General features: G+C 42.3%; 5 protein-coding genes, 1 long non-coding RNA gene, 1 other non-coding gene and 1 pseudogene across 15 annotated transcripts in view; 6 read left to right on the top strand and 2 right to left on the bottom strand.

Moving 5' to 3' along the window:
• Nucleotides 1–1,828: 1,828 nt before the first annotated feature.
• akr1a1b (aldo-keto reductase family 1, member A1b (aldehyde reductase)) lies at nt 1,829–13,086 on the top strand. Of its 2 annotated transcripts, none has more exons than XM_029750566.1 (9): nt 1,829–2,030; nt 3,078–3,179; nt 3,341–3,460; nt 8,890–9,041; nt 9,302–9,497; nt 11,383–11,582; nt 12,130–12,202; nt 12,376–12,462; nt 12,746–13,086. In XM_029750566.1, exons 2-9 carry the CDS (start codon nt 3,084–3,086, stop codon nt 12,809–12,811), a joined length of 990 nt encoding a protein of 329 aa, XP_029606426.1. In that variant the 5' UTR covers nt 1,829–2,030; nt 3,078–3,083; the 3' UTR covers nt 12,812–13,086. The 2 variants fall into 2 exon arrangements, with proteins under 2 accessions (XP_029606426.1, XP_029606427.1); XM_029750567.1 differs by lacking the exon at nt 1,829–2,030 and adding an exon at nt 2,102–2,498.
• A 6,725-nt stretch (nt 13,087–19,811) lies between these two features.
• Nucleotides 19,812–30,899, top strand: LOC115192261 (nuclear autoantigenic sperm protein). 6 transcript variants are annotated; one of them, XM_029750560.1, is made up of 15 exons: nt 19,812–19,999; nt 21,444–21,488; nt 21,656–21,769; nt 25,174–25,254; nt 25,642–25,760; nt 26,117–26,464; nt 26,814–26,866; nt 26,976–27,043; nt 27,146–27,219; nt 27,437–27,625; nt 28,071–28,240; nt 29,485–29,583; nt 29,714–29,791; nt 30,246–30,371; nt 30,712–30,899. In XM_029750560.1, exons 1-15 carry the CDS (start codon nt 19,941–19,943, stop codon nt 30,748–30,750), a joined length of 1,662 nt encoding a protein of 553 aa, XP_029606420.1. In that variant the 5' UTR covers nt 19,812–19,940; the 3' UTR covers nt 30,751–30,899. The 6 variants fall into 6 exon arrangements, with proteins under 6 accessions (XP_029606420.1, XP_029606419.1, XP_029606423.1 ...); XM_029750559.1 differs by having other exon boundaries at nt 26,811–26,866; XM_029750562.1 differs by lacking the exon at nt 19,812–19,999 and adding an exon at nt 20,054–20,247 and having other exon boundaries at nt 26,811–26,866.
• LOC115193119 (small nucleolar RNA SNORA16B/SNORA16A family) lies at nt 27,836–27,971 on the top strand. Its single transcript, XR_003878082.1, has one exon. It is a non-coding gene; the product is annotated as a small nucleolar RNA SNORA16B/SNORA16A family (small nucleolar RNA).
• Nucleotides 30,900–34,918: 4,019 nt separating the features above from the next.
• On the bottom strand, nt 34,919–45,719 carry ccdc17 (coiled-coil domain containing 17). Its single transcript, XM_029749336.1, has 13 exons — nt 45,352–45,719; nt 45,151–45,285; nt 44,819–45,023; nt 43,783–43,927; nt 42,032–42,139; nt 41,617–41,753; nt 41,264–41,386; nt 40,859–41,067; nt 40,687–40,763; nt 40,206–40,421; nt 37,296–37,518; nt 36,937–37,047; nt 34,919–35,226 (listed from the first exon to the last, which is right to left on the bottom strand). Exons 1-13 carry the CDS (start codon nt 45,538–45,540, stop codon nt 35,080–35,082), a joined length of 2,025 nt encoding a protein of 674 aa, XP_029605196.1. The 5' UTR covers nt 45,541–45,719; the 3' UTR covers nt 34,919–35,079.
• An 11,521-nt stretch (nt 45,720–57,240) lies between these two features.
• LOC115192260 (fibronectin type III domain-containing protein 7-like) lies at nt 57,241–80,384 on the bottom strand. 2 transcript variants are annotated; one of them, XM_029750558.1, is made up of 16 exons: nt 80,334–80,384; nt 79,902–79,986; nt 79,752–79,813; nt 76,214–76,229; nt 75,723–75,980; nt 75,116–75,376; nt 74,166–74,423; nt 72,182–72,436; nt 71,603–71,857; nt 71,016–71,273; nt 70,574–70,831; nt 70,131–70,385; nt 69,545–69,805; nt 69,181–69,210; nt 68,981–69,018; nt 57,241–57,965 (listed from the first exon to the last, which is right to left on the bottom strand). In XM_029750558.1, exons 3-15 carry the CDS (start codon nt 79,788–79,790, stop codon nt 68,987–68,989), a joined length of 2,436 nt encoding a protein of 811 aa, XP_029606418.1. In that variant the 5' UTR covers nt 79,791–79,813; nt 79,902–79,986; nt 80,334–80,384; the 3' UTR covers nt 57,241–57,965; nt 68,981–68,986. The 2 variants fall into 2 exon arrangements, with proteins under 2 accessions (XP_029606418.1, XP_029606417.1); XM_029750557.1 differs by lacking the exons at nt 79,752–79,813; nt 79,902–79,986; nt 80,334–80,384 and adding an exon at nt 76,589–76,898.
• A 1,603-nt stretch (nt 80,385–81,987) lies between these two features.
• Nucleotides 81,988–91,908, top strand: LOC115193015 (syntaxin-binding protein 3-like; annotated as a pseudogene).
• Nucleotides 91,909–93,520: 1,612 nt separating this feature from the next.
• LOC115192258 (G-protein-signaling modulator 2) lies at nt 93,521–124,667 on the top strand. 2 transcript variants are annotated; one of them, XM_029750556.1, is made up of 14 exons: nt 93,521–93,730; nt 114,580–114,801; nt 115,648–115,783; nt 118,726–118,865; nt 119,061–119,184; nt 119,365–119,480; nt 119,720–119,875; nt 120,197–120,305; nt 120,616–120,787; nt 121,191–121,267; nt 122,408–122,605; nt 122,867–123,029; nt 123,323–123,555; nt 123,778–124,667. In XM_029750556.1, the coding sequence occupies exons 1-14, from the start codon at nt 93,702–93,704 to the stop codon at nt 123,955–123,957; spliced, it is 2,055 nt and encodes a 684-aa protein (XP_029606416.1). In that variant the 5' UTR covers nt 93,521–93,701; the 3' UTR covers nt 123,958–124,667. The 2 variants fall into 2 exon arrangements, with proteins under 2 accessions (XP_029606416.1, XP_029606415.1); XM_029750555.1 differs by lacking the exon at nt 93,521–93,730 and adding an exon at nt 95,426–95,540.
• An 18,039-nt stretch (nt 124,668–142,706) lies between these two features.
• Nucleotides 142,707–144,179, top strand: part of LOC115192257 (uncharacterized) — a 14,645-nt gene continuing 13,172 nt past the window's right edge. The window contains exon 1 of the long non-coding RNA XR_003877907.1: nt 142,707–142,794. This is a non-coding gene — a long non-coding RNA (uncharacterized LOC115192257). The remainder of the gene's footprint in view (nt 142,795–144,179) is intronic.

The following is a 144,179-nucleotide window of genomic DNA, read 5'->3' as shown; positions in this document are numbered from 1 at the left end:
CTCTCCCCTCTCTGGGCCCCAAGTGTGTGAGCCCCAGCTAAGGTAGACATGCAACTGAAAAGACACCAAAGTCCAATGGACACTTTCTAATGACAAGTACCTCAAATAAGCATATTATACTAATAAAACATCTTAATTATCTATGTTACCCAACTAATTCTGATTCGTCCACGACAAGACACACACACACACACACACACACACCTCTCCTCCATTACTCTCTGTACCTCAGATCTCCAGTGCCATGCCCTCTCTCTCTTTATGGCCATGTCTGATGTTCCCCTACTACATATAGTAGAACCAAGTAGAACCCTATTGGGTTCCATGTATAACCTTTTCCCCAAAGGGTTATACCTGGAACCAAAACGGGTTATCCTATGTGGAAAGCAGTAGGACACTTTTGGGACCTTTTTCTCTAAGAGTGTATGTGAGTCCAATAAGAACGTAATGAATGACTGTAACTGTCTTGAACAACAATGGGTCCTGGAGAAGACTAGCCTACCTTCATCAGGGCAGAAGGCACCTCAACTTTGTTTTCATTTGGTAACATTGCATAATTAAAAAAGGATTATAAACCAACTTTGGGAAAAGTTCTAATGAACATTCATTCTGTAAAAGTACATCTGATGTCAAATAGGGACTATTAACTAGAGAGCCCTTTAGCTAGCTAGGTTGCACATAAAAACAATGTATCAAATATCAATCAATTATGGTATCAAATGCTTTAAAAATGTACTTGAATTTAGCTTACCTGAGACAAATCACCAGGCGTTCAACTGGGCTGATGGACTCCCGGGCGAACCTGGCTCCAACCATCTGGAGCAGGTGATCGAACTGGCTTCGGTCCAGACGAAAGTAACGTCGGAATTCCTCTACAAACAGTCGAAGCTCTTGAATGAGACGGTGGAACTCCCCTGCCTGCTTTCGGGACTTTAATCATCTCTGGATCTACACAGACCTGCGGGGCTGTTCCCGGCCCAACAACGCGATCAAGACCACCTTCCTCAACGTTGGTCTCATTGTTGAAAGAGCTATCTTGAATATTTATTATTGCATTTAGCTCCAAAACTGCATTTTGGAGGGAAATTATATTATAGGCTCTCATAATTCATTTGTGGATGTCATCGAATAAATAATATACTTGGCAAATGAATGAATAAAAAATGTGAAGAAATTCTACAGTCAAACTGTTTTTATTATGTTATCCCACATTTGTTTACTGGATATGTGTGCAACAAAAATTCAACATTCACATTTTGCTGCTTTCTGTCAAGTAAGTATACACATACAATTTGATGCATACGTTCGATAAACCCAAGGTATGCACCACACAGAACGCACTGCAACTGCCTCTGCAACGCAATGTTACAAGGCAAACGTAGCGTTCCATTGGAAATGAATGTACTTCTGGTGTATTAAAACGCAATAACGCAGTCGGTGTGTTCGAATACGAAAAGTCAAATCTGACGTTAATTTGACAAAAGTTGGATCCCGTCTAACCATGGCCACTTCCTGTTCCTTGCACAGTGGAGACAAATTAGCCCTGTCTGTGGACTGTACGATCGTTCTTTATGCCGCATTCAAATCAACTGGGAACTCGAAAAAACTGAGAAAAAAACGAACTCCACTGGTAAAATCGTTTTAATGGTCATACAACTCGGAATTCCAAGTCGGGAACTTTGGCCTCTTTCGAGAGCTCCAACTTTCCGACCTGAAGGTCACTGACGTCATGATTTGACCTAGTTTTTTTCCGAGTTCAAATCAGTGATCTTCAGGTTGTAAAATCGGAGCTCTGGAAAGAGGGTTAGGGTTAGGGTTAATCAATTTTCCCAGTCGGAGCTCGCTTTTTGCCAATTCCCAGTTATTTTGAACGCGCATTATAACTGCACCAGGATAAAAATGCGATCAAACCCCGGAAACGGAAATCTTAGAAAAATGAGTTCGGATTTTTGAAACAGCTAATCATTTTATATTTGTGACCGGGCCGTTGAAGAATATATAGGTTGTTTTGCAGATTGGTATCTGTAACAGTAAGTGGGAACTGTATGAATACAGCTGCTTGTCGTTTTGTTATGGCAGTTTATTGTTTTGATTTCAATTACTGTAGGTGGAACTGGGCAAAAAATCTGCTAATAAAATATCCTTGGAATAGATTCTGTTCTCAATCGTGTAAAATGTAATGTAAAACAGGTGAGATGATTAGAGATACATTACGTTAAACGTAATGGCGAAGGGAATGTCATTTAAATTCACTGACATCGAAAACATCATCATGTACTGACATTTGGGTTACTTATTCCAGTATGCATGATTATTGCACGATACAGTGTCATTGCGTGTCCGTTTGTTGGAGGATTGCCTAATAACTGGCAGACAGCAACAGTTAAACAGTTGTCCACCCTACCCCGTTAATTGCAAGTTGATTGCAGACAGGCTTTGTTTGACTGTAGCCGACTTCCGATTGCACACCTTGATTTTTAAGTCACCATTTCTACTGGGTAAGTGGAGCTATTATTGGACTAATTTCACTGTGACTTTTAGTTCCATCTATTAGAAACTGGTCTTATTTCTAGTATGGAGTATTAGCTAAGAAAAGGTGCAATAGGCTAGCCTATTGTAGCCAGTGATTCTAGCTGACTAAACTCAACTGAATGGCGAAGGAAGTAGTTCTAGACCAGTGACAGAGGGTGCAGGTGTGGACTCAAATCTCGTGCATCTGTGGAAACAGCAGCGCGCTGACAGTTACTCTCTTGTGGACAGATCTATGTTAACATAACTGGTACCATAGAACTGTAATTAAGCAGCTGGCCAATTACGCAAGCCTTTAGTTCTGGTTAATCGAAATTAGCTGACAGTCAGAAGTCCTATGAACCAGAGGCAGGAGGATCAGGCCAGGGGGAGTGCTGGGCAGGATATTTGGTTCCTTTCATTGTCACCTTTTCTTTACCACCAGCAGGTGAATGTACTGGTTAGGTTTTCAACATGATCATGGAGAGGACACAATAATAGCTACTTAACACTATTGAGATGCTCAATGTGAATGTCCCAACGGCTGTGGCATCTGCCTTGTCTTTCAGGTACACATGGCAGTGGCAGGTAAAAATGACTTTGCTGTTCTCAACACCGGGCGGAAAATGCCTCTCCTCGGGCTAGGAACATGGAAGAGCGAACCTGGCAAGGTAGGTGCCTCACACGTGATTGATTAACCATTCATCTTTTGAATCAAATATTTATCCCGACTAATTTAGGTTTGTATCAAAATGGAGTGTAGTATCAATATGGGCTTGCTGTTGGGGTCTTTGTAACAATGGCTGCCTTCTTGGGTTGTGCTGTATTCCAGGTGAAACAGGCAGTGGTGTGGGCTTTGCAGGCTGGATACCGTCACATCGACTGTGCTGCCATCTATGGCAACGAGGTGGAGATTGGCGAGGCTCTGCAGGAGACGCTTGGCCCTGACAAAGTAAGCCAACACCAAGGAACATGGTAGCTCTGGTCCAGGGCGTTACATGCGGCTTGAGTCGTCTTCTTATTCAGTGGTCGTTGAAGAAGGCTCAAGCAAACACTTAACACCCTGGCCCAGAGCTACAAGTATAGTATCTAAGGCTTATCAATGTGGATACCATAGACATCAGCGGGAGATACTGAGAAGGACAGAGATGTGCTAGTCCAGCGGTAGCTGCTGATTGGCTGAATACCCGGGGTGTGAGGTGGTTGGAGTTGTCAACAAAGCAGCACGACAGAATAATGATGCCAAGTTTTCGAACTACTGGTAGTTTGAGAAGATGTATAAATCGATCTGTGCATTTGAACAACAGCATAAATGCACATATTTCACTTTTGCATGTCAAACTGAATGACAACTGCAGCATTTGCTGCCACTGTTTTGAACAGATTAGATTATACTATTTAGAATTAACAGTATTCAGACCCCTTGAATTTTTCCACATTTTGTTACGTTAGTCTTATTCTAAAATGTATTCGTTTTTTTCTCCCAGGATGCACCTGAGCTCAATTGAGTCTCATAAGCAAAGGGTCTGAATACTTATGTAAATAAGGTATATGATTATTTTTTTATACATTTGCACAAATTTATAAACTGTTTTTGCTTGTCATTATGGGGTATTGTGTGTATATTGCTGAGATTTTTACTTAAATTGTATTAGTCACATGCGCCGAATACAACAGGTGTAGACTTTACAGTGAAATGCTTACTTACGAGCCCCTAACCAACAATGCAGTTTCAAAAAGTACAGATAAGAATAAGAGAAGTTACAAGTAATTAAAGAGCAGCAGTGAAATAACAATAGCGAGACTTATATACAGGGGGGTACCGGTTATTTCAGTTAGTATGTACAGTGAGGGGAAAAAGTGTTTTAACCCCTGCTGATTTTGTATGTTTGCCCACTGACAAAGAAATAAGTGTATAATTTCAATGGTAGGTTTATTTGAACAGTTGGAGACAGAATAACAAAAAAACGCATGTCAAAAATGTTATAGAATGATTTGCATTTTAATGAGGGAAATAAGTATTTGACCCCTCTGCAAAACATGACTTACTACTTGGTGGCGAAACCCTTGTTGGCAATCACAGAGGTCAGACGTTTCTTGTAGTTGGCCACCAGGTTTGCACACATCTCAGGAGGGATTTGGTCCCACTCCTCTTTGCAGATCTTCTCCAAGTCATTAAGGTTTCGAGACTGACATTTGGCAACTCGAACCTTCAGCTCCCTCCACAGATTTTCTATGGGATTAAGGTCTGGAGACTGGCTAGGCCACTCCAGGACCTTAATGTGCTTCTTCTTGTGCCACTCCTTTGTTGCCTTGGCCGTGTGTTTTGAGCCATTGTCATGCTGGAATACCCATCCACGACCTGTTTTCAATGCCCTGGCTGAGGGAAGGATGTTCTCAACCAAGATTTGACGGTACATGGCCCCGTCCATCGTCCCTTTGATGCGGTGAAGTTGTCTTGTCCCCTTAGCAGAAACACCCCAAAGCATAATGTTTCCACCTCCATGTTTGACGGTGGGGATGGTGTTCTTGGGGTCATAGGCAGCATTCCTCCTCCTCCAAACACGGCAAGTTGAGTTGATGGCAAAGAGCTCCATTTTGATCTCATCTGACCACAACACTTTCACCAGTTGTCCTCTGAATCATTCAGATGTTCATTGGCAAACTTCAGGTGGGCATGTATATGTATTCTTGAGCAGGGGGACCTTGCGGGCGCTGCAGGATTTCAGTCCTTCACGGCGTAGTATGTTACCAATTGTTTTCTTGGTGACTATGGTCCCAGCTGCCTTGAGATCATTGACAAGATCCTCCCGTGTAGTTCTGGGCTGATTCCTCACCGTTCTCATGATCATTGCAACCCCACAAGGTGAGATCTTGCATGGAGCCCCAGGCCGAGGGATATTGACAGTTCTTTTGTGTTTCTTCCATTTGCGAATAATCGCACCAAATGTTGTCACCTTCTCACCAAGCTGCTTGGTGATGGTCTTGTAGCCCATTCCAGCCTTGTGTAGGTCTACAATCTTGTCCCTGACATCCTTGGAGAGCTCTTTGGTCTTGGCCATGGTGGAGAGTTTGGAATCTGATTGATTGCTTCTGTGGACAGGGGTCTTTTTTACAGGTAACAAGTTGCAGTTAGGAGCACTCCCTTTAAGAGTGTGCTCCTAATCTCAGCTCGTTATCTGTATAAAAGACACATGGGAGCCAGAAATCTTTCTGATTGAGAGGGGGTCAAATACTTATTTCCCTCATTAAAATGCAAATTTATAACATTTCTGACATGCGTTTTTCTGGATATTTTTGTTGTTATTCTGTCTCTCACTGTTCAAATAAACCTACCATTAAAATTATAGACTGATCCTTTCTTTATCAGTGGTAAACGTACAAAATCAGCAGGGGATCAAATACTTTCTTCCCCCACTGTGTATGTATATATCTGTCAGCGCGCTGCTGCATACACACACGTGTGTACCGAAGTATGTGGATGCCCCTTCAATGTGTTTGCAGTTGCTGACGGGTGTATAAAATTGAGTTCAGTGACTTTTTTAATGTGGCACTGTCACAGGATGCCACCTTTCCAACAAGTCATTTCATCAGAGTGCCCTGCTAGAGCTGCCCCGGGCAACTGTAAGTGCTGTTATTGTGAAGTGGAAACGTCTAGGAGCAACAACGGCTCAGCCACAAAGTGGTAGGCCACACACAAGCTCACAGAACGGGATCGCTGACATCAGCAAACCCATCACCCACAGGACTCCTTACACGCCGTCTGCCTGGTTAAGTTGAAACTGGGATTCATCCGTGAAGATGCGTGCCAGTGGCCATCGAAGGTGAGCATTTGCCCATGGAAGTTGATTACGACACCAAACTGCAGTCAGTTCAAGACCCTGGGGAGGACGATGAGCACGCAGATGAGCTTCCCTGAAATGGTTTCTGACAGTTTGTGCAGAAATTCTTCATTTGTGCAAATCCACAGTTTAATCAGTTGTCCGGGTGGCTGATCTTAGACGATCCCGCAGGTGAAGAAGCCGGATGTGGAGATCTTGGGCTGGCGTGCTGACACGTGGTCTGCAGTTGAGGCCGGTTGGACGTACTGCCAAATTCTCTAAAACGCATTGAAGGTGGCTTATGGTAGAGAAATGAACATTTTAAATTGTCTGGCAAGTGCTCTGGTGGACATTCCTGCCACCAGCATGACAATTTCACGCTCCCTGAACTTGAGACATGTGGCACTATTGTGTGACAAAACGGCACATTTTAGTGGCCTTTTATTGTCCCCAGCATAAGGTGCACTTGTCTAATGATCATGCTGTTTTATCAGCTTCTTGATATACCACAGATTTTTTTTTTGTGCGTATGGAAAATGTCTGATCTTTTATTTCAGCTCATGAAACATGGGACCAACACTTTTTACATGTTATATACATGTATGTACAGTTGAAGTCGAAGTTTACATACACCTTAGCCAAATACATTCAAACTCAGTTTTTCACAATTCCTGACATTTAATCCTAGTAAAAATTCCCTGTCTTAGATCAGTTAGGATCACCACTTTTATTTTAAGAATGTGAAATGTCAAAATAATAATAGAACGATTTATTTCAGCTTTTATTTCTTTCATCGCATTCCCAGTGGGTCAGAAGTTTACATGCACTCAATTAGTATTTGGTAGCATTGCCTTTAAATTGTTTAACTTGGGTCAAACGTTTTGGGTAGCCTTCCACAAGCTTCCCACAATAAGTTGGGTGAATTTTGGCCCATTCCTCCTGACAGAGCTGGTGTAACTGAGTCAGGTTTGTAGGCCTCCTTGTCTAACAGTATAGCTTCCATCCCTCTCCTCACCCCTACCTGGGCTCGAACCAGGGACCCTCTGCACTCATCGACAACAGCCATCCTCGAAGCATCGTTACACTCCACAAAAGCCGCGGCCCTTGCAGAGCAAGGGGAACAACTTCAAGGTCTCGGAGCAAGTGACGTCACCGAATGAAACGCTATTAGCGCGCACCCTGCTAACCACCTAGCCATTTCACATCGGTTACACTTGCTCGCACGTGCTTTTGTTCTGCCCACAAATTTTCTATAGGATTGAGGTCAGGGCTTTGTGGTGGCCACTCCAATGCATTGACTTTGTCCTGAAGCCATGTTGCCACAACTTTGGAAGTATGCTTGGGGTCATTGTCCATTTGGAAGACCCATTTGCGACCAAGCTTTAACTTCCTGACTGATGTCTTGAGATGTTGCATCAATATATCCACAATTTTCCATCCTCATGATGCCATGCCTTGAAGTGCACCAGTCCCTCCTGCAGCAAAGCACCCCCACAACATGCTGCCACCCCCGTGCTTCACGGTTGGGATGGTGTTCTTTGACTTGCAAGCCTTGCCCTTTTTCCTCCAAACATAACGATGATCATTATGGCCAAACAGTTCTATTTTTGTTTCATCAGACCACAGGAGATTTCTCCAAAAAGTACGATCTTTGTCCCCATGTGCAGTTGCAAACCGTAGTCTGGCTTTTAAGGCGGTTTTATAGCAGTGGCTTTTTCCTTGCTGAGTGGCCTTTCAGATTATGTAGATATAGGACTCGTTTTACTGTGGATATAGGTACTTTTGTACCTGTTTCCTCCAGCATCTTTACAGGGTCCTTTGCTGTTCTGGGATTGATTTGCGCTTTTTGCACCAAAGTATGTTCATCTCTAGGAGACAGAACGCGTCTCCTTCCTGAGTGGTATGACGCCTGCGTGGTCCTATGGTGTTTATACTTGCATGCTATTGTTTGTACAGATGGAAGCAATTTCCAAACGCCTGTTCAAGGATGAACCAGACTTGTGGAGGTCTACAATTATTTTTCTGAGGTATTGGCTGATTGCTTTTGATTTTCCCATGATGTCAAGCAAAGAGGCACTGAGTTGGAAGGTAGGCCTTGAAATACATCCAGAGGTACACCTCCAATTGACTCAAATTATGTCAATTAGCATATCAGAATTTTCTAAAGCCATGACATCATTTTCTGAAATGTTCCAAGCTGTTTAAAGGCACAGTCAACTTAGTGTATGTAAACTTCTGACCCACTGGTATTGCGATACAATGAATTATAAGTGAAATAATCTGTCTGTAAACAATTGTTGGAAAAAGTACTTGTGTCATGCTCAAAGTAGATGTCCTAACCGACTTGCCAAAACTACAGTTTGTTAACGAGACATTTTTGGAGTGTTTGAAAAAGATGTTTTAATGACTCCAACGTAAGTGTATGTACATTTGACTTCAACAGTATGTATATTTATTTTTTGGGACTTGTCACACAAGTTATCCTTTGTGCCACTAGCCCGATGATGGGGTCAAGTAAAGGGGTATGTGTTTCTCTGTTTACACCTGTCTCTGTATACAGGCCCTGAGGCGAGAGGATGTGTTTATCACCTCTAAGCTGTGGAACACACAGCATCACCCAGAGGATGTTGAGCCCGCTCTGCTTAAGACGCTGAAAGAGCTGAGGCTGGAGTACCTGGATCTCTACCTCATCCACTGGCCCTACGCTTTCCAGTGAGTAGCATCCATCATGGGTTCTGGAGAGGCACTAGCCTCACTGAACATGATACAGCAAAACATTTATAGGATTGCCAGACACTAGCAGAATATCCTTTTTTTTAAATTAATTTCAAGCTGGGTATTAAACTTGCTTTAATAATTTTTACAATGATCAATTCACATTACAGGGGTTGTGTAACTACACAAACTGTATGGGCATCCTATACTGTTCAGTGGTAACATTGTGCCCGTACTTCCCCTTACCTTTCCCACAGACAAGGTGACGCTCCTTTCCCTAAGTCAGAGGACGGCACCCTGCTGTATGACGACATCGACTACAAGCTGACTTGGGCTGCCATGGAGAAGCTGGTGGGGAAGGGCATGATCAGGGCTATCGGCCTGTCCAACTTCAACAGCAGACAGATAGACGACGTGCTGTCTGTAGCCAACATCAAACCCACTGTGCTTCAGGTAAGGAGAAGATGTGTTGACTGTGCGTACATTATACCTAGCTACCAGGATTTCCGTTATGAAAATGCATTTTAATTTACCGGACAGTTGAGAAATGTACCAGACCCTGATTAGGGTTTCCACCCACGATGCTCAGAATGATAGAAATCACATTTTATATTATGGTAATTCATCTTAACAGAACATGCAAGTCGAGGATGCAATGAGGTGTGTCCTTACTGCACATTTTGAAGATAGTATAACTGTCCATATTTACTTTTCCTCAGCCAACAAGATGAGTAACAAACAGAAAAATCAGTAGCCTACTGTATGCATAGGCGGCGCACGACTTTCAAGTTTGGGGAAGCAATTTTTCGTCCATGTTAACTGGAGGAGGAAATGATTGTCCAAAAACTTAAGTGGCACTGACCCAACAATGATAAAGTGAGTATGCGCAGTGCACACTCACCGGGGATATAGCCAATGCTCTCAGTTGGCGTCAAGATGGGCTATAGGCCTACTGTTGTTCGCTCAATTAAGTTGAGGATTTTTATTACTAAAAGACATGTCTTTTCATTGTCTCCTCTTTACAGCAATAGCCATTTACTTTCCAAACTGTCTGGCTACCGGACAATGAAATAGAAATTTTTTAAAAAAGAACATGAGAGAAATAGGCTACTGGTTTCAATGGCTTATGGAAGTCTATATAAAATAATTGCCTCCACGGATATGGTAAGATTTTGCCTAGGCTACTTTGAAGCAAGGTAAAACATGCCTCATATTTTGTAAAACGTTCAGGTTTCAAACAATTTAAGTAGCTATGTTTTAAAAATGCATACTACCACCAGCTCATCCAAAGAGGTGTGATGCGCTGTTGAAGCCTGCCTTCCGTTGACTATGCATTTGAGTGGCGAATGGGAAGAATGCCTCAATTACCGGTTGAGAAATACAAATATTAGCTATTTTTAATCGTGCCCCAAAAACTATTTTTAACACACAATTGCAATTAGAATTGTTGCGCTTAAAACAATGTCTGACAGATGTTCTGCTTGAAGGCTCTGTATCTGTATGCTGTGCATGAGATAAATAAGATGCATAATGAATAAACTTCCCACAGAATTATGCAAATTAACCCATAGACTGATAAGCATGACCGGTCAAATGTGTTCCAATCAATGAAAGGCTAAAAAGCATTAAACGGCTACAAGCCGGCTGTTACCAGCTAACGGAAACCCTGCTAGCTACCTACCTGAAGATCAGTTGAGAAACTATTTTTATATTTAACTAGGCAAGTCGGTTCAGAATTTCAATTAAGAACAAATTCTTATTTACAATGACGGCCTAACCTGGCTAAACCCTCCCCTAACCCGGACGACGCTGGGCCAATTGTGGCCGACCTTTGGGACTCCCAATCACGGCCGGTTGTGATACAGCCCGGGATCGAACCAGGGTCTGTAGTGACACCTCTAGCACCGCGATGCAGTGCCTTAGACTGCTGTGCCACTCGGGAGCAAAGAGTCAAACCTAGAATGTTCTGATCTGTAGTCAGGCGCGTTATCCATTGCGCCACTAGCCCGGTGAAAGGGGTGGTGTTTGTCACTACCACAACCAGTCTTCTCAGTCCATCGCTCCTCCAATATCCTTGCATACAACCCTCCCCCTACTGTCTCTTCATGTCCCTGTCAGAAATACAGCAAGTGTTTGTTGAGTTAAATATTAGAACATGATTTGAGTTTTGCTAGATAGGGAGGTCTTTATGTGGCATGTGCTGTGTGTACATTATTCCTCCTTACCTAAAGATCAGTTGGTAAAAAGTTTAAGAGCTAGACAGCAGTCAAACCTAGAATATTCTGATCCGTAGTCATCCATTGCTAGCCCGCTGACAGTTGTGGTTTCTGTTATTCAGGTGGAAAGCCATCCGTATCTGGCTCAGGTGGAGTTGCTGCAACACTGCCGGGACAGGGGCCTGGTGATGACAGCGTACAGCCCACTGGGGTCACCGGATCGGGCATGGAAGCATCCTGACGAGCCCGTCCTCCTGGATGAACCAGCCATCGGCACCCTGGCCAAGAAGTACAACAAGTCCCCAGCACAAATTATCATTAGGTGAGTAATGTTCTAGCCTAGTACTCTTTACTCAATGATAACCCAGCATCCCCATGTCATATCAAATTCCAGAAATAAAGACACCAGTAACACATTGATTATGTTTGGAATATAAACTGATATTATGCCATGAGCCTATCAGCAGGATAGTGATGCCATGTTTTCCACAACTTAAAGGTGATGAACCCATCCTCTTGCGTCTGTACAGTGAAACGGGTGTAAAATAAATGCGCAACAAACAAACACACACCTTGCCTTGACCCAATCTGCGGGCTAGTGGCACAATGGATAACAATGTGTCTGATTACGGATCAGAAGTTTCTAGATTCGACTCCTGTTTAAATCGTAACTTTTTTTTTCAATATCCCAATTTCTCTTTAGGTAGGCAGGATAAATGTATCAGTACGATATATCAAGACCTCCTGATTTTTAGCACAATAATTCATAAAATAAATTAATAAAACACATGGTCTAGTGATCAGATCTTGCTTTTCATGTAACCTATTTGGTCTCAAACCAAACCATGTACATCTTGTCTCTTTGCTAGATGGCAGACGCAGCGAGGAGTGGTGACAATCCCTAAAAGTGTGACCGAGGCTCGGATCAAAGAGAATATCCAGGTGGGTTATTCTGTTTGACGATCTATAATTGTAAATTGCTGCACAATTCAGTCTACTACAGCAAGAAACCAAAGCTCTATTACTATTTCTACCCATAAACTGTTTTCATAAGTCCCATGTAATTATTTGACTACTGAGTGGACTCGTAATCTAAAATGCGTGTGTATCCTCAGGTGTTTGACTTTACCCTTGCAGCAGAAGAGATGAAGTGTATAACAGCATTGAACAAAGGATGGCGCTATATTGTACCAACCATCACAGTGAGTGACTTTAGAGCTCCCTCTACTGGTATATGTGTACAATGGCTGTGAGACCAGAGAATGTGATAGCCAGCTCACAATGGTTAAATGTTTCATAGAGGGCTAATACTATATGTAATCAGTTGGTTGAATTAAGCAACCAAAATAGTGTCTCTGTTGATATTCTACCATAGCAGTTGTCAGTGGGCTAGTGGGGCAATGGATTACGCGTCTGACTGCCGATCAGAAGATTCTATGTCCGACTCCTGGCTAGCTCGTGACTTTTTTCCAATTGTTGTTGCAGGTTGATGGGAAGCCCGTCCCCAGGGATGCAGGACATCCACACTACCCCTTCATTGACCCCTACTGAGTAAATCCCGAACTGCTGCCCACTTGTGCCTTTGGGAACCCCCTCCCCTTCCTCAACCCCATCCTAGGCTGTGTCCCAATTAAATGGCTTTCTTTTGTCATAATCCTCCTGAGTGACAACTCTTTTGAAGTGGTTTTTTTTTTTTTTTTTTAGGGGAAAGGTTGGTAGAAAGTCCAGCTCCTGTCAGATCAGTTGTCATGGTGGTGGAGAAAGAGTGTATTAGGACATAGCATCTGTGTTCTTCATAATAAAAATGTTTTGTTACTGCCCTTGAATTATTTGCTTTGACTGATTGGTAATTAAAATTTATCCCATCTTTCACCAAGCCCAGTACCTACATCCCACCAACTCAACATATGTAAATGACAATGTATATGTAGAGACTAGTATACAGCTGCAGCAATTTTATCCTCTTGGCCCAGACAGAAGATATCCCAGCTAGACAGACAGATATTCTGTTGGGGACTTCCTGTTGCACACCACAAACCCGGTCACCTGGATGGAAAGAAGGATTCTGATTAAGTTTTGGTTTATTTTATAAATCGTGCTAGGTGGGGAGCTTTTTATATAAATGTTGCACGTTCAAAAGTACATTTTTGATTTGTATTTGTAAATCGAGGGCCTTCAGTAAAATTAATGCCATAAAGATTTGCATAGGAGAGATGGGTGCGAACATGACATGGCAAACCTGCAACTCCATATTTGGAAGCGCTTAGCGCTCACCTAACTTCTGGCAGGAATTTGACAAGAAAAAGACAACGCCTAGACGAAGTTCTCACACAGAAAAAAAATATCACGGTAGAAAGCGATTTGTAGTTTAAAAAATGGTTCTCACGCGTAGTCGTATTTATAAAAAAAAAAAAAGTTGCTCACTTTGATGCTGTTGACCCGGATCACTGGTTGCTGCGGAAAGAAGGGGGTGAGTGTAACCGGTGTGAAATAGCTAGCTAGTTAGCGGTGCGGAGATGCCCCTGACCGTAGCGTGCAATTGTACTTGGCTGTGCGCGCCAATACCGTTTCAATCGGTGACGTCACTCGCTCTAAGACCTTGGAAGTAGGCGTTTCCCTACTATTAAATAATGATATAGTTAAGTTTGAGGTTAAAGATCTGCTTTCACACTTTTGGGAAAGGGCTTGTGAAGAAAAATCTTATTGCAAGAACTGGGAGTTCTTTAAATTTGAGGTGTCCAAATACCTTAGAAAATATGGTAGTAATCTTGCTAAGACCTGAAGAGCTGAGGAGGAAAAGGTGATCATAACTTCCCTTTCTCAGAGGTCCCCAGCCGGCCTCTCGGAGAAGATGGAACTAATTGAGTTATAAAATAAACTGGATAATAAATATAGATTAAAAGCAGAAGGAGCCTTTATTAGATCTAGGAAAAAATGGATTGAGGGAGAACAGAATTCATCCTATTTCTTTAGACTTCAGAAATTTCACTCTAAAAATAACACTATCCATAAGTTAAACATTGATGGTGTTATTACAGATGACCAAAAATGTATTGTTAAATACTGTAGCAATTTTTACAGAAAATTGTATAGCTCTACATACTGTCAGGAATCCACAGATATGTTTTTTGACTCACTGAATAATGTTCACCCTATCAGTGATATAGAATCTAAACAGTGTGATGAACCCATCAAAGTTGAAGAGATTATAGTCTATCAAACGTCGAAAGAACAATAAATCACCAGGTGTTGATGGAATTACATCAGAATTTTACAAATTATTTTCTGAACAAGTTGCTCCCTTCCTATTTGAAGTCTTTTTAGAGAGTATTAAAAACAATCTTCTCCCTCCTACAATGAGTCGGGTTAATAACACTGATACCTAAGCCTAAAAAAGAAGTGCTGCTCATCGATAACTGGCGTACAATGTGTCTTCTTAATGACTATAAGATATTAGCCTTACTACTTGCAAAAAGAATTTAAGTCCTGGATGCAATCATTGATGAAACAGTCTGGCTTTATGAGGAACAGACATATACTGCTAAAAAAAACAACACATCCTAGATCTGAATGAAAGAAATAATCTTATTAAATACTTTTTTCTTTACATAGTTGAATGTGCTTACAACAAAATCACACAAAAATAAATGGAAATCCAATTTATCAACCCATGGAGGTCTGGATTTGGAGTCACACTCAAAATTAAAGTGGAAAACCACACTACAGGCTGATCCAACTTTGATGTAATGTCCTTAAAACAAGTCAAAATGAGGCTCAGTAGTGTGTGTGGCTTCCACGTGCCTGTATGACCTCCCTACAACACCTGGGCATGCTCCTGATGAGGTGGCGGATGGTCTCCTGAGGGATCTCCTCCCAGACCTGGACTAAAGCATCCGCCAACTCCTGGACAGTCTGTGGTTCAACGTGGTGTTGTTGGATGGAGCGAGACATGATGTCCCAGATGTGCTCAATTGGATTCAGGTCTGGGGAACGGGCGGGCCAGTCCATAGCATCAATGCCTTCCTCTTGCAGGAACTGCTGACACACTCCAGCCACATGAGGTCTAGCATTGTCTTGCATTAGGAGGAACCCAGGGCCAACCGCACCAGCATATGGTCTCACAAGGGGTCTGAGGATCTCATCTCGGTACCTAATGGCAGTCAGGCTACCTCTGGCGAGCACATGGAGGGCTGTGCGGCCCCCCAAAGAAATGCCACCCCACACCATGACTGACCCACCGCCAAACCGGTCATGCTGGAGGATGTTGCTGCCTGCAACATCCTCCACGTCTCCTGATGTACTGGCCTGTCTCCTGGTAGCGCCTCCATGCTCTGGACACTACGCTGACAGACACAGCAAACCTTCTTGCCACAGCTCGCATTGATGTACCATCCTGGATGAGCTGCACTACCTGAGCCACTTGTGTGGGTTGTAGACTCCGTCTCATGCTACCACTAGAGTGAAAGCACCGCCAGCATTCAAAAGTGACCAAAACATCAGCCAGGAAGCATAGGAACTGAGAAGTGGTTTGTGGTCCCCACCTGCAGAACCACTCCTTTATTGGGGGTGTCTTGCTAATTGCCTATAATTTCCACCTGTTGTCTATTCCATTTGCACAACAGCATGTGAAATCTATTGTCAATCAGTGTTGCTTCCTAAGTGGACAGTTTGATTTTACAGAAGTGTGATTGACTTGGAGTTACATTGCGTTGTTTAAGTGTTCCCTTTATTTTTTTGAGCAGTGTATTTCTAACGATGTCAGACTAGTATTAGACATACTTGACTACTCAGACCTAATAACTGAGGATAGCTTCATATTATTTTTAGATTTTTATAAAGCATTTGACACAATAGAGCATCAGTTCCTCTTCCACTCCCTTGAGAGACTTGGCTTTGGGGATTTCTTCTGTAACGCTATTAAGACTCTCTATGCAAATTGAACAGCTCTATCAAATTGAAATATGGCACCTCACCTAGATTTGAGTTAAAGAGAGGAATTAGGCAAGGTTGTCTTATCTCTCCATACCTGTTTTTATTAATCACCCAACTTCTTACAAATTCTTTAAATAATAGTCCTGTACAAGGTATTTCCATAGCTGGTAAAGAAATTATTATAAACCAGCTGGCTGATGATACTACACTTTTTCTGAAAGATGCTAACCAAATTCCCATATCGATCAATTTCAGAATCCATTTCCAAAGCGTCTGGTCTATATCTTAACATTAATAAATGTGAACTCACGGCTGTCAAAGATTGTGTGACTCCTTCATATTATGGTGTTCCAGTAAAAGAAGAACTTACATATTTAGACATAACTATTACAAAGGATCAGAAGTCTAGAGGCTTACTAAATTTTAACCCTCTTATTAAAAAACGCCAGAAGAAGCTAAATCAATGGCTACAGAGGGACTTATCTTTAAAACGAAGAGTCCTAATAACCAAGGCCGAAGGTATCTCTAGACTAACATATGGCGCTCTATCTTTATATCTTGACAGTAAAATAAGCAAGGTGATAGACCAGATGCTTTTCAACTTTCTTTGGAGAAACCGTACCCATTACATTAGGAAAACTGTTGTAATGAACACTTATGAGAATGGTGGTCTGAATTTTCTGGACTTTACTACCTTAAAAATTACTTTTAAGATCAATTGGATAAAACAATTCCTAAGAAGACCCACTTCTATGTGGAATTCTATTCCTCATCATGTCTTCTCTACTTTTGGTGGCCTTAACTTCATGTTGGATTGCAATTATAATATTGACAAAGTTCCGGTGAAACTTTCTGCGTTTCATCGGCAGGTTTTCTTGTCATGGTCCTTAATTTATAAGCATAATTTTTCTCCACACAGATATTATATATAGAATAATCGGGATATATTGTATAAAAATTCCTCTTTGTTTTTAGAATATTGGTTCCGAAATAATATCCTATTGGTGAGCCAACTGGTAAATGCAGCGGTTTTTTAACTCAGTTATAAGGAATTCTTATCACTTTACAAGGTCCCTGTAACACCTAAAGATTTTGCAATTGTTTTAGATGCCATTCCCTCAGGTGTTGCTTTATTATTCAGGAATGTGTCAAGACCTGACCCTCAGAGCTTACCTTCCATAGACCCTGTTGACTCATCAGTAGGAAAGATTTGTTTCTCTTTTGGTCCATTCAACAACAGAGCGATACGAACCTTGTTTCAGCAGGATGTTGAATCTATCCTTATGTCATGCCTTATTGGAATGGGTTTATTGATAATATCTGTTGGAAAAAAGTTTGGATGTTGCCACACACATACCTACTTGTTAACCAAATTAAGGAAGTTTCCTTTAAAATTATTCATAAATATTATCCTGCCAATTACTATATGAAGAAGTTGAAGGAAAACATCAACTCAAATTGCTCCTTTTGTAATGACCACCCAGAAACAGTGTTGCATCTTAGATATATAATTGAACACATTTATGAAGATCTTACACTATTGTGGAGAGATGTACTGTTTGGATTCTTGACCTACGATAGAAATACAATGAAACATTTTGATGTAATTAATTTCATTTTTCTTTTGGCCAAATTTCATATTCACAAATGTAAATTTACAAACAAAAAAAGCACATTTTCTTACCTTACAAAAATAAATTGAACTATATTTTAAGACAATGAAATACTCTACTAACAAAAAAAGCTGTTAAAATTATAAGTGTATGTATGTCCCTTGTTATGGATAGGGGGCAGTATTTTCACGGCCGGATAAAAAAACGTACCCAATTTAATCTGGTTATTACTCCTGCCCAGAAACTAGAATATGCATATAATTAGTAGCTTTGGATAGAAAACACTCCAAAGTTTCTAAAACTGTTTGAATGGTGTCTGTGAGTATAACAGAACTCAGATGGCAGGCCAAACCCTGAGAAGATTCTGTACAGGAAGTACCCTGTCTGACCATTTCTTGGCCTTCTTTGTCATCTCTATCCAAAACAAAGGATCTCTGCTGTAACGTGACACTTCCTAAGGCTCCCATAGGCTCTCAGAAGACGCCATAACGTTGAATGATGACTTTGCAGCCCATGACTGAAAAACAGTAGCGCATTTGGTAAGTGGTCGATCTGAGAACAATGAGATGGGCGCGCGCATGCACATGAAGAGTCCATTTTAGATTATCAGTCTTTGAACGAAAACAACGACTCCCGGTCTGAATATTATTGCTATTTTACGAGAAAAATCGCATAAAATTGATTTTAAACAGCGTTTGACATGCTTCGAAGTACAGTAATGGAATATTTTGAAATGTTTTGTCACGATACGCGTCCGCGCGTTACCCTTCGGATAGTGTCTTGAACACACGAACAAAACGCCGCTATTTGGATATAACTATGGATTATTTGGAACCAAACCAACATTTGTTATTGAAGTAGAAGTCCTGGGAGTGCATTCTGAAGAAGAACAGCAAAGGTAATCCAATTTTTCTTATAGTAAATCTGAGTTTGGTGAGTACCAAACTTGGTAGCTAGCCCGTGATGGCGAGCTATGTACTCAGAATATTGCAAAATGTGCTTTCACCGAAAAGCTATTTTAAAATCGGACACCGCGATTGCATAAAGGAATTCTGTATCTATAATTCTTAAAATAATTGTTATGTTTTTTGTGAACGTTTATCGTGAGTAATTTAGTAAATTCACCAGAAGTGTTCGGTGGGAATGCTAGTTCTGAACGTCACATGCTAATGTAAAAAGCTGGTTTTTGATATAAATATGAACTTGATTGAACAAAACATGCATGTATTGTATAACATAATGTCCTAGGAGTGTCATCTGATGAAGATCATCAAAGGTTAGTGCTGCATTTAGCTGTGGTTTTGTTTTTTGTGACATTATATGCTAGCTTGAAAAATGGGTGTCTGATTATTTCTGGCTGGGTACTCTCCTGACTTAATCTAATGTTTTGCTTTCGTTGTAAAGCCTTTTTGAAATCGGACAGTGTGGTTAAAGGAGAGTCTTGTCTTTAAAATACTGTAAAATAGTCATATGTTTGAAAAATTTAAGTTTTCGGATTTTCGAGGAGTTTGTATTTCGCGCCACGCCCAATCATTGGATATTGGAGCGGTGTTCCGCTAGCTGAACGTCTAGATGTAAGAGGTTTTAAGGTCCTTGTGTAATTGTACCCCCTAGCCCAATTGTCCATTGTATATTATTCATATATACTTGTGTTCCCACATGTACTTCCTGTATTGATTTGTGGTTAAAAAAAATAGTTTTTAATAATAATTTAAAAAAAATTATATTTTAAAAAATGACCCTTTGAACGGCATTCTTTCACATCATTTAAGAACGTTACATTCGCAGGTAGGTTAGAGCGTTGGGCCAGTAAACCGAAAGGTTGCTAGATCGAATGCCCGAGTTTACAAGGTAAAAATCTGTCGTTATGCCCCTGAACAAGGCAGTTAACCCATTGTTCATAGGAAGTCATTGTAAATAAGAATTTGTTCTTAACTAACTTGCCTGGTTAAATAAAAAAATGTTGCTTTCCCTTTAATATTTTCTCCCGCGTTTAATCAAGTTGAAAGTTCAGCGGAAGTGTGCACAGTGTCAGCAAACGCGCCAACAAAGAATAGTGTCAGTGAAATAAAGAACCTGACATTTTCCTGGGAAATCTGTTAATTTAGCTAGCTACACAGTTTACACTACGTTGTATGCTGAGTCAGTCACGTAACATGACGGAGGAAACAGCAGTTGGTTCAAGCTCAGGAAGGTGAGACATTTTGTAGGACATTTGTTTCTGTGCGTTCGCCTAGGTCTCGCCTATCCCTCTTGTGTGTTAGCTAGAAGCTAGCTCACTTGTTTTGATAACTACTTACATTATCTAGCCAATCACCAGTGTCTAAGTCGTTATGTACTAGCTAGTTAGCCGAAACTTGTTCATGTCCCCATTCTATAAACAATGCAATAACAAACTAACAATTAAGTTCCGCTCCAACACCCAACCAGCTACTCATTAAGGTGAGTTCGTAAATTCGCTCTAGCTATACTCCAATTTTGGAACAGTCTCGTCAGTGCCAGACAGAGCGCAGAATAACTGATGAATTTACGAACGCTCAACACCGGTTGAATATAGCCGGTGTCAGTAAACGTCGTCAAAGCGTAATTAAATTGCTGCCAGAAACACAGTTAGTCGCCAACACTCAGGATAACATGGAACCAGCTCTGCTAGGGTGAGTAAGATGGTCAGTGAGCCAACGTTAGCTTGACTGCGGTTGAGCTCAGAACGCTCGGATCAACCCCTACTCCTCGGCTAGAGCGTCCAGTGTGCGCTCCAATAGCGAAACGCGGTGAATTTTACAAGCGGACAATCTGACAATGCTTTGAATTTACGAACGCCCACAGCGCACTCCAGATTGAATTAACGAACACACCCTTAGTTAGCCCAATTGATGCTATTCGTGGGTGGTTAACCTTAGTTAACTGCGTTACACTATCCTCTAGCTAACGGTAACTATTATTAGCTAGCTACCTCGAATTGGACGTGACGATCTGTTGCACTTGCTAGCTAATGTTAATTTTCTTCGCCAAGTTAGCTAGTTAGAGCTAACTAGTTAGGCCGAAATTGTTAGCTAATTGGCTGCGTTGCTAATTGGCTAGTGAACTAGCTAGCAAAGCATGAAGCAATTCGCCTACTGCCTGGTACTCAAGAAATGTACGTGCTTGCTGGCGTGACATAGCTATGATGCTAACGAGGAACATTTTCCAAAGCTTTCTATAGCTGAACAAGGAACGCCACTTTTTTTTTTTTTTTTTAGCGATCCAGCTCACCAGTTCAATTCAACGTTATTGTCTCAAGTCAAGATATGCCAGTGTCAACGTGCAAAACGTGTTTTTTTTCTTCTACGAACACTAACGTTACCTGGATGGCTCCTATCTCCTAGAAGCAACACTTCCGTTCGAAACAGGGTAGAATAATAGTCACTGGCATACTGAGATTACCGGGGGCGGGGTGTCTGTTGACTGTAAAATAATACGGTTACGTTGCTCGAAGGACATTTTAACCCCTCCTGCACCAGGAAATGTTTAACCCTAGCCTCATGACCTCTGCTGAACTATTTAGCGTTCACACTAATGTACATTTACCTAAACTTACTTGACTAGACAATATTTTGTAGTCTTGAGTCCATATTTGACTGCACTTGTCACTGTTTCAGCATGGATGAAAAGCCTGGGTCATCAAGTGCTATGGCAGCAGACAGGTGAGGGACTGCACTTTTTGATTTTGTTGGTTTGAATTTTTACAGATTTTATGACTGGGTTTCTCTTGTACCTTTTTTAGTCACAACTCCACAGTGATGTATCATGCAGTAGGTTTGTTTGAGTGAAGTACAAAATATGTATTGTAGCTGTCATGTCTGTACCACAGCTCTGTCAATGTGATGGCGGAAGCAAAGAAACTGATCGGCGCTGGGAACAGGCACATGGTGATGGGAGATGTCGTTTCTGCAGTCCATGTGTTCCAGGAGGCTTGTGGCATGTTGTGAGTACTCAGAACAAATGGCTTGGATCCAGGGCAGTCACCCGAGTTTCATAACATTCGTAGCCCAGTCCTGAAGACCAGGGGTGGAGGGGTTTGTGGGTCTGAGGAAAAAATGGCCTTTGCAGGAAATTATCTTAGAAATCTGTCATTTTATATGACTGCAGACATTACAATATATATTTTTTTTATACCATGCAAATTATCAAAATGACAAGCTCTTCCTGACATTTGCATACTGAGATTAATAAAACAAATGACCCATGCCTTAAATGTAGCCAATAGCATGGGCCAATGAAAAGAGTGGATACACTGATGTTAGGCCTAAAGTATGAGGAGGAAATTATAGTCCCCCAACTTTCCAGTGGCACTCACCTGTTCAAACAGATTTTTCCTGCAATTGTATTTTGAAATATTGCCAAACAGCTTCTAGCCACTGCCTGCTGTTCATTGAGTTGTGGCTGTCAATCAGCTGTTTTATATTTCCCACGCAGGCTGCCTAATTGCGGGATTCCTGACTGTAGACTAGGCCTATGTGCTCATAATGTGACAAAACACAATCTACAGCATTTTTTTTTTAAATAAGCTATTGATCCTTAGTGTCTCTTATGCTGGTGTAGTATTTTCAATGATTTAATTAATAGACAGGAGTAGCCTAATTATATAATTTTGCAAATGTATTTCAATTTATCTCTAGCACTTCCAGCACCCCTTTCTGCAACACTGTTTTTTTCCCATGTTTTGAATTAAGGCCAAATAAGTTATTAATTAACACTTATTAATTCAATCGATTGTGGTCAGTAACCCCATATGAGGTTATGTAGGTAGGCCTACTGTTAAAATAATCAACAAGTAGCCTAGCCCACAATTATGAGAATTAATTCAGTAAGTCAATGAAGCCAATAGTGGTTTCAGTTATATTGTTACTGAAACGATGTAGGCATTTTTGAACAATGCAAACATATCAAATAACTTGAATAGCTAATGGTAAGTGCAAATGTGTATTTGCATCAGTAGGCTAACTGACTGAAATGCATCAGAAAAGTATCAAAGTTCAGGGAAGCTCATCAGGTAGGCTATAGACCTAGTGTGTGTGGAGAAGATATGCATTGCTTTCAATTGCTAGAATCAAATCAAATGTATTTATATAGCCTTTCTTACATCAGCTGATATATCAAAGTGCTGTACAGAAACCCAGCCTAAAACCCCAAACAGCAAGCAAGGCAGGTGTAGAAGCACGGTGGCTAGGAAAAACTCCCTAGAAAGGCCAAAACCTAGGAAGAAACCTAGAGAAACCAGGCTATGAGGGGTGGCCAGTCCTCTTCTGACTGTGCCGGGTGGAGATTATAACAGAACATGGCCAAGATGTTCATAAATGACCAGCATGGTCAAATAATAATCACAGTAGTTGTCGAGGGTGCAACAGGTCAGCACCTCAGGAGTAAATGTCAGTTGGCTTTTCGTTGCCGATCATTGAGAGTATCGCTACCGCTCCTGCTGTCTCTAGAGAGTTAAAAACAGCAGGTCTGGGACAGGTAGCACGTCCGGTGAACAGGTCAGGGTTCCATAACCGCAGGCAGAACAGTTGAAACTGGAGCAGCAGCACGGCCAGGTGGACTGGGGACAGCAAGGCGTCATCATGCCAGGTAGTCCTGAGGCATAGTCCTAGGGCTCAGGTCCTCCGAGAGAGCGAAAGAAAGATAGAATTAGAGAGAGCATACTTAAATTCACACAGTACACCGGATAAGACCGGAGAAATACTCCAGATATAAGACTGACTGTAGCCCCCCGACAAAAACTACTGCAGCATAAATAATGGAGGCTGACACAGGAGGGGTATAATGAATCATCAGAATAATGATCATGAGCACTCACCTCAATTTAACGTTTTCCAGCCTAATTATAACCAAATATTGAAAGAGATTCAGTGGGGTAAAAGATCTGACATTGACGCTGGTCTCAAAGCAGCACAATGACGCTGTCCCAATCAAAGCAGTGCTGGAATTATTAGTTGACCACACATGGCAGTTGCGTTACATTTATTATAACCAGGGGTATTCTTTTAATAGGTAGCCTACCAGAGCATTATTATTAAGCCATCATTCTGAATGAAAGTTGGTACCAACTTCTATAAAATCATTTTAGAATATAGACTACATACAATGCATCATCCAAATTGCATGATTGCCTACACATACTGTGACTAATCCTAAAACACCAAATCAGGCCTTCACTGTCAGTTGATAACTCTTCATGTTGTACAGATGAAATGTCCATGCTGCATGCATGCCAACTATTTGATCACAATCAGTTTCATGGTGTTATCATTTTTCAGAGTAAATAACTCACGGACACCAGAGAAACTTAACCAAGTTTAATTCTTCCCAAAGGGCCGTTACAGCTGTAATTCAGACAAAGACATGTTCTCACCATCACAAGTGTATATATAATATACCCCACTTTGGACACTCCTCCTCTCCAGTCCTTACATCTTATGAATCAACAGGAAGAGGGTAACAGGATAATAAACCATTATTTCTCCTTTCAGGAGATCTGACCTGGCCTCAACCCCTCCTTTGCCTAATCCACAGATGTCCAGCCGCTTCCCCTATAGCAATCCTGTGACCTCCTCCTGTCCACCCAACACATTCCAAAGCCATCTGTCTTTCTACAGAGACCCATTACCTTCTGACATAAAACCCAGTCTCTTTCACTCCTCATACACTATGCGTCTGATCTGTCATGTCTTTGATATCTCAATGTTCAAAGTTTACCCCGACTCCAACAAGGGGAATATGTGTTTCGATCTTCTTGAATGACGTAAGGGTGGCTAACCAGCTGAACTAATCCACTTTTTAGAGCAGATGGAGTTAATCACAGACACATCATGATGGGGGGGATGCAACATTTCGGCACAATCATCCTAAATTGTCATAATAAATTACATGGTGTTTTTGGTATAACAGTAGCCTGACACGATCACGCTATTGTATTCGGTTTGTTACGTAGGATACTAATTCATCATGAAGTGATCTTGCGAGACACGGCTCCATTCTGAGATGTGGCGGAGCATTGCTCCGCTGTGCACCGGCAGCACTACACCCCTGATTATAACGGTTGGATGACTTCGGGAGTTTCACGTAACCAGAGCTCTATGAACTAAGTGGCACATTCAGTTGACTACAATTTCTTTACACCATTGCAGGAGCGCTAAAGATTTGGGCCTGACCCAAAATTATTCGGGGCTAAAGCCCTCGAAAGCCAGGTCATGGTGACGTCCATGCTTGGATTGACTGTGGATTTGTAATGTTATGAGGGTCAAGTATTGATTTCGGATGTTACAAGGAGCATTTATTCTTTACCTGACCTCAACCAGTCCTGCTAATCTGACATCTCTTGTCCTTCAGGGCTGCGCGGTATGGGGACACTGCAGATGAGTGTGGAGAGGCCTTCTTCCTGTGTGGGAAGTCTCTACTGGAGCTTGCCAGGTAAGTGGAAGTATGATACTGTTACTGTATGGGTCTTTCTGTACCTGTGTTTAGTGTTTACATTCTGTACCTGTGTTTAGTTTGCAGTTACATTTTAGAATAATTGCTTTTATAATGGTATGGTCATTTAGCAGACTTTTATCCAAAGTGACTGGAAGAACTGTTGCGACTGAGTCACTTGTGTATTCAGTATACAAGGGGTTTGGCTGGTGTAGGCCGTCATTGTAAATAAGAATTTGTTCTTAACTGACTTGCCTAGGTAAATAAAGGTTATTTAAAAACATAATTATTGTGGCCCATGTGGGATTCAAACTCACAAGCCTGCTGTTGCCAGCACCAAGCTCTGAGTTATGAATATTTGATTTAAATGGCTGTGGGATGTTTCAGGGTGGAGAACACTGTCCTTGGTAATGCTCTTGAGGGAGTCCCCGAGGAGTCCTCTGAGGAGGAAGGAGAGGGAGAGAAGCCGGACACCTCAAAGTTTGAGAGTGCTGACAACTTGGAAGGTGAGTAGTAACCCGTCTTAACCGGACCATCACTGTTTATGGCTGCATGTCACTTAACTACTAGCTAGCTAGGACAATGGACTTGTGCTGGAGCAAAAACTAACAATTGTTTATTTTTTTATTGGCATTAGTAGTAGGTGTCTTCAACATGATATCAAGAAATGACATGCCCCCTGTCAATGGGCTTATCTGACAGGGGAAGAGGGAATGACACATTCATCCCAGTCAGCACTGTTCAGTGAGGAAAAAGGCTGGTTCATGCTATGGTCACAGATTGAGAATTTATTTTGACATGCACTTTTTTTGGGGAGAACGATATAACTTAAGTTTTCATGCCCCATGTATCTCTGGTGTAGACAAATCAAGGGACGAGCTTCGATTGCAGGTTTATGATGCGATGGCAGAGAAAAAAACAACTAATGGGGAGGACGGCAAAGCTGAGCCAAAGGAGGAAGGGAAGGGTGACTCTGAGGCAGTGGCAGAGGGGAAGAAAGAAACCATGGAAACGGAAGCAAAGGAAGAGGACGCTGCCAAGTCTCCTGCCAAGAACGGGCGTGATGAGAAGTCTAAGCCTCCTGTGGATGGGGTGGAGGAGACTCTTTTTGCTCCTGAAGATGAAGCTAGAAAAGAAGAGGAAGCTGTGAAGGAGATTGGTGTGAAGGCTTCTGAAGAGCAGAATGTGGAGGAGAAGATGGAGGAAGAGGGTGAAGTTAAACTTATGTCCTGTGTAGGAATCATCTGTTTGGGTGCACCAAGTGGATTGGGACTAAAGGACCATAAGAATGGCTCTTACACAAATGGTTGAACCTGCAGTGGGGCTGTAAAGGGATTGTAACTGAAATCTCACTTCTCTTGCTAATGGAAGTTTAAGCTGCACTGTTGGGAAGGGCCGCTGTCACATTATTACTGGAATCACAAGCTCTTCCTCTTCCACTTGTCTTTCCTAGTGAACTATCAAACTCTGGTTTCGTACAGTTGGTCATTGGTTTTCCTGAAGTGTAGAACTGCTGCAGCTGAGGCTTACTGTATTCTCTTGGCCTCCACTCTTAGATGATGATGATGACGACGACGACGATGATGACGGGGAAGGCACTGCTGAAGACAAAGTAAGTTGTCCTTTAAACAATGCCCCTTTGTCACAATGTACTTATTTGGTATGAAAATATTACACAAACGTCTATCTTTTCTTTTCTTTTTCCCCCCCATCTCTTGTAGGAGGAGGAAGTGGGTAACCTGCAGCTGGCTTGGGAAATGCTGGAGGTCGCCAAGGTCATCTACAAAAGGTAAACGCTCCCTGTAGAAAGCTACCATCAAACTTTGTTTTGTGTATACATTATACCAATGGACTACCTTTCACCTGTTTCCCTCTCTCCTTATACAAACAGAAAGGAGAACAAGGAGGACCAGTTGATGGCTGCTCAGGCCTATCTGAAGCTGGGAGAAGTTGGCGCAGAATCTGGTATGATCTCCATGTGCTGTTTCTTGCACTTATTTATTTATTTTGCTCAATGCAAAATGTTTTGCTACGGCTTGCCCTACTGAACATGCACGTAGTTATGTTGACTTTATACTCCATCCCATTTCTGATCACCTTGCCCTTCCCCCTCCGGTGTTAGACCCTTGCACCACACACTACAGATGTTTGTTTCATATTCACGTGGCCTTCCCTCTTCTAGGTAACTACCCTGCAGCTGTGGAGGACTTCCAGGACTGCCTGTCCCTGCAGCTGAAGCACTTGCCCCCCCACAGCCGCCTGGTGGCCGAGACCCACTACCAGCTGGGCATGACCTACTGCATCACAGGCCAATACAGCGAGGCCATCCAGCACTACAGCAGCTCTGTCAAAGTCATCGAGAGCCGCCTGGGTAAGGTGGATAAATATAATAATACATGCCACATGTCTATGCATTTTAGTATTTGAACCTCCAACCTAGCCGTTGCTAGCGCCATGTTACCAATTTGGCCATACAGGATGGATAGCGGGGTCTAGGGGACTCCCCTCTGACCTTCTCCAATGGGTTTTAAGGAGGAGAGAGAGGACGTGACAAGTATGCAATTGAGGTTCTAAGGAACTGACCGGCCCTCATCGACGCCGATTTGGCATACTCGCTCAGCGTAGTCGGTCAACAAAGGAGCCAAAAGCATGTTTTACCGACAGCTGCTGTTCAGATCTCTTGTAGCTTTTCAGCAACAATTTGGGAAATAACTTTTTGCACTTAAATTCGAAGCTACCTGCACATTCACTACTGCACTAGGTATGACTTGTCAACCTCTGACCTATCACTTACAGACCTTGTTTCTGGTTTCTAGCCATGCTCCAGGAGGTGATCGACAAGGCGGAAGGTGAAGACAGAGCCAAAGAGAAGACCGAGCTGGAGGAGCTGAAGCAGCTGCTGCCTGACGTCGCTGAGAAGGTAGAGGATGCCAAGGAGAGCCAGAGTATGGCAGGATCAGCCTCTGTGGCCATACAGCAGACCTTGGTGAGTCCATGTGGGATACTGGCTCGTCTCAGGGTGGTGTTCATTAGTCACCAAACAGACTGAAACTGGGAGGAACTTGTCCATTAAATGTTCCTTTTAACCCTCCTGTTGTTCGTTTCATGTTAATTAATTCTGTGTTCCCGGTCCAAATGACCACCGAATTATAGCTGATTTTAAATCCATAATAATACATGTTATCACCTAATGTTGTTAGATCTTTTTATCAACTTAAGTTCTTGTGAACATTGAGTTTTGAACTTCTATTTGCTATTTATAGCCTGTAGGCCTCATTGACCTGAGCTCATACAACTTGTTTTTGAGTAAAAAAAAGCATGCTGTATGGATTATTTTCACTGTAACAAATACTCAGATGAACCTTTGCTATTTATCACAGGCTACTTTGTGTCAAAGTTTGACAAGGACTCTCTCCTCACCAGTGTCATGATCAAGAGCCTCACATACAGTATATTGTTTGGTCATTGTGCTGCCACAGAATGAATTGTGAGCAAGGCCTCAAAAAAGCTTTATATACCAGAGCTGCGAGAAAAGTTCTATATATTGTTTCAATGTTGCGATTGTTTGTGTGATTGCCAACAGTTGTGGTTCCTGTGTGGGAAAGATTCTATTGGGGACAGGTTCCCATGGGGGTTGCCATAGAAGCCAAGAAGGGGAGTGCGGTGTGTGTGTGTGTGTGTGTGTGTGCTCAAACACACATGCATGTAGGAGTCTGGAAGAGGAAGTGTCCATCTGATGAATGGGAATGTGCCTGAACTCAATGTTATACTGTAATTGTAGTCTCACCCATTCATTTCTAATGACCAGTCACTACAGACCGGGAACACCACAGGTGTACAAAAGTTAAATAAAACACCCAAAATGTAATGAAAATCATCAAACTGTATTTTGTGTGTTCCGATGCCCCTGTGTGGACAAAGTCATTGAACCTTATGACAATCGGATTAAATGAACTACATTTTTCAGAGAACTTGTAAATCGGTCCAATTTGACCGGAACGCAGCAGGAGGCTTAATTTACTGTTGTAAAGTGTTTTGATACGTGTTCTAATGAATGACTTAGTATAGCAGGTCTACTAAATGTTTATCACCAAGCAAGGAACAAGTTCAGTCCACTTCTCAATTTCTAATGAGAAGAAAAGTTGACATGAAGATTTAGCCAGCTTGTTTATGCCATTGATCTGTGGATGTACAGTCTTTCTTCTACTGATCATGTCTGATCTCTTCCAGGCTGGAGCTTCTACTTTGCCAGCATTCCCATCCTCTTCCTCATCAGCGTTTGCAGAAAACGGTGGCTCTTCCTGTTCATCAGCATTCGGAACCAGTCAGGTAACTACAGTCTGTACATCTTCCTTTCACCTGGAATGAAACCTTGTGCTAATTCAAACAAATGACTTGGATGTCATTAACTTCAGTAAGCAGCGGCTCTCATGACCAATTCCCTTGTTCTGTGTTTTAGATCCCTGTCAGATCGGCAGCCGATGGCGCATCCTCCTCCAAATCTGCATCAGACATTTCCCACCTGGTCAGGAAAAAGGTGAGATCCCTCCCCACCACCGCTGCGTGCTACTATACCCAATCCCAGCCTGGGGCAACAGGTGGCGAGTCTGCTCATACCCTGGTCTATACATCATGCTGTACATTACTGTGCTCTGCTTGTACTAGACCCCTCCTTTGTCAAATCGGTCCATGCTCCCCATTCCTAGTATGCTCATGTTGCATGAATTTCTTGCTTGCTCTTAGTTGCGAGGGTCACTCCTCTTTTTAATGGTGTTTGACTACTTTGCTTTCCATTCCAAGCTCCCCTTTTGTGGTTGCGCATTATGCATGTTTAGTAGGTGTTTTGATAGAGCTTGAATTCTGATGGCTGTGTGTGTATAGTTGTGATTGTGTAGCAGTGGCTTTTGTGATTTGTGTGGTAATAGAGTAGATTGCAGTAGAGGTGAGGGAGGTCATGTTGAGAAGTGACTTTGGTTTGTATTCCTGAACAGAGGAAAACTGAGGAGAGCCCCGTAAAGGACACTGATGCTAAAAAGACCAAGCAGGAAACTACAGTTAATGGCAGCGGCGATTCCGGCTCTGGCAGCAATGGAGTCCAGGAGAAAGGGGCACAGGAGGCGAGTTGATAGGTTTATAACTCATTCTCAGAAGGGTTAGGTGCAGCAGAGGAAGTTGGTATTGGTGGCATCATGTGAAAGGGACCCCCCCCACACCTTTGCTAGTGTCCTTTTTTAAACATTTGAACAGACTGGAGTGCTATGACATATTTGACCAGGACTCATACAGGGGGGGCGTAAGTCCTCAAACTGATTCATCTCTACAGTGTTAATTGACCCCTGATAAGAATGGCAGGTTTGTATCTGTGGATTAAAGCAGAGTCCAGGCATTTAACATTCTGATCTACTTCTGCTGTCAGATTGGATGACTTTTTATTCCCTCCCCCTGTTATTTGTATAGCCCGGCAAGCTGTCCGCCTCTGTGGAATCCTCGGTGTGATGTAAGCTTCCTCTTCCTGATCTTCCAGCCAGCAGAGCAGCCCCTTATGCCCATTTACACTTGTTTCTGTAAATATGAAAAATTTTCACATTTGTTTGTCTAGTTTTTGTATACTTGTTGTAATAAAAGTTCATTAGAGTATTTGCAAATGTGAATCACTTGTCTTTGGAATTAATACCACTTTTATTTCGCTTATAGTATAATTTGAACCCGTTTAGGTACAAAGTGGTTACTCATTTGTCTGGGTAGTTTTAAAGTGACAAAGGTGCCATTGCCTACTTATTTGGGGTGTAGATGGACCCATCAGTTAAAGTCTGTTTCTCCCAGGGTCTGATACACTACCTATAGGGGGGCGAGAGTCATGCTCTTGCTGATGTTAATTTAAAAAAAAGCACAAGACAAACTCGTGCACTGCTCTTGCCAGTATCACTTTAGCTTACGTATTGGCCTTTGTCAGAGCTTTTGTGATTTTATTTATTTTAGCTCAACTTGCATCCATTTAGTTTTTATTCAGAACTTGCTGTAAATGAAGCACTCCTGTATGTACTGTGAGGAGACCGGTTGAAAGACTGCATTGAGGTGGTGGTGTGTATTAGCCGAGCCGATAGCTGGGCTGTCACGAGCTAGCTTGGGGCTGTAGCAGTCCAGATAGTCAACGGGTAACAAGAATTGGTCTGCGTTCCAGTAAGGTAGATAAGAAAAGGTTAACCAATGATTCATATTAACTAGAGGTTGACCGACCTATTTTTATTTAAAAAAAAAAAAAAAAAGTTTTAAACGGAATGGCCAATTTCAAGTTTTCATAACAATCAATAATCGGCATTTTTGGACTCCGATTATGGCCGATTGCACTCCACGAAGAGACAGCGTTGCAGGCTGACTACGTGTTATGCGAGTGCAGCAAGGAGCCAAGGTAAGGTGCTAGCTAGCATTAAAGTTATCTGATCGTTTTTTATAAATGTTAACATAATCACTAGTTAACTACACATGGTTGATGATACAGTGCCTTGCGAAAGTATTCGGCCCCCTTGAACTTTTTGACCTTTTGCCACATTTCAGGCTTCAAACATAAAGATATAAAACTGTAATTTATTGTGAAGAATCAACAACAAGTGGGACACAATCATGAAGTGGAACGAAATTTATTGGATATTTCAAACTTTTTTAACAAATTAAAAACTGAAAAATTGGGCGTGCAAAATTATTCAGCCCCCTTAATTAATACTTTGTAGCGCCACCTTTTGCTGTGATTACAGCTGTAAGTCGCTTGGGGTATGTCTCTATCAGTTTTGCACATCGAGAGACTGAAATGTTTGCGCATTCCTCCTTGCAAAACAGCTCGAGCTCAGTGAGGTTGGATGGAGAGCGTTTGTTTTCTCAGGAGTTTTTCCTAGGGAGTTTTTCCCAGCCACCGTGCTTCTTTCACATGCATTGCTTGCTGTTTGGGGTTTTAGGCTGGGTTTCTGTACAGCACTTTGAGATTTCAGCTGATGTACGAAGGGCTATATAAATAAATTTGATTTGATTTGATTTTGATTTGTGAACACCAGTTTTCAGTTCTTTCCACAGATTCTCGATTGGATTCAGGTCTGGACTTTGACTTGGCCATTCTAACACCTGGATATGTTTATTTTTGAACCATTCCATTGTAGATTTTGCTTTACGTTTTGGATCATTGTCTTGTTGGAAGACAAATCTCCATCCCAGTCTCAGGTCTTTTGCAGACTCCATCAGGTTTTCTTCCAGAATGGTCCTGTATTTGGCTCCATCCATCTTCCCATCAATTTTAACCATCTTCCCTGCCCCTGCTGAAGAAAAGCAGGCCTAAACCATGATGCTGCCACCACCATGTTTGACAGTGGGGATGGTGTGTTCAGGGTGATGAGCTGTGTTGCTTTTACGCCAAACATAACGTTTTGCATTGTTGCCAAAAAGTTCGATTTTGGTTTCATCTGACCAGAGCACCTTCTTCCACATGTTTGGTGTGTCTCCCAGGTGGCTAGTGGCAAACTTTAAACGACACTTTTTATGGATATCTTTAAGAAATGGCTTTCTTCTTGCCACTCTTCCATAAAGGCCAGATTTGTGCAGTATACGACTGATTGTTGTCCTATGGACAGAGTCTCCCACCTCAGCTGTAGATCTCTGCAGTTCCTCCAGAGTGATCATGGGCCTCTTGGCTGCATCTCTGATCAGTCTTCTCCTTGTATGAGCTGAAAGTTTAGAGGGACGGCCGGGTCTTCGTAGATTTGCAGTGGTCTGATACTCCTTCCATTTCAATATTATCGCTTGCACAGTGCTCCTTGGGATGTTTAAAGCTTGGGAAATATTTTTGTATCCAAATCCGGCTTTAAACTTCTCCACAACAGTATCTCGGACCTGCCTGGTGTGTTCCTTGTTCTTCATGATGCTCTCTGCGCTTTAATTGGACCTCTGAGACTATCACAGAGCAGGTGCATTTATACGGAGACTTGATTACACACAGGTGGATTCTATTTATCATCATTAGTCATTTAGGTCAACATTGGATCATTCAGAGATCCTCACTGAACTTCTGGAGAGAGTTTGCTGCACTGAAACTTAAGGGGCTGAATAATTTTGCACGGCCAATTTTTCAGTTTTTTATTTGTTAAAAAAGTTTGAAATATCCAATAAATGTCGTTCCACTTCATAATTGTGTCCCACTTGTTGTTGATTCTTCACAAAAAAATACAGTTTTATATCTTTATGTTTGAAGCCTGAAATGTGGCAAAAGGTCGAAAAGTTCAAGGGGGCCGAATACTTTCGCAAGGCACTGTATTACTAGTTTATCTAGCTTGTCCTGCGTTGCATATAATCGATGCGGTGCATGTTAATTTCTCATTGAGTCACAGCCTACTTCGCCAAACAGGTGATTTAACAAGCGCATTTGTGAAAAAAGCACTGTCGTTGCACCAATGTGTACCTAACCATAAACATCAATGCCTTTCTTAAAATCAATACACAAGTATATATTTTTAAACCTGCATATTTAGTTAATATTGCCTGTTAACATGAATTTCTTTTAACTAGGGAAATTGTCACTTTCTTGCGTTCTGTGCAAGCAGAGTCAGGGTATATGCAGCAGTTTGGGCCGCCTGGCTCGTTGCGAACTGTGAAGACTTTCTTCCCAACAAAGACTGTAATAAATTTGCCAGAATTTTACATAATTATGACACACCATTGAAGGTTGTGCAATGTAACAGCAATATTTAGACTTATGGATGCCACCCGTTAGATAAAATACGGAATGGTTCTGTATTTCACTGAAAGAATAAACATTTTGTATCACTGTTCAAATAAACCTACTATTAAAATGATAGACTGATAATTTCTTTGTAAGTGGGCAAATGTAGAAAATCAGCAGGGGATCAAATACTTTTTTCCCCCACTATCAAGTTTTGAGGGAGCGTGCAATTGGCATGCTGACTGCAGGAATGTCCACCAGTAATGTCATTGTATGCTGCAGCATTAACATTTATTTCCCTTCACTGGAACTAAGGGGCCTTGCCTGAACCATGAAAAACAGCCCCAGACCATATTTCCTTCTCCACCAAACTTTTGTCTGTCAGACTGCCAGATGGTGATTCATCACTCCAGAGACCAATGGCGGCGAGCTTTACACCACTCCAGCCAAAGCTTGGCTTTGTACATGTTGATCTTAGGTGTGTGTGTGGCTGCTCGGCCATGGAAACCCATTTAATGAAGCTCCAGACGAACAGTTCTTGTGCTGACATTGCTCCCAGAGGCACTTTGGAACTCAGTAGTGAGTATTAAAACCGAGGACAGACGATTTTTACGCGCTTCACCACTTGGCGGTCTTGTTCTGAGCTTGTGTGGCCTACCACTTCACAGCCTAGACGTTTCCACTTCACAATAACAGCACTTACAATTGACCGGGGCAGAAATTTGACAAACTGACTTGGCAAGGTGGCATCCTATGCCGGTGCCATGTTGAAAGTCATTGAGCTCTTCAGTAAGGCCATTCTAAAGCAAATGTTTCTGTGGGGATTGCATGGCTGTGTGCTTGATTTTATGCACCTGTCAGCAACGGGTGTGGCTGAAATTGCCAAATTCGCATACACTACGCAAAAGTATGTTAACTGTCTTTGTCATAATACCATCATTGAAAACAATGAAAAAAGAGTCATGGGTTTTTGTGTCTTTATTTGCACATTGTAAATGAACAACACATCCAGACAACTTACAACAATCAATGGAAAAGGTCAAATGAAGTAACATACATGTACACCTCTCTCCTAAATAATCACATTGATTATTTTACTGATTTCCATGCACTAAAATCATCAATCATCTCTGATTGGGTTCCTCCATGGGGGGAGGGTCTTTGTGATCAGTGTAGGGAAGGAGAGAGAGAAAGTGATTGGCTGCGGAGGGCTGTAATGTTGACATGGAAAGGGGTCTTTTTCCTTGAAGAGTTGCAGAGATATTGGACACCTGTAATGACAGAGTACATAAAATAACCACTATCAATATAATAAACTCTGAAGCTTTATGATGGTCTGAACACACCAGGTCAGGATCTACAGCATTTTTTTAAGGCATACAGTGCCTTCGGAAAGTATTTAGACCCCTTGACTTGTTCTACATTTTGTTACGTTACAGCCTTATTCTAGAATGTATTACACAAAAAAGAATCCTCAGCAATCTACGCACAATACCCCAAAATGACAAAGCAAAAACAGGTTTTTAGAAATGTTTGCAAATAAAAACCTTATTCACATAAGTGTTTAGACCCTTTGCTACGAGACCCAAAATTGAGATCAGGTGCATTCTGTTTCCATTGATCATCCTTGAGATGTTTCTACATCTTGATTGGAGTCCACCTGTGGTGAATTCAATTTATTGGACATGATTTGGAAAGGCACACACCTGTCTATATAAGGTCACACAGTTGACAGTGCATGACAGAGCAAAAACCAAGCCATGAGGTCGAAGGAATTGTCTGTAGAGCTCCGAGACAGGATTGTGTCGAGGCACCGATCTGGGGAAGGGTACCAACAAATGTCTGCAGCATTGAAGGTCCCCAAGAACACAGAGGCCTCCATCATTTTTAAATGGAAGAAGTTTGGAACCACCAAGACTCTTCCAAGAGCTGTCCACCCGGCCAAACTGAGCAATCGGGGGAGAAGGGCCTTGGTCGGGGTGGTGACCAAGAACCCGATGGTCACTCTGACAGAGCTCTAGAGTTCCTCTGTGGAGATGGGAGAACCTTCCAGAAGGACAATCATCTCTGCAGCACTTCACCAATCAGGCCTGTATGGTATAGTGGCCAGACGGAAGCCACTCCTCAGTAAAAGGCACATGACAGCCCGCTTGGCACCTAAAGGACTCTCAGACCATTAGAAACAAGATTCTCTGGTGTGATGAAACCAAGATGGAACTCTTTGGCCTAAATGCTGAGTGTCACTTCTGGAGGATCACTTCTGGAGGAAACCTGGCATCATCCCTACGGTGAAGCGTGGTGGCAGCAGGGACTGGAAGACTAGTCAGGATCGAGGCAAAGATGAACAGTGCAAAGTACAGAGAGATCCTTGATGAAAACCTGCTCCGGACCTCACACTGGGGCGACCCTAAACACACAGCCAAGACAACGCAGGAGTGGCTTCAGGACAAGTCTCTGAATGTCCTTGAGTGGCCCAGCCAAAGCCTGGACTTGAACCCGATCTAACATCTCTGGAGAGACCAGAAAATAGCTGTGCAGCAATGCTCCCCATCCAATCTGACAGAGCTTGAGAGGATCTGCAGAGAAGAATGGGAGAAACTCACCAAATACAGGTGTGCCAAGCTTGTCGCCTGATACCCACGAAGACTCTAGGCTGTAATCGCTGCCAAAGGTGCTTCAACAAAGTACTGAGTAAAGGGTCTGAATACTTATGTAAATGTGAAATTTCCATTTTTTATTTTTACAAACCTGTTTTTGCTTTGTCATTATGGGGTATTGTGTGCAGATTGAGATGGGGAAAAAATATTTTTCATACATTTTACAATATGGCTGTAACCTAACAAAGTGGAAAAAGTCAAGGGGTCTGAATACTTTCCGAAGGCACTGTAAGTTACCACACAACTGGCAAACAGAGTCATATTGAAACAGTACAATGATGTGGTCAGAGAAGGGTGATTTTTGGAGAACATAATGAAATGTACCATGGAGGGGTACTTATAGTGGCTGGTGTTGCTTGGGTCAATCTTAGTGAGGGATTGCACGTCCCAGTCCCGAGCGTTGACCACCCGTAAACACAGCTCCATGTTGCCCACCTAGAGAACACAGACACACGACTTAGACGTCTGACCCCTTAGTGTGTGTTTCATCATGTGTCATCTCACGTGGCTTTCACACCTCATGACTTCCTAACACAACAGTATTTTATTTGTTGGAAAAAATGGTATATGTATGTCATCCTCAACTGATATTGTCATTTTTAAGACATCATTATGTATAATGGATATGCAATCCAGCTTCATTCTAACCACTAGCAGTCAGCCAGACGGGTGTCTACCCTCACCTGGGGGACTGAGTTGAGCTGGACTGGACTGAGGGATGGTCGGACGGGGAGGGCACGTACTGGCACTCTCCAGTATCCGCTCTGGACCTGGTTGTGCTGGTCGAAGAGCTCCAGCCGTGCCCAGCCCCGGGACACCAGCCTCTGGACCTCCTGACCGTAGGTGTCCAGAGCTCCGGCAGCTTGAAGCTCAACCACCAGAGACAGGGAGGGAGACGGCTGCATCCTGAAGGTAGAGTGTTTCGTCTTTTATTATTATATACACTACCGTTCAAAAGTTTGGGGTCACTTAGAAATGTCCTTGTTTTGAAAGAAAAGCACTTTTTTTTCTCTCCATTTAAAATAACATCAAATTGATCAGAAATACAGTGTAGACATTGTTAATGTTGTAAATGACTATTGTAGCTGGAAACTGATGATTTCTTTATGGAATATCTACATAGGTGTACAGAGGCCCATTATCAGCAACAATCTCTCCTGTGTTCCAATGGCACGTTGTGTTAGTTAATCCAAGTTTATCATTTTAAAAGGCTAATTGATCATTAGAAAACCCTTTTGCAATTATGTTAGCACAGCTGAAAACTGTTTTTCTGCTTAAAGAAGAAATAAAACTGGCCTTTAGACTAGTTGAGCATCTGAAGCATCAGCATTTGTGGGTTCGATTACAGGCTCAAAATGGCCAGAAACATAGACCTGTCTTCTGAAACTCGTCAGTCTATTCTTGTTCTGAGAAATGAAGGCTATTCCATGTGAGAAATTGCCAAGAAACTGAAGATCTCGTACAATGCTGTGTACTACTCCCTTCACAGAACAGCGCAAACTGGCTCTAACCAGAATAGAAAGAGTGGGAGGCCCCGGTGCACAACTGAGCAAGAGGACATGTACATTAGTGTCTAGTTTGAGAAAAAACGACACCTCACAAGTTCTCAACTGGCAGCTTCGTTAAATAGTACCCGCAAAACACCAGTCTCAACGTCAACAGTGAGGAGGAGACTCCGGGATGCTGGCCTTCTAGACAGAGTTCCTCTATCCAGTGTCTGTGTTCTTTTGCCCATCTTAATCTTGTATTTTTATTGACCAGTCTGAGATGTGGCTTTTTCTTTGCAACTCTGCCTTGAAGGCCAGCATCCCAGAGTTGCCTCTTCACTGTTGATGTTGAGACTGGTGTTTTGCAGGTACTATTTAATGAAGCTGCCAGTTGAGGACTTGAGGCATCTGTTTCTCAAACTAGACATATGAATATGTAGACATTCCATAAAAAAAATCTGCTGTTTCCAGCTAAAATAGTCATTTACAACATTAACAATGTCTACACTGTTTCTGATCAATTTGATGTTATTTTAATGGACTATTTTTTATTTTTGCTTTTCTTTCAAAAACGAGGACATTTCTAAATGACCCCAAACTTTTGAACGGTAGTGTGTGTACATATAGTGGCAAGAAAAAGTATGTGAACCCTTTGGAATTACCTGGACTTCTGCATAAATTGGTCATCAAATTGTATCTGATCTTCATCTGAGTCACAACAATAGACAAACACAGTCTGCTTAAACTAATAACACACAAACAATTATAAGTTTTCATGTCTTTATTGAACACAGTGGAAACATTCATTCAGTAACTGGTTTACCCTCCTTTGGCAGCAATAACCTTAACCAAACATTTTCTGTAGGTCAGGAGGAGGAATTTTGGACCATTCCTCTTTACAAAACTGTTTCAGTTCAGCAATATTCTTGGGATATCTGGTGGGAACTGCTCTCTTGAGGTCACTGATGAACATCAAGGCTTTTAGAGATACTTTTGTAATCCTTTCCAGCTTTATGCAAGTCCACAATTCTTAATCTTGGGTCTTCGATCTCTAAAGTTCGAGGCGGGCAATGCTTCTTGTGAATAGCAAACTCAAATTTTGTGACTGTCTTTTATAGGGCAGGGCAGCTCTAACCAACATCTCCAATCTCGTCCCAATGATTGTACTCCAGGTTAGCTGACTCCTGACTCCAATTAGCTTTTGGAGAAGTCATTAGCCTAAGGGTTCACATGCTTTTTCCAACCTACACTGTGAGTGTTTAAATTATGTATTCAATATAGACAAGAAAAATACAGTAATTTGTGTGTTATTAGTTTAAGCAGACTGTGTTTGTCCGTTGTTGTGACTTAGATGAAGATCGGATCTAATTTTAGGACCAATTTTCTTGCCACTGTATATATATGTGTGTATATATATATTTATATACATTTATTTTACCCCTTTTTCTTCCCAATTTCATGATATCTAATCGGTAGTTAGTCTTCTCCCATCGCTGCAACTCCCGTACGGACTCGGGAAGGTGAAGGTCGAGAGCCATGCGTACTCTGAAACACGGCCCTGCCAAGCCGCACTGCTTCTTGACACACTGCTCGCTTAACCCAGAAGCCAGCCACACCAATATGTTGGAGGAAACGCCGTCCAGCTGGTGTCCAAAGTCAGCATGCATGTGCCTGGCCTGCCACAAGGAGTCACTAGAGCGCGATGGGACATGGCCATCCTGGCAGACCAAACCCTTCCCTAACCCGGACGACGCTAGGCCATTTGTGGGCCACCTCATGGGTCTCCCGGTTGCGGCTGGCCTCTAGCACTGCGATGCACTGCCTTAGACCTCTGCGCCACTCGGGAGGCAGAGTTTTGTCTTAGACAAATGTAAAAGAGTGCATTTTCATTCCACCCCAAGTTGTAGTGAACATGCAACCTTCTGAACAACACCACACACAACTCAAAGGAAACCTTAGCTAACAGAGCACGAGACAAGTCTGTCACTCAGTGAGCAACAATTGCCTTTTGATCTCAGGGAAGGTGGGCTGTCACCGATAGACTCCAGCCAACATGCTATGGACGAGTTTCACAGGTACTTTTTCTTATCCGGGTGCATTGCTTACCTGGGCATAGGCTGTTTGACTGCCAGGAGGGCATAGTTCCCAGGGGGCACAGTTTGGCTGTAGGGCTGACCCCCTCCAGGCTGGCACTGTGTAGGGGGCAATGGGGTAGGCCGCCCCACCTCCTGGCCTCCAGAGTAGAGACCAGCCACCGGACGCAGAACCCCCAGCATGGCATCTACCCCAAGCATCAAGTCATAAAAGACAGCAAAACCAGCCCTGCAAATCAAAAAGGATTTAGAGTAGTTTAGAGGTATTTCATACCTGCACATCTAGCCTTCCCTGTAGCTCAGTTGGTAGAGCATGGTGTTCTTATCGCTCTGGATAAGAGCGTCTGCTAAATGACTAAAATGTAAATGTAAATGTACATCTGAGTTAGTTACATAAATGTGTCTCTAATAATGTATGTGAAGGTCATGTTTAATTTTAATCATATAGAAAACTGAAATAGCCAACATAGATGTGCTAGTCATAATGGACTCACGCAGGGTCATAGGGCGCAGGCCCAAGGGAGTCGAGTACATGCCTTTCCTTGAGCGAGGAATGGGGCCTGGGCTGGGTCTGCAACAAGAACATATGGGGGATATACTATATGGGCCTAATGTCGTCAGAGAAAACCAGATATATAGACAGCAATATTAACATCATAGCTTTACCAGGGCTGGAGGGGAATATATCTGGGCAAGGGGATGCATGGCTGGTGGGGCAGGGAACAGAGGTGGAGGGGGTGGGGGCAGCCTCCTGTCCCTAGGGCCCTCTCTGGCTCGCTCTACTTCCCTGTGAAGGCTCTCGAGCTCAGCCTGAATGCTGGCCATGTAGTGGGTGTGCTCTCTCTGGATCTGATGGAGCTCAGACCCCACTGCAACTGGATCAGAGGAATATAGAATCCCATCGAATTAGAATGATTCTAGAAGCATTGGAATGGATTCTAATTCTACACATCCCATAGTAGTCACTGTGAATGTGGTTACTCCTGACTGCCATTGTTTATCAGCAATGTTGCTTGTCTATATAATTATGTGCATGTTAATCACAGAGATGAGATGGAGATGACAACCCACCGTCTTCCCGACGGTGTTTGTCTCTGGCCAACTGGATTCTGAAGATCTCTTCCTCCAGTCTCTGGTTCTCTTGCTCCACAGCCAGGACCTCTGAGTTCCCAGCCTGCTGAGGAGGCTTCATCCCTGGGCAGAGAGAGTGGGAGAGAAGGGGTGGTTAGAGAGGCATCAAAGTTAAGTACTTTTTTCTTTAAAAAACAAACAGTATACAGTTCCTTGTCTCTTAAAGACAACAGAAAGACAAATAGGTGCAAGCACAGACATAAACATGCACAATAGAAACAAATCACTCAAGGTGGCACCAAATGTGACATCCTCCATACCCCAATGAAGGACCATGCAGGATTGACACTCACTCTTCCTCCTGCCATTGTTGTCAGCCCCAGATTGGGCCTGTTGCTCCAGAGTGTGGGCCTCTGCCTGCATGTCATGCATCTGGGCCAGGACAGCCGGATCAGAACCACCTGACTGCATGTAGTCCAGCCTCAGAGCTCTGTCACACCAACAGACACAGTCAAACACAGACATAGATACAGATATGTTGCAGGATAGTAATAACGTACATTGCTACTACTAACACTACTAACACTACAGCAACTATTTAACCAGGTAAGTCATTGAGAACACATTTTCTATTTGAATAATGACCTGACAGCTACTTACTTGCTCTATGATTACAGCTTCTAATATCACCAACAATGGTGCTAATAATAATGTGTACTTTTTGTTCTATGAGGTGTAGCTACACTAAGACATACAAATATTACTTACCTTATTTGGGTGGAGAGGGGTCCATCCACAGAGGATATTAGGTCAAAGTTGACATTATGTCCCTTCCTGTGGTCAGGTTTGGGTGAGTCAAACGTGACCTCTTTGACCCTATGAAAAGCACAGAAGAACATCTTTGTTTGTATGTTCCTTTTTTTATTCTAGTTTATAACCATGTCTATTTATAACTTGTTATAACTCATCACTTACAGTTGAAGTCGGAAGTTTACATACCCGTTTTTCAGCCACTCCACAAATTTCTTGTTAACAAACTCATCTACTTTGTGCATGACACAAGTACTTTTTCCAACAATTATTTACAGACAGATTATTTCACTTATAATTCACTGTATCACAATTCCGGTGGGTCAGAAGTTTACTGTGCCTTTAAACAGCTTGGAAAGTTCCAGAAAATGATGTCATGGCTTTAGAATCTTCTGATAGTGTACCTGTGGATGTATTTCAAGGCCTACCTTCAAACTCAGTGCCCTTTGCTTGACATCATGGGAAAATGAAAAGAAATCAGCCAAGAATTTTTTTTGTAGACCTCCACATGTCTGGTTCATCCTTGGGAGCAATTTCCAAACGCCTGAGGTAGCATGTTCATCTGTACAAACAATAGTACGCAAGTATAAACACCATGGGACCACGCAGCCGTCGTACCACTCGGGAAGGAGACACGTTCTGTCTCCTAGAGATGAACGTACTTTGGTGCGAAAAGTACAAATCAATCCCAGAACAACAGCAAAGGACCTTGTGAAGATGCTGAAGGAAACAGGTACAAAAGTATCTATATCCACAGTAAAACGAGTTCTATATCGACATAACATGAAAGGCCGCTCAGCAAGGAAGAAGCCACTGCTCCAAAGCCACCATAAAAAAGCCAGACTACGGTTTGCAACTGCACATGGGGACAAAGATCGTACTTTTTGGAGAAATGTCCTGTGGTCTGATGAAACAAAAATAGAACTGTTTGGCCATAATGACCATCATTATGTTTGGAGGAAAAAGGGGGAAGCTTGCAAGCTGAAGAACACCATCCCAACCGTGAAGCACGGGGGTGGCAGCATCATGTTGTGGGGGTGCTTTACTGCAGGAGGGACTGGTGCACTTCACAAAATAGATGGCATCATGAGCATGGAAAATTATAAGCATTTGAAGCAACATCTCAAGACATCAGTCAGGAAGTTAAAGCTTGGTCGCAAATGGGTCTTCCAAATGGACAATGACCCCAAGGATACTTCCAAAGTTATGGCAAAACGACTAAAGGACAACAAAGTCAAGGTATTGGAGTGGCCATCATAAAGCCCTGACCTCAATCCTATAGACAATTTGTGGGCAGAACTAAAAAAGCGTTTGCGAGCAAGGAGGCCAAAATTCACCCAATTTATTGTGGGAAGATTGTGGAAGGCTACCCAAAACGTTTGACCCAAGTTAAAGAATTTAAAGGCAATGCTACCAAATACTAATTGTGTGTATGTAAACTTATGACCCACTGGGAATGTGATGAAAGAAATAAAAGCTGAAATAAATCATTCTCTCTACTATTATTCTGACATTTCAAATTCTTAAAATAAAGTGGTGATCCTAACTGACCTAAGACAAGTCATTTTTACTAGGATTAAAAGTCAGGAATTGTGAAACACTTTAGCCAAATACATTTTAACTCAGTTTATGTAAACTTCTGACTTCAACTGTACAGTATGTACTGTGAGTGTGTGAGATGGTCATTTGCTGCCGTCTAGTGGACTCACCCAGGCTGCAGGGTAGTGATGTGGTCTTTGAGCTGCTGTAGAGCTTCTTCGTTTCTCTCCTCCCGATCCCTCAGCTCCAGCAGCAAAGTCTCCAGGTGGGCCGTGCTGCCCTGCCCTGCCAGGGCCCCAAGCTGCCATGCAATGTCTGACATACACATACTAAATGTAATCCATTACAGTTACTAGTTACCTGTCCAAATTTCTAATCAGTAACTTAATTTTGGGATTACCCAAACTCAGTTACTTCATCTGAAAACTTTGTTACTTTTGGATTACTTTCCCCTTAAGAAAAACACAAAAATTAACAATCAAGCACATTTGGTGTGTGTCATGATAGTGGTCTCTGACTTGTGGTCAGACTCTCTCAGGTGGAATTAACTTAACTTGAATGTCATTGAGAAAACAGAAAGGTATCATGTATTTTTTTGTTGTTGCAAATATCCTTTCTGAATAAAAAAGTGATACAAGAAGTAATCTCTTTTTTATTAATTTTTTTTACCCCTTTTGTCTCCCCAATTTCGATCTTGTCTCATCGCTGCAACTCCCCAACGGGCTCGAGAGGCAAAGGTCGTGTCATGCGTCCTCCGAAACATGACCGGCCAAACCGTGCTTCTTAACACCCGCCCGCTTAACCCGGAAGCCAGCTGCACCAATGTGTGGAACACCGTTCACCTGACCACCGCGGTCAGCCTGCAGGCGCCCGGCCCAGCACAAGGAGTCGCTAGAGCGCGATGAGCCAAGTAAAGCCCCCCGGCCAAACCCTCCCTTAACCCGGACAATTGTGCGCCGCCCTATGGGACTCCCAATCACAGCCAGTTGGATCGTACCTAGGTCTGTAGTGACGCCTCTAGCACTGCGATGCAGTGCCTTAGACTGGCTACGCCACTCGGGAGGCAGTAATCTAGTTTTTCTATTGTATCTGTAATCAGATTACATGTACTTGATTACATTAGCCAATTTAACCTTTCTAAATGAAAAACTGTAAGATTCATTCCTCCATATCTCTTTGTGTTGGAGGATCTCTATGGCCCCTTACCCTCTCTCTGTTGCTCCAGGAGGTGGTTGTGGGTCTGTATCTCTGCCAACTGCTGGTTGTGCTGCTCTGCCATCTCTTTCAGCCTCTCCCTGTGGGCACACTTTCTCCCCAACACCTGGACCTGGTCCTCCAGACCCTCGGTCTCAGTAGGCCATTTCGGCAGGTTGGGCATACTCCCCTCAATCGACATCCTCAGCTTGTGAAACTATAATTTCAAGCATGACATTTGTCTGTGTCTGTTAATTTATATTACGTCATCTTAAAGGGACTACAAAGGTGGCTGTAGGTTATATTGCATGTCTAGATGGTTCAGATTAAGTGTTGGTAGGCACCTCATTAGTAAGGTTCCTCAAGGCTAGGCTCTCTGACACACTGCCCCGTAGGTTATCTTCTTTCCCAGCTCTCCGTTCTGTGTCATTGGTCCTCCCCTGCATATTCCGCAGGTGCATACCCCGCTGCTCTCTCAGCTACCAGGAACAATCAATGTTAGACAGACACACTACAAGAGCCACTATAACAGCTAACACACTTACCCTTATAAGATCAGGGGTGCGTGCCGGCTTTGGATAGAGTCCCTTTCGCTCAGGCTGCTCTTGTCTCAGCACCATAGGGTCTCCAATGCTGCTCCCGATACAGAATAATGCTTTATGTTTCTCCAGAAGTCCAAGGGTGCGGAATGCCATACTACACTCCCGACAACGGAACTCTCCCAATGACTCCATCACTGCGTCCGTTTTAGTCAAGTTCGCAGGGTAACAACAAAAGGCAAACACCACATGTCCCAAGAGTGAAAAATTAAATGTACTCCTAAATGAGCTAAACGATAATCATTAGACTATTTACCCCCCCCAAGTAAACATAGGTATGCGGTTACTTTTCTCATGTGCGTGACAGGACTGGATATGCTTCTGGTGATTTCCCTGTTTGTTGGTTACTGTCACCATGTCGACGACTGTGTTGTGAGGGAGTGGAGGACGGAGGGCCACAACATGGAATTCTCAAATCGGCTCTATAATCTTTGACTACGCAAATTGCTTTTACAGGTGTCACTGGATAAGTCTAGTACTAAACATATCACTTCTGTATGATTGATTATTTTATACAGAGAAGCAGACAACTGTTTGGCAATCTGATGCAAAATATTTATTGCAATTTTCTTTTTCCAAGATGCAGTAGTTTCTTTCTCGTACAGTACATGACGCCAAATCTGTAAATAATGTTATCAAAATAATCTGAAATCTTTCAAAACTCACATTTTATATTTTTTACAATCCACCTTGAATAAAGGCTGCAAGAACAATATCCAAACAAAATAAATTCATGTTTTACAAAACGGTACCAAATTCGAAAATAAAACAAAAAACAAAGCCTTATGTTTGTGGTCTAAACATTCTACCAGCCAGGAAAAGTGTTTCAATTTCAAAATCTTGTACTGTAAATGCATACATTTTACAACAGCAGTACCTCATTTAAGAAAGCAAACAAGTTGTATCTTAATACAAGCAGTAAGAGGATTTGGGGGACTAAGTTTACAGTATATCAACCAAAGAACTTTAATTTTGCATGTCTGAAAATTAAAAAGACAACGGCTATGATGAGAACCAACATTAAGTGTGACTTAATCATGGAACTGACATTACTTCTGAACTTTGTTTTATTGTTTATGCCGTAACTGGCTACATTCAAATCAGTATGGTATTAAAATAAAATGTTGGTCCATTACTGGAAATTACAGTTTTTCTACCACTTACGAGAAATATAATGATTCAATTGACATTTTAGCTCCTGGGAAAAGACAAAAACGTATCGAAAGAAAGAAAAGAAAAAGCAGAAAGAAAGAAAAGCCCTCAGGAAGGTGTCACCTCTGAACCCTCTGCCACACCAGTGTCTGTATGACCAGTCTCTTGTGAATGAGCAAGAAGAGTGCAGTTGAGCAAGGCACCGTGTCGTGAGGAAGGGTGTAAAGCCACGTTAGGTGTCTGCGTCGTCATCTGATGTCTGGCTGCTACTGATGCTCTCGGTCTCTGTGACCTCTTCTAATTCAGGCTCTAAAGGGTTTCTCAAGGACAACAGCAGGGGCAGGCCCTTGAGAAGAGGCTTTAGGTGAACACCATTCTGGCCAAACCTGTTCCTCTTCAACTAGAAAACACAGACAGTTTTGCACAGGGTGAATGTTGATTGCATTCGTTTTGGAACAGGGCTGCCTCCTGGGCCCAGTGATGTAAAGTACTTAAGTAAAAATACTTTGAAGTACTACTTAAGTAGTTTTCTGGTGTATCTGTAATTTGTATTTGACAACTTTTTACTCCATACATTTTCCCTGACACCAAAAATTCTGGTTACATTTCAAATGCTTAGCAGGACAGGAAAGTGGTCAAATTCACACACTTATCAAGAGAAAATCCCTGGTCATCCATTCTGCCAATGATCTGGCCTGGCTATCCGTAAATTAAAAACAAGAAAATTGTGGCGTCTGGTTTGCTTAATATAAGGAATGTCAAATCAAAATCTAATTTTATTAGTCACATGCGCCGAATACAACAGGTGTAGACTTTACAGTGAAATGCTTACTTACGAGCCCCTAACCAACAATGGAGTTTAAAAAAAATGAGTGAGAATAAGAAATAAAAGTAACAAGTAATTCAAGAGCAGCAGTAAAATAACAATAGCGGGATTATGCACAGGTGGTTACAGACTCAATGATGCGGGTGCACTGGTTAGTTGAGGTAATATGTACATGTAGGTAGAGTTATTAAAGTGACTGTGACTATGCATAGATAACAGAGAGTTGCAGCGGTGCAAAAGAGGAAGGGGGCAATGCAAATAGTCTGGGTAGCCATTTGATTAGATGTTTAGGAGTCTTATGGCTTGGTGGTAGAAGCTGTTAAGAAGCCTCTTGGACCTAGACTTGGCCCTCCGGTACCGCTTGCCGTGTGGTAGCAGAGAGAACAGTCTATGACTGGGGTGGCTAGGGTCTTTGACAATTTTTAGGGCCTTTTTCTGACACCGCCTGGTGTAGAGGTCCTGGATGGCAGGAAGCTTGACCCCAGTGAAGTACTGGGCAGTACACACTACCCTCTGTAGTGTCTTGCGGTCGGCGGCCAAGCAGTTGCCATACCAGGCAGTGATGCAACCAGTCAGGGTGCTCTCGATGGTGCAGCTGTAGAACCTTTTGAGGATCTGAGGAACCAAGCCAAATCTTTTCAGTCTCCTGAGGGGGAATAGATTTTGTCGTGCCCTCTTCACGACTGTCTTGGTATGCTTGGACCATATTAGTTTGTTGGTGATGTGGACACCAAGGAACTTGAAGCTCTCAATCTGCTCCACTGCAACTGTGTCGATGAGAATGGGGGCGTGCTCGGTCCTCTTTTTCCTGAAGTCCACAATCATCTCTTTGGTCTTGATCACGTTGGGGGAGAGGTTGTTGTCCTGGCACCACACAGCCAGGTCTCTGACCTCCTCCCTATAGGCTGTCTTGTCATTGTCGGTGATCAGGCCTACCTGTTGTGTCATCGGCAAACTTGATGGTGTTCGAGTCATGCTTTTTTTGTACCATCTTCTTTGAAATGCAAGAGAAAGGCCATAATGTATTATTCCAGCCCAGGTCCATTTTAGATTTTGGCCACTAGATTGAAGTAGTGTATGTGCAAAGTCTTAGACTGATCCAATGAACCATTGCATTTCTGTTCAAAATGTTGTGTCAAGACTGCCCAAATGTGCCTAATTTGTTTATTAATAACTTTTCATGTTGAAAACTGCACTCGCCTCAAACAATAGTATGGTATTCTTTCACTGTAGCAGTTACTGTAAATTGGACAGTGCAGTTAGATTAACAAGAATTTAAGCTTTCTGTCAATATCATATGTCCTGGGAAATTTTCTTGTTACTTACAACCTCAGGCTAATCGCATTAGCCTATGTTAGCTCAACCGTCCTGCAGGGGACCCACCAATCCTGAAGAAGTTGCACATGGAGTAATGAGTAGGATTCTGTTTTCACATGCAAAAGTGATTGCTTTTGATAAACACTTAATCTGCCTTCCCAATGAAAACTAGTTTGGAAATTCAAAACCATTTTATGGAAAAGAGATATGTTTCTGGATGATGCACCATGCTGCCTTGTTGACAACATGACTGAGTGGCTCAGATTACTGTTTGATTTAAGAATGGCGACCCTCCCTCACTGCTTTTACATGTTCATGTCACGGGCCATAGACCCCCGTGGATTAGCATAACCAAATCCACCCATTCATTGACAGTGGCTTGCGAAAGTATTTACCCCCCCCCTTGGCATTTTTCCTATTTTGTTGCCTTACAAACTGTAATTAAAATGTCATTTTGGGGGGTTTGTATCATTTGATTTAAACAACATGCCTACCACTTTGAAGATGCAAAATCATCTTTATTGTGAAACAAACAACATAAGACAAAAAAATGGAAAACTTGAGTGTGCATAACTATTCACCACCCCAAAGTCAATACTTTGTAGAGCCACCTTTTGCAGCAATTACAGCTGCAAGTCTCTTGGAGTATGTCTCTATAAGCATGGCACATCTAGCTACTGGGATTTTTGCCCATTCTTTAAGGCAAAACTGCTCCAGCTCCTTCAAGTTGGATGGGTTCCGCTGGTGTACAGCAATCTTTAAGTCATACCACAGATTCTCAATTGGATTGAGGTCTGGGCTTTGACTAGGCCATTCCAAGACATTTAAATGTTTCCCTTTAAACCACTTGAGTGTTGCATTAGCAGTATGTTTAGGGTCATTGTCCTGCTGGAAGGTGAACCTCCATCCCAGTCTCAAATCTCTGGAAGACTGAAACAGGTTTCCCACAAGAATTTCCCTGTATTTAGCTCCATCCATCATTCCTTCAATTCTGACCAGTTTCCTAGTCCCTGCCGATGGAAAAACATCCCCCAGCATGATGCTGCCACCACCATGCTTCACTGTGGGGATGGTGTTCTCAGGGTGATGAGGTGTTGGGTTTGCGCCAGACATAGTGTTTTCCTTGATGGCCAAAAAGCTCAATTTTAGTCTCATCTTCTTCCACATGTTTGGAGCGTCTCCCACATGCCTTTTGGCAAACACCAAACGTGTAAGGAATTTTAAATGATTTATACTTTTACTTTTACCTTGGATAATTAAGTATATTTTAGAAATTACATTTACTTTTCATACTTAACTTCTATGGGCTAGGTGGGACGTTAGCGTCCCACTCTATTCAACAGCCAGTGGAATCGCGTGGCGCGAAATACCTCATAAATGCAATCATTTCAATATTTCAAACATACGACTATTTTACACCATTTGAAAGATAAGGCGCTCGTTAATCTAACCTCATTGTCCGATTTCAAAAAGGCTTTACAGCGAAAGCAAAACATTACATTATGTTAGGAGAGTATATAGACACAAATAATTACACAGCCATTTTTCAAGCAAGCATATATGTCACAAAAACCCAAAACACAACTAAATGCAGCACTAACCTTTGATGAGCTTCATCAGATGACACTCCTAGGACATTATGTTATACAATACATGCATGTTTTGTTCAATCAAGTTCATATTTATATCAAAAAACAGCTTTTTACATTGGCGTGTGATGTTCAGAAATTGTATTCCCACCGAAAACTTCCGGTGAATTTACTAAATTACTCATGATAAACGTTGACAAAATACATAATTATTTTAAGAATTATAGATACAGAACTCCTTTATGCAATCGCTATGTCAGATTTTAAAATAGCTTTTCCGCGAAAGCACATTTTGCAATATTCTGAGTACATAGCTCAGCCATCACGGCTAGCTAATTTGACACCTGCCAAGTTCGGGGCAACCTAAACTCAGAATTACTATTAGAAAAATAGGATTACCTTTGCTGTTCTTCGTCAGAATGCACTCCCAGGACTTCTACTTCCACCACAAATGTTGTTTTTGTTCCAAATAATCCATAGTTATGTGCAAATACCCCCGTTTTGTTCGTGTGTTCAGGTCGCTATCCAAAGGGTAACGTGCGAGCGCATTTCGAGACAAACATTTTCAATACGTTCCTTTACCGTACTTAGAAGCATGTCAATCGCTGTTTAAAATCAATTTTTATGGTATTTTTCTCGTAAAATAGCAATAATTTCCAACTAGACAATGCTGTATTCATTCAAAAAGGAAGAGAAAAAATGGCGAGGTCTCGTGAATGCGCATCTCCAATCTCTTAGCCACCAGGCAGTCCACTGACAAACTGTGCTCCTGTACTCTGCCCGGAGACAGGAGACGCGTCAATCCGCTTTCTGAACGCTTTAGAGAGCCAATGGAAGCCTTAGAAAGTGCTACATAACCCCACGGGCACTGTAGTTTCGATAGAGAAGCAAAGGGAGAACTACAAAATCGCAGACAGGCCACTTCCTGCTTGGAATTTTCTCAGGTTTTTGCCTGCCATATGAGTTCTGTTATACTCACAGACACCATTCAAACAGTTTTAGAAACGTCAGAGTGTTTTCTATCCAAATCTACTAATAATATGCATATTCTCATTTCTGGGAAAGAGTAGTAACCAGTTTGATGTTGTTATTTTCTCCCCTGTCCAGACGCTGTCCTGTCCTATGTCCGTTGCTCATTAAATGTTCTCCCTGTACCTGCTTCTCGTCTACCAGCATCGATCCTTACAGAATGCTGACACCACTAAATACGTTTTTGTTTTGGTTGGTGACGTCGGGTCAAGGTGCCGTTGACGAGGGAACCGGGGGTGCCCCAGCTAGCTCGTTGGGCTTCCACGCCTTAGCTGGCTCTAGAAGTCTTCTTGCCTCGGTGGGCTCGGCAGGCGCCCACCCCACCTCATGCTTCAGCTGGCCTATTAGGCTCTCACGCCTCAGCTGGTTCGTTGGGTTCCCACGCCTCAGCGGGATCGTCAGGCTTTCACGCGTCAGCCGAATTGTCAGGTCCCCATGCCTGAGCCGGCTTGCCAGGCTCCCATGCCTCTGCCGGTTCGATGAGCTTCTACGCCCCAGCCGGCTTGTCCAGCCTCGGCCGGGCCCGTCAGGCTCGCTCAGTTGGGATGCCGGGTGGCGCCCCTAGGGGGGGAGGGGTACTGTCACGCCTGCTCCCGCTCTCCCTCTCTGGCACTCGAGGGCGCCAGGCTGTCCTTCATTACGCACACCTGTCACCATCATTACGCACAGCAGCGTTCATTGGACTCACCTGGACTCCTTCCCTTTGTTGATTGCCCGTCTATAACTGTCTGCTCCCCCGTTTGTTCCCATTTGTTCTTAGCATTGATGTCGTTATTTTTCCCCCTGTCCAGACGCTGTCGTGTCCTGTTCCATGTCCGTTGCTCATTAAATGTTCTCCCCATACCTGCTTCTCATCTACCAGCGTCAATCCTTACATGTGTAGCCTACCTGGAGTTGGCAAACAGATTTAATAAATAGCCTATAACTCACTTTGTTGTTGTAGCATTGTGTTATTATGCAATTATTAATGGCCATGTTTAGTTAATTCAATTGGGAGTTATCAATTGTGATCAAGGTCACAGGTCTATCGCAAATGTATCATTCTCCACATTTAATGTCAGTTTCATTGACTTTTCTCTTAAATTAGATGTTGGCATGTTGCCTTATCAGGGGTTATAGGCTACTTGTATGTAGCTCAGCAAACCATAGCAAATATGAACCCAGATTTTAGTCAGTAGCCTATGCCTATTGAAATAAGTCAATCTCGCAAATAGGCCATTTATAACGGTTTTTAGTCTTAACATTTGGTACATAATAACAGCACAATTGCCAGAAAATATCCTAACATTCGTATTTTCAAGTTCGTCCAAGTGTTTCTTGCACAGAGATTGAGATCCTCTGTCCAACTTTCATCACTCAAACTCTCCTGTTGGATTTATCTATAATTATGCACATGCGCAAACAGAATTTATTTACAATTATAAACTGGGTGGTTTGAGCCCTGAATGCTGATTGTTTGAAAGCCATGGTATATCAGACATACACCAAGGGAATGATAAAAACATACATACTTTTTACTGTATAAGTATATTTCCTAGTTTTGATGTCTACAATGTAGATAATAGTACAAATAAAGAGAAACCCTGGAATGAGTAGGTGTCCAAACTTTTGACTGGTACTGTACATTTTAATATTGTTATTTTGCTGTATTATTAATTTTGTATTGTAGATATGTTATGGTAGAGTACTGTGTAATAATGTGTTTTGTTATGTATTGTTTTATTGTATGTCATTGTGATTGGACCCCAGGAAGAGTAGCTGCTACCTTTGCAGCAGCTAGTAGACACTTTTCCAGTACATGACACACTGACGTCATGTATAGATAGGCGCGACTCGTGGCGGCAGTAAGAAAGCTACTGTATCGCCATATGCGCCCATTCAACATATCCTAGATTGATGTTTTTATTACTTCTAAACAAATAACTTTTTGGGGTTTTCATACGCTTACAATGATGTTTTAATTCTTGCTTGAACAGTCACTAAGATTAAATTTGGTTGTGATCTTTGCAAAATAACTCTTGATACAGCTGTTGTTAGCTAGAATGCTAACAATCATTGATATAGGCTGTAGCAAAAGCTAGCCAAAGAGCCATTTTACTGGATGAAGTTGAAGTGTTTTTTAAGTATAATGCAGTTGATTTGCGATGATCACAAAAACATTATATAAAGCAAGACATTCATACCAGCCTTAAAATCCAATTATAATCCAAAACGTTATGCGGAGATACTGAAATTCCCACGGAAGAACGTTGTTTGTTAACTTTCTCTGAACTATTGGAGAACATTATCCAAGGTCAAACCAGTCGGAGAACGTTCCTAGAACATTACCAAAAAAATGTGTGAAACGTAACCATGTTTTAACTTGTAGGAAATGTTCTGTTAAAGTTAAAATAACGTTTTTTTGTGCTGAGAATGTTCCAAAGCCAAGCAGCTATCCTGCACCATTCTCAGAATGTTGTTGGAAGGTTGTATACAAAATAACCATAAGACAACCACGCTCTTACCAAGCTCTAAGAAACATATAGCTGGGATGCCAATTCTATTCATCTTTTGCTACAACACCTTGCTTGTTTCAGCAAGGGGCAACAAAGTTTCATCACATTGTTAATTAACTAAATAAAATAAGTGTACTTTGTTTTTGTTATTTGTAAACTCAGGTTCCCCTTATCTAATATTAGGTTTTGCTTGAAGATCTGATAACATTCAGTATCAAAAAATATGCAAAAATAGAGAAAATCAGAAATGGGGCAAATACTTTTTCACTTCACTGTAAAAGCACACATTCATTTAGGTTACAGACCATGTCACTAGGCCTAGGACCCCTAGACAAAGCGAGTGCAACAATATCTGTAGGCTATTTATGAGGTTCATAACAGGAACCACCCATGCCAATCAAAACTTACTCCTTGAAAAGATAATAGGCAGCACATGTTCCTCCTGGAATGGAAGACAAAAGGACTATTCCTCTGTGACCAGCGTACTTCAATGTAGAATACAACTTTATTGTCCAATGTGAATTGGAAATGTATACTATTCCCCAGGCACCACACATGCACACACGAGAGGCTCTTGGGCTGTTAAAATGTCCTGGAGGGCCGACACACTTCGGGTTTTCATCCTGTCCTTCTAATAAGGGACTAATTCAGACCTGGGACACCAGGTGAGTGTAATTAACTACGAGGTAGAAACAAAAAACTGTGTTTTCGGCCCTCCAGGACTGTAATTTAACGGCCCTGGAGGCAGCCAAAAAATCAGCGGCAGAGCAGCAGTTTAAGGGTTAAGTGTCTTGTCAAGGGCTTAACGGCAGCAGGTGGCACCTGAGATTCTGATGTCAGAAACCCACTGGTTGCCAGCTCACTCCCACCAAATTTCCTCGTCAGCCCTGGGATTTGAACCGACAACCCTCCGCTTACTGGCCCTAGAGATGATGAATACATTACATTATTCATTTGTTAAAAAGGTTTTATCACTTCAGAAAACACTTTCTTTTTTTAGGAGTTATTGCATTAATGTTTGTACGAAATGCTAATTTGCATTTGACTATGTAATGAAATAGATTTCAAGCTGTATGAAGAACAACACAGCAAGAGCATATTGGAATTGGTTGCAGTTAGGTTGTGGTTTTGAGAGCTTCAAGGTTGAGTACCCATAGGACCTTCAGAAATGTGTCCATTTATTGAAGGAAGTGTGAGAGGAAGTCCAGCCACGGTTAATTGGGAGTTTAAGGGAAATGAGTGGTGATTGGATTGTCTGCAAGTCCATCAAGGAGTGTGGTGCTGGAAGTGAAGCATGATGGGGGTTGGGTTTGGAAAGTACTTTTCTATAACAGCCTGACCTCTTTTTATCAATCTCCAATTATATTACAAATATCCAAACAACAAATAATTAATGTAAGGAATGTGTTTTATTGAAAGGAATATGCAACAGTTTTATACAACCCAAAAAATACATACTCCAAACAGTTTTATTCTTATGGTTCATCCTGGGAATAAATGACAGAACTCAGAAAGGGCTTACAATAAGACAGGTGGAAGATGCAATAGTGTACAACCACCACACAACATTGAGGCAATGTTATGGCAACATTGTGTCGTGGTTGTGTGTTTGTTGGGTTGCTCCTCTTGTCTAATTTGCACAATTCAACACCCATAACATACACCCAGGAGGCAGAATACTTGGGAGTAATCTTTTACTGCAGTGGGCTAAATCAGGGTCACAGAGCGTTCCTTGGTAGTCTTAAACAAATCTACTTTGAAACGAAAGTATACACCTCACATGGTTATGCGATAAAAAAAATAATAAAAAGAGTTGGAACGCATTCAATATTGAGTTTGCATCCCAATATTATATTTTATATACAGTACATTCGGAAAGTATTCAGACCGCTTCACTTTTTCCACATTTTCTTACGTTACAGCCTTATTCTAAAATTGATTAAATCATTTTCCCCCTCATCAATCTATACACAATACCCTATAATAAAAGCAAAAACAGAAAATGTATACAAAAATTTTAACTGAAATATCACATTTACATGAGTATTCAGACCCTTTATTCAGTACTTTTTTGAAGCACCTTTGGCAGAGATTACAGCCTAGAGTCTTCATGGGTATGATGCTACAAGCTTGGCACACCTGTATTTGGGGAGTTTCTCCCATTCTTCTTTGCAGATCCTCTCAAGCTCTGTCAGGTTGGATGGGGAGCGTCGCTGCACAGCTATTTTCAGGTCTCTCCAGAGATGTTAGATCGGGTTCAAGTCCGAGCTACGGCTGAGCCACTCAAGGACATTCAGAGACTTGTCCCGAAGCCACTCCTGCGTTGTCTTGGCCGTGTGCTTAGGGTCGTTGTCCTGTTGGATGGTGAACCGTAGCCCCAGTCTGAGGTCCTGAGCACTCTGGAGCAGGTTTTCATCAAGGATCTCTCTGTACTTTGCTCCGTTCATATTTCCCTCAATCCTGACTAGTCTCCCAGACCCTGCCGCTGAAAAACATCCCCACAGCATGCTGCTGCCACCACCATGCTTCGCCGTAGGGATGGTGCCAGGTTTCCTCCAGATGTGACGCTTGGCATTCAGGCCAAAGCGTTCAATCTCATGGTCTGAGAGTCCTTTAGGTGCCTTTTGGCAAACTCCAAGCAGGCTGTCATGTGCCTTTTACTGAGGGGTGGCTTCCATCTGGCCACTCTTCCATAAAGGGTTGATTGGTGGAGTGCTGCAGAGATGGTTGTCTTCTGGAAGGTTCTCCCATCTCCACAGAGGAACTCTGGAGCTAAATCAGTGACCATCGGGTTCTTGGCCACCTCCCTGACCAAGGCCCTTCTCCCCCGATTGATCAGTTTTGCTGGGCGGCCAGCTCTAGGAAGAGTGGTTCCAAACTTCTTCCATTTAAGAATTATGGGAACACTGTGTTCTTGGGGACATTCAATGCTGCAGAAATGTTTTGGTACTCTTCCCCAGATCTGTGCCTCTACACAAATCTGTCTCAAAGCTCTACGGACAATTTCTTCGAACTCATGGCTTGGTTTTTGCTCTGACATGCACTGTCAACTGTGTGACCTTATATAGATAGGTGTGTGCCTTTCCAAATCATGTCCAATCAATTTAATTTACCACAGATGGACTCCAATCAAGTTGTAGAAACATCTCAAGGCTGATCAATGGAAGGAGGATGTACCTGAGTTCAATTTCGAGTCTCATAGCAAAGGGTCTGAATACTTTTTTATTTTTAATACATTTGCAAACATTTCTAAAAACCTGTTTTAGCTTTGTCATTATGGAGTATTGTGTGTAGATTGATGAGGGACATTTTATTTAATCCACTTTAGAAAAAGACTGTAATGTAACAAAATGTGGAAAAAGTCAAGGGGTCTGAATACTTCTCGAATGCACTGTACATCAGGGAAGACTAAACTATAACAAAACTGTTTGACATAGAAACACTGGATTTTAGGCTTCAATTTTTTAAATAAAAAATATTAATAACATTCTACCCATGAGGCCATTAGAGGACGATTTGGTCATTTGACTGCAGGAAAGGCTACTCTACTTCAATTATTAAATGTTGTTCATCTTTGTTTTTTACATTTCCAATTAATGATCGATAGTTGCCATTTGAGTTTCAGTTTTAATAACAAACATTTCAATTACTGTGCATGATGTACAATTCGTTTAACTTCTGTACAATCAATACATTAATTTAAATGTGGAACATTTCACCTCCTTAATTCTGAATACACATCTACTTTAATACATTTAATCCACATTTAGTCTGGTAACTACTTATCTTTTAAGTAGCAGTAATAGTAGGTACTTTTTTATTGCATTTTGCGCACATATATCCAAATAAAACCATTTAATTTGTCATTCTTATTAAAAACAATGATGAAAACACTTAATAAAAAAAGTGTTAGATAAAAATAAAAATAAAGCTACTTATTCAGGATGAATTTGTTGTTAAATTCAGTATATTTGTTCAGATCAGTAACTGTAGATGTTTTGCACATCCAAAAACAGGTCTTAAACGAAGCTATAATTTAGGCTGGGATATTTTGTAGAGAGGTTCACTTCCTCTTGGGGATTGGTAGACATGTTGGGGGAATGAGGATGAGAAGCTTGTCTCTGCTCCTCCTGATATCTACGGGACTGGGAACTGTGAAAGCAGAGAAGAATAACATTTTAAACAATCAAATGAATTATGCATGTTAAAAGGGCGACTGCACTTCCTGATTTGGCCCGGTTTTGAAGATTGCTCATTAAGTAATGATGGCGGCCATGACTGAAGCCAAACGAGAGTTTGGTGATGTGGTTTGATGTGGGTGTGTTATGTTTGGATATTGTACCCTGGCAGGTTCTGTTTGTCCCTCCTGAGTCACGATAGCAACAGCATAGCCACTTCCTTAAAATAGTCAGAATTAATTTAAGATCAATCAAAAAATCTGTAACTAATTTAGACGTTTTAGAGGTCTTAGTAGTGCAATGTAACATTGAGCTAAGGTCTTTGGTGCAGTATTTCTGAAGTTAAAACATGTGCATGAAAAACTGGTCAGTGCACTGCTTAGCATTCTATCGAGTCGGGAAAGTCTGGCTGCGTGCTCAGGACTGATTTATGAGAACAATAACATGTCTACAACTGCATCATCGGCAAGCTGTAAAACTATCATAAATTAAGCACAAGCTACACACTGTTTATCAGTGCCTAAAATCACTTAATAGCTAGCTAAGTTCCAACTGTTTGTCAATGAAGCTAGCAAGTAGTAGCGAGCAGGGACATTGAGCAGCCAGGCCACAATCAACTTATTAAGTCACTGGCGAGTAGTGACTGTGCTTCAGTTTTTTTTGTTTTTTTATAACGTTCACACTATCTATTATAGGTCTGCTGACTTTTGAAGATAGGAAATTTCACTCCAAGCTATCTTGAATGTCAATGCTCATCCCCTAGCCGGGGGGGTGAGGGTCAGCACCCCTACCCTCAGCACCCCTACTTCCCGCGGTTATGAATGCAACTGGTCGATTGATGTGAATATAATGTAGCCTATGGATCTGGGCTAATGCAAGTGGTGGGTTAAATCACTAGTAAGCCTAGTAGGCTATAGCCTGTTATCACATACTGTCATAAGCAGGGATGTAGTGCTGCCATAGCGGGAGGAAGAGGCGTCACTTTTTTCAGTTTGAGAATACACGGAGCTGCATGGTAAAATAATTTATGGAAAATTCATTCTGATAAATTCTAAATAAATTATATTTAGGCCTAATTTCCACTAAAATGCCATGAAAATGATAGAACAATAAACTAAATAAATATGTAGGCTATAGCAGCCTATTCGTAGCTAGCCTAAATGGCAGTCTGGTCTCATAGACTGGACGTAAACATACATCCGGGAGACTCAAATTAGTTTGATATGTTGCGTTTGCTATGGTTACATAAGACAGATGGTTACTTAAGGCAAAAACAAAAGTAGGGTGGTTGCTCGGGGTGGTTGTATAAAATGAACGTCTAGCAATCAAAAGTTTACAAGATATAAATCTTATCATGGACAACTTTAGTATTTTAGCTAATTCACTTTTCAACTACTTATTACTTTTTATCTACTTTGCATGTTAGATAACCCTTTCCGTAACCTTAACCCTTTTAGCTAACCCTTCCCCTAACCCCAACCTTAATCCTTTAACATAACTCCTACATTTTATCTCTCTTTTGTATCTTCTGAGATTCCCATAGTTTGGAAAGATGCTGCGGTCATACCCCTCTTCAAAGGGGGAGACACTCTAGACCCAAACTGCTACAGACCTATATCTATCCTACCCTGCCTTTCTAAGGTCTTCGAAAGTCAAGTTAACAAACAGATTACCAACCATTTCGAATCCCACCGTACCTTCTTTGCTATGCAATCTGGTTTCAGAGCTGGTCATGGGTGCAGCTCAGCCATACTCAAGGTCCTAAACGACATCATAACCGCCATCGATAAGAGACATTACTGTGCAGCCGAATTCATCGACCTGGCCAAGGCTTTCGACTCTGTCAATCACCACATTCTTATCGGCAGACTCAATAGCCTTGGTTTCTCAAATGATTGCCTCCCCTGGTTCACCAACTACTTCTCTGGTAGAGTTCAGTGTGTCAAATCGGATGGCCTGTTGTCCGGACCTCTGGCAGTCTCTATGGGGGTGCCACAGGGTTCAATTCTCGGGCCGACTCTCTTCTATGTATACATGCTGCTGGTGATTCTCTGATCCACCTCTATGCAGACGACACCATTCTGTATACCTCTGGCCCTTCTTTGGACACTGTGTTAACTAACCTCCAGACAAGCTTCAATGCCATACAACTCTCCTTCCGTGGCCTCCAACTGCTCTTAAATGCAAGTAAAACTAAATGCATGCTCTTCAATCGCTCGCTGTCCGCACCTGCCCGCCCGTCCAGCATCACTCACTACTCTGGACAGTTCTGACTTAGATTATGTGGACAACTACAAATACCTAGGTGTCTGGTTAGACTGTAAACTCTCATTCCAGACTCACATTAAGCATCTCCAATCCAAAATTAAATCTAGAATTGGCTTCCTATTTCGCAACAAAGCATCTTTCACTCATGCTGCCAAACATACCCTCGTAAAACTGACCATCCTACCGATCCTCGACTTCGGCGATGTCATTTACAAAATAGCCTCCAACACTCTACTCAGCAAACTGGATGCAGTCTATCACAGTGCCATCCGTTTTGTCACCAAAGCCCCATATACTACCCACCACTGCGACCTGTACGCTCTCGTTGGCTGGCCCTCGCTTCATACTCGTCGCCAAACCCACTTGCTCCAGGTCATCTACAAGTCTCTGCTAGGTAAAGCCCCGCCTTATCTCAGCTCACTGGTCACCATAGCAGCACCCACCCGTAGCACGCGCTCCAGCAGGTATATCTCACTGGTCACCCCCAAAGCCAATTCTTCCTTTGGCCGCCTTTCATTCCAGTTCTCTGCTGCCAATGACTGGAACGAACTGCAAAAATCACTGAAGCTGGAGACTCATATCTCCCTCACTAGCTTTAAGCACCAGCTGTCAGAGCAGCTCACAGATCACTGCACCTGTACATAGCCCGTTAGTAAATAGCCCATCCAATTACCTCATCCCCATACTTTATTTATTTATTTATTTTGCTCCTTTGCAAACCAGTATCTCTACTTGCACATTCATCTTCTGCACAGCTACCATTCCAGTGTTTAATCGCTATATTGTAATTACTTCGCCACCATGGCCTATTTATTGCCTTACCTCTCTTATCCTACCTCATTTGCACATGCTGTATATAGACTTTTCTACTGTATTATTGACTGTATGTTTGTTTATTCCATGTGTAACTCTGTGTTGTTGTATATGTCGAACTGCTATGCTTTATCTTGGCCAGGTTGCAGTTGCAACTGAGAACTTGTTCTCAACTAGCCTACCTGGTTAAATAAAGGTGAATATTTGTATTTTTTTTAACTAACCACTAGCCTAGCTAAGTTAGCCAGCTAGCTCACTTTAGCCACCTAGCTAGAATTCATAACATATCGTACGTTTTTGAAAATTAATGATCGTCTCGAAATTATGTACAGAATAATACGAAATGCTCTGAGACCAGGTTGTAAATGGTGGTTTCTTCCCTGTATTCTTTCTCTATGGCGGTGGCATGAACGATGAACTGTAGGCGTGTGTGCAAAGACCCATCGATCGGAGGCTTGACCACTGAGTGGACCAAATCCGACGTAACAAGAACAACCACAGGCAGAAAACTCCACCAGGGGTTGCTAAAACGGCTGTCCTCGAAAGAGTCTTCTACAACGCACTTGAACTCGCCCTACTGTCCGAGTACTGTCCTTATTATCACACCAACGAGATCTAGGATCCAATTCACCGCGTGTCTGCCATGAAGTTATTAAAACTCAATGGACCCCCTTGCGCAGTGGAACCCAGAACTATACGTGACCACTGCTGCCTTTCAGCACCACAATTCGAAGAGCGCTCAAATCGCTTAAAATAACCCTCATCAAGAAGTTGCCTACGCCTACTAGTCTTACTCATCACTTATTATTACTACTACAAATAAAAAAATGAACACTTCTCACAATGGTGCTCGCTGCTCATTTAGTAAAGTTAAATCAAAGCTGAATCATATTCTCGCAAGATTACATAATGATTAATTAGTATTTTACATAACAGATCTGAATATAGTAACAACTTTCACTGGGGACGGGGACATGCCCCCCCCCACACATTCTGAAATTGCATTTTTGTCCCCCCCAGTTTTATCATTGGAATGTGTTATAAAACGAGGCAATGGTGTGGTTTACGAAAACACCTCAGTCATTTCTTATCTGAAGCTGAAATTCTATATTTTTTTCTCATGCAGCCAAAACTTTAACGCGCCGCAGGCTTTGATTGAAACAAAATAGGCCTACAAGAAATGGTAATAGTTTGTTAACGCCACATGCTTTAATTTGCTCACGAAACAGTTATTCAAGAAGATCTAAATGCATACTCCCATTAACCTGATTGAGATCAAATGATTGGCATTCAGTTTGTCTATTTCACCAGTAAAACGTGAAGAATTATCATTCATGATTTACAGTGATAATGCCCTATTTTGAAATTAGGTATGCCTAACTTGGTGTGAAGGTATTAAAAATATTTGAAAAAATGTAAACAAGATGTGTGGGCGTATAGGCAGATGTTGCAATTGGAGGATGCATTTTATTCACCTATTCTATAATTATATTCAATCTGTCTGTACAAACTTTGAGAAATGATGCTGTGCCTATCCAATGGGCCGTGGCTGCACTCCCCTTTAATCATGAGGGGCGTTTCTTTACAAAAGCGCATCCAATTGCCTTGGTCCCGGTCCCTTACTAAACCAGTCATAAACTTCATTCTACGGCGGTGGCAGAAAGATTATGGAGCTCCCTGTTGTATGCCACAGTTACAATGCTCATGATGTAGAATTACAGGTGAATATGAAGGGGCGTGGGCACCCAATCAGATTTTGCTCTACTTGTCTGTGGACATTATTGGTCTTTTTACCTAAGCACAGTACTTGACTTGGGCAGGAGCTCCTGCACTTAAATATAAACGGTACTGGCACCAAAAAATTGTACCAGCAACTATTTCAGTCCAAGTCAAGCACTGTGCACATTGAGATCGCAGAAAGAAAAAAAACGAACAAAATGGAATTCTAATAATTGAACCAATGTCAGTCAATTAGTGGTTCAAAAAAAAAAAAAAACCAACATTTTGGTTAATTGCTCAGCACTACCAAAAGCGGAAGTCAAGTCACAGGCTCTCTTTCCACTTCCTCTGAAAGCCGGAACATCTGGTTTTTGGGGACTCAGCAGAGGCTAGATGGAGTGCAAGCAGCACAGCTGCTTCTCTTGTGTTAGTGGACACTGGGCAAGTGGACATGATCGTAATCCATACCCAACCCTCCAGTAAGTGCTGACGAACTCACAAAACTCAGTTTTGGACAAGACTGACTTTATGACCCAAATTATCCTATTAACACTTTGTAGTACATTTTGACACTAGAATTCATGTTTCTGACTCATAACCATTTAAAATAAGAGAAGTTGGTTGTAAGAGGCATTGTGAACCTAACAACATTATGTTCACGTGATCTGTGGATCCAGTTCTGCTGTTCTGCCTGCCGCTGTGGACCCCTGACCTGTTTCACCGGGCATGCTACCCACTAGGCACACACTAGTTGAATCAACGTTGTTTCAATGTCATTTCAATGAAATTACGTTGAACCAACGTGGAATAGACGTTGAATTGATGTCTGTGCCCAGTGGATATCCCTGGGACCTGCTGTTTCAACCTTTTCTCTCTTTCTTGCTCTCTCTCGCTCTCACGTGTATAGAAGAGGATGTTGGAGCATTTGTCAAATTATTTGATATCAGTGATTTTGCCATGAAGGCCCTCCAGTACCCCTCCCTATCAATCACTGATTGCAAATCTTCATAGTTTGTCACCAGATATGATTAGCGGGGTGTCTGAGGACTCCAAATCACCCCCCTTTATTGGAGACAACTACTATAGAATTAACAATACAGTGGCAAATAGCTGTATATTGCTATAATGAAAATGTTTTGGGAACAGTTGACAAAAGGTTTTCCTCCAAAAAACTATCAAATTACATAAATCTTCATAGTATGACACCAGATCCTGTTAACAGAGTGTCTGGGGATTCTAAATCACCCCCTTTATTGTCAACAAATGTATATAATTAATAATACATTAGAAAATGGCTGTATAGTGCTATAACTTATTTAATTTAAATGGTACAGAAGCAAACATGTAGATCAATCAATCAATCAATCAAATGTATTTTATAAAGCTCTTTACAGTGCTTTACAGATACTCAGCCAAAAACCCCAAAGAGCAAGCAATGCAGAAGCACAGTGGCTAAGAAAAACTCCCCAGAAGGCAGGAACCTAAGAACAAACCTAGAGAGGAACCAGGCTTGGAGGGGTGGCAAAGTCCTCTTCTGGCTTTGCCGGGTGAAGATTTCATGAGTACATGTGGCCATTAAGGCAAGATCGTCAGTCAAGGTGTTCAGAGATTACCAGTAAGGTCAAGTAATAACCAAGGCCAAGTAATAACCATAAAAACGTTGTAGTGCTGATCATTGTTTCTGAATATACTGAAATTGTCTTTAAGGCCTTCGACTGGGGCCTCCCACTCCTCTTTCTATTCTGGTTAGAGGCAGTTTTTCGCAGTTCTATGAAGGGAGTAGTACACAGTGTTGTATGAGATCTTCAGTTTCATGGCAATTTCTTGCATGGAATATCCTTCATTTCTCAGAACAAGAATAGACTGACGAGTTTCAGAAGAAAGGGCTTTGTTTCTGGCCATTTTGAGCCTGTAATCGAACCCACAAATGCTGATGCTCCAGATACTCAACTAAAGAAGGCCAGTTTTATTGCTTCTATAATCAGCACTGCCGTTTTCAGCTGTGCTAACATAATTGCAAAAGGGTTTTCTAATGATCAATTAGCCTTTTAAAATGATAAACTTGGATTAGCTAACATAACGTGCCATTGGAACACAGCAGTGATGGTTGCTGATAATGGGCCTCTGTTACACCCATGTAGATATTCCATTAAAAATCATCCGTTTCCAGCTACAGTAGTCATTTACAACATTAACAATGTATACACTGTATCTCTGATCAATTTGATGTTATTTTAATGGACAAAACATTTGCTTTTCTTTCAAAAACAAGGACATTTCTAAGTGACCCCAAAACTTTTGAACGGTAGTGTATGTGCCGTCTTTCCAATTGATGTAAACTTTTCAAACAAATATTCATTTGAAAGAATCTAAAGACTTTCACAGTGTAGGTCTGTCGTTTTAACAATGTAATAACAATTTCTAATGTTATAAGTGTCTATAACATTCAGTAACAGTAATAATAAGTTTATAGCAGCGTAACAGAACTGATTTACCAATGCACAGATGCGTTTCAAGAGCATAAACTATTTTGTTTCTGAATCCTCAGACCTCTGACTGGGAGCAGCATGGGGGACAGTGCCATCTAGCAGAATAGAAATTAAACTATTACTCAGATATTATTTAATCAAGATTATTGAACTTCCAATCATTAATTCCTTTTCAACTAATTCATATTTAGCATTGTTTTTTTTAATACACATTTTGTTGTCCCTTGATTTACATAATGCTATTTACGTTTTTTGAACATGTACTGATTGCATATTTTATTTCATTTACCCACCTTGGCAGAGCGCCTATTTACAAATAACCGCTAGAACTCAACAATAAGCCTCAATGGCTCTAAAATAGCATGAAAAGTAGAGGGTAGGATTAGAGAAACAGAACGCATCTCAAAGCAGCAATCAGCAGTAGAAACAACAGCAAAGCGGCTTCCCTGCCCCTGGTTCAGTAAAAAACTGAGGTACGGGGCTGGAGAAATTGTATCACTCAAATTCATAGACAGAGCTATGGACGCAAGGATTGACCATCAATGATATCAATGTTATAGTTTTAACCATGTTTTGAGGCTATATTTTATTTGTTTACATTTTCTTTGTTTACTAACATTGGAGTAAAAAAAGCTTATATGTTGGGTTCTGATGGGGAAAGACATTTGAACTAAACTTATGAGGCATCAATGGGTACATACAATTAATTTATATGTCCAAAAATGGATGTAGCAGCTGCTGATTAGCCCTTTAACTTCTCTAGGGTAGGGGGCAGTATTTTGACGTCCGGATGAAAGGCGTTCCCAAATGAAACTGCCTGCTACTCAGGCTCAGAAGGTAGGATATGCATATTATTAGTAGATTTGGATAGAAAACACTCTGAAGTTTCTAAAACTGTTTGAATGATGTCTGTGAGTATAACAGAACTCATATGGCAGCCAAAACCCTGAGAAAAATCCAAACAGGAAGTTGAAAATCTGAGGCTTGTAGTTTTTTCAATTGATTCCCTATTCAAACTACAGTGACGTAGGGTTCATTTTGCACTTCCTAAGGCTTCCACTAGATGTCCACAGTCTTTAGAATGTTGTTTCATACTTCTACTGTGAATATGGAGCGAACGAGAGGGCCTGGAGTCAGATGAATGAGGAAATGACATGAGCTCAGAGGCGCACACTCACGTGAGTGTGAGCTGTGTTCCTTTTCTTTTCTGAAGACATTGGAATTGTCCGGTTGGAATATTACTGAAGACTTATGTTAAAAACATCCTAAAGATTGATGCTATACATCGTTTGACATATTTCTATGAATATAACTAGAACTTTTTTGACTTTTCGTCGTGACATTTGCTCACGCTTCCTGCATTTGGAGTAGTGGACTGAACGCGCGAACAAAAGGAGGTATTTGGACATAAATGATGGACTTTATCGAACAAAACAAACATTTATTGTGGACCTGGGATTCCTGGGAGTGCATTCTGATGAAGATCATCAAAGGTAAGTGAATATTTATAATATTATTTCTGAGTTTTATTGACTCCACAAAATGGCGGGTTTGGTTTCGTGTCTGAACGCTGTACTCAGATTATTGCAAAGTGTGCTTTTGCTGTAAAGTTTTTTTGAAATCTGACACAGCGGTTGCATTAAGGAGAAGTGTATCTATAAATCTTTGAATTACAGTTTAATATTTTATCAACGTTTATGATGAGTATTTCTGTAAATTGATGTGCTCATTCACAGGAAGTTTTGGCAGGCAAAACATTTCTGAACATTACACGCCAATGTAAAATGGGCTTTTTGGATATAAATATGAACTTTAACGAGCAAAACATACATGTATTGTGTAACATGAAGTCCTATGAGTGCCATCTGATGAAGATCATCAAAGGTTAGTGATTAATTTTAGCTGTATTTCTGGTTTTTGTGACGCCTCTCCTTGCTTGAAAAATGGCTGTGTGGTTTTTCTTGTCATGGTGATGTCCTAACATAATCTAATGCTATGCTTTCACCGTAAAGCCTTTTTGAAATCGGACAATGTGGTTGGATTAACGAGAAGATTATCTTTAAAATGGTGTAAAATACTTGTATGTGTGAGAAATTTGAATTATGAGATTTTTGTTGTTTTGAATTTGGCGCCCTGCTATTTCACTGGCTGTTGAATAGTGTGTCCCGCAGGTTGGACAGTCACGTCCCACATACCCAAGAGAGGTTAAAACAGGCAAAATATACGATATGTGAACTTGTGTTCAAGTAGAGGGGGGAATTTTATTTTGAAGCTTTTTGCATGATGTCGCTGATTTCACGGAGCTGTTCTAAGGGGCAGTTGACTTTTAAAGAGTCAAGTGAAAATTTCACTGTGAACTCAAATGTAATATGAAAATGTTGCCTTCCTTGCAATGTCTGTATGACCAGCAGAGGGAAACTGCTACTCTTAATCCGGAGAGAACCATTACAGCAATGCACTCCATAGGACTCACATTTACACCCTAAAGATATGAGTATATTTGTTGGGCCCCCATCCTACACACATTAGTAATTGTAAGGCAGGAGCGGACTGGGACCAGAAATTGGCTATGGCATTTCTAACATACCAGCCCATTTTTCCCTTGAGGCACCCACACTGGACCATTTTCCCCCTTGAGGCCTGTGTTATTAGCCAGATAATTATAATTTAACCCCCCCAAAAAACAAGTTAGACATGCCCATTGGGCAAAACATTTGCACAAAATGCCAGATTTCCAGTCTGCTCCTGTTGTAAGGTGGAGACTTGTAGTAGGGAGGTGGCTATCTGAGTCAGTTTTTGTAATTCTCATAATAGTGTTTTATATCAACTATCTATTTCATAGAAAGTTTCATTTCCCCTGTATCGATTATGTTACTTCAACTGTATTATGGCTGTCCCTGTAAAATAACACCTTGTCACACCCTGATCTGTTGCACCTGTCTTTGTGATTGTCTCCACCCCCTCCAGGTGTCGCCCATCTTCTCCATTATCCCCAGTGTATTTATACCTGTGTTCTCTGTTTGTCTGTTGCCAGTTCATCTTGTTTGTCAAGTCAACCAGCGTTTTGTTCTCTGCTCCTGCTTTTCCCAGTCTCTTTTTCTCGCCCTCCTGGTTTTGACCCTTGCCTGTCCTGACTCTGAGCCCGCCTGCTTGACCATTCTGCCTGCCCCTGAGCCTGCCTGCCGACCTGTACCTTTGCCCCACCTCTGGATTATTGACCTTTGCCTGCCTGCCGTCCGGTACCGTTGCCCCACCTCTGGTTTACTGACCCCTGCCAGCCTTGACCTGTCTATTGCCTGCACCTGTTGGATTATTAACTCGTTGTTAATTCAAAGCTGTCTGCATCTGGGTTTTACCTTCATACCTGGTACACTGGATAGATGCAGTGAAATGTGTATGTGACAATAAAACATATAAATACTGTATATAAAGGTCTATGGCTGAAAACCCTATTCACTCTGACAGGCTGGGGATGTTTTTTATTGACCCATAAATTCAGTTTAATGCTTCCTGTTGTGCTCTGCTGTGATTCGATCCGCCACTCAAAGTCTATTTATTCCTAGAGTGTGTTCAGCTGGGATGACACGGGAGCTACTTTGGGAGATAATGGTAAATGCAGAAGTTATAGTATTATGAGTGTATGTTTGGATTGCGTACTAGAGGTGCTCTGATTCAAACTGAGAAATTGCATGATACATACCATCTGCTAGTCCAGACTTCTCTTTCCTCGATAGATTACTGTGGGAAAGAATATATTTGAGAAATGTTAGAGAAGTGAAAACATTTTGCACTGATGCATAATTTCCCCTCCATTTTATCCCACAAAATACCATAGGCTTGAGTCTGTGAAAATCAATACTAGGCTGCAGATCATTTATGAAAAAGTACTCAAAAACATACCCATTCCAACATTGCTTCCCGAGCAGGAAACTGAAATCAGACAAGAATATGTTAATCAATCAATCAAATTTATTTGCAAAGCCCTTCTTACATCAGCTGATGTCATGAAGTGCTGTACAGAAACCCAGCCTAAAACCCCAAACAGCAAGCAATGCAGGTGTAGAAGCACGGTGGCTAGGAAAAACTCCCTAGAAATGCCAGAACCTAGGAAGAAGCTTAGAGAGCATAATAATCTGGTATATGCCAATGACTTTGTAAAACCATGCTATACAAACAAAGAAAAATGAACTTGACTGAAATGTAATTTCCTTTTAGTATATCTATGTAGATCTTTCAAGTGGTATTGTGGTATTGAGTAGCCTACCTGAGTACATCCTCTGGGGGCAGAACTGGACCATGGCTCCGTCCTGGGTGAGAGGGGCCACCACTACGTTGTAGACATCCCCACACATGATCTCCGGCACTTCACAGGTGTTGCCCCCGGGGGGAGGGGTGCAGGTGTAGTTGGACTGGCTACCAACCATCTTGGCCGTGTAGTTATGGAGACCGCCAGTGGAACGCCAGTATACACGCAGTGTGTTGTTGGCCATCCTGTACAGCTTCACGCCCGATGGACAACAAGCACCTGGGAGGGAAAGATAGTTCAGTAAGGCACTAGAGTGGCAACTGTGCAGGGCGCAATGGTATGTGGATGCTAAAATGTACTTGGCTATGATCAAACTCTGACACTCTTCTGTAACTTAATGTTATAGAAATTAATTGTGTGTAATTCACCTACAGTCAGTAATTCACCTAGAGTCAGTAATTCACCTAGAGTCAGTAATTCACCTAGAACGTTTTCCATTTTTCCATTCCACTGACTCAGTGGTCCCATTGTTGCTATGAAATGTGCTTGTGTCTTTCACTCATTGGATGAGAAGCTGGGATATATTAATCTATCTGTCACTCACTGGATGAGAAGCCATGATAGGTGCACTCAGACATGTGTCCAGTGCGGCTGATGGCCTCCATGCTGACGGTGTAGTTTGTTCCGCAGGTGATGCATCCCATCAGGCAGTGGGTGTCCAGGGTGTGGCAGCGAGCGTTGCCTTTCGGTGAGGTCAGAGAGGTCATGTAGGTGTGTGTGCCTCTCGCCATCGACCAAGTGACATTGGTCATGGCCTGAGTCACCTGTTCAACGTTAAGGGTTGCCGGGCAACAGGGTGCTAGGGGACGAATGGAAAGCACAATTGTGAGAAATGTATACTTATTTTTTTAATCTATCTGCAGATAGCTGAACGAACAACTTCATAACATTTTCACCACAACATCACCAGTAACAAGTGATACCAGTAGTCCAAACGAATTAACCAAAACCTTTCCCTTTCTCCATATGATTTCCATGGTTCCCTACCTGTTTCCAGTGGAATACTGTAGCTGGGAAAACTGTCGCCCACGGTGGTGGTTGCTATGGCGCTGACCTCATAGACCTCGCCACAGGGCAGGTCAAGTATCTCACAGGAAGTTCCTCTGGAAGTGCAGGTGTTTCTGTTGTCCTCGGCCACTACGCTCACTTTGTAGGTGGTACCTGCTCTGTTGGGAGCACTAAAGCTGACATTGACACTGGTTGTGTTGATCTGGGTCACATTCAGGATCTCTGGCATACAGGGAGCTGAGAAAGAGAACGTGAAGGAGAGAGGAAGTGGCATGGGGAGGGTTAGCGTCACCGTGATCTTTTACCTGTGGGTGTAATGACACACATCATGTTTTCCCATTCATCCAAATAAACTGATGATATGATTAGTTAGCAGACACTTTGTCTATGTGGCAATTAAAAAAAAATATGTTTGTGTTACCTGTCTCCTTGGTGTGTGATCTGCAGGTGTGGTTGCACCCTCTAATCTCATTACAGGGGATCACCACCACACTGTAGGGCATGTTACAGGTGAGGTCGGAGAGAGCGCACACTGGTGCCGTGTCGTTACACAGGATGACCTCTGACCCTTCCACCGCCCGCGTCTCGTACACCTCAGCCCCGCGCACTGCTGACCACATGATCTCCAGGGTGCCGGGGGAGGCCAGGGAGATGAACACATCCTCGGGACAACAGGGCACTGGTGACGGACAGCGAGAGAGAGAGGGAGAGAGTAAGAAAGAGATAAAGAGAGAGAGAGAGAGAGAGAGGAACATGGACATTTCAGTACTTATATCATTGTCAATATGAACTGACGTGGGCTATCTGAAGAACATCTATCAGCATTCATATTTATTAAGATCCCCATTCAATGAGCTGAATGAGACTTGTGTGAGCTGTTTTTTTTAAATGGCGTGATTTCAGAGGCACATTATGTGTGCTGGGTCTCTGGGTAGAGTGTGTGGTTATGTGAATGACTGGGTTCGAACCGGCACACCGCTAGACTGTAGAGCTAAAGCTTCTACTTACAGGTGGTGTAGTTGAGCACGGGGCCCGGTGGGCTGGATCCGGACAGGCTGAAGGCGAACACGGTCATCAGGTAGGTGTATCCACACTGGCAGTGATAGTTACAGCTGGTGGAGCTGGTGTTGCACCTCTCCTCCTGACCATCATCCCTCTTGATGAAGGCCACGTAGGTGTCGGTGTAGGGTATGGCGTCCCACAACACAGAGCAATTACCTGCCTTGGTCTCCTCCACATGCAGAGGCTCAGGTGGGCAGGGGACTGCAGGGAAACACTCGGCAGGTGTGCAGTTATTAGATGTTCATTATATGGTTATTAGATGTTTGTAATAGTGGCTAAAGGTCAAGTTATTCATGTTACTTTAAATGAATTCCTGTGTTGTTAGTACCTTACATATGCATCTCATGTGTTGATGAAATAGTAGAATGATCTCAAGTGTATCAATATGCTGTGCTTTACATAGCAGGTTTGTGTCTTCTATTACTAGATAGAAGACAAACACAAACCTGCCATAAACCTGCCATAAAACAAACAATTGATTTGTTTGTTTGATTGATTGACTGATTGATTGATATGTCTACTCACAGGTGATGAACTCCTCAGGAGCAGAAGGGATGCTGGGTCCTCCCTCGTTGATGGCTGTCACGGTGACGGTGTGTCTCTGGCCACACCCCACGGGGGCCAGGGTGCAGGCGCTGGTGGTAGAGGTACAGTTCAGCCCCTCTGAGCTGAAGGCCAGGTACTCCCCTGCCCCCTGAGATGGAGCCCAGGACACAAACAGACCAGCTTCAGAGCCCACCATCCTCACCTCCAACTCAGTGAGCCCAGGGATGCATGGACCTGGAGGGAGGAGAGAGAAACAACATGAGCACACACACAATTAGGTACAGACCTAGATGAATCCTAAATGTGCTTACAAATATACTGCACAAATTGGTGCTCTCGCTTGCCATTTGCTCCACCCTATCCCTATCAGGTCTTGAAAAAGCCTCATTAACTGAAAGTGAAATAAAGCTTATCCTGTTTGGTATAGGGGGCAGTATTGAGAATTTTGGAAAAAATATGTTCCCATTTTTAACTGCCTCCTACACCAACTCAGAAGCTAGAATATGCATATTATTGTTCAGGTTTGGATAGAAAACACTCTGAATTTTCTAAAACTGTTTGAATGGTGTCTGTGAGTATAACAGAACTCCTATGGCAGGCAAAAACCTGACAAGGCTTCAAGCAGGAAGTACCCTGTCTGACAAGGAGTCGTGCGTCTTACCTCTTTTTATTGAAAAGTAAGGATCTTAGCTGTAACGTGACAATTCCCAGGGCTCCAATAGGCTCTCAGAGCCCGCGAAATAACTGAAGGTTTACGAGGGAACCTCAGGTTGAAACATATTATCGCCTTTTGTAAGTGGATGCTCAGAGGACCTTTCAATGATGCGCGTGCATGAGTCGCTTCTGAGGAGAAATTTTATTCGGCTGTTTAGGCTCAATGCATACTCCCGGTCGGAATATTATCACTTCTCTACGACATAAATGGCATAAAAATTTGTTTTAAACAGCGGTTGACATGCTTCGAAGTACGGTAATGGAATATTTAGACATTTTTGACAAGCCAACGCGCCATGCGCGGGACCGTGAGGAAGCATTCTGATAGTGTCTAGAACTCACGAACAAAACGTCGCTGTTTGGATATAACGATGGATTATTTGGGACCAAACCTACATTTGTTATTGAAGTAGAAGTCCTGGCAGTGTATTCTGATGAAGAACAAGCAAGGTAAGAACATTTTTCTTATAGGAAATGTGATTTTGGTGGAGGCTGAACTGGGTGGGTATCTAAATAGCTAGCCCTGTAATGCCGGGCTATGTACTTAGATTATTGCAAAATGTGCTTCATCCGAAAAGCTATTTTAAAATCGGACATATCGAGTGCATAGAGGGGTAATGTATCTATAATTCTTAAAATAATTGTTATGCTTTTTGTGAACGTTTATCGTGAGTAATTTAGCAAACTGTTAGTAAATTCACCGGAAGTTTGCGGTGGTTATGCTTTTTCTGAACGTCACATGCTAATGTAAAAAGCTGGTTTTTGATATAAATATGAACTTGATTGAACAGACATGCATGTATTGTATAACACAATGTCCTAGGTGTGTCATCTGATGAAGATTATAAAAGGTTAGTGCTGCATTTAGCTGTGGTTTGGGTTTATGTGACATGATATGCTAGCTTGAAAAATGGGTGTCAGATTTTTTCTGGCTGGGTACTCTGCTAACATAATCTAATGTTTTGCTTTTGTTGTAAAGCCTTTTTGAAATCGGACAGTGGGGTTAGATTAACGAGATTCTTGTCTTTAAATAGCTGTGAAATAGTCATATGTTTGAGAAATTGAAGTTATAGCATTTCTAACGATTCAAAAATCGCGCCACTGGATTGAAGTGGCTGTTACGTAGGTGGGACGAAATCGTCCCACATACCCCAGAGAGGATAAGGTCCATTTTCTGAAGAAAATGTAGCAGTGCAGTGTAACACTGAAGAGTGTACTTGCTAACCAAAAATCCCCCTCTCTTCCTTACGTGTGATCTGGCAGACGGTGAAGTCGTCTCCCTGTCTTTTCTCGGGGTCCCAGGCGTTGCCCTTGATGCAATAGGTTGTCCCGGCCTCCAGGCCAGAGAAGGTCACGCTGGTGTCGGTGGTGTTGAGCTTCACCCTGCTGTCTGAGCCCTCCATGATGATGCTGATGGTGTACAGGAGAACGTGGTCCACAGGCTCCCACCCCACCACAATGGTGTCATTGCTGGGAGAGGTGGAGCTGAGCTTGGGCGCAGCAACCACTTTAGGAGAGAGACAGCAATGAGACATGTTATGTAGGGTGTGTATTTGTTTGTCTGTGTTGGGACTGTTCATGATTTGCCTTTTAATTGTGTGATATCATTCAGAAAGCTCTAAAGTGTATTTTCTGTTCTGTGGGATCACTTTACAATGTACTATATGACTGAGATTTGAGACGATCAAAATTCTCTCCCTCTCCTCTGCCTTCTAAAGAAGGTCAAACCACAACACAATAGGATGAAACTGCTGGTGGCTTGTTTTGGTACATGAAGATATCCGATAGGCTGACTAACTCAGGTCCTATTCCCAGGGTAACCAACGCAGTGTTCTCAGTTGTCAACCCAGTTAGGTTAATTCTTTGTGTATGGAGAGGGGTCAGATATAATTACAGCGGATACCTCCCTCCTCAGGGCAGCAAGAGCATCTCACTAATAGAGGAAAGTACCGGATTTGCAATACCTCATCTGAAATCAGGTTTTTAAGGTCAGGTATGTAGCTACAATCCTCTTCCTGGCTTTGGTTCATTTACGTCAGCAAAGAGATCGAGTGACTTATGGTGGGAGCACTGGAGATAAAGGTTGTTACTGTTTTCCCTGTCAATGACTAATTTCTTTATACCAGGCTTTCATACTCTTGTGTTTTTTTCTTTCCCCAACAGACGGTGAATGTGAATGTGAGGTACAAGGGACAATACCTGTCTTTGCTACCACAGGGAGGGAAGGCTGGCTTCTGCCTCCGCTGTTGACGGACATGACACTGAGAGTGTAGTCGGTGTAGGCCTGAAGGTTGAGCACGGTCCCAGGGGAAGAGGAGACCTCGGTTTCGCAGAAGAAGGACATGTCGGCAGTCTCGGCACGCAGGATGTAGGAAGTGGCACCGGACACCTGAGTGAACTCCACGGTCATGCTCTCACTCTGTTTTGATGTTGCCATGTTGATGGTGGGCACCTCAGAAGCTACAGAAAAAAAACAAGAAGAGGGAATTGTTGAAACTCACTTAAGGAGATACCCACATGAAAATGTAAGGATTGTAACCAGTTACACCACAATAATCATAACTGGTTTTATTTTTCACTATAAGCCAACTGTAATAATATACTTTATATTTCTTATGAGAGGTTGTCCCTTAACAGTGCTCTAAGGACAGATTTTCTATATTCCCTTATAGCTCTGATGAGAGAGAAAAACAGAACTGGCCCTGGAGCGGAGATTAATAACAGAATGTTACGAGATCACAACATAATGTATAGCCTATTGTTTCACCATCATCTCCTTAGGGTCACATAGGAGACAGTGATTTACCGGTGGTCTCTTCTACTTCAGCCTGGCTCAAAACGTTCAGGCTGTTATCCATGGCCTCAGCCCTGATGATGTACATGTTGTTGGGGGTTAGAGAGTTGATGGAGCCCATCACAGAGTTGGCACCGAACTGGGCGAAGGCTGAGGCATCCAGGGAGTTCTTGGAGGTTGCTGTGATCTTGTAGGAACTGGCTCCTGAGCATCTGCTCCACTGCACTGTCATACTCTTAGATGTTACGGTGAATATCGACACTGTGATTTCTATATGAGGTGAGAGACAGAATCACTGTCAAATACTGGGTTAATGTCTGGATCAAATTAGAACATATTATAGCACTACTATTGCATACATGTACCACATATTACATGATCATTCCAGTGTAATAATCAGGATTATTTTAATCCACTTTCATCCGACCATCATTTTCTGCAGTTGAAAAATATAGACTGTTTAGGAATGTGCATGTAATGTGACAAAAATCGAAATGTTTTACCTGATGAAGCTGAACTCTGGAAGTAAAAACAGAAAAGGAAGTAAAAACAGAAAAACATATATATAATAATTTAAGGGAATGTAAAAAAAAAAATTACATTACACAATGTTCATACCATGAGAAGTTTTATAAAATTCAAACAATCACTTTCCTGGAATGAAGGTTCCCTACTCAAGGTTAATCTTACACTTGATGACAGGTATGCCAGTCAATAAGGCAGTGTTCTCTCTAGATAGCTCATTCCTTTTCCTCCAACAGACTATTCATGTTCTTCTGATGTTATTGCAATAGTAATGTATTTGAAATATATGCTATGTCCTACACAAATAGCACAGGTATATAGCTTCACAGTAAAAAAAAAGTCATCCTTCTTACCTGAGAGCCTCTGCCTATCAAGGCAAAAATCACCATCCAATTAATAAATCCCATTCTGTTTTTTTCTTCTTGATGTTATCCTTTTCTGTTGTTTCTTGTACTCTGGGGTTTCTCTCGATTAGTTGAAAGGAGCTATTTGAGAATTGCTTCACGTTCAATGTTTCATCTTTAACACATTTCTGGTCTGTGTTGACTGAAATACCTATAAGTGACCCCGCCCACTGCAGCCAAGCATTGGCAGGGCCAGAACAGCTACCTGCAGGCAGGGGTGTGTTCAGTTCACTCCAACGTTTGCTACATTTGTATTGAACGACACATTTCCCCCAAAATGGTGCACGGTTACGTTTCCGGTTTGCTCCCGTTTGGTGGGTGTGGCGAGGTGTGGCCTGATCAATATGGGTGTGACCATATGGGTGTGACATGAGCTCACATTTCTTTTAGACTAACATTTAGTTTTCAACAGCGGAGATTTGTATAAACCTTACTGTCTGTCTCTCTGACATTTGCAACATTGTTTCAATATTCAAATTTGATCTCCAGCTGTCCCATAGTAATGAACGTGTCGGGAGTCGGGACGAGACAGACAGACAGGCAGCGTTTCTCAGCCAGTCGAAATCATGAATCAGCTGGCATCATTTTTATGGATATATACAAAGAAATGTAAATTGAAAAAATTTAAAAACGAAACAAAGTGCAGCTAGTTTGCAGTCTTTCCAGCTTTAGTTTGAAGTGATTGTGTTAGCTGTGTTGTTGGCTAGCTCCTCTGAACAACAGTGACCTGACAAGAAAGCACATTTTCTTGCCAGGCGAAATCACGCCTCATTGGCTCATTGTTATTTTTACATTTTTTTAAACATTTTTAGTCATTTAGCAGACGCTCTTATCCAGAGCGACTTACAGTAGTGAATGCATACATTTCATTTCATACATTTTTTTTCCTGTGCTGGCCCCCCGTGGGAATCGAACCCACAACCCTGGCGTTGCAAACACCATGCTCTACCAACTGAGCTACAGGGATGTATCTAAATAAATGTCACAAGAAAACAGCATAAACAATTGAAAATGCAGCTACTGTTGTTATTCTGGCTGCACTGTTTGACGTGACTATAAGGTAGCCATAGTAGAACGTTGCCAGCCAGTTTGGCAATGGAACATTTCGAACGAAACAACAAGACTGAACTAATGGTTTGCGTCTCTGGCAAACAGATAGAAAACAAACGACCACCCGGCTTGGGTAGCAACCCTAGAAGTCGGGACTTTTTCTTGTGAAAGGATGAAATAGTATGAATAAATTCATCCCCAATTGTTTTTTAATGAAAATATGTAAATCATTTTTTTAATATGTTGGTAACCCGTTGTATAAAAGTGATAATGCCCTCAAAGTCAGTGTTTGGAAAATACAGTATATTGGTACGGGTGTTGTTAGGCCCGAGTCGAGGGCTGGCAAAATGTGCCACTATATCCTCCAAAGACCGGCTTCTCTGGCATTATCACTTAATTATGAGTGCGATATCTCACATGTGGGGATTCGCTAGGATCACCTACTCACGGAATAACCTTTCAAAAGCATTTGTTGGAGACAGACAGGTAGAATGGTGAATTAGGTTGTCCCACACATCCTTTAAAAGGAGGCATTTTTCCCGCCTTCTGGTTATTCTCAAGCATGCTTCTCTTCCTCATGCTCTTGTGAGCAGGGGAATACGGTGAGATATCTCAGCCCTAATATCAGAGAACTGGGGTTATGCAAGTAACCTTAAGTTCTCTTTCAATTATTCGTTTTGATATCTCACATGTGGGGATATGGCCAACTCCCATATCGCAAAGACATGCTCTACAAAGCAGTGTTAATTTCGTCAACAACAATAGAGGCAAAAATATTCGTTAAACACCTATTTTTATGTGGTAATTGAGAAGACTAGAAGTGACTATGTAGACCCAAAGAAAACTAAAAACAAAAATTGTTTTTCATTTCAGTTGACTAAAACGAGACGAGAGGAAATTACCTCTGTGACAAAAATCTGACTAGAGAGTTTTTGGACAAGAGTTTTTGGAGAGGTTGAGAGCTTTTCAGTGATAAGCACAATTAATATTAGCAGTACAGATGCGCAGCTTTGTTCAGCAGTGGGAAGGACATGCCACACCCGGCACACACAACCTACATCAGCTGGTGAGTTGCGGGGAAGCAAGCGATGAGTGTGGGCAGACAGGCAGACAGGTGCCACCTCTGCCTCTGACTATACCCATTGTGCAGGTGACTCTCTTGCTTCCCCGTAGCTACACTATTAGCCATTTTTGCAATTTTATCATTAGCTTACTGTATTAATCAACTGAATAAACTGAACACAGTAGATTACCGTAGATTGCACAGTAACATACCATATATTTGTTTGACAGCAACACTGTAAGACCTTTCTGTAATTTCAACAGTAAAACACTGTAGACTGAACAGTAAAGTACTGTAAATGTGTTTTACAGTATTAATTATGGTGCATCGTGGGAAAATTTTGTGGGTGGGGAAAGAGTCTCTGCCTCATTCAAATATCTTAAGGCGTGCCTTGTAAGTGGCTATATTTGTCAAGTACCCCTGACTGCAGTGTGCAATTCGGGGCCGGGCTCAATGTGGATGGAGTCAAACGTTTGACTCCGCCCACGTTTGACCCCGCCCACGTTTTTTTTGTCCATCTGAGGTTGTTTGCGCAAGGCACACGTTGAATACAAACGTATTTCATTTTTGAAGATTGTAAGAAATATTATATGAAGTGGTAACAGCAGATGTGTTAACACTTTTTGCTTCATGCTATATTTGAGACAAGCTACTGATATTGTTGCAGTGAACAACAGACTTGTTATGTATGTCATGTACTGTTAAAATTGTGTTGATAAATGTTATAATGTTCTAATTATATTATTTCATTGAGCATATATATATATATACATACACATGCAGTTACTACCTATCCTTATTTATAATGCTATTTACTTTCCTCATAAGAATGGAGACAGACTATACCATATAGACATACTGACAAGCTGAATATGCTTTGTACATTAAGTTATACCAGCTCCAGTAAAGAGATCAGAGACTCGGGTGACTTCTACAAGTGATTTTAACAAGTGATTTTAAGGATGCAAATGAAAGGTTTTTATAATGTTCAAGACTTACGGCATGGGAAAGTTCTGCAGGAGAACTAGGCACCACCATCGCCTAATTTGCTGCATGTTTTCCTTTGAAAAAGAACATCACACAATCGGATGGGTATCCCAAAAACCCATTATATCCACTAGTGATGAGAATTTCGTAATTTATACATACCTCAGTGAATATATCAGGAACATATTTCAGGATGTAGAAGACGTCCCCCCCAAGAAGTCACAGCATGTCACATCAGCATCCAGCTCTGCAGGAGTTGGATGTGTGAATTGTGTATGTAGTGTAAAAACTGTAGGAAATAGGCCCCAAAAAGTGTCAAGAATAATAAACAAGAAAAAGTATGAGCAATAACAATAGTGTGCTTTACGTGCTGCAAGCACAGAAATAATAATAACTTTTTATATGTTATAACAGAAAATAGGACTAATATAATATACTGAACAGCCAGCATCTTACCATCAAAACAAACACCCCACAGTTGTCTGAGAAACCTTGCTTTGGTTGGTCCTGTTGTGTGAACAAGGCACACTTTCCAATAAAGGAATGACAATCAAACAGTACAGTTCAGTGGAATCATTTAAAGAAATATATAACCTGATCATCATCCACACCAAAAGTCCTCCGAGGTCCAGGGGACAAGATCCGAGCAATGTTTCTGTGAACACAGTGTATGTGAAAGTAAAGAAAAAGTACAATTCAACAGCTTTTAATACTCCAGCATGCATAACAGTTTTGAACACAGAACTGAATTAACCCAAGTATTTTTCACAACATGTATGGATGTTGCTGGACCAGAAAATGTATTTTCGACTGCAAACACCATTTCTCACATCAATGCACTCGCATGCCAAAAATCTTTCATTGGACACTGTTTCAAAGCAATGTGTATGCTTTGCTTCATAAATGTGTTTTGAAGTTTTTCTTATTTAACTTCAATTTGCAGTGTGGACAAATTACAATGACATTTCTTGACTTGCCATTTATGTTGGGACCAGGTGATTTCATTATTGTATATACTATGTGTAGGCTGTGTAGACTCGCTATGTGTAAATAAGGGAAGGGCATCAACGCTAATCATTTAGAGCCAGCCAAACACAACAAGGCATACATTGAAGAAACACAGAAAATCAACGATCAAATCAATTACATAACTGTACATGTAAACCTAGGCTTACTGCTCAAGTAGACAAATTTGTCCAAATATGATTCCCTCATTGTGAGCAATTAGCTAGCTCAGGCCGGGGCCTCCAGCGACGCCTCTCAGCCCGGGGCCTCCAGCGACGCCTCTCAGCCCGGGGCCTTCAGCGACGGTCTGCAGCCCAGAGTCTTCAGCGATGGTCTGCAGCCCAGAGTCTTCAGCGACGGTCTGCAGCCCAGAGTCTTCAGCGACGGTCTGCAGCCCAGAGCCTCCAGCGGTGGTCGGCAGCGCAGAACGGGGGCTACGCCCGGAGCCAGAGCCACCTCCATAGCTGGAGGATTGGCGGAAGGGTTGGGTGTAGCACAGGAACCGTCGTAGACGGTGGCCACCCTCCCTTTCCCTCCCTTTAGGTTTGGGGTTGTTTTTGTGGGGTTTTTGTTTAAGGTGCAGTCGTGGTCTGCACCTTCGGGGGGGGGGGGGGGGGGGGGGGGGGGTACTGTCACGTCCTGACCAGTGAAAAGGGTAATTTGCGATAGTAGAATGGTCAGGGCGTGTGTTTTGGGGTTGGTTTGTTTCTAGGGGAATGTGTTCTAGTTTTCTGTTTCTATGTTTCATTTTCCATGTGTGCCCAAGTATTTTTTCCAATCAGAGGCAGATGTCTTTTGTTGTCTCTGATTGGAAGCCATACTTAGGCAGCATGTTTTCCTTTGGGTTTTGTGGGTGGTTATTTTCCGTTTAGTTTTTGTACCTGACGGAACTGTTGGTCGCGTTTGTTATTTTGTTGTTTCAAGTGCATTCATAAAAATTCTAAAGATGAGCACTATACACACTGCGCCTTGGTCTGTTCAAAACGACGATTGTGACAGATTGCACATTCGCCAATAGAATGGAGGGTGGAGGTCGTTTATTCACTCGCCGACGTAGTCTCATCAGGTATCATCACGCTGGCCTCTATAATGCCGCCTCTTCCGTTTTCGAGTGTCAGGGTTTTGGGCCTGGTCTGAGCAGAATGTCCTTTGCCGCCGACTCACTGAAGTAGAAAGCCTCGTAGAAAGGATGGCGGAAACGTGTGCGAAAAAGTTAAGATCTCTCATGCAACTGTTTGGACTAATGATTGCACCCCTTGACAGACCTCTAGGTCAGTGTATAGCCTACACATCATTGGTCAGTGCACTGTCAAGAAATATACAAATATAATGCACTCGAGTGTCGGGTACCTTTTCCAATATTTAGTATTTTTATATGGCCTGAGAAATAATATCTTTCATTGATTGTTTTGCCAGTTGGATCATTTGTGGGAGGGGGCAGCTCTGACAGTCAATAACGTAGCCTAGGGATTGACAAGTAGAACGTAATAAATACTAAAGTTAAGCTATCTGCCATTCATCTTTCAACTAGGAATAAAGGAAACGATCATCGAGGATTGCAAGAAGTCAGAAATATGGAAGGTAATGGGACTGGATCTGTTTATTTTGACACAACACTCACTGTTGCGTTCTTGAATGTATTGACTGCATTCCTTCACCGTTCCATCACGTAGACCATGTAATTGGGTTAAGTGCTGTATTCCCGACTGCACACAACCCAGTCATTGTTTTGATACACTGCTGCTTGGGAAGCATTGTATGCTGTGCTTATGATGGACATCTATCTCTCTTGTTTAATGTGAAACATTCAACACAGTGTCTTAATCAAAAGGTATCATATCAAGGTCATAACATACATCTTTTCTTTCTCAGTTATTGATACTGGACCACTTCACCACCAAGCTTCTGTCGACGTGCTGCAAAATGTCCGACCTGATGCAGGAGGGAATCACCAGTATGTCACATTAATGGAAATTATAATTTTCATAGATGTCTACTGTTTAGTCTTACTTCCGACCGTTGTGGATTGTAACCATGATTTCAGGCCAACAATATGACAGCAATTGTGGTTGTGCACAATCTGTGGTTGACTTCGATTGTAATTGGAGAATTACATTGCAAGTGGACGTTTTCACACATCAAAGTGACGCTTCTGTTTCATGTAGAAGGGATATGAATATATTAGATCCCTGTAAGGCTGTCTGTTTTGTTATATGCAAGATGGATATAAGAATGTGTCCCCACAACAGCATAAGCAAGACTGACATATCATTAGCATAGAACTTCTTATGTACTCAATTAATAGTACAAATAACCCAAGGCTACTTCGAACATGTTTAAAGCAGTTAAAAGTGGTGTTATTGATATCCGTGCCATGAACTGAAATTAAACTGTATTTTCTCTTAGTTGTGGAGGACCTCTACAAAAGCATAGAGCCTGTACCGGGAAATGAAGGCCATCTACTTCATGACCCCGACAGTAAAGGTTCGACATCATTAAATGTCTCTACACCATACTCCGCCTCAATATGAAAACGTCTATATCGATCATCATTACAAACAAAATAGTACAACTTGTTCTTCACGTGTTCTAGGTTTGACAGGGCTGTGAACGTGTATTTGTAGTGAAATATTTCCATTCTGTGCTGACAGTGTGTGGATGCCTTCATTGGTGACTTCAAGCTGAAACCTAAGGACAAAGCAGCAAATGTTTATTTCACTGACTGTAAGTATATACTGAGGGAAGTAATATTCTGTCTTTGTTATTATAAACCCCTTTTTTGATTGTCAATTCTGGAACACTCCCCCCTTCAGATTGTTCTGATGAGTTGTTCAGCAAGATGAAACAGTACTGTGCAAAATATATACGTGTCTGCAAGGAAATAAACATTTCCTTCTTGCCCAGGAGTCCCAAGTAAGTTTTTTTTATTTTCTATTCACATAAGAAACTGATACTCTCCCTTACAAAATAACTTGCACCATGTTAGTTAGGTTATTCATTTTTGTTGGTCTGTGAGTGTCTGTTGGTGCTGGATTTCCTTAGGGCAAAAAGGTACACAAAATCCTGGAAGGGCATTGCTCTAAAATCTTAATATGATGTTATACAATATGGCGATCTGTCATTGCTAGGATTCTGTAACGGAATATCTGGATACAGTAACACTTGTAGGTTTCATTATTCAAAAGACCTGTTCTGTTGTCAGGAGAAAATGCTTGAGGGGTGTGACTTGGATTCTATTATGTGTGTTTTATCCCTCTAAAAAAACTGCTTTTAAGAATGCAGAACCATGGGAAGATTATCAGTTACCGTGTGTTGATGGCACATAGTATTGAGAGTGAAGCTGAACACAATGAACTCAGTCAAAATTATTGGCTTTCATAAATGGCATAAACACTTTTCTGGATGCTCATCCTCTCATCCATGTATAACATCATATTTAATCCTTTTATGAAGTTAATCTGGGTAGTATTTTTTTATTTATTTAACATGTATTTAACTAGGCAAGTCAGCTAAGAACAAATTCTTATTTACAATGACTGCTTACCCCGGCCAAACCCTAACTCGGATGACGCTGGGCCAATTGTGCGGGACTCCTAATCACGGCTGGTTGAGATACAGCCTGGAATCAAACCAGGGTCTGTTATTGACGCCTCTAGCACTGAGATGCAGTGCCTTAGATCGCTGCACCACTCGGGAGTCCTAGTTCCTAATCACCAAGTTCATTTACAAAGGATCATAGCTACATAAAATGTCGGTCCCAATTTAGTATTTTCTTGTTCGAATATCTGATCAGAATCTATAGATAAAGTTGTATTCCCAAATTTTATTTTTAGGTCACATGCACTGAATACAGATAAACTCTCTTGGTAAATAGTGTGGCTAACTCAGGTGAGCAAAATCTTGAGACTTCCTTAGATTTTGTGCACAAGCTGTTGTTTACAAATATACATAGACCGCCACCCCTTGTCTTACCAGAGGCCGCTGTTCTATCCTGGCGAAAAAGCTTAAAACCCGCCAGCTGTATGTTATTCATGTCGTCGTTCAGCCATGACTCGGTGAAACATAAGATATTACAGTTTTTAATGTCCCATTGGTAGGATATACATGATCGTAGTTTGTCTATTTTATTATCAATTGATTTTACATTGGCTAATAGGACTGATGGTAAAGGTAGATTACCTTCTCGGCGACGGATCCTTACAAGGCACCTGGACCTTCGTCCTCGATACCTCCGTCTCTTTCTCCTGCAAATGACGGGGATGAGGGCCTTGTCGGGCATCTGAAGTAAATCCTTCCCGTCTGACTCATTGAAGAAAATGTATTCCTCCATTACGGGGTGAGTAATCGCTGTCCTGATATCTAGAAGCTCTTTTCGGTCCTAAGACACGGTGGCAGAAACATTATGTAAAAAATATGCTACAAATAACGCGAAAAAACATACACAATAGCACAATTGGTTACGGGATCGTATACGGTCAGCCATCTCCTTCGGCGCCATTCTCAGTGCTGTATATTACATATGAACTGATGTATACCAATCCACATGAACTGATGTAAACCAATCCTTTATCTTTCAGGTGTTCACTTGTGATAACCCTGGGGCCTTCCCCAGTATCTACAGCCCTCACAGTAGTCAGGACAAAGGGAAGACACCAGAGACTCTGGCAGCCCAGATTGTCACAATGTGTGCCACGCTGGATGAGTACCCAGGGGTCAGATAGAATAAGTGAGTCAGTTAGAGGAGATCAGAGCTCCTTATGCTTTCTCAGTTTACACCCGTTCTCCTTACACCACTCCAGTGTTTCTGCTGCAGTCATTTAGCTGTGGCGCTGCACCATAGGAAAATCATTACCGCCATGCCCAAAAAAATATAGAACATACAAATATTTCTGCCGAGGCGCACTTTGAAGATGCTAGAACAGTCCACATTTACTTTTCCTCTGCAAACAAAATGAGTAATGAATAGAAAAATCAGACAACCCCGTAGTAGAATAGTTTATCTAGTTACCTAGTCAGATTGTTTTTGTGCTTTAAAAAGAGCTTTCCCAACTTTCAGGGATCCCAGCTTTCCATTCCTACTTTATTTATTTCTCAACTCCATAAATATGCGCAATCAGAACCAGTTTAAGCCCAGAGTTTTTAGCGGTGGCATGAGTACCCCGGGTGGCATTTTACCCCCAGAGTTTTTAGCGGTGCCATGGGTAGGCCTACATTATATTCACTATGCTTATGCAACACAACTGTGTTTTTTGGGACACACAATTCATCTGTATGATGCTAAGTAGTTAAAATATCACATTTGGGATCTAGCTAATGATAAGCTCAGTAGGGTAAATGCAGATAGGCAACCCCATGCTTCAGCCTATTTCTTATAGCAACTATGCTGCATCAGTTGGGCTACAGGTGATAATGCTTATTGCTAATAGCATACCTGATAATATGGACTGTGCATAGTCTATATGCATGGGTCAAAATGTAAAAGTAATTTAAACAAATACATTTACCAATATGCTATTGGGCTCATTTGTGGCTATATATACACGTTTGGTGTCAGCATAATATTATTTTCATACATTTTTTTCAATTGATTGTCCTTTTTTTCGGACCCCCAAAACAAGGGGGGTGGAACCCCTTTTTAACCCCCTCCCCCTTCCTCCCAATGCTACAAATTTCACAGGAGGAACCGCTGTGTCACTCCTCTGCAGCCCCCAAGCACATTCTTAGAATTGCATTATATAACCGTCGGATATAAAAATGTTATTATATAAATGTCTAATGTATAAATGATATATGTGTTCTGTAGCCACACCTTGATTGTTTGCTCACAGAAAACAGTCAGTCACTGCCACAACCCTTGGATGAATAGCCATCTAACTATTATGATATCACATTTACATATCATTTTTTGTCTCAACTGAGCTTTGAGTAAGAACCTTCTAAAATGAATAGAAATTGTAAAACATTTTTTTATGTTTATATTGCCATAATATCCATGATTTAAAAAAACATGTATAACCCATGCCTGACAATGTATATTCCTATCATGGAGACCATGTTGGATAATACCACTCTGGATAATGCCAAGCAGCTAGCAGCGCTGGTGGATAACAAACTGGCCCAGCATTACGAGATGGAAGATAACGACAAGACGAAGGTGAGGTGGCCATCTTGCCTGCTGTTAGCAGGGTGTTGACACAATAAATAAGGACTTAACTTAGTGCGTCAGAAAATGTATTATGGATATCATCAAAGAAGACGGATACCAGCCAATAGGTGACATGAAGACTATAATGACATGGCCCTAGACCAGGGGTGTCAAAATTAAGGCCCAGGGGGTGACGGTGAGGAAATCATTGTAAAAAAATGAGTGCGGCCCTCCGGACCTAGTTGAAGACTGAATGCAGCTTGACACCCCTGCCCTAGACATTGTCTTGATGTATTTAGTTAAAAGGTTAGTAGGGGTCATTTGTATTAATAAGTAATTTAAATATCCGTATCTGGCTTGCTGTTTTTTTGCTGTTGTGTTTTTGCTGTTGCCAGTGTCTTCTGTCTTTGTCTGTTTTGTCTTAAATAGTTTTTTTTGTTCGTTTTTATCTCAGCCCCCGTCCCCACAGGAGGCTTTTTGCCTCTTACCAGGCCGTCATTGTAAATACGAATTTGTTCTTAATTGACTTGCCTGGTTAAATAAAGTAAAATCATTGTTTTTATCATTATTTTCTGTTTTCTAGATCACAATAAGTGTCTTATCCCAGCTTATGAAGAAGATGCCCCACTTCCGCAAGCAGGTGGCTCAGGTATGTAGCACCATGTAACCTGGTCCGTTTTGGCTGTCATCCTGAGTTGGTCTTCTCTGTTTGGGTGTGATGCCTCTGAGGCCCAGTATATTGTGGTGTTTCTTTTCCACCTGCTCGCTATGGAAATGATACTGTGGAAAAACAGGTCAGTCCTCTATTATGTGACTGGGTTTGTATGGAAATGAAAGCTGTTCACTTATACTGCCATGTGGGAAAATGTTTTGATATTAGAATAAAATATTAGACTGTTTTTCTCAGCCATTGTCAACCACAGATAACTGTCCATGTATGTATGACCTTGTGGTTTCTGACTGATGCTGTGTGTTCACTGTTGTGTAGGACCTGGCAGTAGGGTCTGATGTGGAGGGTCAGAAGGTGAAGGACCCGATGAGGACACTGCTTCCTGTGCTGCTGCATCCCCACGACATCTACGACAAGATCAGAGCTGTTCTCCTCTACATCTTCAGCCTCAACGGCAAGTCTGCTGCTCTGACTCACCCTGTGCCCTCACAGTTTTAAAGAGAATCTTTAAATGTACATGTAAACATTTAGACGCTTTTATATGGCATCTATTCAATTGAAGATTCAAAGAAAGTCTACAGTTTGAAAATGGAAGATCATGAATTCCTTATGTGCCCCTTGACAAAGGTACCATTGGAGCTTCAGCTATAGGAATATTCCTTCAATAGAATCTATTTTCGGTTGGCCTGAGGTAACTTTAGTCAATTACCATTTATAAAACCTTTTTCTTTCTGGTTCTGAACAGGAACAACAGAGGAGAACCTGAACAAACTCATCCAACACGTTAAGATCGAGGAGGACAGAGAGTTTATTCTCAACTGGAGAGAACTGGGAGTCCCCATCATATCTTCGGTTAGTGAGATTTTATAGGGCATAGCCTACTGTATGTAGTTTGATAGATCTTAGCATAGTCATAGCCCAGGTGGATTATATAGTACCATCAGTGTATTGTATTATAGTGTGGAACTTCACTAGTTTAGTTTTTTTTCTTCTTGCAATTCTTATTTTGTATCTTACCTTAAAAGTAAAGTTTATTTATGGTTTTGTTTCTATATCTCTCTTTCACTCTCTCCCTCTCTCCAGCCAAGCTTGTTCCCACTGTGTAGGTCGTCTCGAAGGGAGCGCTTTCAGGAAGAGACATACAACCTGTCCAGATGGACACCTGTCATCAAAGACCTGATGGAGGTCAGCATAATGCAGGCGATGATAACGTTGATAAACTGTTTCTTTGTCTCACAGAACTGTGCCACTTAGCGTTTTTCAGGCACAGGGAGGGAGGGAGTTACAGTGGCAGGGTGGAGCAGGAAGTGATGGGACCAAACAGAGCCTGTATTCACAAAGTAGTAGTGCTAATCTAGAATCAGTTTACCCTTTTTAGATCTAGGTTCCATGGACAGTATGGACCTGATAGTAGATCAGCACTTCTTCTCTGAGACACGAGTCTGAGTTTGGGGTGTCAGAAATGCCCTGAATGTTAAGTTTAATTACAGTTTTCATGAGTGCACCCCATAAAAGACACACCGGTAGCCTACACACCCGTTTCACACGTGTAGCTTGTTGTTATTATCTGTCAAAGTGGCACTACAATCAGAGGCTCCATGTGTAGCAACTGAAGTGGGAGATGTCTAATCAATGCCAAATGGAAGGAGTAGGCTACAATGATCAACCAACAGGTAGGCTGCTGTTTAATATGAATGGAATGTTGATGCAGTCAAGACCGGCACTACCAGATGGTATGATAAACGGCAGCAACAACTTTGTCAAACTAATGCCAATCGGTTTGGCTACTTTTTTCTCTATTTCTCTCCCTCCTTGCCACACACACACACTGTCACACACACCTGCCCCTGAGTCTCCATTGAAGTTTCCCACCCAAACCTTTTTTTTTCTTCTTTAAAACGCATGTATTTCGACTATCCGGATATCCGAAAAAAATCATGATATTATATTCAAGTAGTGATATCATTTCAAATGCCCATCCCTAAATTGAACAAAGGCCCTGGTTACTCTACTAGGGATGGGCATTTGAAATGATTGCACTATTTAAATGTTCAGATAGTCGAAATGCATGTTAAAAATTCAATGGAGTCCTGCTCACGCTACAAAGTTGTTGCTGTCATAGGTTATCTATCATACTATCTGGAGGTAGTGCCTGTCTCGACTGCATCAAATCGTTGTAAAGAAGCTAGCTACAGTAGTCCGCTAAGTTAGACAGCTAGCTTAAGTAGCAACGGTAATTTAGGCTATTTTGCTGCGCTCCCTCTACTGGTCTACAACAACTCCTTTCATATGAAAAAACAGCCTACCCTTTGGTTGATCATTGTAGCCTCCTCCTCATTTAGCCAACTTCATTCTGTAATTTTTAAAATTACCCATAGAGCCTCTGTAGCGCCTCTGATTGACCGACAATAAGCTACACGTGTGTAGGCTACCAGTGCGTACTCATAAAAACGGTCATAAAACAATTGAGACTGTGTGGGGTTCCAGGATGCTTTGGGGAACAAGCTGGACAAAGGGAATGGCCACAAAAGTCAGAGTGCCCAGCTACATGGAACAGATCTAGGGCGGTCAAGTAAGATTCAAGATTTTTTAATTGTTACAATTGCAGTTGAGGTATTTGCTTTTGGTAAAGCATGGCAACAAACATGTGCACAAGGTTGACATTCATATTTTTTTAACTAGGCAAGTCAGTTAAGAGCAAGTTCTTATTTTCAATGACGGCTTGGGAACAGTGGGTTAACTGCCTGTTCAGGAGCAGAACGACAGATTTGTACCTTGTCAGCTCAAGGATTTGAACTTGCAACCTTTTAGTTACTTGTCCAACACTCTAACCACTAGTCTACCCTGCCACCCATAAATTGCAACCCAAAGGATGGGCTGAGGAAGGGGTTATGGGGGTTAAAGAAGGAGTGGCAGGGGAGCATTGGCACTCAAATCAAACTCAGAGGCTTCTCCCATCCCTGGCGTGTGTTATTCCAGTTTGTGACAATGAGTGGTTCACATTATTTTGCTGCATGTCAGTTATACAAGCTGACCTCTATAGCAGGAATCATCAACTAGATTCAGCGATGTATTTATAGAGCAGCTGGTTGCGGGGCCGCAACATAATTACTAATAATTTGTAGACTACAAATTGACCACATTCTCAGATATAATATTTAACTACAACATCATTTTAAATCTTGCTTACATTTGTATATGATCTCTCTATAACGCTTGGGAATACTCGGGACTAGACTTCCAAAATGAAAATCCCTTGGAGACGATTTCTGGTGTTGTTAGGCTTTTTTGTCCAAGAATGAAAATCCCCAAAAATATAAATTATTTGATGGATTTGTTTTGGGCTTTGAAAACTTTTTTTGGGGGGGGGCATACAAATAAAACCGCCCACATGCCAAATTCGGGCCTGCGGCCGACAGTTGGGGAACCCTACTTTTATAGTCTAGGTCTAGGATATGGAAGAGATGCAGATGTGATTTTATTAATGAAAATATATATATATGATAATGTAAATTAATAAGTTACAATCTCAGACACACTCTCTCCTCACACCCCCTCCATATCTTAATCCCTCTCTCCTCTTCCAGTGCCCGTCAGAAAAACAAGGCCATTTCTCAGGATGAGCGGAGGAGTGGCTCCAGGCTCATCATCTTCGTCATCGGAGGGATCAGCTACTCAGAGATGCGCTGTGCCTACCAGGTCACACAGTCTGTCAAGTCCTGTGAGGTCCTCATAGGTGGGTACCAACAGCAGTGGGTGAATCTCAAAAGTATTCACGGTTAGTTGCATCCTCTCTCATCGCTTCCAAGGTGAATTGAGAAGACTTTTGAGATTCACCCAACCATTGTTATTGTCCCTATTTACAGCCCAGTCAGTACCTGTACTAGTGCTTGACACCCACTGCTGTAAATAAATGGTAGTACAAAAAACAAGTAATGAATGGGAAATGATGATTCACAGTACAAAAGTATGATTCTGTCATGGTTTTTAATGTCAGGTAAAGCAACACTACAAAATGTTCTTCATCTGTAATTTTTATGACATTATTTTGTTAGTAAACAAACATGTAATTTTCATGAAATCTCCAGGATCATCCCACATTGTGACCCCGATCAAGCTCCTCGATGATATTCAGGCCCTGAGCAAACCAACCACCACCAAGGAGTCCTTTACAATAATGAAGGAGTGACCCACCCTGTAACCCTTCCCCCAATGTAACACCAACCTTGCTCCCCTTTTCCCTGTACCCCTTCCTCGAACGTAACACCATCCCCCACCTCCCATGACCATGAGGGAATTCATTTTCTAGATACTAGTCATTAGCTATGTGTGTTATTAATACTTCACTTTTGAGCCTGTTGCATATTTGTAACATAACCGTTGTGACCTACCCTAAAGTACAGTCATTACCTTTTTTAAATCAAATCTAACTGTGTGGGTGCGTCTCAAATGGCACCTTATAATAGGGCTCTGGTCAAATGTGTTGTACTGCTGGGGAATAGGGTGCCACTTGAGATGCACCCTGTGTTTTGTCTTTGTCTCTCCTGAAAACACTCATAATGTTCCATGTTGGAAAGCCTGTGAGAAATGCTTAGAGATGTAATTTGGAGGAAATAAGATGTAGAATAGCTAAGCTAATGTTGCACATATGATGTAAGCACTGTCTGCTTCTTGCTAAACTCTCTCAGCCTGCTCTTACTGTTTATATTTTCTCACCTATATTATGATTATCAACAGTGTTTTTAACAGATTATTTCTATTGAATAACTGATAAATAAATGGATGTGGTTCAATGGTGTCTTATTCTTTGGAGTGATTGCTCAATTTGTTAAAATTCTGCTGTGAAAAACAACTAAACTGTAGTGCTAAAGCCATTTACTGAAACACTCATATTGATCAAGGTTTTTTATAGAATGTGTATGTTTCATCACCACACAATATAATGTTGATTTTTTTTTATCAGAAAGCCTCATCAGAACAACAGTAATGTGATCTTTGCAACACTTGTACCAAAAGCCAGTCCTCCAGTGGGCTACTACAGACAGGAAGCAGAGGCAAAGGTTCAATAGAGAGGACAATAAGAGCAGCAGGGTTTTTGACTGGTATCTGGCAGAGCTGGGACATGGGTATCGGGTGGACGAAGTGTCCTCATAACTGAGGGAGACAATGGGTCTCCCCCTCTCTGAGAATATGAGGCTTCTGTTATGTAATATATCGAGTCTGTCATATGTTTAGCCAGTCTCTGAAGAATACAGGATCACAGCCATGTTTTACATTGTGTCAATTGATTGTTGGTGGTGAATCAGCATTGGAGTGTAGGCTACATATACTACTAGTGCCCCATATTGAATTTTTCAGACACATTTTTGGGGATAAGTGCACATAACACTTTATGAATTGATAAGAATGTGTATATACAACATAAAATATATTAACAAAATGTTTCCACGTCTTTGGTTTTCAGATCAGCGTGTAAGAGGAAGCTGCTGTAGAGTATTGAGACTGATCCATCCCTAGTCTGAGAGAGAGAGAGCAGAATTTGGCTCACAAATCGGTTTTTGAACACAGTATATAAATAGAGAACAGGAGATTGAACATCATTGATACTACAGAGGACAAGACTTCCTCAAATTGTTGTTGCTAAATTAATTGAGCAATAAAACATTATTAGTGATCATTAGGTGGACATGCATGTAATTTCTTCCATTTACCTCATTCAGAGTCTTGTGAATCAGATTGCATTTCTTATTCAAATATTAGACTCGTCTATTGACCAACACACTAGACTCGTTTATAGACCATGTCCATTGACAGTAGTAGTCTAATGCCACCTTTGTTTCAAAATTGACCTTGAAAACAGTAACAGTAAAGTAAAAATTACAATGTATCTAGACTATAGGTATGTCGAAATGTAATCGGTCAAGGATACGGTGTTACTATAAGGCGTGGTTTGCTTCAAGTTGTGTTTAGCGCCATTGGCCAATTTCGTATTTTATGGGGGGTGGGCACTGGAGAAAGTAGAGAGGCAAACATTTTTCACTTCAATGATACGGTCTATTTGCTAAAAAAAATCTACATTACCGCGAAATTGAAAATATGTATAGGATTTGCGGTTAGGTTTCTAAAGTCTAAGCCACATTGAATGGGCGAATCCGAATTCACATTTATAAGGTAAGTTTGCTCAGGCTACTAATGCGAACGTGCCAGACGACTCCACGCATGAAAACAGTTTCTTATTAACTTTGGGGCTCATATGGAAATGTGCATGGAATTGAATTCTAAATGCATGAATGTGTAAGCTACACTAACTATGTTTTACTGTACTGTGCTTGAGAAGCCTCTTGCGTGCTTTGTACTGCTCTGACATACACTAACAGCGAAAAATGGCATACTACCAAGTGGACCAACCAACAAAATGTAAACAAGGGAGTAAAATGCTTGATAGGTCCTAAAATGATAAGGGTAAAACAGTTTTCATCTATAAGGTAGGTCATATACTTCGAAATCAATTGGTATATTTCATTAGGTTTAATTACTGTCTGAATAGGACAGGATATTGGGCAATAGGTGGTGTGTCAGATCTGACTTTGTGTACCAGTTCCTGACTCCAGCATGGTGGGCATGTTCATTTTTTTTACCTTTTATTTAACTAGGCAAGTCAGTTAAGAACAAATTCTTATTTACAATGACGGCCTACACCAACCAAACCAGCCACAACAACTACACCAGCCACAACAAATCTGAACTCATCATGAGGGGCTGTAGTGGCTCGCCGGTCTGCGTACCCTCATCCAGAGTGAGTGACAAAATCGATGTGGGCCTCCCTGTCTATAATTCGAACATGATTATTACAAATTCAGGTAGCTGGCTCAGCTAATTTACCAATGGAACATGTTTTAGCTGACATGGGCTATTTGAGTGAGTAAAATAACAAGAGAGAAACTTCTGATGCACAACCAAATGTGTGTATTATACTATTCTAACCCAGTAAATTGAGACCCTGACAATTGTTTTTTTGTTTTGCTTTTTGAGGAATTGATCTGCGGACATACAAAAGGGGGGCGGTTGCCCATCCCTGCTCTACAGGATATTGGCCCTAATCCTTCCAGTGCGAGGCCTGGTCTTACTGTATGTTGTTACTGCATTAAGTTACTGAGAGAGCACATTGTAACTGGAATGCTTTTCTTTATTAATCCACCATAACATTGGATTTAGTGTGCTTAACAAACTAACCGTTTTGCTTATAGGTGACGCTGGCTTGATATTTGAAACTCTCTGACCTTGACTTTTGGCGTACACAGTTCTGTTCAAGCCCCCAACCCTTTACACGCTGAATGTGTGTATTCCTTCGTTGAATGTCTTGCCCGACCACTCTATAGTCTGGTAAAAAAAAAAAAACTCCAGGTGTTGTGGAGTTTAACTTAGACTGCTCAGCTGATTCCGCTTTGTCCAGCTGATTCCGCTTCTGGTTGCTGCTACTGTACCTGTGTCACTGAGTCTGCGTTGCTATTGTGCTGCACGTGGAGAATAAAGCCTTTTTCTCACCCAGCATCTCCAGTTTCCCTCTAATGAAACAGAGACGAGGAGAGAGGGTGATCGAGAGATGGGGGAGGTTTACTTGTGAGGTCTTTGCTGTTGTTTTCCCCTTGTGAAATGTTTGTGTGGTGTTTTTTTCTTCTTCTTTTCCCCACTGTCTCACTTACCCTCTGGCACTCACACAGCAGTGGCTGCCTGACTTCCTTTTGAAAAGGTTTGCATCTGGTTTAGTTTTTATTTGAGCTACTACATTTTATTTCTCCCAAAGTGTGTATTGTTGGTCGTGATTCCTCCACCATGCTCTCCAGCTCTCTTTTTCTCCGCCTGGTTTTAATTTAGATCGTATGGACTTCTGTACTTGTTATGCACCCAAAGGGACAGCAGTGTTTCTCCGCTTAGTGCGCAGGACGAGGAGCATGCGCTTCATTCCCGCCACATATATAAAGTATGTGTGCTCTCTCCTCTCATTTTGGGCATGTAACTATACCACCCTTTTTGGAATGTAATTTGATGTATTGGTTAGTTTAACCTGTGTTCCCTGTGGTGACAGTGACCGGAGGTAGGCGATTCTCTCCTTCAGTCTCAGTAAACCTACATCCCAGTGGGAGGCCAGTGATATGGAGTTGAAGTAGCCTTAACAGGCCTGGGTTGTAAGCAGTGTTTCGTTCCTGTCAATATTTAATAGCAGAATGAAACATTACTGAGAACCCTCAAGTGAATGCCTTGCTTTCTATTGTCTTTATAGTTTGGCCTCAGTCCTCCACAGTGCAGACTGAATGTTCTGCTCTCCATTTTGGAGCGTGTCTCTGAACTGAAGCACATTTCAAAACATGTCCAACTGTCATTACGCAGACCGGTTTGCCTGGAAATGGAGCAATGATATATCCGTATAGTGAAGATTACATAGCAACGTCTCTCTTGCTTGTAAAAACATATCCCGCCCCATTTTACTGGGAGTAAAGATCCTGGTCAACAGACAAATAATCTGTCATTGCCATGTGCATGACTGAAACTTTTTAATTCAATATAACCTAGACCGGAGGTGTGACCGAACCAGTGCTTTGATGCCACCTGTCCTTGTGAAAGCTAATAGGTTAACGTAGTGGTTCACCGTAGCATACACCCAAGCCGAGGGCACCTTGGGCCAGGACAGTCATTATGGTCGTTTCATGTCATTTCACCAAGCCATGACAGCCACCACCCTCAGATTGTTCTGAAATAATTTCTGTATTTAGAAACGGTTAAGATTCGCATTCCTGTAACATTATTTTGTCAGTATAATCTCTTAAGAATTCAGCTAATTGATTGCACCCAAATTGGCAATTTTTAATTTATAGGATTCATATAATGTTTAATAACTATAGTACCCCAACATTTGTTTTTAGACAGTTAGTTAGACATATTCCTTTCACACACAGAGCTGATACTATTTACTTGTTGTTGAGGTGGGATTGGTGTTGGGAATGGAGGGTCCCTGGGTAGCTTTTAACCATTTCTTTGGATTCCTCATGTCTAACTTGGTTAGAAAAATGTTTGATACAAATCAGATGTTAGGGACTATATTTATCGAATATTATATTAATCCTATAAATTAAAATGGCTGATTTTTGGGTGGACTCAATTTATATTTCAACAAAATGTTGCAGGAATTCTAATGTTATCTGTTCTGAAATTGTTTCTGTTAGAAACAATCTGAGGTGGTGGGTGTCAATCCCCCCCAAAATTGGTGCTTTTTGAGGTGGAACAACCCGTTTTAATGACTTAATGCACTAAATACAGACAAGTGGATTTCTACAGATTGGCCTTATTTACCCGACTGGAAGTCGAGGGCCACCACAGTGCCTTGTAGGAAATGGAGTTCTTACCCTGTTCCTGTTTTGATGTGCTGCTGTAGAATCTACGGCTGCACAACTAACTCCATCATGGACATTTGACTTCATTATATCTGTCAGTCGACCCTTTCTCCAAAGTTCATATCAGGGGTGACTGAAACTTGTGTAGGGGTTCGCTGAATCTCATCTTCACCAATTTTAATAATCTGTTTCAAGTCAGTATTACACTACATGACCAAAAGTATGTGGACACCTGCTCTTCGAACATCTCATTCCAAAGTCATGGGCATTAATATGGAGTTGGTCCCCCTTTACTGCTATAACAGCCTCCACTCATCTGGGAAGGCTTTTTCACTAGATGTTGAAACATTCCTGTGGGGACTTGCGTCCATTCAACCACAAGGGCATTAGTGAGGTACGACACTGATGTTGGGCGATTAGGACTGGCTTGCAGTCTGCATTCCAATTCATCCCAAAGGTGTTTTATAGGGTTGAGGTCAGGGCTCTGTGCAGGCCAGTCAAGTTTTTCCACACCGATCTCGCAAACACCATTTCTGTATGGACCTCGCTTTGTGCACAGGGATCATTGTCAGGCTGGAACAGTAAAGGCCCTTCCCCAAACTGTTGCCACAAAGTTGGAAGCACAGAATCGTCTAGAATGTCATTGTATGCTGTAGCGTTACGATTTCCCTTCACTGGAACTGAGGCCTAGCCCGAACCATGAAAAACAGCCACAGACCATTATTCCTCCTCCACCAAGCATTACAGTTGGCATTATACATTCGGGCACGTAGCATTCTCCTGGCATCAGCCAATCCTAAATTAGTCCATCGGTCTGCCAGATGGTAAAGTGTGATTCATCACTCCACCACTCCAGCCGACGCATGGCATTGCACATGGTGATCTTAGGCTTGTGTGCAGCTTCTCGGCCATAGAAACCCATTTCATGAAGCTCCAGATGAACAGTTATTGTGCTGACGTTGCTACCACAGGCAGTTTGGAACTCGGTAGTGAGTGTTGCAACTGAGGACAGGCGATTTTTACTCGCTACATGCTTCAACACTGCGGTCCCATTCTGTGAGCTTGTGTGGCCTACCACTTCGCTGCTGAGCCGGTGTTGCTCCTCGACGTTTCCACTTCACAATAACAACTTACAGTTAACCTGGGCAGATCTTGCAAGGCAGAAATTTGACAAACTAACTTGTTGGAAAGGTGGCATCCTATGGCGGTGCCACATTGAAAGTCACCGACTCCACTAATTTGGCCATGTAGTGCATCTGTCAATAAGTGTCCAATGTTAGGCCTATGACTAACTCCCTTATTGTGACACCAGTCTTGTCACCTCAAAAAGCACAACAAAGAGGAAAAGAGGGTGGGACTAAGGCTGAAGAGGGTGTGACCGATGCTATCCAGTAGGTGTACCAAAACATCCAAGAGCCATTTTCTCAAAAGTGGGGTTACATGTTGATCAACTTTAAAAGCAGAATTATTTTCCCATTGTTCCCCAACTGCAGTGTAGGATATACTCAGAGCTACAAAATGGTATCTGCTTTTATCCAATGTAAAAAAACTTTTTTTTAAAAACACTTTCAAATTTTGCTACATAAGATCGAAGCAGTCGGTCACTACTCTACAAGTTGTGCAGATGGTCTCTGTTTCAAATATGACTTTTTCCTAGAATATCCATGGATCTGTGCGTGTTGCTCATAGGCTACTGGTGACAATCATCAATCGACAATTTCAGAAAAATATCGGATTTTCTTCTGTTATTCTTACTGTTAAATTATGTGTATTGACTGTGGTAGGGCAGGGACTGTGATGTCTGCTAAATGAACAAGTTGATTTCATTGGCATGCCACAGCCATAGACAAGCATGGCACAGCCATAGCCTTCGCTACTAAGCACAGATAAACACAACTCAACATGCTATTCTGTTCTTTTTATCATGTTTTTCATGACGTTCCTCAACTAAATATTGATCGATTTATTTGTGTGTGTGTGTATATTAACACTAGGGGGCAGTTTCGCAGACACAGATTAAGCCTAATCCTATTTCTCAGACATGGTTTAAAATAGTCTGATTTGCCCTAGTCTAGATTTGAAGTCTGATTTCCAGAAGGACAATGAGTTCATCTAGATCTAAGTGAAGGCTTAAGTTGAACCTGGTTTCCATTTCCATTTTACTCAGTTGGCACATTCATTTTAAGATAGCTAGGTGGGATAACCATATCACAGGCATAGTAAGTACACTAGTTATCAGCAAAGTCAGAGCTGGGTTGTCAAGGTGTGGAGGGGGATTATTTAAGATACTCTTTGAAGAGGTAGGGTTTAAGGTGCTTTCGGAAGATGGGCAGGGACTCTGCCTCCCTAGCTTCAGGGGGAAGCTGGTTCCACCATTGTGGTGCAAGGACAGCGAAGAGCTTGGACTGGGCTGAGTGGGAGCTGCCCTCCCGTATGGGTGGGAGGGCCAAGAGACCATATGTGGCAGAACGTGCTCGGGTTGAGGTGTAGACTTTGAGCATAGCCTAAAGGTTGGGGGGTTGGGGGGGGGGGTAAGCACCATGGTAGGTAAGCACCATGGTCTTGTAGTGGATGCGAGCTTAGACTGGAAGCCAGTGGAGTGTGCGGAGGAAGAGGGTGACATTTGAGAACTTGGGAATGTTGAAAACCAGGTGGGCTGCAGCATTCTGGACAAGTTGCAGGGGTTTGATGGCATAAGCAGGAAGCCCAGCCAACAGCGAGTTGCAGTAGTCACGACAGGAGTTGACAAGTGCCAGGATTAGGACCTGCGCCGGTTCCTGTGTAAGTTAGGGTCGTACTCTACGGATGTCATAGGTCATGAACCTGCTTTGATGTCTGGAGAGAACGACAGGGTGTTGTCCAGGGTCACGCCAAGGTTCTTTGCACTCTGGGAGGGCGACACTGTGGAGTTGTCAACTGTGATGGATAGTTATTTGAGAGGGCAGGCCTTCCCCTGGAGGAAGAGCACCTCCATCTTGTTGAGCTTGAGGTGGTGGGCTGACATCCATGCTGAGATATCTGCCAGGCACACAGAGATGCGTGTCGCCATTTGGGTGTCAGAAGGGGTGGAAGGAGAATAGTTGAGTGTTATCTGCATAGCAATGATAGGAGAGACCATGTGAGGATATGACTGAGTGACTTGGTGTATAGAGAGAAGAGGAGAGGGCTAGAACCGAATCCTGGGGGACACCAGTTGTGAGACCATGTGGTGCAGACACAGATCCACTCCACATCACCTGGTAGGAGCGGTCTTCCAGGTAGGATGCAATCCGAGTGTGGAGAGCCTGAGTCACCCAGTCCTGAGTGGCTGGAGAGGAGAAGCTGATGGTTCACGGTGTCGAAGGCAGCAGATAGATCTAGGAGGATGAGACGAGAGAGATAGTCAGCTTTGGCAGTGCTGAGAGCCTCCGTGACACAGAGAAGAGCAGTCTCGGTTGAGTGGCCCATCTTGAAGCCTGACTGGTTAGGGTCAAGAAGATCATTCCGAAAGAGATAATTACAGATTTGATCAGAGACTGTACTCTCATATGTTTTGTAAAGAAAGAAGGGATACAGGTCTATGGTTTTTGACATAAGATATGTCGAGTGTTTTCTTGTGGAGGAGAGCGACTCTGGCCATTTTGAAGTCAGACGGGACGCAGCCAGTGGTCAGGGATGAGTTTCTGTACAGCACTTTGTGACATCGGCTGATGTAAAAAGGGCTTCATAAATACATTTGATTGATGAGGGAAGTGGGGGATGGGGTCGAGCAGGCAGGTTGTCGGGCAGCCAGAGCTCACTAGTCACAGGATTTCATCTGGAGAGCGAGAGGGGAGAAAGAGGTCAAGGCATTAGGGTAGTTCTGTGTGAGTGGGACAGTGGACTCAATAGGCTGAGTGAATGAGGAGCGGATGTCGTCAACCTTCTTTTCAAAGTGGTTGACAAAGTTGTCTGCACAGAGGGAGGAGGGGGTGGAGGATTAAGGAGGGAGGAGAAGGTGGAAAAAGTTTCCTATGGTTGGAGGAGGAAGATTGAAATTTAGAGTAATAGAAAGTGTTCGCAGTGGATACAGAGGAAGACAAGATGGAGAGGAGTGAATGAAAGGATAATAGGTCCTCCGGAAGTTTAGTTTTCCTCCATTTTTTGCTCAGCTGCCCACAGCCCTGTTCTGTAAGCTGGCGATGAGTCACTCAGCCACAGAGCAGGAGGGGAGGGGACAGTGAGAGTCATAGAATGTGGAAGGGGAGGAGAGTAGCATCAGAGGCAGAATCAGGAGACCGGCGGGAGAACGATTTAGCAGAAGGGAGAGATTATAGGATAGAAGAAGAGTGTACTTGGAGAGAGAGAGCGACGATTATGACGGCACATAACCATCTGGGTAGGGACTGAGTGGCTGGGGTTGGAGGAAAGGGAGACCAAAAAGGAAAACAAGGTAGTGATCAGAGACCCGGGGGGGTGCAGTGAGATTACGCGAACAGCCTCTAGTAGAGATGAGGTCAAGCGTATTGACTTGTGAGTTGGAGGGGATTTGGGAAAGGGTGAGGGCAAGGAGGGGAAAGAAATTAATTGAAGGCAGACGTCTGGAAGTTGAAGTCGCCCAGTATGAAGAGCGGTGAGCCATCGTCAGGAAATTAGCTTATCAAGGTGTCAAGCTCATTGAGGAACTCTCCAATGGCACCTGGACTGTTTCGATGATGATCAAATAGCACCACCAATGCCAGACAGAAGGGCGGTTATAAACAGGAGCAACCCACTGAATGATTTTGATGAAATCAATTTCAGGGACTGTTTCCGTATGTACAAAGAAAATGCAGCTAACATTTGTTTGCTTGAGTCATAACTTTCATCTGACTCTCTCCGGGAAGGCCCATCCCTGCTTCCCTTCAAGTATTGAACACTGAGGTTTTTGGCATCTGGAACCTTCCATTGTGAAACAGGAGATTTGTGTGGTGTAAGTGAACCGACTGTATGCCCAAGCCAACTGCAAGGTAGAGTTCTGGGAACTTCCATGGCGTCATTGGCTGTATAGATGGATGTCATATTCCCATGAAGTGTCCCTCAGATGCTGAGTACAGGAATCTTAACCGGTTCTAAATAAATGTACAAACTGTGCACTCCCAATTTGCAGTTCTTCAACATTGTTGCATGTTGGAAAAGTGAAAGTCATGTCTCAGGGATTTTCCCAAACTCCTCTTTGTATGCTCAGCTTGAAGGATGACAACATAGTGGAATCATACTTGGTGACAGTTTGTATGTACAGACCACTATCTTCATGCAATAGGAGCTGAGCAACAACGGTACAACCAAGCTCATATCTGCACCAGAGGTGTAGTGGAGCGTATGTTTGGTATATGGAAGAGTGGTTTCCAGTGTCTCAAACATTGAGCTTTCAACCAAAAAGATGCTGCATTGCATTAATTGCAGTGAGTTTGGCGGATGCCAGGAGAATGCTACCTGCCCGACGGCAGTGCCAACTGTAAAGTTTGATGGAGGAGGAATAATAGTCTGGGGCTGTTTTTCATGGATTAGGCTAGGCCCCTTAGTTCCAGTGAAGGGAAAGCTTAACACTTCAGCATACAGTCATGGCCAACATTTTTGAGAATGACACACATACATTTTCAAAGTCTGCTGCCTCAGTTTGTATGATGGCAATTTGCATATACTCCAGAATGTTATGAAGAGTGATCAGATGAATTGCAATTAATTGCAAAGTCCCTCTTTGCCATGCAAATATACTGAATCCCCCCAAAAACATTTCCACTGCATTTCAGCCCTGCCACAAAAGGACCAGCTGACATGTCAGTGATTCTCTCGTTAACAGAGGTGTGAGTGTTGACGAGGCTAGAGATCACTCTGTCATGCTGATTGAGTTCGAATAACAGACCGGAAGCTTCAAAAGGAGGGTGGTGCTTGGAATCATTGTTCTTCCTCTGTCAACCATGGTTACCTGGAAGGAAATACGTGCCGTCATCATTGCTTTGCACAAAAAGGGCTTCACAGGCAAGGATATTGCTGGCAGTAAGATTGCACCTAAATTAACCATTTATCGGATCATCAAGAACTTCAAGGAGAGTGGTTCAATTATTGTGAAGAAGGCTTCAGGGCGCCCAAGAAAGTCAAGCAAGCGCCAGGAACATCTCCTAAAGTTAATTCAGCTGCGCGATCGGGGCACCACCAGTACAGAGCTTGCTCAGGTATGGCAGCAGGCAGGTGTGAGTGCATCTGCACGCACAGTGAGGCGAAGACTTTTGGAGGATGGCCTGGTGTCAAGATGGGCAGCAAAGAAGCCACTTCTCTCCAGGAAAAACATCAGGGACAGACTGATATTCTGCAAAATGTACAGGGATTGGACTGCTGAGGACTGGGGTAAAGTCATTTTCTCTGATGAATCCCCTTTCCGATTGTTTGGGGCATCTGGAAAAAGCTTGTCCAGAGAAGACAAGGTGAGTGCTACCATCAGTCCTGTGTCATGCCAACAGTAAAGCATCCTGAGACCATTCATGTGTGGGGTTGCTTCTCAGCCAAGGGAGTGGGCTCACTCACAATTTTGCCTAAGAACACAGCCATGAATAAAGAATGGTACCAACACATCCTCCGAGAGCAACTTCTCCCAACCATCCAGGGACAGTTTGGTGACGAACAATGCCTTTTCCAGCATGATGGAGCACCTTGCCATAAGGCAAAACTAAGTGGCTCAGGGAACAAAACACCAATATTTTGGGTCCATGGCCAGGAAACTCCCCAGACCTTAATCCCATTGAGAACTTGTGGTCAATCCTAAAAAGGCAGGTGGACAAACGAAAACCCACAAATTCTGACAAACTCCAAGCATTGATTATTCAGTATTCCATAGTAACATCTGACAAAAATATCTAAAGACACTGAGGCAGCAGACTTTGAAAATTAATATTTGTGTCATTCTCAAAACTTTTGGCCACAACTGTACAATGCCATTCTAGACGATTCTGTGCTTCCAACTTTGTTACAACAGTTTTGGGAAGACCCTTTCCTGTTTCAGCATAACAATGCCCCCGTGCACAAAGCGAGGTCCATATAGAAATGGTTTGTCGAGATCAGTGTTTGAGAACTTGACTGGCCTGCACAGAGCCCTGACCTTTCACCCCATCGAACACCTTTGGGATGAATTGGAATGCTGACTGAGCTAGGCCTAATCGCCCAACATCAATCCCCGACCTCACTAATGCTCTTGTGGCTGAATGGAAGTGCAACAATGGTCCATCATCTAGTGAAAAGCCTTCCCAGAAGGGGGGACAAAGCGGGGAGCAAATGGGGGACTGACTCCATATTAATGCCCATGATTTTGGAATGAGATGTTTGATGTGCAGGTGTCCACATACTTTCATTTAGAGTAGCTCAAGTGATTGAAGAAATCAATAGCCATGGATTCACAAATGGAAATATCGGGACCCCTAACTGGTGCTGGTTCGAGAAGAACATTGGTACGTACTGCTGCTACTTCATGTTTCTCTCCTCTTCCTTCATAGCCAACTCAACATGAAGGATTTGCATCTTCAAATCATGCTCTTTTTTTAAATGCATTCGTTTGCGCTCATGAAATTTCATGGCCAGTTTCATGCATACTCAGCCTCTTTGTCCTCTGGCCCAGGTTAGTGAAACAATCTCCCCTACTGGCTGATGCATATGTAGTGGGTTGACCTTCAGAACATTATTTATGTAAGAGTTGAGTTCATTACATAATATTCCCTGCCGTCCGGGGATAGCACATGTTGAATGAATGTTTCCTACCAAATGAGGATTGGAACGGTCCCCCATCTGAATTGTCCAAATGGTCCTCATCAGGGATACCTTCCAGGGGTTGCTGGCTATCAATGATTCCGGTCAACAAGTCCCCCAGCTCATCTTTCTCTGGTCTTGAAAAGCTCCCTACGAGCAACAGCATTTGCCTTTTTTTAAGTTGATCTTCGTTTTTCCACAGGACCTTAGACTAAACAACAGAAATAATATTAGTAACTATGTATGATATTGTTTGTTACATTAGGTAACTTTCTCCAATTCCACACAATGCTTCTGTATTTGTGTCCCATCCCTGTTGGGACACAAATCAGGCTTCACAAAGATGAACTGGTTAGTCCTTACTTACCTTAGTCTTGGACTGCCTAGTCTAGAACTAATTAATCTCAAGTTAACCAAGGTCTCAGAAAGCAATTTGTTTTCATCTGGATGAATTTAAGTAAAATTAGCCTAGTCCTGATTTTAATTAAACTCTGTGGAACTGCCCCTAGTTTAATAAATCTGCAATTTTAAAGACATGTCCCCCTCATCCTAGACTTATCTTAAAAAGGTCTATATAAGACACTAGTGATGCACCGATATGACAGTTTTGGCCAATACCCAATACTTTCCCTGCAAAAAAAAGAATACCGATAACCAATATTTTTAAGCATTCTAGTACAGTTAAATAGTTAACACATACACATGGATGCAGCGGTCTGTCACTGCATCTTGGTGCAAGAGGCGTCACTACAGTCCCTGGTTCGAATCCAGGCTGTATCACATCTGTGTCCCATAGGGTGGTGCACAATTGGCCCAGCGTCGTCTGGGTTTGGCCGGGGTAGGCCGTCATTGTAAGTAAGAATTTGTTTTTAACTGACTTGCCTAGTTAAATAAAGGTTACACACACACCACGCTGACCAAAAAGTTATTTTGTTGGCATTTACGTATGTCCCCATTACCAGTAAAACATAATTAAAACCTATTTCTTTCACTTACTTGCTCTGCTGTTTCGTTGGTCATTTGTTCAGTCGTTTCATTCTCAACCAGGATTTCATCATACATGTCAAGCAATAAAGTTTCAGCTCTCTGTCCGTGGCCTCTTCTGTCGTGGGTCCTCTTCCTCGGTGCTCACTGTCAGTTTCCATCTTGTCCAGCTGTGTATGTAACATTTCACGTAAACCCTGTTTCTTGTCTGCATTAAAGTAGCGTTTCTTGTACATAGCATCAAGCATGGTGGTGACACAGTAAAGAGTGCCACTGAATCGCTTGTTCACAGCCTGTGTCGGCAGTTTTCTTGAGCAGGCGCTTCAATGCCATGACAAAGGGTGTCACGTCTGCTGCAGTCGCAGTTGATGAGTTTATTTCTTGAGTCAGTTGTTCGAATGGAGCTAGCTAGTGTGTTCATGTTCTCAAATGCCATTGAAATGGCAGCAGCGGTATGACAGCTAGCACATTCATGAGCATGACATACGACTTCCGTATGAAATCCTCGACGACCCACTGCGCTGTCAGACTCGGCAATGCTCATGGGGCTGATATCGCTGGTCCTAATGTCAGTCGTGAATCTAATGGCAGTAACGCTATTACTGTGTAACTCCGGTAGGGCAACATTTTAAAAATGGCGCACTTGGTAGTGTGTACCGGTGATCGACCAGTAGGCGAAGAGCCAACATCACCCACGACAGAGAACAGTTGATTGTCAAGGGCAATGATTTCCATGATCTTGGTGTTAATGGATTTCGCCTTTTGAGTTGTCTCGCTGAAATTGTTTTACTCTTTCAAATGACTGCTCGACTTGTTGACTGCTCGATCCACACAGCAGACATTGTGGGCTAGGTTAGGAATGCTGTGTAGCGCTACATTTTATGTGGCGTCATTACGTCATCTACCTAAGTTATGTAGGTATGCATGTCAGCTTTGACATCAGTTTTGCACATCGGAGTTACCCTAGACATCGGGCCGATGTTAGCATTTTTAGCTAATATCGGCCGATTCCGATATATCGTGCATCCCTATAACACTGTCGTTGTTAGAATCTTAATATGACAAAAATGTAATAGTTATAACCAGTTTGGACATATCATTTTTTGGAATGGTTTTCCTCATTGCCCCTCTTCCTCCTGACATTAGGGCCTGCTCCACTCCTTTTTCTGAGAATTGAAGGTGCCGTGCCCAGTTGATAATTACCCCCATAATTGCCTCGAAACTGAACCAAAACTAATTTCACAGATATAACAATAGGTAAAATAAATTAAGAATAGTATGATGGGGAGAATGGTTGTTGATGAGCGAGGGGAAGTGAACGATGCATAATTATGTAATCACCAATTTTTTTGAATGAAGAACAGGGCAGGTCATTCTATTGCATTCATCTATTCTAATTATAATCTCAAAATGGTGTACCCTATATCAGTCCACCAAATACCAGCAGTTTTATTAAGGTGTCAGCATGCTTCAGTTTGCCTAGTAGGTGACCTGAACGATTGTGCATGCATACTCCCTTAAATGACCTTTTGAGGGCCTCCTGAGTGGCGCAGCGGTCTAAGGCATCACTACAGACCCGGGTTTGATCCCGGGCTATGGCGCAGCTGGCCGAAACCGGGAGACCCATGAGGCGGAGCATAATTGGCCCAGCATCCTCCGGGTTAGGGGAGGGTTTGGCTGGCCGGGATGTCCTTGTCCCATCGTGCTCTAGCAACTCTGCGGGTGCAGTTGCCAGTTGTACGGTGTTTCCTCCGACACATTGATGCGGCTGGCTTCCGGGTTAAGCGAGCAGTTTGTCAAGAAGCAGTGTGGCTTGGCAGGGTCCTGTTTCGGAGGACGCCTGGCTCTCGACCTTTCCCGAGTCTGTACGGGACTCACGAAATGGAGTTAAAGGAGATATAAATAAATGTTTTAAAGACCTTTGCTTGAAAAACGAAAAAAGCTGCAGTAGTACAGTTTTGTAAATTTTGAGACGCCATAGCCAGTATACACTCCCTCAAAATAGTCAGGTTTAAGAAGTCTGTCATTCATTTTGATGTTTTTTTCCCGAGGAGATCCTAGTTGCGGAATTTTACATCCAAGATGTTTGGTGCAGTATTTCTCATTGAGAAATATTTTGCATCATCCGATGCTGTTTTGCATCAAATTATACAAAATGCATCATACGGGGATGATTTCCCTATTTTGAAAGTAAAATATCTTAACTTGATTGCTGACAAGCAAAACATTTGGGAACTATGTCAACAATGGAGTAATGAAACAAATACCAAAAGATAGTTTTGGGGTGGAATTTTCCTCTAGACCTTAATGGCGTATGCTATACAGTGAGTAATTTACAATGGCAAGACCAAGACAAATGGATGCACATGCTGCGTTAGTGTTGCTACAAGATCTAAATGAAAACGTCTCCGATGATCCAGAAATGGATGATGACATTTCTGATTCATGCTGAACGGCTTTCCATATCTGGGAAAGGCTGCAGGTGAGCAGCTGCAGGTGAGTGAGTGTTGGATAATGTTTCGCATCAGATGGCATGGCTGTACTTGGTGAAAGGAGGAACTTGCTGCTGGCCTGTTGCGTTGTTCTACAACATGCTTGACTTGGCTGCTATCAACGCACAGGTGTTGTTCATGAGTCTGACACACAGGGCTACGTGAGACATATGAGGGCCAAAGCAGCAGCAAAGATTCCATGCGAAGAAACTGCCAGGTGGGCAGATGCACTTGGAACAGAACCCATCACCAGGGTCAATTTGGGTGTAATCAATTAGCTTAATTTCTCAAAGATCAAATTATATTAACAAAATAAATTTGCAGGAATGCTAATTTTCTGTTTTAGGGACCACAGCATTTGGTCCCTAAAACAGTGTGCTGAACGATCAACAGACGAACACTAGATCCACATTCATTGAGTTGTCTGCGTGCCACAAGGAGTGAGTATGCCCAGCCTCAGAGTTCACAGGTATTTTGTAACAAAAGGCATTAGCCAATCCCGGGGCCATTTAGCTAACCCCTGTAATTACCTCTGAACTTGCTGGTTAATGAATTGTGACACGCACCAGCAGGTGGCTAAGAGGAGGGAGGAGACTATATGCTGCCGTCGGTTAAGCCCTGCTTAGTGTAGTCACCACCACAACCCCTGAACCCATATCCTGTATGTGAAACCTACTTTTACCTTGAGACTGCAGCCCTGACTAGACTGTCAACAGAAGATTTGATGCTCTGGACGTCCAACTGGGAGGGGTCAGGAGTCCAGGACAGAAGGCGGTTTATAGCCCGAAGTTGTGCTGTTACTGCAGGTCAGAGAGACGGTTTTAGAGACTGCGTTGGAGTCTTCCTGGGGATATATATTTTTTTTACGCGGTCTGGGCTGGCTAACGGTTCACCGCCGTTGGTATGTGTATGCACGCCAAAGGACAGCAACTGAGTTGTCTCTCCCTGAAGGAGCCGGTCTCGATCATAGCCAGTGACGGAGTGATCAAGAAGCTTGATGTCTTTCCTATCAAGGGTCCGGGAGTGGGTTAGGATGAAGAGAGGCAGCAGGTACTGTATGTTAGCTATAGGTGCAGCACTGAAGTCTTTGGATGACTGCTCTTGACTGGCCCATATGTCAGGCCCAAAGACAGATTAGCTTTGCATGGGTGTCGGGCGTTTATATTGTAATCGAACTCTAATCACAGTAATGATTTGTGTTGATGGACATTGGTTGTGGTTGTTCATCAATGTACTATTTTCCTATCAGCTAATGTTCATTGAAGTTTGAATCGGATGCTGGAAAATGCTTGATTGGTAGTGAGGAGAGCAGGAGTTTACTGTATTGCAGGTGTTGGATTGAGTTGACGATGTTTTTGCCACTTCAGGCCGTGTGCATACAGCATTTGTTATATGCTGTGCCGTATGGAGGTGGGGAGTCATGCTTGGACAAAGTCATGTTAATTGTGATGTAATAATAATCCTATAGTTTACATTCCCTCAGCAGTATACTCTCCTGGTAGGTACTGTAACCTCGTCCTCAGGCTAACCCAGGAAGAGTCTGGTGAACGGCACTACTCTTCTGGAGAGACCATTATAGAAATGCATGTTGTTGTTTTGCTGCCTCTGTCTATGGTGGCATCAGAGGAAGCCTGAAGCTGTACTTTTTAAGAAGGCAAAAGAACTTCCTTGAGGAGTAACCAACCACAGCTGTTTTTTAAGCTGATGGTGGCAGGGTGTGGACTGTGAAGTTCTACAGTATAGATGCAGATCCTAACCATATACACGGATGGGTGTGCTGTGGAGCCGAACTGTCTCCGTGGAATGATGTTTGGTTCTGTATACCAACATGACAAATGTATTTCAGCAGTCCATTGGTCTAGTGTATCCTGAGTGCCAGTCTGTGCTATCATGCAAACTATTGTCATGCCATGTTTGGCTTCAAAATGACAGCAATTATCATGAGCACAAACAGATCTGGGACCAGGCTAGGTCTGGTATGCTCTGATAGGGACAGCACTCTGACCTCTAACTCATATGTTTGCTATTTGTGATCTTATGTGTGTATTTGTTCTGGTGGTGGTGGTTGTTGTCGGCTTTTAACACTAGAACCACCATAGGCCAACAGCCACTGATATTTGATTTTGTAGCCATGTCCTGCTCCTTCCCTGACTTTTCCTAAATGTTTGTATTTTACACTACTCATTTGTCCGAATTTTTAAATCAATAACCGAAAAGTATTTAGGGTATTTTTACCTTTTTGTTTCCCACACCTATTTCTAACATAATCCGCCAAGACAATGTGCTGTGGGACGTTGGTACCCAGCCACGCGCTAATGCGTCACTCTCTCCTCACTGAATGAATCACAAATGGATGAAGGGGTGATAATTGTTCACCTTACTTGACAATTGAATTTAAGTTGGGCCTAACTGAATAATGAGGTTGATTTTCATTTAGAACACCAATAGTGTAATGAGGAGTTTATGCCTATTTATCAGCTTTGGCACTCATGTTAATTTGACAGCGTGCTATAAAACCTGTTTGGGATAGGGGGCAGTATTTTCATGTTTGGATGAAAAGCGTGCCCAGAGTAAACTGCCTGCTACTCGGCCCCAGAGTAAAATATTTGCATAGGAAACACTTTGAAGTTTCTAAAACAGTTTGAATTATGTCTGTGAGTATAACAGAACTTATATGGCAGGCAAAAACCTGGTTTGTAGTTTTTCTAGTGATTGGATAGGCAATCTACAGTGTCTGTGGGGTCATTTTGCACTTCCTAAGGCTTCCACTAGATGTCAACAGTCTTCAGAACCTTGTTTCATGCTTCTACTGTTACTGGGGAGAGAATAAGAGCTGTCTCAACCAGTGGACTGCCTGAGAGCAATGAATTGTTTACTGCACAGGCGCACTGTTTCTTCTTTTTCCTCTGTAATGAATACGCTATTGTCCGGTTGGAATATTATCGAATATTTATGATAAAAAGACCCAAAGGATTGATTGTAAACATCGTTTGACATGTTTCTACGAACGGTAATGGAACCTTTTGACTTTTCGTCTAGGGTTTTGCGCTCGCGCATTGTGCCTTTGAAATAGTGATCTGAACGCGCGAACAAAACGGAGGTATTTGGACATAAATATGGAGTTTATCGAACAAAACTAACATTTCTTGTGGAAGTGGGAGTCCATTCCGACGAAGATCAGTAAAGGTAAGTGAAGTTTTATAATACTATTTCTGAGTTTTGTTGACTCCAGAACTTGGTGGGTAACTGTATAGCTTGCTTTGATGGCTGAGCTCTGTACTCAGAATATTGAACAATGTGCTTTCGCCGTAAAGCTATTTTGAAATCTGACACAGCGGTTGCATTAAGGAGAAGTGTATCTATAGTTCTTTCAATAACTGTTGTAAATTTTATCAACGTTTATGATGAGTAATTTTGTAAATTGATGTGCTCATTCACCGGAAGTTTTGGAGGCAAAACATCACGCGCCAATGTAAAATGGGTTTTTGGATATAAATATGAACATTATCGAACAAAACATACATGTATTGTGGAACATTGAGTCCTGGGAGTGTCATCTGATGAAGATCGTCAAAGGTTAGTGATTAATCTTAGCTGTATTTCTGGTTTTTGTGACGCCTCTCCTTGCTTGGAAAATGGCTGTGTGGTTTTTCTTGTCAAGGTGATGTCCTAACATTATCTAATGTTATGCTTTCGCCGTAAAGCCTTTTTGAAATCGGACAATGTGGTTGGATTAACGAGAAGTTTATCTTTTAAAATAGTGTAAAATAGTTGATTGTTTGAGAAATATGAATTATGAGATTTTTGTTGTTTTGTATTTCGCGACCTGCTATTCCATTGGCTGTTGGCGAGGGGTCCCGCTGGCGGAACGGGGTTCCGCTGTTGGAACATCTGTCCTCAACAGGTTTTAAGAGTTGATACCATTCTCTTTTATGTTTTAGCTGTTACAGGACCATTTTATTTACTGTAATTCTATTACTAATCTAATTTATTGTTAGGGAAACAGGAACATGCTATGTGTTGCATTAGGCCTTCAGAATGACGCAAACCATATCCTTGACTCTATCCAACTTGATGAGCGGAAAACAAACGATGCCAGTCGGCCTGCAACTAATTTTGTACATGATGAGTTAGCCTGTAGACAAGATTAAATTGACAATCTGATGAGCATATTCTGCAGTTTCGATTACACTTTGTCAAATACAGTGCATTTGTTGTTTTGTGTTTTTTTAAGTTTATTTGGTAAATATTTTCTTACAAGCCCTTAACCAACAGTGCAGTTAAGTAAGCATTTCACATTAAGGTCTACGCTTGTTGTATTCGGCGCATGTGACAAATTAAGTTTGATTAGAAAGTATTCAAACCCCTTCAATTTTTCCACATTTTATGTTAAAGCCTTATTCTAAAATGTATTCAATAGTTTTTTTCCCCCTCATCAATCTACACACAATACCCCATAATGACAAAGCAAAAACTTTTTTTTTTTTTTTTTGCTAATTTATAAAAATGAAATAATGATACCTTATGTAAATAAGTATTCAGACCCTTTGCTGTGAGACTCGAGATTGAGCTCAGGTGCATCCAGGTTCCATTGATTATCCTTCATTGTTTCTACAAATTGATTGGAGTCCACTTGTGGTAAATTCAATTGATTGGACATGATTTGGAGAGGCACACACCTGTCTAAATAAGCTCCCACAGTTGTCAGAGTAAAAACCAAGCCGTGAGGTTGAAGGAATTGTCCGTAGAGCTCGAGACAGGATTGTGTTGAGGCACAGATCTGGGGAAGGGTACTTAACAATTTCTGCAGCATTGAAGGTCCCCAAGAACACAATGGCCGCAATCATTCTTAAATGGAAGAAGTTTGGAACCACCAAGACTCTTCCTAGAGCTGGCCAAACTGAAAAATCGGGTGCGAAGGGCCTTGGCCAAGAACCTGATGGTCACTCTGATAGAGCTCCTGAGTTCCTCTGTGGAGATGGTTGTCCTTCTGGAAAGTTATCCCATCTCTGCAGCACTCCACCAATCAGGCCTTTATGGTAGAGTGGCCAGACGGAATCCACTCCTCAGTAAAAGGCACCACAGCCCTCTTGGAGTTTGCCAAAATGCACCTAAAGACTCTGACCATGTGGTCTGATGATACCAAGATTGAACTCTTTGGCCTGAATGCCAGGTGCCACTTCTGGAGGAAACCTGGCACCATCCCGAGCTGAATTATGGTGGTGGCGGCATCATGCTGTGGGGATGTCTTTCAGCGGCAGGGACTGGGAGACTTGTCAGGATCAAGGCAAAGATGAACGGAGCAAAGTACAGAGGTAATTGATGAAAACCTGCTCCAGAGTGCTCAGGACCTCAGACTGGGGTGAATGTTCACCTTCCAACAGGACAACCACCCTAAGGACACAGCCAAGACGATGCAGGAGTGGCTTCGGGACAAGTCTCTAAATGTCCTTGAGTGGCCCAGCCAGAGCCTGGACTTGAACCCGATCGAACATCTCTGGAGAGACCTGAAAATAGCTGTGCAGCAACGCTCCCCATCCAACCTGACAGAGCTTTAGAAGATCTGCAGAGAAGAATGAGAGAAACTCCCCAAATACAGTTGTGCCAAGCTTGTAGCATCATACTCGAGGCTGTAATCGCTGCCAAAGGTGCTTCAGCAAAGTACTGATTTAAAGGGTCTGAATACTTATGTAAATGTAATGTTATTGTTTTTTGCTTTGTCATTATGGGGAATTTTGTGTAGATTGAGGGGGGGAGAATCTATTTTATAATAAGGGTGTGGAGAAAGTCAAGCGGTCTGAATACTTTCCCGAATGCGTTGTATGCTAAAGGGGACGCCCAGGCAATGTTTTCTAGCGGATACTTATATGTTGATTGGCCACGTGGTTCTAGTGTTAATATTGTTTTACCCGGTCTACCGCACAAAATGTCCAGGTACAGTAAAAATTCCTTTCATAAAGATGTGTTGGGTACGGTTACATTTAACGCACCTATAGGCAGAACTTGGCGTCTTCTGACGTTAAGGGTCTCTAGCTGTGAAATCCGCTATAGGGGTCTTAATAGATAATTCTATGTGTAATATATGGTCTACTTTGTACTAAATGGGCCTGGCACTGGGAGAATGAACGGATAAGGATCTTCATATAATGAGAGTTTTTAGGGGAGAACGTGACTGACTCTGTTGCATACATTTTCTGCCTTCCCCCTTTGTTCTGCACCCTGTTTTATTAAACATTTTAAAATACAGAAGTGGTTCGCCTTATCCTTTTGAATATGTAATTTCCACACCTGAACAACCTAAAATTCAGAACAGATGAAAGTACACCAACTTTCCTCCTAAATTAGTTTCTGTTCCTAGACTGTCTGATCACACAAGTATGCACACACACAGAAATTGGGCTATAAAGTGTTTTTCTCCTAGGATGGAGATGTCATGTCTGGAGCTGGCCCTGAAGGGAGAGCAACAGTGTAAGGTGGGGGATTACCGCGCTGCGGTCTCCTTCTTCGAGTCGGCCATCCAGGTGGGCACAGAGGACCTCCAGATCCTCAGCGCCATCTACAGCCAGCTGGGCAACGCCTACTTTCACCTGCAGGAGTACAGCAAGGCTCTGGAATACCACTGCCATGACCTCACCCTCACCAGGTACACACACTTAGCAGGACCTCACACTGACCAGGTGCACAGCACCACCATGACATCAGAACACCACTACAACCTCTCTGACCTAACCTAATATAGCAGGCGCAAAATAAGCACGTGAAACTAAATACCATACATTCTGGTCTTGACGAGAAGGGGGGAAAAACTGTTGGGAGGTTCTCTTCTGCACTGCTCAACCAATCCAGTAAATGTGGAGGAGTTAAGATGGAGTTATTGGACTCTACAGAGGCTACTTGGGTGCACACTACTGCCATGACCTCTCTGACCAGGAGCACACTACCACCATGACCTTAGGAACCCAAGGTCTGCCTTAAGCCACTGCCTTTGGCCAAGTGAGGATGTCATAAGACTGATGTGAGACTCTGCTGGCCTTATAAACTGGTCCAATGAGAGGTTTTGTTTCACTCTTAAATTTACATTTGTCATTTAGCAGACGTTCTTATCCAGACTTCATACATGTTCATACTGGTCCCACTTGGGAATCAAACCCACAACCCTGGCGTTGCAAGTGCCATTCTCTACGAACTGAGCCACACGGGACCATGTGAACTGTGAAGGTCTAGAGAAATGAGAGCTGGGGGACTGGCAAAGTGACCAAGTGATCAGTTTGTTGGTTTAGGTGGAAAGTAAGCAAAGCACCCAGGTCACAGTATCCCGTGGGGATGAAATATTTCTCACCTGAAATGGGAGCCTTACTAGAGTAGGGAGACAAATTTCTGATTTGTGGAACGAATTCTAATTTCTCCTTTTTGGGTCAAGAATGTCTGTCATGGTACAGTAAACCATTGATGTTTCTCATTCTGTGTTTTGGATGTGATTTCTCTCCAGAACCATTGGGGATGAACTTGGAGAAGCAAAAGCCAGTGGCAACCTTGGAAACACCCTGAAGGTTCTGGGACGGTTTGATGAAGCAGTGGTCTGTTGCCAAAGACACTATGACATTACCAGAGGGATGTACGATAAGGTGAGATATTCAAACGTAATAATTTAATCACAAGTGTGAACAGAGTAAAAACTCAAATGGATGACTAAGAAAAGCTCAAACAAAGTTTATTCACCCACTGGGTCAAACAGCTACCTGTTTACACAAGCACATATATTTATACACTCTTACTAGGCGGGGTGTCAACTCTTTCCACATCTAGACAGCCAATACATCGCTGTTGCTAGTCAGGAACTTCATTGGTTCCTCTTGCTGGTGTAGTCATGGCCCTGTCTCCTGCTAGAACCTTCGTGTGCATGTAAGTATGTGTGTGTAACAGGACTGTTCCTTGTCACTTCACCTGACCTGACGCCAAAATCCTCACTTCTCCCTAATCCACGGCTGTCCTACCTTATCAGTTAATGAAACCAAACTGTTGCCCTTTGCCTCCCCCCTTAGGAGCCATGAGATTTAACAATACCTTATTTAGTTTTTTTGTCTCTCTTACCCCCCTTTTCTCCCCAATTTTGATCTCGTCTCATCGCTGCAACTCCCCACCGGGCACAGGAGGCGAAGGTCGAGTCATGCGTCCTCCGAAACATGACCCGCCAAACTGCGCTTTTTAGCAACCGCCCGCTTAACCCGGAAGCCAGCCGCACCAATGTGTCGGAGGAAACACCGTTCAACTGAACGGTCAGCCTGCAGGCTCCCGGCCCGCCACAAGGAGTCGCTAGAACGCGATAAGCCAAGTAATGCCTTGCCAGCCAAACCCTCCCCTAACCCGGATGACGCCAATTGTGCGCCGCCTTATGGGACTCCCAATCACGGCCAGTTGTAATACAGCCTGGGATTGAACCCGGGTCTGTGGTGACGGCCTTAGACCGCTGCGCCACTCGGGAGGCCCAACAATACCATGTTTTGACAGAATGTAAACTTTATTCACTCCCCCTTCCTCACTCAGTAACTTTCCATTCACCTAGTTCTCATCCAACCTCCATTGACCCCAACGTATACCATCCATGTAAAGTAATCAATAAGTTCCAGTATGGTAACATGAATAAATATATTTCAAGCTAGAATCCAACACAAGTAAATAATATTCTTGGATTGTAATGAACACTACTCAGCAACCCCAGTCCTGGAGAGCAACATGCTATTCTAATCTTGGTTCCAGCCCAACACTAATATCTTACTCAAACGTTCAATCAAAACATCAAGAACTTGCTTAACGAAGATTTAGTGCTAGACTGGAACGAAAGACCACTGGTTGTGGCCATAACAGGGAGCTTGTTCTTCCACTACTAAATAGTTGGAACTAGAATAACTGATTAATAATTACAGTTGAAGTCGAAGTTTACATACACCTTAGCCAAATACATTTAAACTCAGTTTTTCACAATTCCTGACATTTAATCGTAGTTAACATTCCCTGTCTTAGGTCAGTTTGGATCACCACTTTATTTTAAGAAAGTGAAATGTCAGAATAATAGTAGAGAAAATGATTTATTTCAGCTTTTATTTCTTTCATCATATTCCCAGTCGGTCAGAAGTTTACATACACTCAATTAGTATTTGGTAGGATTGCCTTTAAATTCTTTAACTTGGGTCAAACGTTTTGGGTAGCCTTCCACAAGCTTCCCACAATAAGTTGGGTGAATTTTAGCCCATTCCTCCTGACAGAGCTGGTGTAACTGAGTCAGGTTAGTAGGGCTCCTTGCTCGCACACGCTTTTTCAGTTCTGCTCACAAATTTTCTATAGGATTGAGGTCAGGGCTTTGTGATGGCCACTCCAATAGCTTGACTCAGTTGTCCTTAAGCCATTTTGCCACAACTTTGGAACTATGCTTGGGGTCATTGTCCATTTGGAAGACCCATTTGCATCCAAGCTTTAACTTCCTGACTGATGTCTTGAGATGTTGCTTCAATATATCCACATCACTTTCCATCATGTTGCCATCCATCGTTATGATTGGAGGAGAAAGGGGGATGCTTGCAAGCCAAAGAACACCATCCCAACCGTGAAGCACGGGGGTGGCAGCATCTATTTTGTGAAGTGCACCAGTCCCTCCTGCAGCAAAGCACCCCCACAACATGATGCTGCCACCCCCGTGCTTCACGATTGGGATGGTGTTCTTTGGCTTGCAAGCGTCCCCCTTTTTCCTCCAAACATAACAATGGTCATTTTGGCCAAACAGTTCTATTTTTGTTTCATCAGACCAGAGGACATTTCTCCAAAAAGTACGATCTTTGTCCCCATGTGCAGTTGCAAACCGTAATCCGGCTTTTTTATGGCAGTTTTGGAGCAGTGGCTTCTTCCTTGCTGAGCGGCCTGTTCTCTAGGAGACAGAACGTGTCTCGTTCCTGAGCGGTATGACGGCTAGGTGGTCCCATAGTGTTTATACTTGCGCACTATTGTTTGTACAGATGAACATGGTACCTTCAGGCGTTTGGAAATTGCTCCCAAGGTTGAAACAGACTTGTGGAGGTATTGGCTGATTTATTTTGATTTTCCCATGATGTCAAGCAAAGAGGCACTGAGTTTGAAGGTAGAACTTGAAATACATCCACAGGTACACCTCCAGTTGACTCAAATTATGTCAATTAGTCTATCAGAAGCTTCTAAAGCCATGACATCCTTTTCTGGAATTTTCCAAGCTGTTTAAAGGAACAGTCAACTTGGTGTATGTAAACTTCTGACCCACTGGAATTGTGATAGTGAAATAATCTGTAAACAATTGTTGGTAAAATGACTTGTCTTGCACAAAGTAGATGTCCTAACCGACTTGCCAAAACTATAGTTTGTTAACAATACATTTGTGGAGTGGTTGAAAAACAAGTTTTAATGACTACAACTTAAGTTTTATGTAAACTTAAGACTTCAACTATGTGTGCTGATGTCTAGACAAGTTTGACGCCCAACCCTCTGTTTGTGTGCTGGGCAAGTATTTACAATGTTGTTCTGTTCCTGCTCTGTGTGTGTGTAGGTTGGGCAGGCCCGAGCGCTGTATAATTTTGGCAACGTTTACTACTCCAAGGGGAAGAGCATCTGCTGGACTGGAGCGGAGCCGGGAGAAATCCCAGAGGAGGCCAAGTTTGCGCTAAACAAAGCCACGGAGTATTACGAGTGAGTTAATCAGTGGGGTTCTATATTAGAGTCTGCCTATTCTGTAAAAGAGAGCGTAGTGGTGAATAAATATGACTTTTGTGAATGTCTGTGACCTTTTTAATACTTTATATGATGGAGTCAGCTGATAAATAACCTAGTAAATGACAGTGTGGGAATGTGTTACCTTTAACACTTTTTCGTCTTATTGTATAGATTAAACCTGTCCATTGTGATGGACTTGGAGGATCGGGCAGCACAGGGACGAACCTATGGTAACCTAGGTAATGCATACTATCTGCTCGGAAACTTCCAGAAAACTGTGGGGGCCCATGAACAGGTACATACCCTAAATTAGTGGCATCACAAGTCTCAGTACATGACTATCAGGGTTATTATATATATGATGCATGTGTGAATATTGTTGTATGATATTATTATATGTTCTCATTACTTTATTTAGTAGAAAAGAGAACATATCACTCTGACCACTCAAATTCTTCCATGATTTGTTTTGAAGCGTCTCCTCATCGCTAAGGAGTTTGGGGACAGGGCGGCTGAGAGGAGGGCCTACTGTAACCTAGGGAACGCCTACATCTTCCTGGGCCAGTTTGGAGTGGCAGCTGAACATTACAAGTGAGTGGACTTACTTCCTTTGACCAATTGACCATCAAAGGCCCAGGGATTTCTCAGACACTAATGCCAAGTATGTTTGGATGTGGGAAAAAATAAAACAAAAAAGAGGGAAAAGTGTCGGGGGGAATTATAATCTAATATGTTTCTGGAAATCTCTTACCAAAGCCCCACAGTTAGGGGCAAGCAAGATTAGTTTCTGGTGACCTCTTCCTTATCATCCCTTGACCTCTGTCCCACAGGAGGACTCTGCAGCTGGCCAGGCTGCTGAAGGACAAGGCTGTGGAAGCTCAGGCCTGTTACAGCCTGGGGAACACCTACACACTGCTGCACGACTACGAGAGAGCCATCGACTACCACCTCAAACACCTCATCATTGCACGGGAGCTCAAGGACAGGTACTTACAATACTTGGTTGCTTATGGTTGTCGATCGTGTATGATCATGACCGCCTTCTTTAATTATGAGTCCTCGGATCATGACCGTCTTCTTTAATTATGAGTCCTCGGATCATGACCGTCTTCTTTAATTATGAGTCCTCGGATCATGACGTCTTCTTTAATTATGAGTCCTCTGATGGCTATAGAGACCAATGTTCTTCTTTGCCTAAGACATGCATTGTTCAAAAGGCTTATGCAAAGTGTTCACAGTAGGGAAGTGTACTTTCTGAGTTGGCATTACTCAATCTCCCTTCTGTCTGTTCTTCTGTGTTTCTTCAGAGTTGGGGAGGGAAGAGCGTGCTGGAGTTTAGGAAATGCCCACACGGCCCTGGGGAATCATCAGGATGCCATTCACTTTACTGAGAAACATCTGGAGATATCCAAAGAGGTGTACTGGTTAATGTTTACTCCACCTCCCTATCTAATGGATGTTATCAGTACCTGTCATCTAGTCACAGATCTTTCTACATGGAATTAACCTGCTCGTTATTATCCAATAAGTCACAACTCTAGGAATTCCGTATGAATAAAACAAACGAGGCAATCTCTTCCGGTACCGAGGGGAGGGGTGAGGACAACAACACCTCGACTCTCTATATGGCCAGATTATTCCCCTGCTGTGTTCGAGTTGTTCTTCTTATGCAGTTCTCAGTTTTTTTCCTCTCTCTAATACACTTCTCATCCTGTATTTGGTCCAGACTGGAGACAGAAATAGCGAGGCAACAGCCAGGATGACCTTGTCAGATCTGAAGTTATTGCTGGTTATGGGTCAGAACCCAAGCTCAAGCCTCAACACCAACAGCAGCTCCAACTTTAACAGCAACAGCTCTGTTCTGACTGAGAACCTCAGGAAGCAGAATACCTTACCAGGTACAAGTCCTTACCGTCCTACCAGTAACAATGCTACAGCATTATTATCATTATTATCATTATTATGATGTACTATATATATTGATTTTAGTGAAAATAAATATGGTCCTGTGTGGCTCAGTTAGTAGAGCATGGCGCTTGCCACATCGATCGTGGGTTTGATTCCCACTGGGGCCACCCATGCGGAAATGTATGCACACGGGTACTGTAAGTCTCTTTGAGTAAAAGCGTCTGCTAAATGGCATATAATATTAGTATAAAAAAACATTCCATTTGAACTCATTATTCTGAAACTTACACAAATCTGTAGTTCAAAGTCAGTCCAGGTCCAAAGCCTGGCAAAGTGACACATGCAAATAGATACATATGGCACACACACCGACTTCTGATGTGTTCGTTTCAGGCGTTAAGTCAGAAGGAAGGAGGAACAGTATGGAGAACTTGGAGGTGGTAGAACTGAGTCCTGAAAAAACTGTGGAGGTGGGTACAGAAAAACGTACAGTACACATGCATATTAAGACATTTACATATGCTTATGAGCAGGAATATCCCCTATCTGTCATGTTGCTATTGTATTGATTTACACTACCGTTCAGAAGTTTGGGGTCTCTTAGAAATGTCCTTTCTGCAAAGAAAAAGCCATATCTCAGACTGGCCAATAAAAATAAACGCTTAAGATGGGCAAAAGAACACAGACACTGGACAGAGGAACTCTGCCTAGAAGGACAGCATCCCGGAGTCACCTCTTCACTGTTGACGTTGAGACTGGTGTTTTGCGGGTACTATATAACGAAGCTGCCAGTTGAGGACTTGTGAGGTGTCTGTTTCTCAAACTAGACACTAATGAACTTGTTCTCTTGCTCAGTTGTGCACCGGGGCCTCCCACTCCTCTTTCTATTCTGGTTGGAGCCAGTTTGTGCTGTTCTGTGAAGGGAGTAGTACACAGCGTTGTACCAGATCTTCAGTTTCTTTGCAATTTCTCGCGTGGAATAGCCTTCATTTCTCAGAACAAGAATAGACTGACGAGTTTCAGAAGACAGGTCTATGTTTCTGGCCATTTTGAGCCTGTAATCGAACCCACAAATGCTGATGCCCCAGATACTCAACTAGTCTAAAGAAGGCCCGTTTTATTGCTTCTTTAATTAGCACCTCCGTTTTCAGCTGTGCTAACATAATTGCAAAATGATTTTCTAATGATCAATTAGCCTTTTTAAAATGATAAACTTGGATTAGCTAACACAACGTGCCATTGGAACACAGGAGTGATGTTTGTTGATAATGGGCCTTTGTACGCCTATGTAGATATTCCATTCAAATTCAGCAGTTTCCAGCTACAATAGTCATTTACAACATTAACAATGTCTACACTGTATTTCTGATCAGTTTGATGTTATTTTAATGGACAGGAAATTTGCTTTTCTTTCAAGGAACAAGGAAACGTGTAAGTGACCCCAAACTTTTGAACGGTAGTGTATGTAAATACCGTTTTTATTGATTGGTTATATAGCGATGGCGACGTCTCAACTAAACTGCCTACACACACCACCTATCACTCCCCTATCCTCCATGTTTCTTTTCATGTACCGGTACTCTTGTCTTCATGTACTGCCCTTACAACAGAACTGGGACGAAGGCGTGTTCAGGCCTCCTAATCCTAAATCCAGCATGGCCAAGGCCTCCTCCAAGCTGTTCTTTATCAACCGGCTCAGAGGGAAGAAACACAAGAAGCACAGCTCTCCTACCAGAGATGGAGTTCTCCAGGACACCAGCAACAATCCCACAGCCCCAGAGATGGACACACAGAAGTCAGAAGCCAAGGTAGCTTCAACCATAGAGATAAGCCTACATAGTAGCGTAATCATATAAATCATATAATTGGTCTTGCTATTATTTTAAATGCATTCCTACGGGTTCAACAGCCTACTTGGGTTTAACTACAGTAGATAACATGGAGGCTGGGCATGTTGTGCAGTCTACTGTAGCATTCTTGTCTTAGTAATGATAGATATAATGACAACCATATAAAGGCTAAGACTTTTCTGGTTTTAGTGGGTGTTTTGTGCCTCTTTTCTCCTGTAGATTGGAGGTTCTGACACTCTGGGTGATGAAGGCTTCTTCGACCTCCTAAGTCGTTTCCAGGGCAGCAGAATGGAAGACCAAAGATGCTCCTTATTGGATGACCAGAGCAGTCTTACCGACCCCTTCTCTCTCTGTACCACCCCGCCCGTAGTCATGAGGAAATGTAAGTTACTCTCGCCCCCCTCTGTATGCCATGTCTACCAATGTGCCTGGTTGGCACTTTGTGTCCTACGCATCGTCCAATGCCTTTCCTGTACGTGCCTTCCTTATCCTATTCACTGGTGGTAGGAGCTCATGTACTTGTGATTTTCCTCCTTGAAATTTGTGTTCATAATAAAAAACTATTGCTTTGGCAAAGGAGATGTAGCTTTCAGGCTAAACTGAAACTACTCCTTCCTTTCCCCCCTCTTTCTACCATCACCCCTTCCTCACCTCTCTGTCCTCTGCTACCTCAAGTAACTACTTCCGTGTGCGAGGCCAACCTGGAGCCTGGGCATTTCCTGGACCTGCTGGCCACCTCCCAGGGCCGTCGGCTGGACGAGCAGAGAGCCAGCGTGGGCAGCAGCTTCCCCGGTCTACGTCTCTGCACCTCCAATCATTCCCTCAGCCCCCCCATCAGTCCCCTGATGACCAATGCTGACAAGCCTCAAGCTGATGACGTTTTCTTTGACATGCTAGTCAAGTGCCAGGTAATCAAGACAGCCTACTGTAGGCTATTTTAGCTGGTTCACTGAAAATGACTTGACTATTCAGAAGTTAGTAAAAGCCTCATTTGCTTACACCTTAGTACCTATTGTAAAGATGAATTGTAACTCATAGACCAAATTTATTGAAAAATACTATATATCAGAAATTGACTGACACTGTTGATTTGAGATCAAAATCTGGTCTGTTCTGATGTGCCTGTGTAGGGTTCTAGACTGAACGACCAGCGGTGTACAGAGCCCCCTCTCCCCACTAGGGGTTCTACTGTCCCAGATGAGGACTTCTTAAGCCTCATCCTGCGATCCCAGGCCAACAGGATGGACGAGCAGCGGGTCCAACTACCTCCCAGCTCTGACGCTGTCCCTAGCCAGCCCTGCCCAGACTGATGCCCTATATGTCCGCCTACCTATCCTCTAACTTCAGCTCAGCCCTGAACTCCTCACAGCCTGTTCCAGACTGACTCTCTCCCACTTTTACCTGCCCAGGCATGAACTCCTCAACTGATGCAATCATCACAGGGTTTCCTCTACCACAGCTGGATCTACCCTGTGAACCCAAATAACCTCTGCCAGACATTCACGACAGTACTCCCTTTACACTCTGGATTCACACAGCCGGGCTCAGACAGTCAATTACATGGGTCTCCAACTCCACACAACTTTCAATGGATTAGTGGACAGTCTTCTGTCAGGGAATCATGATCTGAGCCCCCACACTACTGTAGAATCACCAGATTTGAGTTGGAAGAAGTGACATGAACTCCTCCTGAAATGTTAGATTTTCTTTTTTTACTTCTATACATAGTGGTTGAGTTGACACTTTCTATTACTGTACAGAAATGTTATTCTGGCAGAGTTTCATTTATTTTTTTATGGTGATCCAGCCTTTCAGCTGAACCAGCCATTACAATGAACTTTGACACCAATTTACCGGACATGTCATAAACACCTTTTTAATGAATTGTACATTTTGTGACACACAAGCTTATGTTGATAGAAGGGTAAAATAATATGATGTGCAAAAAAATTAAATGTATAGCAATGTTTTTTACTTCGTTTATGCTGACCATGGGGAAATAAATCCTAATTTTAACACTTTTTGTGTGCTTTTACCACATTTTCTCCCCAATTTCGTGATATCCAATTGGTAGTTAGTCTTGTCCCATCTCTGCAAGTCCTCTACGGACTCGGCAGCCATACGTCCTCCGAAACACGACCCTGCCAAGCTACACTGCTTCTTGACACACTACTCGCTTAACCCGGAAGCCAGCCGCACCAATGTGTTGGAGGAAACACTGTCCAGCTGGCGACCGAAGTCAGCTTGCAGGTGCCCGCTACAAGGAGTCGCTAGAGTGCGATGGGACAAGGAAATCCCGGCTGGCCAAACCCTTCCCTAACCCGGACAACGCTGGGCCAATTGTGTGCCGCCTCATTGGTCTCCCGGTTGTGTTTAGCTGTGACACAGCCTGGGATCGAACCCGGGTCTGTAGTGACGCATCAAGCTGTTTCCAGTATCCTAATCCACTCTTAATTCAATGCTTGCTCATAACTAGAAGCAAAATGTCCTTTGGAACTCCAGCTAAAAAGCTACAATCTACTGGGCTAAGGAAAAATATGTTTTGGGAAAGGCAACTTATGGCAACATTAATCAAATGAATGGTGGAAAGTCTTTGAACAATTCACTATTTAATGTTTACAGTACATTCAAATAATCATCTCAAATATAAAGCTGGTGTATATCAGTAATGTTCATCAGTGCCTATCATCATGTGGTCATCAACTTCTGTACATTTTATCAGGCATTTTACACCGTTACTATTCATAACAGGTCCTACCTCGTCAGCTAAACAAAATGGTTATGGTAATAAAATAAGTTTTCCCAGTTAAGTCTCCTTTTTCTGTTACCACTCAACCACACAGGTGCAGGAGTTAACACTCCAAACACAAAGATCAATCCCAGTTTGATGATGTGGCAGGGCCTGAGCACGATCCATCCACAGACACGGTACCCCAGGTAGATGATTCCGGTACCGAAACGCTGCTCTCAGGGTCAGTGGGAATCTAGGAATACCCAAGCACAATACACAGATCAATGGAATTCTGGTGGAATTGATCAAATATTCCATTTTTACATTTACATTTAAGTCATTTAGCAGACGCTCTTATCCAGAGCGACTTACAAATTGGTGCATTCACCTTATGATATCCAGTGGAACAACCACTTTACAATAGTGCATCTAAATCTTTTAAAGGGGGGGGGGTTAGAAGGATTACTTTATCCTATCCCAGGTATTCCTTAAAGAGGTGGGGTTTCAGGTGTCTCCGGAAGGTGGTGATTGACTCCGCTGTCCTGGCGTCGTGAGGGAGCTTGTTCCACCATTGGGGTGCCAGAGCAGCGAACAGTTTGGACTGGGCTGAGCGGGAACCGTGCTTCCTCAGAGGTAGGGGGGCCAGCAGGCCAGAGGTGGATGAACGCAGTGCCCTTGTTTGGGTGTAGGGCCTGATCAGAGCCTGAAGGTATGGAGGTGCCGTTCCCCTCACAGCTCCGTAGCCAAGCACCATGGTCTTGTAGTGGATGCGAGCTTCAACTGGAAGCCAGTGGAGAGAGCGGAGGAGCGGGGTGACGTGAGAGAACTTGGGAAGGTTCAACACCAGACGGGCTGCGGCGTTCTGGATGAGTTGTAGGGGTTTAATGGCACAGGCAGGGAGCCCAGCCAACAGCGAGTTGCAGTAATCCAGACGGGAGATGACAAGTGCCTGGATTAGGACCTGCGTCGCTTCCTGTGTGAGGCAGGGTCGTACTCTGCGAATGTTGTAGAGCATGAACCTACAGGATCGGGTCACCGCCTTGATGTTAGTGGAGAACGACAGGGTGTTGTCCAGGATCACGCCAAGGTTCTTAACACTGGGAGGAGGACACAAGGGAGTTGTCAACCGTGATGGCGAGATCATGGAACGGGCAGTCCTTCCTCGGGAGGAAGAGCAGCTCCGTCTTGCCGAGGTTCAGCTTGAGGTGGTGATCCGTCATCCACACTGATATGTCTGCCAGACATGCAGAGATGCGATTCGCCGCCTGGTTATCAGAAGGGGGAAAGGAGAAGATTAATTGTGTGTCGTCTGCATAGCAATGATAGGAGAGACCATGTGAGGATATGACAGAGCCAAGTGACTTGGTGTATAGCGAGAATAGGAGAGGGCCTAGAATAGAGCCCTGGGGGACACCACTTAACTAAATAATAGGGCTTGTGCGAAGCATCAAGTGTTGAATTCAACATGAGTGTCTTACATTGTATCTCTTGAAATAAGTAGCCCATGTAGTGTATGACTCCCATCAAAATGAGAACTGTGCCTGTCCCAAGAAAGATGCTGCAGACATTGTAATGGGTCAGAATCTAATGGGGGAAAGAACTAAAACACTGTCACCACAAATGAAACATGTATGTAATGTGTCAAGGCTAATGAAGGCACAGACACACATTACAAAACTTTACCTTTGTCTGGATTTCTATTTTGAGAATGGAGCCGATGAGGACATACCAGCCTTACAGAAACTCCAGTCTATCTGACCATGGAACCTCAACACTGGTGGACTATACAGAAGTCTATGTACTACTGTCGATTTACATAAACAGATTTACACAGGCAGACATTTCTTTGTAAACTCAGTAAAAAAAAGAAACGTCCTCACTGTCAACTGCGTTTATTTTCTGCAAACTTAACGTGTAAATATTTGTATGAACATAAGATTCAATAACTGAGACAAACTGAACAAGTTCCACAGACGTGACTAACAGAAATTGAATAATATGTCCCTGAACAAAGGAGGGGGGGGGGGTCAAAATCAAAATGAACAGTCAGTATCTGGTGTGGCCACGAGCTGCATTAAGTATAGCAGTGCATCTCCTCATGGACTGCACCAGATTTGCCAGTTCTTGCTGTGAGATGGTACCCCACTCTTCCACCAAGGCACCTGCAAGTTCCCGGACATTTCTGGCGGGAATGGCCCTAGCCCTCACCCTCCAATCCAAAAGGTCCCAGACGTGCTCAATGGGATTGAGATCCGGGCTCCTCGCTGGCCATGGCAGAACACTGACATTCCTGTCTTGCAGGAAATCATGCACAGAACGAGCAGTATGGCTGGTGGCATTGTCATGCTGGAGAGTCATGTCAGGATGAGCCTGCAAGAAGGGTACCACATGAGGGAGGAGGATTTCTTCCCTGTAACGCATAGCGTTGAGATTGCCTGCAATGACAACAAGCTCAGTCCGATGATGCTGTGACACACCTCCCCAGACCATGACGGACCCTCCACCTCCAAATCGATCCCGCTCCAGAGTACAAGCCTCGGTGTAGCGCTCATTCCTTTAACGATAGACGCAAATCCGACCATCACCCCTGGTGAGACAACCACGACTCGTCAGTGAAGAGCACTTTTTGCCAGTCCTGTCTGGTCCAGCGACGGTGGGTTTGTGCCCATGGGCGACGTTGTTGCCGGTGATGTCTGGTGAGGACCTGCCTTACAACAGGCCTACAAGCCCTCAGTCCAGCCTCTCTCAGCCTATTGCAGACAGTCTGAGCACTGATGGAGGGATTGTGCATTCCTGGTGTAACTCGGGCAGTTGTTGTTGCCATCCTGCACCTGTCTCGCAGGTGTGATGTTCGGATGTACAGATCCTGTGCAGGTGTTGTTACACGTGGTCTGCCATTGCGAGAACGATCAGCTGTCCGTCCTGTCTCCCTGTAGCACTCACTGTCTCTTAGGCGTCTCACAGTACGGACATTGCAATTTATTGCCCTGGCCACATCTGCAGTCCTCATGCCTCCTTGCGGCATGCCGAAGACACGTTCACGCAGATGAGCAGGGACCCTGGGCATCTTTCTTTTGGTGTTTTTCAGAGTCAGTAGAAAGGCCTCTTTAGTTTCCTAAGTTTTCATAACTGACCTTAATTGCCTATGGTCTGTAAGCTGTTAGTGTCTTAACGACCGTTCCACAGGTGCATGTTCATCAATTGTTTATGGTTCATTGAACAAGCATGGGAAACAGTGTTTAAACCCTTTTACAATGAAGATCTTTGAAGTTATTTGGATTTTTACGAATTATCTTTGAAAGATAGGGTCCTGAAAAAGGGACGTTTCTTTTTTTGCTGAGTTTTATATATCAATAAAAAATATGCGGATTCATGACTGACTGGCTGAGAAAAGACGTCCGTCTTGTCCTGACATGTTAATTCTCAATTGGAGATCGAATTTCAATATTGAAACAATGTTGTAAATGTCGAGAGACAGACAGCAACGTTTATACAACCGCCTGTTGATCCAAACCAAATGTTAGGCTAGAAGCAAGGGGAAATAATATCTAGATGCTTTTTACAGTGGAGATCAAGTTAATTAATTGGCTGGCTGAGCTGGTAGGACACTGGATGTGCAGGAATTTCTCAGATGGAACAGAAAACAAGATGTACATTTTTGCATCGTAGGCTAACCTGTGCTAAACAGGTTTTTGGCTTCGAACGCGTCTCAACCAATCACAATGCTTGTTTTGACCAACCAGTTGTAGAAGAATCCTATAAGACTCCTAAAAGAAAAAGTCTAATCATTATGCATAAACAGATACAGTATATATTTTTTATTTACCATGATGATAGTGTAGAAGAAGACATTACTTTCTTGTAATCATATCAGTAGACTTACAAACTGAAGTTGAATCCTGTTGAGCACAGAGTGTGTGCAGAGTGAGGGAGGGGATGTGTCTTACAGTTTTAGACTGATCCATTGAACCATTGCATTTCTGTTCAAAATGTTGTATCAGGACTGCCCAAATGTTCCTAATTTGTTTATTAATAACTTTTCATGTTCAAACTGTGCACTCTCCTCAAACAATAGCATGGTATTCTTTCACTTTAATAGCTACTGTAAATTGGACAGTGCAGTTAGATGAACAAGAATTTAAGCTTTTTGCCAATATCAGATATGTCTATGTCCTGGGAAATGTTCTTCTTATTTACAACCTCATGCTAATCGCATTAGCTTTCGTTAGCTCAACCATCCCACCGATCCTGAAGAAGTTAAAAAAACACTGGCACATCTTGAGCACTGATCCACAACTGGAAAAGATGTTTAAAGAACCCCTGTGGTTAGTCCAGACACACACCCAACATCAGTCAAATGGTGGTGAGGTCTGATCTCCCACCGGAATTTAACACTTCTTTTGTTAATACATGATTCCATATGTGTTATTTCATAGTTTTAATGTCTTCACTATTATTCCACAAAGTAAAAAAATAGTACAAATAAAGAAAAACAATGGAATGAGTAGGTTTGTCCAAACTTTTGACTGGTACTATATATTTTGGGATGTGAGGACAGTCTGTTTGACCTAATGAAGATCTGTTTTAGATCTAAACGTTGTCAATAAAGCGATGAATTGGGAGCAGTGTGGTGCCAGGACAACAACCTCTCCCTCAACGTCAGAAAGACGAAGGAGCTGATCGTGGACTACAGGAAATAGAGGGCCGAGCACACCCCCATTCACAATGACGGGGCTGTAATGCAGCGGGTCGAGAGCTTCAAGTTCCTCGGTGTCCAAATCACTAAGGATCTATAATGGTCCAAACATACCAACACAGTGGTGAAGAGGTCAGGAGGCTGATCCTCAAAAAGTTATACAGCTACACCATTGAGAGCATCTTGACTGGGTGCATCACTGCTTGGTATGGCAACTGCTTGGCATCCAACCGCAAGGAGCTAGAGAGGGTAGTGTGGACTGCCCAGTACATTGCTGGGGCCGAGCTCCCGGCCATTAAGGACCTCTATAACAGGCGGTGTCAGAGGAAGGCCATACAAATGTTTAAAAACTCCAACCACCCAAGTCATAGACTGTTCTCTGTGCTACCTATGGCAAGCAGTACCGATGAACCATGTCTGGATCCAACAGGACCCGGAACAGCTTCTACAGTGCCTTGCAAAAGTATTCATCCCCCTTGGCGTTTTTCCTTTTTTGTTGCATTACAACCTGTCATTTAAATAGATTTTTATTTGAATTTCATGAAATGGACATACACAAAATAGTCCAAATTGGTGAAGTGAAATGACAAAATATAACTTGTTTCAGAAAATTTTAAAAAATAAAATCAGAAAAGTGGTATGTGCATACATATTCACCCCCTTTGCTATGAAGTCCCTAAATAAGATCTGGTGCAACCAATTACCTTCAGAAGAAGTCACATAATTAGTTAGATTGCACACAGGTGGACTTTATTTAAGTGTCACATGATCTCAGTGTGTGTGTGTGTGTATATATATATATATATATATATATATATATATATATATATATATATATATATACATATACATACATATACACCGGCTGCGCTCGTGCGCTATCGTGCATAAATGTATTTTGTCCCCCTACACCAAACGTGATCACGACACACAGGTTAAAATATCAAAACAAACTCTGAACCAATGACATTATTTTGGGGACAGGTCAAAAAGCATTAAAGATGTATGGCAATTTAGCTAGTTAGCTTGCACTTACTAGCTAATTTGTCCTATTTAGCTAGCTTGCTGTTGCTAGCTAATTTGTCCTGGGATAAAAACAGTTGTTATTTTACCTGAAATGCACAAGGTCCTCTACTCCGACAATTAATCCACATATAAAAAAGCCAACTGAATAGTTTCTAGTCATCTCTCCTCCCAGGCTTTTTCATCTTTGAACTTATATGGTGATTGGCATCTACACTTTCACAGTGTTGCCACGACGATCGGAAAAATATTTCAGTTTTTCAATCACCCACGTGGGTATAACCAATGAGGAGATGGCACGTGGGTACCTGCTTCTATAGACCAATGAGGAGATGGGAGAGGCAGGACTTGCAGCGCGATCTGCGTCAGAAATAGGAACGACTTCTATTTTAGCCCTTGGCATCGCAAACGCTCGTTGGCGAGCGAGCGAGCGAGCAGTGTGGGTGCAATATTTGAATAACATGGATTTCTAAATTTATTTTGCGACGCTCGCGCACACGATGTGTCCGGTCTGGTCAGCATGTAAGGTTGGAGTCATTAAAACTCATTTTTCTACCACACCACACATTTCTTGTTAACGAACTGTAGTTTTGGCAAGTCGGTTAGGACATCTACATTGTGCATGACAAGTAATGTTTCCAACAATTGTTCGCAGACAGATTATTTCACTTATAATTCACTGTATCACAATTCCAGTGGGTCAGAAGTTTACATACACTAAGTTGACTGTGCCTTTAAACAGCTTGGAAAATTCCAGAAAATGATGTCATGGCTTTAGATGCTTCTTATAGGCTAATTGACATCATTTGAGTCAATTGGAGGTGTAACAGTGGATGTATTTCAAGGCCTACCTTCAAACACATTGCCTCTTTGCTTGACATCATGGGAAAATCAAAAGAAATCAGCCAAGACCTCAGAAAAACAATTGTAGACCTCCACAAACCTGACTCAGTTACACCAGCTCTGTCAGGAGGAATGGGCCAAAATTCACCCAACTTATTGTGGGAAGCTTGTGGAAGGCTACCCAAAACGTTTGACCCAAATTAAAGAATTTAAAGGCAATGCTACCAAATGCTAATTGATTTCATGTAAACTTCTGACCCACTGGGAATGTGATGAAAGAAATAAAAGCTGAAATAAATAATTCTCTCTACTATCATTCTGCCATTTCACATTTTTTAAATAAAGTGGTGATCCTAACTGACCTAAGACAGGGAATGTTTACTTGGATTAAATGTTAGGAATTGTGAAAAACTGAGTTTGAATGTATTTGGCTAAGGTGTATGTGAACTTCCGACCAAGACCAAGGAGCTCTCCAAACAGGTCAGGGACAAAGTTGTGGAGAAGTACAGATCAGGGTTGGGGTATAAAAAAAAATCAAACTTTGAACATCCCACGGAGCACCATTTAAATCCATTATTTAAAAAAATTCTAAGAATATGGCACCACAACACAGCTACCAAGACTCACGGACCAGGCATGGAGGGCAATAATCAGAGAGGCAACAAAGAAACCAAAGATAACCCTGAAGGAGCTGCAAAACTCCATAGCGGAGATTGGAGTGTCTGTCCATAGGACCACTTTAAGCCGTGCACTCCACAGAGTTGGGCCTTACGGAACAGTGGCCAGAAAAAAAGTAATTGCTTAAAGAAAAAATAAGCAAACATGTCTGGTGTTCGCCAAAACCATATGGAAAAAGGTTCTCTGGCCAGATGAGACTAAAATGGAGCTTTTTGGCCATCAAGGAAAACGCTATGTCTGGCGCAAACCCAACACCTCATCACCCTGAGATCACCATCCCCACAGTGAAGCATGGTGGTGGCAGCATCATGCTGTGGGGATGTTTTTCATCGGCAGGGACTAGGAAACTGGTCAGAATTGAAGGAATGATGGATATAGCTAATTACAGGGAAATTGTTGAGGGAAACCTGTTTCAGTCTTCCAGAGATTTGAGACTGGAACGGAGGTTCACCTTCCAGCAGGACAATGACCCTAAGCATACTGCTAAAGCAACACTCAAGTGGTTTAAGGGGAAACATTTAAATGTCTTGGAATGGCCTAGTCAAAGCCCAGACCTCAATCCAATTGAGAATCTGTGGTATGACTTAAAGATTGCTGTACACCAGCAGAACCCATCCAACTTGAAGTTGCTGGAGCAGTTTTGAGTTGAAGAATGGGCTAAAATCCCAGCAGCTAGATGTGCCATGCTTATAGAGACATACCCCCAACAGACTTGCAGCTGTAATTGCTGCAAAAGTTGGCTCTACAAGGTATTGACTTTGGGGCGGTGAATAGTTATGCACACTCAAGTTTTCCGTTTTTTTGTCTTATTTCTTGTTTGTTTCACAATTAAAACATTTTGCATCTTCAAAGCGGTAGGCTAGTTGTGTAAATCAAATCATACAACCCCCCCCCCCAAAAAAAAAGTTTTCATTCCAGTTTGTAAGGCAACAAAATAATAAAAAGGCCAAGCTGGGTGAATACTTTCACAAGCCACTGTACCCCCAAGCCATAAAACTGCCAAAAAGTTTGTTAAATAAAAAGCTACCGGACTGTCTGCATTGACCCTTTTTGCACAAACTTTGACTCGCTGCTGCTACTGTTTACTATCTGTCACTTTATTGTAGACCTAGTTATATGTACAAATCTACCTCAATTATCTCATACCCCTGTACCAGTACCCCTTGTATATAGTGAAGTTATCATTACTCATTGTGTATCTATTATTATGTGTTTTACTTTTCTATTGTTTCTGTATTTACTTTATCTCTGCATTGTTAGGAAGGGTCCGTGAGTAAGCATTTCACTGTTAGTCCACACCTGTGGTTAACAAATCATGTGATGAATAAAATGTAATTTGATTTGATTGAGTGAACTTGATCTTCACATTCAACAACCTGCAAGCCACAAAGACAAACACAGTAGCCTATTACTGACAAGTACAACAACCTACATTTAGGACAAAAACGTGAGGGATCCAACTGTGAATATTATGTTGTTTGTTTACAGAGCTGTCACCCCACAACCATGTACTGTAAGCAAAATACGTTTTTGTGAATTGGATATAGTTGATACAGTTATACTACTTATGAATATAGTTTTAATATGTTTTTTTTTGCAGGAAAAAATTAAACATTTAATATTAGGGCCTGATACCTTTTGAAATGCACAACGAAATTCAACAGATGCTCGTCTGTTGTGCTTCCCATGGGGAACACAGGAAAAATCTCAAGGCATTCTGTTGGGGGGTAAATAACAAACAAGTGACTTAAGCAATCTTTTTTTGTATTGCAGAAATGTTTTATCAAAAACCTCATCAGTTCAATTCATGACATTCTGTTCAGACCTTTCTGACAAAGGGATTAAAGCATATCCAACCTCTTACACACCACTGAAGGCTAAAAACTGTAAGTGACATTTAGTATACAGTATACAGCAACCATTAGCCTACCAGTTTCAATCTGTGCTTCTACAGTATATCAAAGGTCTAATTGGCTGGTGCGATGCTTCCGTTCCTTGAGGATTCCTGGCACAGTGACTGACGAGAATAGATATCCCCTTTCTTCTCATACACAAGGTTACCAATGGTGATGTTTCGCAGATGAGAATACTACATCAACTGCAACGTACTTTACTCAAATTATGTTTTATTGACAGGAGAGGATTGGATTAATTTAAGGGAACTATCAAGCTATGACAGAACAAAAGTTGGAGGCAAAACGAAACATGATGTATCATACATGTCAGACTACATTTATGTACTGTATACTAATCACAAATCACAAGAAACAGACGTTGGGTAGGTATTTCAGTGGAATCATGCTCCATAAACACTGCCAGTAATAATGCATCAAAATGAAAGGAGCTAGGTACTGTGCTGGACAAAGTCCTCAGACAACAGATCTATACAAACTACTTCACCTATAGAACTCAAATTGTTCCTGAGGATGCAAAATAATGTTTACTATGTGTTGGGACTAGGGAAATATGCTTGGTGAACAGTATTTTGACTACTTTCTGCCACCTTTGGTCTCTTGGCCCTCCCACCCCTACAGGAGTTCAGCTCCCACTCAGCCCAGTCAAAGCTCTTCTCTGTCCTGGCACCCCAATGGTGGAACCAGCTTCCCCTGAATCTAGGACAGCAGAGTCCCTGCCCATCTTCCGAAATCATCTGAAACCCTACCTCTTCAAAGAGTATTTTAAATAATCCCTTCCCCTCATTTAGGAAGAGATGCTTGAATGTCATGAGGTTTTCCTCTTTGAACTGGGAATATAAAAGTTATTTATTACACACACAGGATGCATTCCAATATAATATAATAGTGGCTTCCTTCACTATGTAAGCGAAAGTTGGTGGTCACTGTCTCAATGAGAATTGGAGGCCGACCCTGGGCATGTGGACCCCAGCCGCTAGGAGAATACACAAGGTGCAATTTCAAAATTTGGTTGTGCATCAGCAGTTTTCCTCTTGTTATGTCAGTCATTGACATTGTCAATTAGCCCATGTCAAAAAAAATTTTTGATTGGTAAACTAGCCTATCCAGCTATCTAAACTAGCCAGCTATCTAATCATGTTTTAATTACCGACCGGTCACAAAGGGGCACGTGCGCAGGGGCCCTGACCTCCAGCGGTCCCCCATTGATTTTGTTAGCCACTCTCACTCAGATATCATATTATTAACATGGCATAGGTCATGGCAAAATGGGTCGAATTTCATGAAATTGTTTAGAAAATGCAAACATTTCTCTCCTCCCCATCGCAAAATGTGTAGAAATGCAGGAAAAGATCTGTAAAACTGAACATTTCTCTCTGCCCCACGGCAAAATGAGTAGAATTGCATGAAATTTGTTGTAAAATTACTGGATATGAGATACTGTAATTCTGGTAGTTGGAATTGTTTGAAAACATGACACTGCTCATTTGCATGATCAGGGAATGGCAGGGTCTGTGCCTCTTTCTATGTTGTGTCTTTATGGTTTGGATATGGAATAGTTCACAACTAAAAAAACTTCAACAAGCCTCTCTGTTGACTATCCCCTCATTGGTCAGTACCTGGATGGTAATGATGATGATCTTGATGATGTGGAGCCTCAGTTTCCAATGGTTTCCGTCTCCGTGCTGTGTATTTCTCACAGGGGTTCATGTAAAAGTATTTGATATTTCCCTTGAGGTAGTCCGATGTCTCCAGGTCCTGATGTTGCCGATGGTCTGCCCAGGCAGCATGCCCATTCGACTCATACACAGAGCTGTATGAACCACCCAACTTCTCCATCTCTGAAGGAAATAGAAAATATGTCCAACCATAGAAATATAATCTATTTCTGTTCTAGTAGTTCTATTTCAGCGTTCACTTTTACACAATAGGTAGCCTAACCCTATAGCTATTCACAAATCCTTTCCAAACATGCTGTGGGACCAGAACCTGTTCACCAGAAAAGTAGTTTACTTTACCATGATAATAGCCTAACTTAAATGCTTTGCACTGTGGCTATTCCTCATTCTTGGTGACACTGACATACCTGGAGTGTACTCATTCTGCCAATTCTGTTGCAAAACGGAACGAAGCGGGGAGGGACTTACCTGATTTTGTCCTGTAGAAACTCTTGTTTTAGTCCCCTATTCAATATGTGTTGCAACGGAAACCATTTACTGTTTAAGAAACAAACGGAAGCAAACAGAGCAAACGAAACAGGGAGGGACCTACCTGAATTTGTCCAATAGAAACTCTTGTTTACGTTGCAAAACGTTTTCGTTTGGAGTAATTAAATGGTTTCTGCAACAGACAAAATGTTTTGCAACAGAATCGGCGTAATGAATAAACCCCTGTAACTGGTAGCCTATCATCATGACATTGTTTCTCTCTGTACATTCTTTCTGCGTTTGTCATCAATCATTAATTTGGAAAGTAAGTAGGGGAGAGTGGGGTAAGTCGAGCCAATGGCCACCATACCCTATACAAATTATTACATTTAGTTAGTTTCATGCATAGTATTTTTGCAGTGTGTCATGCACATTAACTCAAAATAGTACATTTTTATTGCTACAGAGCAGACATATTCATGTCCTGTGTATATGAAACAGGGTTGATTATGTTTCCACTTGACACTGCAGAAATATGTATTTTATGTTTAGGTATTTCTATTGGTTAGTTGAATTTACATATAAATAAGGTGTTATGCCATTGGTCAAGCTTGCAGATATGGGGAAACCGCAAATGTCAATTCTTCTCAGTCTGATATTGACATTCAAGTGGTAGGTCACGTTCTGAAATACTGTATTCTGTTTTCATATTTACAATGTGTACGAGTTCACTATGTAAACTTCCTGTTGTACTGTACATACAGTTGAAGTCGGAAGTTTACATACACCATAGCCAAATACATTTAAACTCAGTTTTTAACAATTCCTGACATTTAATCCTAGTAAAAATTCCCTGTTTTAGGTCAGTTAAGATCACCACTTTAATTTAAGAATGTGAAATGTCAGAATAATAATAGAGAGAATGATTTATTTCAGCTTTTATTTCTTTCATCACATTCCCAGTGGATCAAAAGTTTACATACACTCAATTAGTATTTGGTAGCATTGCCTTTAAATTCTTTAACTTGGGTCAAATGTTTTGGGTAGCCTTCCACAAGTTGGGTGAATTTTGTCCCATTCCTCCTGACAGAGCTGGTGTAACTGAGTCAGGTTTGTAGGCCTCACTCACACACGCTTTTTCAGTTCTGCCCACAAATGTTCTATAGGATTGAGGCCAGGGCTTTGGGATGACCACTCAAATACCTTGACTTTGTTGTCCTTAAGCCATTTTGCCACAACTTTGAAAGTATACTTGGGGTCATTGTCCATTTGGAAGACCCATTTGCGACCAAGCTTTAACTTACTGACTGATGTCTTGAGATGTTGCTTCAATATATCCACATAATCTTCCTCCTCATGATGTCATCTATTTTGTGAAGTGCATCAGTCCCCCCTGCAGCAAAGCACACCCACAACATGATGCTGCCACCCCTGTGCTTCACGGTTGGGATGGTGTTCTTCGGCTTGCAAGCTCCCCCTTTTTCCTCCAAACAAAATGATGGTCATTATGACCAAACAGTTCTATTTTTGTTTCATCAGACCAGAGGACATTTCTCCAAAAAGTACAATCTTTGTCCCCATGTGCAGTTGCTGTGGATACAGATACTTTTGTACCTGTTTCCTCCAGCATCTTCACAAGGTCCTTTTCGCACCAAAGTACATTCATCTCTAGGAGACAGAACGTGTCTCCTTCCTGAGTGGTATGACGGCTGCGTGGTCCCATGGTGTTTATACTTGCGTACTATTGTTTGTACAGATGAACGTGGTACCTTCAGGTGTTTGGAAATTGCTCCCAAGAATGAACCAGACTTGTGGAGGTCTACAATTTTTTTTATGAGGTCTTGCCTGATTTATTTTGATTTTCCCATGATGTCAAGGTGAGTTTGAAGGTAGGCCTTGAAATATATCCACAGGTACACCTCCAATTGACTCAAATTATGTAAATTAGCCTATCAGAAGCTTATAAAGCATAACATAATTTTCTGGAATTTTCCAAGCTGTTTAAACTTAGTGTATGTAAACTTCTGACCCACTGGAATTGCAATACAGTGAATTATAAGTGAATCTGTCTGTAAACAATTGTTGGAAAAATTACTTGTGTCATGCACAAAGTAGATGTCCTAACCGGCTTGCCAAAACTATCGTTTGTTAACAAGAAATGTGTGGAGTGGTTGAAAACAAGTTTTAATGACTCCAACATAAGTGTATGTAAACTTCCAACTATAACTGTATGTTCAAGGTGGGCATTTCTTAATAAAACAACTTTGAAGTACTGACCTTAGGCAAATCGATGTTGTTGGAGCTAGATTCCACAAAGCCTGACCTCTACTCCATGCCATTGGTGAAGTTAACCAGAAACACCCTTCACCGGAGTGGAGTTTAGTCTGCTACCGTTACTATAACGTTTAATACTAGTAGAAGTTACCCTTAGCTAGCCAAAGAAGAACAACCACGTCACCCTTATTCCCCACCGTCGCTAGCTAGTTCGTTTACATACTTTGTCATTTCTATCCTATCCATCAAAGTGTTTTTCTACACCCTGTTTAGTTTCACCATGTGTCACCCAATGTCTCTACAAATAGTTTTAAGAGTTAAGACAGTAGCAAGTATTTGCCATAAGATGTCACCACAGCACATGTTTTGTTCTGACTAGCTGGCTCTGTAAACTGGGCTGAAAATTACACTGAGGACTTGTGAACAAGCCTCAATCGATATCCATGGATTTTTTCCACACACCAGACAGAAGTAGACAAAACAGAGTAAATAAAGTAGGTGTTTGATACAGCATATTAACTCTCAATACCTTATACTCCACAGTAAATATCTCTGTGATTAGGCCTAACTACATGGGATGTCCACAAAGAGACCCAAGAGCACAGCCAGTATGGACAGTAAGGGGAAAGCCAAAGGTGTGTATGACCCCATATATAATAAGTATATGGTATAACCTCTTGAGTACATCTAACTTTGGATCACCATATTTATTCACCTTTTTATATGATGCTAATGCAATTTAAATGAAAAGTAAAATGAAAGTACATAAAGTATGACAATTGAACATTTCTGCTGTTTTGAATCCATGTAGACAAAAAGGCTGATGAGTCTCCTGTAGGAAGTGTTGCAGGGTCTGGTAAGATTTCTTTGACACATTATACAGGCTAACAGACATTTTCCTGAATGTTCCTGGCTCATTTTCTGTAGATCAAACTCATGATACTGCAATGGCTAACACTTAAATATAGAAAAATAAGCGGGGGACTGCCCTGGCATGAGTTCACTGAAATTCACTGGACTCTCTTCTACTGCTCCAGAAATGTAGACCACTGACACTATTTCTCTGATGTTTCCCATGAAATTCAATAAACCATTAGCAACCTGAATTCTGCTTTCCGAATAGGCCAGCGATGGGTCTCTAACACAAAGGGTTGTGTGAAAAAACGCTTTGCCTAAATTACTGCGGCCTTCGCTATAGTAGAATCTTACTATAGCCTGACTGATTTACAATTTGGTAACAAGGACATCATTTGCCTCTGAACGATCAAGTCTGTCTGATAAACATCAGCATGGTCTACATCTGGTTTCTCATCAATTCACATTACTATCGCAGCAGAAATAAACACAGTACTCTAACGTGTTCCTGTTCCAAAACAAACAGGACAGAGAACAGCTCTTTGCAAAGTACCCTCCTGATTGAATGGCAAGCCTGTATATGAATGCTTCCATTTGTGTGAGAGGGCCTGGCTCCTACGATACATGTCATTCACTCAGAGAGATACTAAGGGTTTACTCTCAAACAGTGATGTAATGTGCACAATAAACTCATCAGTGCTGACTCTTTGTGGGGGAAAAAACCTGTATACCCTCTGCATGCTTTTGATGTGAGCAAGGGTGTACTGTTGCAGACCCTGTGGACATACACATGACTACTGGTATAATATATCTTTTTTTACAACTCAATCTCATCCCTACATTGTCAGAGGCAGAGCTGCTTTCATGTACTGTATTTCAACGCCACCCCTGCAAACATGCTTTTGGTAATATGTCTCAATTATAAGTCTTAACAAATGCAGGCCAGACCAGCAGAGGAAAGGGGTATCTTTTTACTTTAGATTAGGTCATCGGATCTTGTGTAAAGGGAACATGAGAGCGTTATGCACTTGGGAGGGTCGTCTTAGCTGATGCAGTATGACACAGCCCTATAGAATATAATGTGTTGGAGTTGCTCTGGAGAATAGTTTAAGTTATAGGCTAAGTATGCTTGGTCTGTCTTTTGTAATTTAAAAAGGTGTTTTAGACAAAGTTCAATAGTTGAGCATTTAAACTACATGATGATTCAATATGATTCACCTACTGTTTGTTGTTGTTGTGTGGGGGGGGGGGGGGGGGCGTTCTTAGCCACGGGAAGTAGGGCTGCTGCAGCAACCACTGAAAAGGATAAAAAAGAAAAAGAAATTGTAGACAAAAAAATGTTTGCTCACAAAATAGTGCACTGGGCATTTACAATTATTAGCAGAGCGACATAGCCATCTGTAGCACATGCATCAACAAAACTCATCTGCCACTAGCCATAGAGGAACTTTCTAGGGTCATATTCAGTAGGGCACACCATAGCAAAACATTTTGCCACGGAAAATATAAATAAGTGTTCTTATTGGACAAATTCCATAAACAGTCTGACCCTTGTCCCTCTCACTTCCCCATGACTTTGACCTCTGCCACCCAGGAGCTGTTTGGGTGTCGCTGTGATGAGGACGTCACTGGGGACAAGCCCTACAAGATCTTGAGGAAAGAGGACATCGTGCAGGACATGAGGATTAGGGCGGCTGTGTCTGATTAGGGCGGCTGTGATTAGGGCGGCTGTGCCCACCAGATGGTGCTGGTAGGCTGATCTAAGTCCTTATTTTCATGCAATATCCTTCCAACCAAGATGATGGTTGAATCAGAGATCTCATGATTAGGTTGAGGGGTCTAGGTATAACGCAAACGTCTAGCAACCCAAAGGTTGCGATTTTGAATCTCATCGCGGACAGCTTTAGCATTTTAGGTAGCAACTTTTCAACTGCTTTTAAGCTACTTCGCAACTACTTAGCATATTAGCTAACCCTAACTCTAACCCTAACCTTAACCCTTTTAGCCAACCCTTCCCCTAACACTAACCCTTAAACCTAACTCCAAAACTTAACCCTAACCTTAACTCTAACCCCTAAGCCTAACTCCTAGCCTAGCTAATGTTAGCCAGCTAGCTAACGTTTGCCACCTAGCTAGAATTTGTAACATATTATACGTTTTGCAAATTTGTAACATATTGTACGTTTTGCAAATTCGTAACCTATTGTTCGAAATGGACATCCCCAAACGTAACATATTATACTAAATCGAGGGTCTCGGATTTACGCAGAGAATAATACAAAATGCTCTGAGACCAGGTTGTGGTCCCAGATCTGTTTTTAACCATAAGAGATAGCAAGACGGCACAAACACGTCTGGGAAAGGGCTACCTAGTACCCACCTTTCACTCTATTTCTGATAGAGTCAAAATATATAAAGACCCATCTTACACTTCTTACTCCACCTAGCATCCACCTTTCCTGTGTTTTGTAGCATGCCCCAACACTAGACTAGATCATTAAATATCACTCCGCTGTGTGGTGTAGTGCCGTTTCCATAGTGACGTGTGGGTGGTTGTTTGTCCTCTCTAACACCCTGTGACAACAACTCAGGCTCTTACTGACCCAGACCCCCCCTGCCCTTGTTAATGATCTTGTGCTAATACTGTTAATGTCTTACTCACAATGACACACATTTTGATCATTTAGAGTTAAAAATCATGACCAAATGTTAAAATTATGTTGAGTCTAAAGTTTTAAATAGATATCACTGTTTTAGTCAGTGTACTTCTGCTCTGGTTTAAAAGTATCATATTTCTAACACCCGCATGTTATGCAAACCTGCAATTCCCTGTGTGCAGTGCACTGTGCACTCAATGACCTTTCTTGTGTGTGATAAAACAGGACTACCCTTAGGATGAGCTCCTCCTGGTCTACGGCAGGGACTTAATCTACGTATCCAGCTTCTACCTGCTTCTAAAAGTGGAAGCAAAGGACAGGCACCTAAAGGTGAGTCCATTTATTACCAGTAATCTTCTAGTCAGAATAATATTTTTTTTTGTTCAAATATTTTTTATTGAACACACACAAGAATGGTGTATAGGTATAAAAGACACGTTTTTACAGTTCTTATCTAAACATAAGAGAACAGACATTAACCAAAAGACCCAGAGTTCTGGGCACAAAACAAATATTACAAAACAAGACATACAGAACAAGGACAGGTAGAAAGAAAAAAGGGTCGATGTAACCCCCCACTTATACCCCCCTTTATCCCCCCCCCTTATTCCACCCTATTCCCCTCCCAACTGCTCGGGTGGCGGGGACAGCACATGCTGCCCAAAGGTAGATTACCATATGACAATTGAGAGTGCGTTAAAAAGTGCAAATTCACAGCGCCGACTGGTCCAAGTAAGAGAGGAAAGGCTGCCAGATTTGATCAAATGTTGATAATTTATTGTTCAGAATATATCTAATTCTTTCTAAGTGTACAGTGTTTGCCAATTCGCTGAGCCATTATTTGGTAGACGGCGCTTCTCTCTTTTTCCGAAACAACAAGATACATTTTTTTGCCGTAATGAGACTGTAAGAGATGAGTTGTTTTTGGGAGTTGGTTAATCCGTTTAGGGAATCAGACACTCCCAGGATTATCAGAAGCGGGTCTGGGTCTATTGAAGTCTCCAGAACTTCAGAGAGGACCCCAAAAATTCCACACCAATACCCATACAAGTTAGAGCATAGGGCAAAGCAGTAGAGTAGTGTACCCTGCTCAGCCTGACATGTATCACACATAGGGGATGTACCAGGAAATATCCTATGCAGTTTGGTTTTGGAATAGTGTAATCTGTGTAATACCTTGAATTGTATGAGACGATGTCTGGAGTTAATGGAGCAGGTGTGGATATACTCCAAGCTATCCTCCCAGTCTGCCACCGAAATATCAGTCCCTAGTTCTTCCTCCCATTTTGCCTTAATGGCATCAGTAGAGGGTGCGCTAACTAATTGAAAAGCGTCATATATACGAAATATCAGTTTGTCTGAGTTGGAGCATATTTTTATGCATCCGTCAAACATGGAAGGTTTAGCATTCCCAAATGTTGGGAGGTGTTTTCTAACATAGTCTCTAATCTGTAGGTATCTGAAAAAGTTACTTCTGGGAAGATTATAAGTTTCCCTCAGCGATTCAAAGGAAGCAAAGGTCCCTCCTATATATAAATCCCCTATGGTACTTATCCCCAACTCTCCCCATCGCTCAAAGGTGTTATCAAGGTTAGAGGGGGCAAAGGAGGGATTCCTGGCAACAGGAAGCATGAATGATATTGGTCTAAGATCAAAGTGGACTTTAATTTGCTTCCAGATTCGGACTGTGCTATGTATAATAGGATTGTTACGGT

This window comes from Salmo trutta, chromosome 4, assembly GCF_901001165.1.
Source record: "Salmo trutta chromosome 4, fSalTru1.1, whole genome shotgun sequence".
Taxonomy (NCBI): Eukaryota; Metazoa; Chordata; class Actinopteri; order Salmoniformes; family Salmonidae; genus Salmo; species Salmo trutta.
This window is presented reverse-complemented; position numbering and strand designations above follow the sequence as displayed.

What these genes read in the sequence shown, in the direction of transcription:
- akr1a1b (XM_029750566.1), top strand. Translation starts at nt 3,084, where the DNA reads ATGGCAGTGGCAGGTAAAAATGACTTTGCTGTTCTCAACACCGGGCGG. An exon ending in AGACGCTTGGCCCTGACAAA is followed by an intron (nt 3,461 to 8,889) that starts GTAAGCCAACAC and finishes CTCTGTATACAG; the next exon opens with GCCCTGAGGCGAGAGGATGT. An exon ending in GGATCAAAGAGAATATCCAG is followed by an intron (nt 12,203 to 12,375) that starts GTGGGTTATTCT and finishes GTGTATCCTCAG; the next exon opens with GTGTTTGACTTTACCCTTGC.
- LOC115192261 (XM_029750559.1), top strand. Translation starts at nt 19,941, where the DNA reads ATGCTGAGTCAGTCACGTAACATGACGGAGGAAACAGCAGTTGGTTCA. An exon ending in GTTGGTTCAAGCTCAGGAAG is followed by an intron (nt 20,000 to 21,443) that starts GTGAGACATTTT and finishes TCACTGTTTCAG; the next exon opens with CATGGATGAAAAGCCTGGGT. An exon ending in CAGCATTCGGAACCAGTCAG is followed by an intron (nt 29,584 to 29,713) that starts GTAACTACAGTC and finishes TCTGTGTTTTAG; the next exon opens with ATCCCTGTCAGATCGGCAGC.
- ccdc17 (XM_029749336.1), bottom strand. Translation starts at nt 45,540, where the DNA reads ATGGAGTCATTGGGAGAGTTCCGTTGTCGGGAGTGTAGTATGGCATTC. An exon ending in TGAGGAACCTTACTAATGAG is followed by an intron (nt 45,024 to 45,150) that starts GTGCCTACCAAC and finishes TTGAAATTATAG; the next exon opens with TTTCACAAGCTGAGGATGTC. An exon ending in TATATTCCCCTCCAGCCCTG is followed by an intron (nt 40,764 to 40,858) that starts GTAAAGCTATGA and finishes TTCTTGTTGCAG; the next exon opens with ACCCAGCCCAGGCCCCATTC.
- LOC115192260 (XM_029750557.1), bottom strand. Translation starts at nt 76,642, where the DNA reads ATGGGATTTATTAATTGGATGGTGATTTTTGCCTTGATAGGCAGAGGC. An exon ending in CCCTGTGGTAGCAAAGACAG is followed by an intron (nt 74,424 to 75,115) that starts GTATTGTCCCTT and finishes TCTCTCCTAAAG; the next exon opens with TGGTTGCTGCGCCCAAGCTC. An exon ending in CGTGCTCAACTACACCACCT is followed by an intron (nt 71,274 to 71,602) that starts GTAAGTAGAAGC and finishes GTCCGTCACCAG; the next exon opens with TGCCCTGTTGTCCCGAGGAT.
- LOC115192258 (XM_029750555.1), top strand. Translation starts at nt 95,440, where the DNA reads ATGGACTTCTGTACTTGTTATGCACCCAAAGGGACAGCAGTGTTTCTC. An exon ending in GTGGCAGCTGAACATTACAA is followed by an intron (nt 119,481 to 119,719) that starts GTGAGTGGACTT and finishes TCTGTCCCACAG; the next exon opens with GAGGACTCTGCAGCTGGCCA. An exon ending in GCCCGTAGTCATGAGGAAAT is followed by an intron (nt 123,030 to 123,322) that starts GTAAGTTACTCT and finishes TGCTACCTCAAG; the next exon opens with TAACTACTTCCGTGTGCGAG.